This window comes from Dipodomys spectabilis, unplaced genomic scaffold, assembly GCF_019054845.1.
Source record: "Dipodomys spectabilis isolate Male_0828 unplaced genomic scaffold, ASM1905484v1 ptg000197l, whole genome shotgun sequence".
Classification (NCBI taxonomy): Eukaryota; Metazoa; Chordata; class Mammalia; order Rodentia; family Heteromyidae; genus Dipodomys; species Dipodomys spectabilis.
Genome location: NW_024870874.1, coordinates 4699447 through 4843625, shown reverse-complemented (window position 1 = coordinate 4843625; position 144179 = coordinate 4699447).

Sequence of the window (144179 nt, the reverse complement as noted above, 5' to 3'; positions counted from 1 at the left end):
AAGACCATATTCCAGATTTTCTCTTTGTTAAGGGTTTGATTAATGTTTACCAAAACATGATCCAAGCTTTCTATTTACAAAAACATATTTTATACATCCCAAACTTCCTATTTACCAAAACACCTTTCATACCTCCCCAGTTTCCTATTTACCAAGTCTAAGGCCAAACCACCTTCTGGTTTCAGGGCTTTTCCTGAATTCTGCTGTTATTTACCACATTTCACTAACCTGATGTTTAACTTGTTTATTATTTCATTCTTCACTTTGGGTCTTTACCTCTCAAATTTCCCTTTAATAATGAACCTGGGGTTTCTCTCTACAAAGAGGTACTGCCTTCAATGTTTTGCCCTATTTTTAATAATCACCATTTTTGTTCACATTTTACAGTAACTCTTAGCATATGTCAGGCCTTGGATTTGATCTCTAGTACTGCAGAAAAGTATTGGGGAAGAAGGAAATGAACCTTTTCGGGCCTTTGGATCTACAGAACTCTCTCTTTTTGTTTAAATATCTAAAAAAGAACTTGAATAATGTGGTTTTAAAAGATTATGATAAAAATGAAAATACAATGATGAAATATTCTTGCAAATATATTGACATTGTGCCCTGTCTCCTTGCAAATTTTCCTGTGATATAGAAATGAAGAATCTCATCTGGAGCCTTAATCAGATGTCTTCTTGGTTAGATAACTATTATTATTATTATTATTACTTTGAAGTTTAAATTTCTATTTTAAAAGAACAGTGCATCCAAGAGGCAAAGGGCCAAAGAAATGGGCAGAAAATCTGCAACCCACAAAAGACATTTCCTGTTAAAGAGGCCGACCTTTAGCCCGGAAAGCTATAATTTTGTGTTCCCTTTATTTACTTATTTTATCTACACACTGATGTACAAATTTAAAACCTTATAATTTTGATCTCTCAATTTATGAACTTGGCCTTTGATGACAACTGCCAGTCCACCTCTCTGCTCTTCTTTTAGGAAAGTTTGCACATATCAAATGGTCTTGACTTGTTAATACCTGCAAAGGACAGCCTGCAGTTATTGCATGCTGCTTAGACAAAAGAAAAGTATCCTTCTAACATTAAGTAAGGGACACATGGTTTAAGTTTGGGACATTTACTTGCATAACAGAAAAAAATTACTAATAAGCCAAATTTGCTTATGTTGAGTTATAAAACACTTGCCTATTTGAATAGAAGTGCCATATTGTGCTTTAAATAGTATTAATTGATCAACACTGAGCATTTTCAGCTTATCTGTGTATGATGTATAAATAATGCTTTGCAAACTTATTATGATGAATTACTTTAAATATAGGAACACAGATCAAATGAACAAAAGCAATTTTCTTATAGATCTTTTTCTCAGCTATATGTCAGTCATTCTTTTATAAAATATATTATTCAGGGAAGATCCTGAATAGGTCAATAAAGGTAGTCATTAAATAATTGCACGCTAGGGCTTAATAACTTATTACTTTAAACCATCATGTATATATTATCTACTGAAATATGGACATAAGCAAAGAAAGCATACAGAAATATATCCAGCACATTGGTCTTTTAATTTTCAAAGCAGTAGCAAAGGCTGCGAGCCAGACGCAGGTGGAGTAGAAGACTTTGACCACAGGAAAGCAAAAGCAGCAATAATATAGGTGCCGTTCAGGATTATAAATGCCAAAAATACACAGCTGAACAAATTCCTGGTATGCCAACTCTTGAAAGATTTGTGGCTTTCAGATTGTTGGTCAAATTCAGTAGAATCATAGAAAGAAATAATGGATGGATAATATTCTTACTCTGTGAAGTTTGGTCACACTTGCCTATGCATTTCATATATGGTCCATTGATGTAGATTAATTAAATACAAGAATCTTCTGTCCCTGACTCCAGTGGAAAGTACACATGTGCTTGCTTTTCTATCTGGAGTGAAAGGTAAAATTAGTGAGTGTCCTTTAAGGGAGCAGAGTCTTTAATGAGGGTGAGTCATAACACTCAGGGAGGCAAACCCATTTATTTTTATTACACCACACTTTTAATCGGGACCATTTTTAAAAGGCCAAATGGCAGTCAGGGGCCAAGATTAGATGCATCCTCAGAAGACAGCTGTCCTGATCCTCTTAGACTAGGATTTAGAAGACTAAAGCAGGTAAGAAATAGCCAAAAATATAGGGAATGAGAAAGAAAAGAAAAAAATCTTCTTCAAATAAAGAGAAAAAGAAGAAAAGAAGGAAAGAGGAAATAGAAACATTTTGAGGAGGAGGGAAAAGGTAGAAAACATGAATGGAGAAAGAGCGGATGAGTAAATGCATTCATTATATCCAATATTCATTATGTGAAAATTGAGCTATGTCACTTGAGGGTAGGGATGGGAGGCGGAAATGGGGAGGAATGAAGTAAGAGAAGACATTGATCAAAAGTATTGTACTCATCACCTGACTTATTAAATAGTAACCTCTTTGTATAGAAACTTAATAAAACAGATGAGAGGGATGGAAAGCAGAAAGGAAGAGAGAAGGAACTGAGGGAGAGAGCAAAGAAAGAAAGGGAAGAGAGAAAAAGAAAAAAAGAAATAGAAAAGATGTCACAATAATTTATCTCAAGACTAGCATGCATGACATAAACTTTTGCATTAAACAGAAATCTCAGAATAAGAAAGAAAGAACGCAAACCATTGTTATTGTATGGGAGAGAGCACAAATTGAAAGTCACTTCATTCTTTAAACCTACTAGCTAAATGATATGTTCTTTCTGAGAAACAGAAAAATAAACACAAAAAAAAAACTCCCTTCTAGAAAAAGAGACATGCTTACTTGCTCATTTCTGTTGAGATATAAGAGGTAAATTAATAACTCAACATTGAAGGTGCATAGAAAAATAAAGAAACTGCCTTTGCTGCAGCAAAAATATATTCCAAGACTCATCCAGCGATAATACTTTATTTTAGATACACTGCATTATTGAATCAAACTTGTAGACCATTTACAAAAGTTACGATGTCTTTCTTGCTTCTGAAAATGACATTCGTGTCTATATTTACCTTTTCAAGAATATCACACTTTTCTTTTCTTTTTTCTTTTTTTTTTGGGGGGGGGGTCTGGTCGTGGGGCCTGAACTCTGGGCCTGGGCGCTGTCCCTCAGCTCTTCAGCTCAAGGCTAGCACTCTACCACTTGAGCCACAGCGCCACTTCCGGCTTTTTCTTTTTCGCTTATGTGGTACTGAGGAATCGAACCCAGGGCCTCATGCATGCAAGACAAGTGCTCTACCACTGAGCCACCTTCCCAGCCCCCAAGAATATCACACTTTTCTACTCAAACGAAGAAATAATTTAGTGTGTAAGTTTGAATTGGGATTTGGGCACCTTTCAGATTAATACACATTTTTATTTTCTGAAACCGATGGATAAAAATGTTGAAAGAGGTGATATTAATCAAGATATAGTGTATTCATAAGTTGCTTTGTTAAATGGAAAGTCCTTTGTACAACTACTTAATGATAACTAAAGATTTTTTTTTTTAAAGACTGCTGCCCAACCTAAATGAAATTAATTGTTTCCAGGAAGTAAGTTCTTCTGGGACATGAGAATTCTAAAAATTAAATGGCTTCACACACTATACAACAGCATCTTTTCAGTCCATACAATTACAAGAAAGCTGGAGTTGCTAGTTCTCCTCTTGTAATCTCAGACCTCATTCAAACAATGATGATTCATAGCAACTTTGCTTTATACAGACCATCTCATCACTGCTGCCTGCCTGCTTGCTATAGATTACTTTGAAGCAAATTCTGGGACTGGGAATATAGATTTCCAACATCATACAATTTTATCCATGAATATTTTTATTCATAGGGATTTCAGTGATTCTCTGTAAAATACAAAGCAAAAGGAATTACAAAAACATTGTCATTTATGAAGTTTAAAAGCATAACCATCTAGCCAAGTTTCAAGTTTTCTCATAAATGTCTTATAAGTAGATATTGTATCTTAAAAGACACTTGTAGGGATAGCTCTCAATTCATCCTGTGTAGTAGCTCCCTCTATTTTCCTTTGGTCTGTTGATCAAAGGGTATAAACTACTGGATACAGAAACTTTTAAGAATTCTGTGATAGAATCACATTGATTTTCTCTCTCTCTCTCTCTCTCTCTCTCTCTCTCTCTCTGAATTTTGGTTTCTTTACTGTATGAAGTTGGTAAATTGACACAATCCGAATTAATACTGAAGAATCTTTGTGAGTATGAAAGAAAACTATTTCTGTGAGCTCCGATTACTTGCTGAACTATTCATAAACATTAGTTTGCCCTCCCCCTAGTAGTTCACCCCATCCCTGTTTTCTTCAATAGACACAGCCTAATGATACAGAACAAATCATGTACTTGCTTTGAGATTCTAGGGAAGAATAATTTTCCGTTGGTAAAGTCAGTCTATATGAGATACTGTTCCAGGAACCTGAGCTTGATCTCTTAACCTTTTCAGTTTATAAAAATTTAAAAATGTGCTCTGTGGAGATTTGCCTAAATGGACTAGGATATTTCCTGGCTTTTAGGAAGCATGAGTTATCAACTTAATTTAAGAATTCAAGTGTTTTAGAGTACACTTGTCAGTGGGATTAGAAACATCTCTACTAACCAGCACAAATTCTATGATTTCTTGTCTCTGCATTCAGAAACTGTTAGGAGAGTAGGGAAAATAATACTGGTAATATTAAAAATAATTGAAAATTGCTGCTTTAAAGATGTAAAAAATAAGATTTCTTTCAGGGCTTTAGGTAACACTAGTTGATCCTGTATTATGATGTCTGCTGGTAATGAGATATAATACAATTCATCATCAGCTGTGTGCTCCAAAGCCTTATTAGGCTACAAAAAGTGTGCCTGAGTTGATCTAGAGATGTCTTGTATACTGTCTGTCAAGAATAAACAACCAAGCCGGGACTGGTGTCTCATGCCTGTAATCCTAGCTACTCAGGAAGCTGAGATCTGAAGATCGGGATTCAAAGACAGCCCAGGCAGGAAAGTCCGTGAGACTCTTATCTCCAATAAACCACTAAAAACCAGAAGTGGCGCTGTGGCTCAAGCAGTAGAGCACTCCTCTTGAGCTGAAAAACACAGGGACAGCACCCAAGCCCAGAGTTCAAGCCCCACAACCGACCAAAAACAAAAAAGAATAAACAACCTTGGTTAACTAAATCTAGACATATATATTTAACTTGAGGGAATGTTTGATATAATTATTAATACATATTTACAAGTAAATCCCTTCTTATTAAATTGGCTTTTGAGGGACCTGTATGTAAAATTCTCTTTTTAACAGTTACACAGTGCACTTCATTTTAGCCATTCTATTGATCTTTATGGAATTAACCTCTTAAATTATTCTAGATCAGTGTAGATTTATGTTATAAACCAGAAAAGTTGTTCCACAGGCATAACAGAGAGGGCAAAAGAAATGAACACTTTAAAACTTTATCAACTTAGTGATACTTTGAGGGAAGATTAACCTATAGTAAGGATGTGAAACTAAATTTAATTTTGGTTAAATACAAATATTTTTCTTCACATACTGAGCCATCTGATTCAGACCCCGCAGGATACAGTGATACCTTCTTGAAGAACTACATAATGATTTATAGATTTTTCTCAATATTAAGCTTACCTCTTATCTAACTTTATACAGGCAGCAGAGTTAGTGACACTTGTAGAGATCCCCTGGTGCATAATATGCTCCCACATGGTAGGTCAGAGATCAGCTGCCCTTTTATTCCCACATTCTTTGAAAATCTCAAGATAATGACCGCATGCCACATTGATTTAAAAATTCCTAATCTCATGTCTCTACAGGGGGCTCTAATTCCATATAACTCATGTATATAAAGCAAAGAGGTAAATGTTACTTATTATTGGAAATGTAGGTTCAAGGACCTATTGTGAAGTTTTGCACTTGTTGATGGAAGCCTGAAACTAGGTTAGACAAAAAAAGTCATATGCTGATGAAGCAGTAATGATAAATAGCAGGTCCTCAGGAAGCTGAAATTCTCAACACTGAAACATACTTCCATTTGAGACATTGTAAAAATAAGAGGTAACAAGCGAATGCAAGTTATATTTTTTAATGGATAAAACATTTATTCGTCAATGAAACTAAATCCAGTTTCATCAAATGAAATATTTAAAGTAATTATTTGTGTATATGTGGATGTATTACAGAGATTTTTGGTGTTATTGTGTTTTGGTTGACTTTAGGCCATTTTAATAACTTTTTCTTGCTTAAGAAGACAGGAAAAAGGAAGCATCATAAAACTACATCATGGAAAGATTTTTTTTTTCTTCTCCATATAGAACTAAAAGGAAAAAAAGATACTATGACTTCAACTAAGTGAAGCCCTCCAGGAATGAACAGAACCAGACAAAAACATGATTAAGTTAACCATTCTCTTTAAATGCCATACTATTACCTTCAAATAGTCTGATAAAGGTCCTTGGATAGCCAGTAGGAATAAAAGTCTGAGAGACAGATGCCAGAATGTCAATGTATTCATTTGTAACTAGATATAGAGCAATCACATGGCCTTGATTAGCACAGCCCCTCTCTTTAGTCAAGATATTTGGGGAAATAATTTATAATCAGGAAGAAGCTATTTGAAAGTTGAATCTGAAGGAAAAGAGTCAAATTAATTAAATATGCACTGGCCTCATTCTAAGGAGGTTTCCCATACCCCTCCTACAGGGTAAGCTGCTTACAATGTGAATGGAAATCAATGAAATCCACCAGCTTTCATCAGCTCTGTCTACTTTCATTGGAGAAATAGCCTTGCCATGTGGATTAAAAATACCTTGTGGTTGAAGGTTGAGCCTTTCTCTGCCCTACAGAGTGTTTGAATAAGCACTGCTAAGAGCTACTTCATGGTTCTTTTTTATTTCTATGCAAAATAATTGTCTTTTTGATAAATCCTTTTGAAGGTCTGTGTGTGTGTGTGTGTGTGTGTGTGTGTGTGTGTGTGTGTGTGTGTCTTTTTTCCATTTTAACCCATTACTTGTTGCTTTTACAATGTCTCTTCTGCATGGGCAAGCTCACGCTCATATATGTTTCTCTTACTGAAAAACACAGGTAATTGATAGGTGTGTTTTATAGCTAAAAATATGTACATTGGCATTTAAAGATTCTGACGCTAACAGATTGGTTCTAATTGTAGTTCTAACCCTCTAGATAGAATCTGAACACTAGCCATATAAATCCCATATTAATTAGTATATGGGTTAATATATGGTATCAGGGAAAGTAAATTTGAAATTTGCTCTTGTATGAAGGCTCTGTATTACTTTCAGGTAGACCTGGCCTCTGTTTTGTATACTAGAATATCAACATGATTGCATTATAATGAAAATCAATGAAGACAAACTGCTCTATACACCTCTTCACAAACTGTGCTCCTGGGATGTGTTTGAAAGCATTTTCTGGGTAAGGTTGAGTAATGCTGCTTGAGTGAGAGGTTGGACATAACTCTGTGAATTACCTCAAGATGTTTGCTTTAAGAAGAATAATTCTGTGTTCTATGTTCTACAAGAAATCAATTTACTTTCTAAAAATGATACTCTAATTTAATGTTTTCTCAAGACATTAGTTGAACCCCTTTGCTAATAACTGATTCATTATGGGTAATATCAGCACTTTAGAAGCTATCTATTGAAAACCACAACATTGGCTGGCCATAGAGCACTTTCTGGCACTGCCTTTAGTAAAGCAGATAGATCTATCTAGGTTACAGTCCTGACTCTGTGATTTCAAACAAGTTATTTAAGCCTGGGCCATGGCTTTCAGAGGCATGGGCTGAATTGTGTCCTCTCCAGCTTCCAAATTTATATGTTGAAGTCATAATCCCCGGTAGCTCAAAAACATAACCTTATTTGGGCATAGGTCTTTCCAGAGATAACTGAATTAAAATGAGCTCCTTAGGATGAGTGAGACCTATCTGGTGAGATAGATAGGAAATGCATCACATGGAAACAAATATGGTGAAGGAGAGAGGCCCATACCTCACAGAAGGACATGGATGTAGGGTCTCTGGTTTCCAGAACTTTGAGACAAGTTTCTGTTGCTTATACTTCTTTGTTATTGTATTTTTTTTATCAACTTGAGAGACAGTCTCCATGCACCAAATTATGAGATAACCCTATTATAGAATAGCCCACCAGACTCAATATTTCTTTGGTTACTGAAGTAAAATAGCTATTCGTTCCATCCATATTTTTTTTTTTACTGTTGTAAACATACTTCTGGAAGGTACGTGGCTTGGTCCGTGTCCTCTAAAAGTCCTTCAATTGAGCCCTAGTAGTTACAGTGGCTCACCATGAAAAACAACTTAGGGTATTTAGCCTAAGGTAAATTAGCCGCTCCATGCTCTGGGTCTATTCTTGTTCACATTCTCTGTTCCTTACTAAACACTCCTTACTTTATTTGGTGAACTCGGGCCCTCATGCTTAGGAACTATACCACTTGAAGCATGACTCCGGCCCTTTTGTTACTTCAGTTGTTTTTTGGACAGGGTCCCCCCCCTTACCCTCTCCCTCCCCCACCTCTTGCCCTTTTTTTAATCCTCAGGACTGTCTTTGGACTGATAACTTCCTCCTACCTATGCCTATCGCATAATTGCTCTGGGCTTGTTTCTTGAGATGGTGAGAAAGGGTCTTCTAACTTTTTGCTTTGGCTAGTCTCAAACTATGATCCTTCCAATTTCTACTTTACAAGTAGCTGGGTTCAACAAAAGTGCACCATTGCACTGAGCTACAATTGAGGTCATTTTTCTTTCTTTTAGAAAATCAAGACCAAAGGCAAGAAATTGAAGGTACAGGTCACTGGGCCTTGCTAGAGAAGATTGAAATGGAGAGGGGTAAGAAAGTTCACAAAAAGTGATAAAATGTTAAAGATTCCTTAATTTGTATTGTTTCTGTGCAAATATTTCTTGACAATTTAGTCCAAATAAAATGAATTTGAAAACTTATGTGTTCATTTTTTATTTTGTTGAATATTACCAAAAACTTCCCAAATAAAACTCATTGCATAAATGTTGAAGTATTGCATAAAGTGTATTTCCAATCAGAAATAGCTTGGTTCAGCGTTGACACACACTGTCTAAACCTCGGTTGTATCATTTATCACAAGAGGAAAATATAATCCTTTCTTATGAGGTGGCAACTATTTGAGATCTAAGGACTGTGTCTTAATTATGTTTTTTTCCAATTCATGATGATACCTTGTAGATGACCAAACAAACTTAAACCCAAAAATCACTTTGTTCTAAGTGACTTTGAGCTCTTTTCATCAGAGTTTTTTCCATAGTTTGTGTTGGGTTTTCTTCAGAAGTACTTTGATCTTTGTAAGACAACATGACTATTTCAATTTATATCTTTTCAGAAACTAATTGATTGTACATACTATATATATATGAATATAAATTTGCAATATGGTATTATATTGACATTTGAGAATTACTGAAGCGAATTACTGTCATGCAACATAAAAACCCTTGTTACTTCTCAGCTCTGGAAATGTCCACAAAATAAACAGACCAATAGAAAGTACACTTCAGCCTTTTGGGACTCATCATTAAAATCACGTTTATTGTTTTTTCCATAGCATCCCCAAACTTTTTCCCCACCCCAGGTGGAAGTTTTTGCTTCATCTACCTCTCTCTTGTCCTGAGGACCTTTGTCCTCACTATTAGCCAGAATACTCTAAAATGAATTTTGTATGTCCCACCCCAAGTGTACCTACAATTCTCCAGTAACAGCTATCCATTCTCCTATTATTTACAACAAATGCCAACAGGTACTTCACTCTACTGTGTGTAAATATAATAACCAATTATTTAAGAAGAGAAATAGCTTTTTTTTTCTTCACAGGATATCCATTCTTTTAGTTTTGTGCGTCAGTGAATTTGGCAGCCTAATTAATATGTTTGTGTCTGTATTACATAGAAAATATCAGTACAGCATGGAGAAGTTAGGGAACATGCCAAAGGATAGAGCTAGAGAAGATGAAAACAGTGAAGGCTATGAACAGGAGTGGCATGCTTATGAACTATGCCAGCCCCGTGTGTATTATTCTTGACTGCTCAAGAGAAAATGGAATCATGGGCAAGGAGGAGGTTATAATCACACAAAAATTTCCAAACTCTAGCTATTAATTGGTGGCTTTAAAAATTATAAAATTTTTAATAGTACGATTCCAAACTCTATGAAATGGAACCATTTTAGCATTTTCAAACCACCCCCTCCCCTTTTTAAGTTTTAATGTTTTTTCACCCTGAACTGAGTGTGGAAGATTAAGGTAACATAATTTGGCTCCTGGGTCAGTGTTGGCATTCCTCATGCTGCCCATATGTATATGATTACAATTTCTATTATGTGAGCCATGGAGACATATGGATTTTTCATCAAAAAGTGATGAAAGAAAACATCTTTAGGACGGCTGAAAATATTGCTTAACTTAGGAAACCAGCTTCCTAGACTGGAAAGTTTTTTCTGCTTGGCTACACAACAGTCTAAGTGGAGTATGTGTGTGGAGAGTGTTGAGGGATGGGGTAGGAGGAGAGCAAACATCCCAACAATTACACCAGAAGTATGAAATTCACAAGACTGAATCAAATTATGCCTTTCTCACACTGTACTAAAAAAATGAGTAAGGGAGAGAAGAAACACATGTACAAATATTAATAATTGTTCTCCTTGTAAAATTGGTATGTGATAAAGGTACTGCTAAAAGTTAAACCAGGTAATCATTCTCTAGTACTCCTAAAATTAGCCCTTCATTAACTAGAAACAAGGCTTCAGTATATTTTCTTCTTCTGTCCATGCTTTGACTCTAACAAAATTTAGGTTTAAATTCCTGCCTCTGTCTAATGAATTAGGAACATCAAATGACAGGAGCCACAGACCCACATTGAAGTTTGAGTTCAGCCCAGGATGTAAACATTGGTTTACATTGGACTATATCTACATAAAATATTTGCTTACCTTTGTGGGATCCAAGTGCATGCTGGATTAAACATCCATATTGGTCATTATGTGGGCTTAAATACCTGTAATCCCAACACACAGGAGATAAAAGCCAGAGGACTGTGAACCAGAACAACATAGCAACCCTGTTTCAAAACAACAACAGAGAGAGAGAGAGAGAGAGAGAGAGAGAGAGAGAGAGGGAGAGAGAAAAAACAAATAGGTAAACTCAAAGCCAAATAAAAAATGTATGTTGATACTCTGAAGAACAAAGAAAATTTTATTAATCAAAACACCTAAATAATTAAGATATTTGGGATCACTGTGAAGAATGTTTAAACTACAGATTCTTTTTCCTTTCTGGTTTATTTGCTTACTCGTCTCTGTGCCAGCACAGACATAGATTTTTCTGAAAAGTAAATTGCAACTAAAAGTTATATCAATACTGTATCCATTTACACAAAATTGTCTGTGACCAAAGAGGATGATCTCATTTTCTAGGAAATGGTCTTTGAGAATACATTCTCAAGGACTAACACTAGAGCTGTTCTTCAAGGTAGAGTTAGTTTCAAGACATTAAGTAGGAAATCTGTCTTGATCTGAAAGCATTCAAGAAATCTAGAATTCCCTTGAAACTGCATGTTTTTCTATGAAGAATAAAGTCGGTAAGTATGAGAAGAATGTGCTGAGGAGCTGTGCATCTTGGCTTTATAATAATGCTCTTATGTTAAATACAAATGAGCCACTTTTTATTTTCATTCATTAATTAAAGTTACCAAATTATTAATTTTGTTTTCTAGTACTGTGCTACATAGGGTACCATTTCTAAAAACAGAGTTTGGGGTCTTTCAGATGGACATGTTTGTCTAGATGAAGACCACCCTATTCTATAATTCTTGAAATGATAAAGTCATTAGAAGTTCACCCAGTACACATGTTATAATGAGCACCACAGGGAGCACTTATTTCTGATTGATGTGTTTCCATTAATAATTTGTACATACTTCTTAAAATATTTTATCTTGAATAGAAAGTAATATGCTAGAAAGTCAATAAGTTTGACTAGAAATATATAAATAGTATGTGAAGAGCAGAAAACCTACTAAAATTCATCTTTAGTAGATAATGAATAATCAAAATGACAATAATATTAAATAAAGAAGTAAACTTTGAAAAAATAAAGATAAGAAACACAAAAGTATCTATAATGTATACCAAGTAAGTAGCCTGTATGCACTCTGCACTTGTTTCTATTAAACTTTAGTGACAGGTCTCTCTTTACCAATGTGCTTTGCTTTGTGCTTTGAATCTAAATGTGGCAGCTAATTTCTTCTTAAGAGCATGCAAGCTGATAAGCATTTGTGTCTCCTGTGCTGATGATTAGTGCATCGAGAGAGTACATCTGTTTTTATCTAATTGCAATTTGGTAACTACTAGTTAATGGTTATGGCTCACTTTTTCCATCTGAATGCCCTTTTATATTAGTGATAAAATTGTCCACGTTATTTCATTTGAAGAAGTAAATCTGAGGCACAAAATATGAAGTAGTACAAAATAGAAACATTTAGAGGATCTACTCTTTATAAAAATGTGGTTTGCTTTAAGGGGATAGTCAAGAATTTGGTAGAAATATGAAAGGAATAAATTACAAAGTGTAATGATTTTTTCAGCAGAGTCAAATGGAAATTTAGTATTTTCTGGTAAATTTGACATACAGGACCGAAAATACTTGTGAATCTCCCTCCTGAAAATGTGGAACCAATATCTGGCTTTACAATGAACTTGAAATTGTTCCTTTTGTCTTCCTTTACTTACTGGATAAAACATTTTTTTTTTCTAGAGACAATTTCAGAGGAATAGTTTTAAATACTTATAGAACAGACACTTAAGGTTGTATATTTCTAAATGAGCATGCTGTAGGTTGTGTGGAAGGCAAAGTTTGCTGTGTGAGATAAACCCATATACAAATATCCTTCCAAAAGCAAACAAGCTTTGCTTGTTTGTAAATGTTTACTACATTTACCTACCAGTAGTGCTTGTGAGATGTGGGCCTGGATGACACCACAACTCTTTTCTTTATCTTGAAATTTTTGTCATCTGCCACCTATCCCTCCTTTGTGAGGTTTTGTACTCAGTTCAACTTCTGATCTCTGATGGTTCTTGCTGGTAATGTCTCCTTGACTTGGTAATTCCTTTTCTCTTTCTTCTTTGACCAATTTGCATCATAATAGTAGAAGATTTGTTCTATTTATTTCCCACAAATATTTCTTAATGATATCATCCCTCCTGTTATCAACACTCATCTATGTAGAGTAGAAGTAGAAGATAGCAAAGTTTCTTCTGAGAAGGCTAAGAACAGTGGTCCCTTATTTAAATGGTTGAAAACATCAAAAGAAGCTTATGGTGCTTTGGTTTGCCATGACTACCCACTGCCTCTCAGTGGGTGGTTTAAACAACAGAAACTTGCTTCTCACAGGTTTGCAGGAAGGGAGTTTCTGCAGTGTTGGAGGGTATGGTTTCTTCTGAGACCCCTGTCCTCAACTGGAAGAAGGTGGTAGCTAAGTCCTTGTGCAGTCCCATGGTGCTCTTCGTTACCAAACTTGTTCCTTGTTTCCCTACTTGTAGACACATCTGCCATACTGGATTAGAGTTCACTCTAATAAGCTCTTTGTAATTTGCCCATCTCTTTAAGATTCAGATTATAAACACAATCATGTTCTGAGGCTATATAAAAGCACACTGGGGGCATGTTATCAGGCTTATTGTTTTGTATTGGTTTTTTTTTTTTTTTTTGTACATTTGATCCTGTGGTCCTTCCAAGATTTATTTCTTAAAGCAATTGCTCAGCATCTTTATTTCCTCAGACTCCTTTTATTCAAATTCTCTCAAGTATTTATCAGTTTATTCATTTTGTGTGTTCTTCCCAATTTAGTAGACCCATCTACCTAGTCACCCATTTTTTTATTTTTTATTTTTTTTTCAGTTGTGGTGCTTTAACCCTGGGCCTGGGTGCTGTCCCTGAGCTCTTCAGCTCAAGGTTAGAGCTTTACCTACCTCTTGAGCCACAGTGTCATTTCCAGTTTTCTGGTTGTTTATTGGAGAGAAAAGTCTCACGGACTTTCCTGTCTGGGCTGGTTTTGAACTGCGATCCTCAGATTTCAGCCTCCTGAGTAGCTAGGATTACAGGTGTGAGCCACCAGCACCTGGCTCACCCAATTCTTATATGGATGATTACCTAGATTCCTCTCTTTCTTTTCTTTCCTATATTCAATAAATGACCAATTCAATCTAATCTTACGTCTAAAGATTTCCTTTTCGTTTGACATCCTTTATCATATAGTCTACTTTAACAGTCAGATTTTCAGTATGACCTGCCCTGAACAACTATATACATTGCTACTAAAATTCTTTCTCAAATCGAAATCTAATTATATTGTATAACTTCTGAAGCCTTTCATATCTTCTTTGATATCTAAAACTTAACCATGTAAACATTCTATCTATTGTTTCCTCTGAAATTTTAATTTACAGATTCTCTCCTTGCTGGAGTTCTTCAACAAGAGCTGAAATAAAAGACTTGCCATTTCTAGGATGTTAGTGTTTCCCTACCCCCTCATTATCCGGTAGACCTTTCTTTTTTGATGTTAGGAACTTTTTTTTTTTCATCTACAGTTCTTACACAAAAACTAGCCAAAGGTAGCCTTTTCATATACACAAAGTAGAATTAGATCAGTTGCATGAAAGATGCTAAATTGTCTATGTTGACTCATGTGTATAACAATACGGCTACTGTGACTGTGCATAAAGGCTGCAAAGAGTTTGTGTACAGAATGTCCTGATTTTAGGAACCATCAAGACGATTTACTGTTTCCACCTATTTCTTGCTCATTACCTCCTTTTGCTCTGTTAAGGACTATAATAAACAGATGAATTGTCTTCTTGTTCCAATTATGTCAGTTCTTTCCATCTTTCAAGGCTTCATTCAAAGTTGTTTGCCTTCCTTTAGGAAGTCTAAAGCCTGTTGCCTTTGTTCCAGATCTACAGACTGTTCCTGACTCTGTAAACAGTAAATATTACTGTTCCACTGGTCTAGCACTAACTTTTGATGTTACTTTCTTTTTTTTTTCTTACTTTTTTATTTTTTTACTGTTTTCAGTTATTTCTTTCTTTTTTTGTTTATTGTGAGAATACTGTACAGAGGAGTTACAATTACATGGGCAAGATAACGAGCACATTTCTTATCAAGCATTGTTGCTTCCTCTTTGTTTCTCCTTCCCATCCCTTCCCATACTCCTCCCCTACTCCCACCCTGCCCTCCCCCACCCCCCACCAAAGTTGTAAAGTTCGTTATACTGGTTTATACTGTGGGGGAGGGACATACAAAGCATCAAAGAAATCATCTTATAAATACCATAGAAACAATTGCATGAAAGGAAAAAAAAAACATTTGAATACTTATCTTGGGGTTCATTCCCCTAACATCAACGTATCTGACCTTTTCTGCTTGAGTCAGATGTATACTAGTTATTAAAAATAAGGGAAACCATGGGACCTATGTTTCTTTGGGCCTGGTTTACTTCATTTAATATAATTTTTTCCAAGTTTTCACGTTACTTTCAAGGTGGCTTCAGGCATAGAGTGCCAGCCAATGAGTGTAAGTAAGCCCCAGAGTTCAAGGCCTGGTCTCAGACAAAAAAAGTTTCTGATTCTCAAACTGTGTTCCGTTGTTGTACAAAGCATTTTTTAAAAATTATTCTCAAGGTGATGTACAGAGGGGTTACTGTTACATAAATAAGATAGTGAATTACATTTCTTTTCTAACCTGTTACCCCCTTCCCTCCCTTTTCCCCCTCTTCCTTCTCCCATTACCCCCCAAGTTGTACAGATCATTTCCAACATATTGTCTTGTGAGTATCGCTGTTGCATAGGTTAACCCTTTATGCTTTGTCTCACCACTTTGTTGTTCTCATCCCCTTCCCTTGTTCAGATAAAGATATATTCAATACCCAGGCTACCAAAATCAAACACAGTTACAATAGGAGATAAACCATAGAGGGAAAACACAAAAGAAAGAGAAATCACATAGTACATTGAAAACAACAACAACAAAGAAAAACCTCTGTGTCCATGTCTTGGAGTTCATTTAACTTATCATCATTTTATATGGTCCTATGTACATAGCTATTGAGCTATTATGTTCATTTGCTAAGATTATTCTAGATGTATACTAATTATTACAAATAAGGAAGACCATGGGACCTATGTTTCTTTGGGTCTGGCTTACTTTACTTAGTATGATTTTTTTTCCAAGTCCTTCCATTTCCTAAGAGATGGGGCAGTGTCATTCTTTCTGATGGAAGCATAAAATTCTAGTGTATGTGTGTGTGTGTGTGTGTGTGTGTGTGTGTGTGTGTGTGTGTGCATGTATGTGTGTGTGTGTGTGTGTGTGTGTGTGTTTATCACCTTTTCTTGATCCATTCATCTACCGAGGGACATCTGGGTTGGTTCATTATCTTAGCTATGGTAAATAATGTTGAGATAAACATAGTTGTGCTGGTAGCTTTAGTGTGGCCTTGTTTATGGTCATTTGGGTAAATGCCCAGAAATGGGATTGTTGGGTCATAAGGGAGCTCTATGTGTAGCATCTTAATCGCCTTCTCCATATGTATCTGCACATGCATCTCCACGTGTATCACCACTGATGGCCTGAAGCTAAAAAAATCTACTGTTTAAATTTCCATCCCATCTCAGAGAGTCTGCCCTTCACTGTACACACGAGCCTTAACTATTGGAGGTTATTGATTTTGTGGAGTATTCCTGAAGACAATACTCTTTATCTATGCCACCTACACACAAAATATTGCACATAATTTGAAGACTTCGTCAATCCAAACTTATGATATGGCACATTCCTTTGTGGCTAGAAAATGTGCTGCATCGTCTCCCCCCAAAATTAGCATTGTACCTAGCTATTCAATTAATCTTCAGGAAACAGAACTAAATCTAAGCTTTTAATAGACTACATTTTCTGTATTTGTATTCCATCCAACTCTCAGCACTGTGTCTAAGCTGTAATGGTAACTTAATAAATATTTGTTGAATTGAATTGAATTCTGCTTTCTTTGTATCTCAGAGAAACACCAATTACAGTCATATAGGTAGATGGGGCTAAATAAATATTTAGAATGACTCTTTCAACACTTCATCTTATAGTTTTAACATTCTACAAGATTGAAGCCACTAAATTAAGTTTATTAGTGTTAATAGATACACTTTTAATCTTTTTTCATGAAGTGTTTAAATTTTAAAGTATTTGGGTTATAAAGAAACAAAGTTGAACTCAATTCTCTTTTAATAAATGTCACTATATTCTATTTTGGGAATAATGTGAATAAGGACCAAGTCTGAGAATTCTAAAATAAAGAATGTCTACCAATAAAAGGAAGGTGGTATGAGGCCCCTTTTTCTTCCACAATCAACCCAAATGTCTCACCACTTAAAACAGACTCTCTTCTGCTGGGGTAGCACTCCTGTTCTTAGCAGTTTTGGAATAATGAACAATCCTCTTCATAATGACAGAAGTTGGAGCCTTAAAAATAAAATAAATAATTAACAAGGAGAAGGGAGAGCTGACTGATTGGAACGACACCAAATTTTTATTTTCAATGGCATTTGTAGCTGCTAGAAGTGACACAATTTGTGTCAGTCTGGAAACCCTAGGTAACCAAACACAGATGATAATTGACCAAATTAAAGTCTGAAGAACTATAATTAGTTCATTAAACAAATGATGTGGAGAAGTTTCAAACTTAGCAGTGAGGTAGAAAACAACAAGCCACTTATTGAAGAGAAAACAAAGTGAACAGCAATAAAATGAAATTAAAAACCTAAGTTTCTCATCAATGAAAGCAACGACAAGACAATGGAAAGCAGCATTTAAAAAGGAAGATTCAATTAGTAAGGAAAAGGAAAGGAATCCAATTGGGACTGTCTGGGAAGGAAACTAACATGGTGAGAGTTTCAATCACAATCTATAAATAGCCTTTTATTTTATAAATCTTTCAGGTGATGGGTAGACTGTGTGGTAAGCTCCTCTTATCCTTATACAGACTCACATGGCACATACCTTTTAAGGTAATCTGGGATGGTGAGCACAAAGTATTAGGACTGGAAAATGACTCGGGCTTCTCTCTTTTAAAATCCTGGAAAATTGATAAGAGACTTGAGGAGCATTGCACAAATTGTCAGGAGGGCCAAGAATAAGGATAAGTCTTTGTAGATGATAAAATGATTCATAGAAACACTATTCTGGTCTAACTTACCAGTGTGATGGATAGTTTTAATTAATGTCCTATAATAAGCTTTTATCCAAATAACACAATCATTGTGCCTGTTTTCTTCATCGCAAATGTCAGATCCTCTGAGCTGCTTCTCTGCACTCACCCTTTCATTGTGATCTTCAGTCCTTACGATGCTGGTGGTGGTGAAAGAAGTTGAAGAAGTTTGGGGCAGGAATAATGGGGTGTGTGGTGGCAGGGGGAGGCAGGTAGTTTTTAATTTATTGTTTGGTTGCTGTATTTTGTTGTATTATAAAGAAACATTCGAGTCAAAGAAGCATAATTTGCAACCCTGTGTTATCATTTCCTATAGCATAATTCTGCCTTCTAGTTTCTTTTTAAAAGTCAACAGGCTGATAAAACTTTTATGATAGTTGTTCTTTCTCTAGAGTATCCTTTTGCGTTGACCATTATAATTCGTTAAATGAAAGCCTGTTATTTAAACAGAGAAATGAAAATGCATCTTGAGACACTGAGGTAAAGTCCCAAACTTGGTCCTCTTCCTGTCTGGCAGGGAGAAAGGACCACATGTATCCAGGGACAGATAATTTACTCATTTACCATGATGTGAAGAGACTCACTCATAGTCCTGTCCTGTCAGACAGGATTCAAGATATGTAAAAATCCTATGAGATTAAATAATACAGTTTTAAATTACTTCTGGGTCAAGGAAAACAACTAATAATAGAAGTTAAAAAGTCTTTGAGAAGAATAAAGAAGTGGGTAACAATGCTCAATAGGAAATGAACTCATTACCTTGCTCATGTAACTGTAGACCCTCTATATAGTTTCTTTACAGTAGAAAATATATTAAGAAAAAAAGTATTTGGGAACAATGGAAGGGATGCTATTAATGAAGACACATTATACTTACAAACTAATTTGTTGCATTGAAAGCTCTTTGTACAACTAACTAAATATAAATAAATAAGTGAATGAATTTGGAACTAGAATAATCTATACCTTATTTAGAAAGGTAAACAGTTACATCTCCCTTCAGCCATTTTTCCCGAGAGGCACTGTGACCTCATTCCTTAGAGCCAAAAAGATTATGCAGAACTCTGTCCTTGCTGTTTTCATTTTACTGTCATATATTAAAAATTATAATGAAATCTATACTCTTCCTTGGCATTATTTTCACTGTGGTTTTTTCTGTCATCTCACTGAGCCTTCTGAAATTCCTATGGAAATAATTACACACTTTAATAAACTAAATGGGTGCTAATAAGAAGGTTACGTTTCTCTATACAATGCCTTCCATCTCCGTTAGACTCAAATGTATCTGTTCTTAGAGTCCCATTGTAGATCCAATGTCTTTATTCTCATTCTCCAAACATCTTATTTGGACCACAAAAATAATTGTTTCCTACATTTTTACCTCTGGTGCCTTGATCATGTTTAGATGCTCTCTATGGGAAGTCTAATTATTTCTTTCTTTCTTTCTTTCTTTCTTTGGCTGTCGTGGGGCTTGGACTCTGGGCCTGAGTGCTGTCCCTCAGCTCTTCAGCTCAAGGCTAGCACTCTACCACTTGAGCTGCATCCCCACTTCCGGTTTTCTGGTGGTTTATTGTAGATAAGAGTTTCACGGAGTTTCCTGCCTGGGCTGGCTTTGAACCATGATCCTCAGATCTCAGCCTCTTGATTAGCTTGTATTACAGGCGAGAGCCACCAACCGACGCTGGCAATGTAATTCTTTTCATGACAACTTTTTTTCCTTCTTTCACTAAACAGCTCCCAAAGTGAAGAGCCAGCCCAGAATTCTTTCCTCTGAAATCCTCCACACTTAATTTCTCAATTATGATCTTGCAATGAACATAGATATCATTTATCTGTGTTTTATGATTTCTTTCTAGTCCCACTCCCCTGTGACATCCAACAATTCACTGAGTCCTTCCAATTTCCTTCTTATACATCTCTTCAAGCTTTCCCCATCTTTCTGTTCCCATTGCTAGGCTCCTTTATAGAGCTCACCATCTCTACTTCAGGATGTAAATTTATTCTAAGTTGTCTCTGTGATTCTGGCCAATACGTATATGCTTCCATACTTTCATTCTAAAGTGTAAATCTGATCATAGTTCCTTTTAATGAACTTTTCTGGTAAATCTTCATAAATTTACTTTAGATGTGGACCTTGCTTATCTAAACAATTTTACCTCCAGATGCTCGTTGCTTCACTTTAGTGCATATATTTCTATATGAACTGCTTGTATGTTTAAATAGGTCTTAGTTAACTAGTTAGCAATGCATACAGGAGCCTCATGTCTTTCAGTACTCCTATTTTGATACATCATTCTAATATTTACCATAGTAGGCAATGCTACATTGTAGACTTTTCTTTTTTATGAAGTCCCACATTTTTGCACACTATGTGAGCTTCCTTATGATACACTCTAAGCACCTAGCCCATAGAGATGAGAATAGTTAGACAGTACTTCCACATGCAGAGGATTGAATTAGAGGATACTAGCCCTCAGGTTTCTAAACAGAAAACCTGGAAAAAATGGATAAAACATATGCCTTCTCTTTGCTCTGGAGAATGACATTATCATATACTGAACTGCAAGAATGCTTATCCTTTGCTCTGGGGGATGACATTATCTTATATTGAACTGCAAGAATGCTTATCCTTTGCTCTGGAGGAGACATGGCTATTCCAAGCCTAGAGGCAAGACTATGCTGTGTTTCAGATAAAAGCATAGATTTTGTCTTGCAGAGCTGTTTTCCTTTTAAATATAGACTGCAATGACTGCAATGAAGTTCAGTGAGTGTCTTACATTTTAAAACAAGTAAATACATAAGACCCTTGGATACTTGTCTCCCCAAATTCTTCATTTAAGCTGTGTTGGCTTTTAGTGAGTTATTCCATGAGGACACAACTTCATCAGCTATTATTGATCTGGTCAGCAGAGGCTGGGAATCAAATCCTTTGAATTTGTTTTGTATAGAATTTAATCATGGCCACTTTCAACAGGATTTCAAACAATAGGATGAGGCTGCCATGCAGGGCTGACCTCAACTATCTTCATAGTCTTACACTCAAACACCAGCACAAATCATATAAGCCGATGTTTAAAAGTCATGTTTTCCTTAGGCATTGACTTTTATATCTAGTTTGAGGTATTGCTCCATGTATCTTGGTACATGGATAAAAATATAAGACAAACTCTATCATTGATAACAATCTGGCCCAGTGACATCATTAATCATTTCAGCTGATACATTTAGGTCTATATTTCATAATTAGATGATTTACATAATTGAAATAGCTGTCTAGAGGATACATTAAATGATAAAACAGTTTTATGCAGAGAATCTTTGCCCAGAACACCACGGGTAGTCTCATTTTGAGAAATCTCCTCAGTTGTTTGTTGGCAAAATTATCTACTGGTAGTTCCTCGAGACACTGAAGGGTCTTTTTTATGAGTACCCATCAACGAAAGTCACTGTGTCTTAGAGAATGGATAAGGTAATAGCTTTAGCACAGGAATATAGTCTTGGGGAGAGTACAGTTGTAGAGATGGGAGGGCAGGGATGGTAGGAGAAAAACAAAGGAGGAGGCAACAATGCTTGATAAGAAATGTACTCATTACTTTGCTCATGTAATTGTAACCCCTCTGTACAATATTTTCACAATAAAAAACTTATTTTTTAAAAAAATATAGTCTTAAGTATACACATAGTCTATGGAAAACATAATGATGACACCAATGGCATCTATATCAATTGGAACATAGTTTTACAAAGATCCGATATGAATTATAGCCTCCCATTGGCTAAGAGCCATTAGGATTCTGAGTTCAGTTTGCATCTTAGCTGAATCCAAGCCAAAGGACATTTACCTGGCCCATAGGATAGTTTCACAATTGGAGAATGCAAAAGCACCTCAACATTGACATCTTTCTTGTGGGACATAGAGGAATCATATAATCTGCTTTTATTTCCTTCCTTCCTTCCTTCCTTCCTTCCTTCCTTCCTTCCTTCCTTCCTTCCTTCCTTCCTTCCTTCCTTCCTTCCTTCCTTCTGTTTTCCCTCCCTTTTTTCCTCCCTCTCTTCCTCCTTTCCTTCTTCCTTTCTGCCTTCCTTCCCTCTCTTTTTCTCTCTGTTTCCTTCTTTCTTTAGTACTACTTAAATTAGAACTCATGTTTATTAGTAGTGAGTTCTACTATTGGGCCATGCCTCTAGTTCTTAATTTTTGTATATATATATATATATATATATATACACTATAATATAATATATATGTATATGTATATATATATGATATATATATGTATATAGTACCACAGTGTCACATGTTTACCTGGGGCCAACTTTGGACTGCAATTTTTTATTTTATTTATGTGTTTTAGAGCTGAGACTACAGGCATAACTAAACTATGTCTGGTTTATTTATTGCAATAGTCTCACTAAATATTTTCCTGGGCTGGCTTTGTACTATGATGTTCCTAATTTCCATCTTCCAAGTATCTAGGATTACTGCTATGAGCCATCATGCCCAAAATGATCTCTTCTATCTGATTGATTTACCAGTAATGATTCAGGTAAAAATAATTATATGGTGGTCAGGCCATATCAAGCTAGTAGTTAGTTATACTTTCAGTGCTTACACAGCTTGAGAGCCACACCAGAGTATTTTCTTTCATGAAGAAAGAAAAGGTCAGCTAAAAAAATCAATAAAAAGTAAATAATACCATACTACACAAACCCTTACACTCTCTTCTCATTTTTTACTCTCTCATTTTTAGTCCATTTGCTTATGGACAGCATTGCTGAGTTAAATGGTCCTGAAAATTTCAGAATTGTCTTAAGAAAAGAAATAGATTTTATTTTATTTTACTAAGCAGTCTATTCAGTAACCTAGGAAACTAGAGCTTATGTGTAAGTACAAATGAAGACAATGTAGTTAAGTTTAAGAGTGAATGCAGACTTACATTGCATAAGATACACTATTTGTTATTTTCCCTAATCTGACAACTATAGTACAGATTGACATCAATGAGAAAGGAATTTGCTGCTTCATATTCTCTCCATATTGAGGATGATTTTATAGTTAGGATTTCAGTCAAGGGCTATATGATGCTTATCTCAAGTTTCAGGGAAGTTTTTATAAAATATTTATACAAAAAGAAGATGGAATATCAGGGTTTTTGCGAAAGTTCAAAGCAAAATATCTATAGGAGAAAGTTAAAAGTGATTCAAATACATACATTTCATTGAAGTGCATTTAAACATGGTCTAGCTTCTGACAGAAAGCATGTGGAATCTAAAATGTATACTGATACCCAGAAATAGTCTTTAAGATATTCTTTGTAGAATGAAGAAAAACTAAGGACAAATTACCTTCATTAACCCAGAGGTATATTACAATTTAAAAAATTAAAAATATTCTAGTTAGATATTAATCACTTCCCTTTTCCAAAAAATCCACAAGTAGGTTGCCCATTTACAAAATAAAAAGGATCTTTGTGGAAGGTTCTTATTTTATTCTTTTAAGTTTTAGTCATTTCTATTATGCATATATGACTACAGAAATACTTAGAGAAAGGCAGGAGTACTCTAAGTTCAAGGCCAGCCTCAGCTTTGTAATGACCTCCTTGCCAGGCTGGTGTACACAGAAGAAACATTAAGAACATTTCCTTATTGGTGAAATATGTTGGCATTTGCCAACAATGAGATGGAAGAAATTACATTGTGTAGCATAAGATTTGCTATTCCTTTTAGAAAGAGGGGCATAAAAATACGGGGTCTATGATGTGAAAGACTCTAGCAGAAAGACTTGCTAATAAATTCTAATTTCAGTGGATCCAGTGAACAATAATTTCCCAGCTCTCTATTAAAGAAGGAGAAAAGAAAACTGTTAACTGAGTTGAATATAAATCTATCCTGAGACCAGACTTCTCTTTGCTCCATAGAAAGCACTGGATCATCTCAAGCTGTACCTGAGTCTCATGGAGAAAACTGTTCAAATTCTTGTCTGGACTGCACAGGTGACACCATCTGTCACTCTTTTGAGGCTCTTTTGCTCTCTCTTTTCTTAATCTCTGTTTGCCAGGAGTCCTCTGGCAAGAGAGCAGTAGTCAAGAAAAGCTGAGAACTAGAGAATTATCTACATGTTTGTGTATGCTTTATCACCTAGCTTTCTGTAAAGCTCTAATAGCAAGAAAAGGTGGTATTGGCTTGTTAATAATTAATAGCACCCAGTGCAAATGAAGCACTTCTGTCATAGGGCTTCATCAGCAAGGTCATGGGACAATAAGGGTTGTGGGTTCTGTAAGCACGAGTGGTATTTGCATATGTCAGAACAGACCGTGCATGCTAAGAGCACAAACACTTCACATCTGCTTCTGTTTACTCCCATGCTAACACCCCAAAGTACAGAAGTCCTGTGTTAATTGCTCAGTTACATACTGACTGCTGATGTGTCCTCCACAGAGCATTTCATAAGTGCCCTGTTGCAAATAAACTGCTAATGACTTTGCTTATCCTAGCCACCCTTCTAAGGAAGTTTACAGCATACACACAGATTAATGATTCCTCTATTTAGCAGTGTATCTTGTGACTAGGCTTGCATAGAAGCAGTATCAATTAAGTAGCAATTATCTGTAAAGTGGAAACAAAAGAGGGGAAATATAAATAAGTAATGAATGTAATGCTAAAATCTCAGCTGACATTGAACTCTGAGGCAAGGGCACCGACTAGTGAACGTTTTTCCTATTTTTTTCCCCCTTATACCTGAAACCCATAGAATACCAAAGAAACCAGAACAAGATGGATTATTATAGTTCATGTTATTTTATTTTAAAATTTGATTTTTCAAGATGAGAACTATTTTGAAAAACTCAATTAAAAAGTATGGGGTGGGCGTGGGTGGGAAGCAGAGTCTATCTGTACCTAAACACCCTTAACTAGTAGCTATAGAAACTAAACAACCTCCACATATGTTTCATGACAGGACCTGACTGCAAACTTAATGTCTTGGTAACACAGAGGTAACACAGAGTATATTAATATATCTCTTGATTTTTGTCAAGCAATGCCTTTTATCAGGACCTTCTACTAATTATTTTTTTTATCTGTGTCAACTCTTGCTATAAAATAAAGACTCTGGTGGGTTTGAGAATATGAAAGTTTAAGAAACCCTAAGCTCTATTTTCATTTACTAATCTTGGATTGGAGCAGAAAAATAGATTTATTTTTTTCTCATTGTTTTGTGCTAGTCTTGAGGCTTGGACCCAGGACCTGGCCACTGTCCCTGAACTATTATTTTGTTCAATGCAAACACAATATGACTTGAGTCGCAGCTCCACTCCAGCTTTTTGCTGGTTTGTTGGAGAAAATAATCTCACAGATTTTCCTCTCCAGGCTGGTTTTGAATCATAATCCTCGAATCTCAGGTTCCTGAGTAGTTAGGATTGAAAGCATAAGCCATTGGAGTCCAGCCAGATAGAAGCTTTTAACTCAGGCTCCCTCCCCAAATATTCAGAGATAAAAAAAAAATTACAGCATTCATGAAGGGTAAATTTGGCAGCTAAGGACTGGGGCTAGTAGCTTGGGTCCTTGTCAGTCAACACATTATTATTGTTGTTGTTGTTGTTGGTTGTGGGCTTGAACTCTGGGCCTGGGCGCTGTCTCTGAGCACTTCCTCTCAAATCTAGCACTCTACCACTTGAACCACAGCGTTGTTGCCGGTTTTCTGGTGATAAATTGGAGCTAAGAGTCTCAGGGACTTTTCCTGCCTGGGCTGCCTTTGAACTGTGATCCACACACATCAGCCTCTTGAGTAGCTAGAATTATAGGCATGAGCTACACCTTCACCTGGCAATCAAGACAATTTTGACCTTGGTCTTGTCTGTCAACAGCAATAGGAATGTGCACTAGTGTAAGCAGTTAAATGTCTTAAGGTTAAATTGATCTAGAGACCAATAATTCCTTTGTTAATTTTTTTTTCCAACACTGGTTAACCATCACAGTGTCATTTTTCTCTCTTTATCTTACTTACAATGATCACATTCTCCAAGTGGAGAAATGCAAGTAGAAATGTGGACTATATTGTCCACATGATTAAACAGCTGTAACAAAGAATCTAATAAGTAAAGCAAGGTGAGAATAATAGAGGGGAATAATTTAATCAAAATACATTATGCACATGTATGCAAATACCACAATGAAACTCTTTAATACAATCCATATATGCTAATTAAAATATACACTTAAGCCAAGCACTAGTAGCTCACATCTATAATCCTAGCTACTCTTGGAGCAGAGATATTGAGGATTGGGATTTGTAGCCAGCTGGGGCACAAAAGTCTGCGAGAATCTTATCTCCCATTAACCAGAACAAAAGCCAGAAGTGGAGCTGTAGCTCAAGTGGTATAGTGCTAGCCTTGAGCAAACAGTGCCCAGGCCCCAAGTTCAAGCCCTAGGTTCAAGGAGGGAAAAGTACACTTAATAAAACCCTGTGCATTCTATTGCACTGCAAAGTGAAGCTTCAGGCTGTTGGCTACCTAGCTCCTTCTGATAAGTCGGGAGGTGAACCCTAAGGTTTCCTACCGAATAGCCTGACCATTTTTGGATATGCCAATGCTTTGATGCCAACGATATGTTACCATCAAGTTTTCCTGGCTAATTATCAAATGGAGAGCCAGAGTCAGACCCTTTCTATCTGATGTAAGATTTTTGCGAATGGGAAATTTCATTCAGAGATTCCACAATACCTTGCCTAAGACTTCTCAGAGGTGCTCTGCAATCTGGACCTTCGCCTGGCTAATCTCTCCTCTTGAAGGTGTTAGGTCTGCTTGGCATCCTTAAAGGCTTTTCCTGCCTCTTCCTTCCAATCAACCTTTATGTTTCACAGATGCTCCCTCAATATTTGCTGTAGGTTCAAGCTCCTTTAGGTGTATTCATTTCTAGCAAAGGAAATGTCTTCAAACAACTAAAAGTACTGAAATCTTTTGAACCAAATATGTTTCCAATTCAAAATATGGTGCCTCTGTTTTATATCAAAGGTTAACCACATTTGGTCTGTCACCTGATGACAGTGCAGTGAAACACAGGCATGAGCACAAATAGCACACACAAAATCTCATAAAGATATGCTGTTCTTTGTTACGAATCCCAAGAAGATAGGGTACTTAAATTGCCAAGAAATAAGTTTATATCAGATTGGTAATTGTCTATAAGTTAATTACCAAATGTGTTATTTCTTTCTTTACTTTTTTACTTAGGAGTTCATTGATTTCATAATTGTGAATTAAAATAGCAGCCCATTAACCTTTTGCACTATTGTTAGTAACCTTAGTCTCAGATTTAGCATTTACCCATTCTTATGTTATTAGTTTATTTGTTACTAATGCAGTGATTCTCAAACTCCACTATCAGTAAGGATCTCCTGGGTAGCTGGTAGGTTAGTGATTGGCCCAAGTCTACATTTTCAAAAATCTTTGTAACCTACACCTTCACCAGTGATTCCAATACATAAAGTCTTAGGAGTTAAACTATGAAAATGCTGTCAGATTTTCAGTTCATTACTCCCAAAGAAAAATCATTAACCTCTTAGTCCTGGGTTTAATGTGGATTATTTTTACTTTGTTTTGTAAAATCAGACCAGCTCTCTAGCTTATCTCTTCCTCATACAGTCTGACTGGCTACTTTTGCAGCTAGCACATAAAGCCTTTCACCTTTCATATTAACTTCACCAATAACTCTTCAGGGATGTTTATCTTGGAATGGTAGAGGTTAGCTTTTTGAACTGAAATGGAGCTGAATAGTTTCCACTTATCTTTGATTACCTGTCTCACTAGAGTATCAGCTTTGAGCTCATAGAGCTGTGCAATGACTCCGCTATTCCCATTACAGTTGGAGTTATAGGTAGAAAAACTATAGATAAACTCTAATGGGTAAATGGATCCACAACAGGTGTAGCAGAACAGCTAGCATGAGATGAATTTTTAAGTGTGCTCTCAACTCAGCACTGCTTTTAGCTTGGTTTTCTTGCTGGATCAATTTCCTTTAAAATGAGTAAAAGTTGTATTTCTAAAGTTTACTTTCTCTGCTTTTCTACTTTAAGCTAAGTGCTTCCTAAAGCTAGAGACTAATAAAAGCCCTGACAGGATATGATAAGAGGAGAGATGAAGGAAAAAAAGCAGTATCTGGGAAATGATTCTGGTATGTATTTTGGCTATTATATTTTCTAAATAAATAAATAAATAAAAATTTGCTCCTCTCCAAGTAGGAATTTAAACTCTTCTGTTAAAAACAGCTTCAACATTTATGTACTAATGAAGTAAACATGAGAAAAATAAAGTCTCAATGGATCCTTCAGAATTACACAAACACGGTGATTTCAACAGGTTCATGATAATTTTTTACAGGCATTTAATAGGAGTTAAGTGTGGTACATATCCCTGGAGAAATAATTTTAAGGAAAAATTTTTTAAATCCTTATAATTTTAATGCTAAAATAAACAAAATACTTATGGATTGAAATATAAACTGTGTGTGTTTTCATGAGTGAAACATAGTCTGCTAAGAAATATCACAAATCAAAAGACCTCTTTAGACTGAGACCTCATCTCCTCTGGGGCTGTCTTCTTTCTCAGTGATTCGGGGCAAGCTGGTGGGAAAGTTTAGGAAACACTGTGGTTGATTGTGACATGTGTGGTTAGGTATTTCCTGTAAAAAGTCTGAACGTGCCCACTTTGTTTTTCCAGTGCCTGACCTTGAATCCTCCTTCTCAACTTACAACATATGGAGTTGAAAGCTATATATGAAAATCGTGCATTTTAGTTGTGTTACCAAGGATATGCAACAGGATGTTAAAACTCAACTATTTCTGACTCTGCTTTGGCTAACACCCCAAGACAATATTTGCCAACTATTCCACATTCTACAATTAGACCACCTATGTAGTTCTCACAAATAGAGGAAATGGAGAAGGAAACCACAATGTCTATTTCTCCGTGCAGGTAACAACCTACAGTGGCCCAATTGAGGCCTGGTAGATACTCTTAACTCTAGATGAAGTTTGACATCACACAGACACAGTATTTTTTAATTATTATTTATTTCAGACAAGACATTTTAATTCTGAAGTGAGATTTTCTCTTTGTGACTAGGTATAAATAGAGGATTAAAATATATTATCTATAGATGTTGCAAAAGCCATTTGATTTCCTTTCTAGTTCATCTAAGTTAAATAGAAAATAACCCTGAAGAATGTAGTTGCGTAGATAGTGGTAGAAAATTTAAATAAAAATAACCTTATACCTATGAATTAGAAGAAAGAATTTACATAAGGAAACATTTAGGTATTTCTACCAATTCATTTTCTCCCTTGTGGGCTTGTTTTAGGGGCTAAGTTGATTACCTTGATGGATTCTAAGAATTTACCAAAATAAGACTTTTCTCTTCCACCCTGTAACACATTCTCTACTTCTATCTGTTTTGTGTCTTTGATCATTGAATGCTGCTCTTACTATTCCTTTTGTCTATATTTCACAGGTTTTAAAACATTAGGATTTTATTTTTCATCATTTTTTAAAGTGTTGTAATCTCCCATTTGATGATGCTGGAGTGACTTTCTGATACCCTAAGAAGTTCCTGGAAATGCCCAGCATCATTTAAACACAAAAGAAAGATTATATTGTAATAAAAATTATTTAATTATGGTACTGAATTCCACAAAAATGTGTTTTGTACAGGGCCTAAATTTACTGATCTGCTAATTTGTTTAAGCCATTTGGTTCTTTCTATTAGCTTTTCTGGTAAATAGCATGAAGCAGCACATCACCTTTAAGTATAAATTAATCAGCTTTATTTTCAGTCAGTGTTTTATTTATGTTATAATTATCAGCATAGTTGATAGATAATTATATATAGTTGAGGTTAAATTCACCATAGTGAATTTATTTTTTGTCTCCTGTCATGTCTTCTTTCAGATTATTTTGTCTAATTTCATTTTATTTTGACAATTAACTAATTGACTCTGATATTCTCTCTGTCCCTCCCTTTGTCCTCTCCTCATTCGTGCTGTAATTTCCATATGGTTTATAATATATATTTTTAATTTATAACAGTCTGTGTTTAGTTTGTAACAGCATAGCTTTAATACTACAATATTTCATGGAATTATAAAAGAGTTTATAAGTATATATAATTCCATTTCTTCTTTAACATTTGTTAATTCCATCATCCATTTGACTTCTGTGCATTTTATAAACTCTGAAGTTCTATTTTACCAGTCTTATTTATATAATAACATGTTAAGTTAACTAGATAAAATTTCTTTTTTACCTATATATGCTGTATTTAACCTTTTGAATATTTTCATGGTTTGAGGCTTATTCAGATTTCTACCTAAAGGCCCCAAACCCTTTAATATTTCTTCTGGTATGTATTTTCTATGATGTGTCTTGAATATTGTTTTGTTTCATCTTCATTCCTGATGGATGTTATAATGATTTCAGCTGAAATGTCCTCCTCCTGCTCATGTGCTATTTAGGAATTGCTGTTTAGGGCTGGGGAGGTGGCCCAGTGGTACAGTGGTTGCCTCGCATGCATGAGGCCCTGAGTTTGATTCCTCAGTACCACATAAACAGACAAAAAGCCAGAAGTGGCATTGTGGCTAAAGTGGTGAAGGAGGAGGAGGAGGAGGAGGAGGGTGGGGAGGAGGAGGAGGGAGGAGGAAGGAGGAGGAGGAGGGTGGGGAGGAGGAGGGTGGGGAGGAGGAGGAGGGAGGAGGAGGGGGAGGAGGAGGGGGGGGAGGAGGAGGGAGGAGGAGGGGAGGAGGAGGAGGAGAGGGGAGAGGAGGAGGAGGAATAGGAGGAGGAGGAGGAATAGGAGGAGGAGGAGGAGGAGGAGGGGGGGGAGGAGGAGGGAGGAGGAGGAGGAGGGAGGAGGAGGAGGAGGAGGAAGGAGGAGGAGGAGGAGGAGAGGGGAGAGGAGGAGGAGGAATAGGAGGAGGAGGAGGAATAGGAGGAGGAGGAGGAGGAGGAAGAAGAAGAAGAACAGGAGCAGCAGCAGCAATTTGGTGGTGCTATTTGGAAAGTTATGAAAATGTTAGGTGATGGAGCCTAGATACAGAAAGTAGACCTCTGGAAGTGTGTCTGTGGTGATGACACAGCTCCCTGGTCTCTTCCTTGCTATCTGTTTGACATTAGGCAAATAGCCTCTGCCATGTGTTTCTTCTGCTTTCATGTTATGTCTTACAGTGAAGTCAGAATCAGTGGAGCCAAGGGCTAATAATGACTGAAACCTCTCCAATCATGAGCTCTTGCTCCACCCTTAGATATTTTCTGTCAGGTTTTTAGACATATCAATGATAGAATCTAACACAGATACGTCCACTGAGTATAATATTTTGTTTGTTCTGATTTGTCTCTGCTTTTAAAGACATTGGTCCACTTTTTTGTGACTTGCATTTTTTTAGAGAAGTCTGTTGTAGTTCTTGTCTGACTTTTATAGGTACATATTATGTCGTCATTCTCTACTTTTAGTTTTCTGCAGTTTGACTGATGCAATTAGGTGTAGCTTTCTTTTTGTTTATCCTGAATTTCTGGGATCCATGGCTTGTTGTTTTCATTAACTTTGAAAAACTTTTAACATTCTCTCCAAATATTTCTTTTTCTTCATTTCTCTATTCTTCTGTATTTCCAGTGACATGTGTGTTAAACCAGTTGATGTGTGAAGTAGACTGTTTAAGATACTTCCTTCCTATTTTTGTTATATTTTGAAAATTTCTGGTTATTTCTCCCTTCTTTGTTTGATTAATTAAAATGCCTGTAAAATAATGCACTCTCATGTCATGTATTCACTAGCATTGCCATTAAACTTTTAGAAAGTTTAGCTAAAAAAACCTGTTTATACATATTGTCTATCTCCCCCAACCAAAATTTAAAAGTATATTATAGTAGTCACTTTTCTCTAGTATTTCCAAAATCTGAAAAAGTTCTTTTGACTAGGTCATTTCTTGAAGAAAATATTTTCTCTTTTGCTATAGCTTTATTTTTATGTTATTTCATACCAGATATCATGCAAAAAAAGAGAAAAGAACCACACTGGATACCAAGGTAAATAACATTTATGTTTGAAATAAATCTTCTACCAGGTTGTTAAGTGACCTTGAATTACTGCAGTCAGTGGCTCATCTATTTGTTGCTATAGTTACCTTTCTGTTCCATAGACTTCTAATTAGTAGATTCCAATCCTTTGTGTATAATGTCGGGCATGAGATGGAAAACATACTTTCTCAATATTGTTTTGTATGTGCAGCCTTTCAATGGCCCTGTACACCCATGCCTTCCCTTTACTTCCTTGCATTTTACTGTTTTAAAGTCATAGATTAAAAAACAAAACAAAACAAAACAAGGCATAGCTTTACAGAGAAAGAGGTAGCTCTCACTTGTACTCCCTCTTTAAAGTTAAATGAGGCCTGTTCCTTGGAGCCTTCAGGATCAAGACTTTTCAATTGTTTTCTTCCAATGGCAGACACCTTCTTCTAGTGCAAGACAGATTCGAGAGGCTAGGTAGTTGTCCTTTTTTTTTTTTTTGGATCCGGTCATGGGCCTGAACTCTGGGCCTGGGCGCTGTCCTTCAGCTCTTCAGCTCAAGGCTAGCGCTCTACCACTTGAGCCACAGTGCCACTTCTGGCTTTCTTTTTCTGCTTATGTGGAGCTGAGGAATCGAACTCAGGGCCTCATGCATGCAAGGCAAGTGCTCTACCATTGAGCCACCTTCCCAGCCCTAGTTGTCCTTTTTATTCATCTCCAAAAATCTGTGTGCTCTGTCACTGAGAGAGTCGACATGCATAAATCCATTCCCAGCTACCACAAGTCCTCAGTCAAGTATTTAGAAAAAATATATGGAAATCCATTTATTTATCACTTCTCCATCCGCTACATGTTGTTTATCTTAGGATGAGTGGAGGACCATGGGAGAAAGATCAGGTTTCTATCCTGATCTTTTATCTGCTGGAACAGGTCACCTTTCTCCATGATCCAGTAGGACCAGTAGATCTTTAAATAGTAAGTATGCTTCTATATCATATAACATGGAGCCCCAACAGGACAAAAATTCTACACGGCTGAGCCAGGAGTAAAGTTTTCCTATGAACAGAGAAGAAACATTGTACAGTATGATAAAAAAATATTGTACAGTATAATAAATATATTGAATATTTTTTCTGTACAGTATTGCCAAGATAATGGAAAGGAGACTGAATTGGGTCTTCTTAATTTTCAGTCTTCTTGGTTTTATAATCATGACTTTTGCCAATCTGGCTTCAGTCTACATCTTCTGCCTCATTTTCTTCCACATCTCATACTTTTCCTGTTGCATATGTGTTGAAATGTTTGCATTGAAAATATGTTGGAAACGAACTTTACAACTTCTAGGGGGGGGAGGAGAAGTAGGGGATTGAACGGATTATAGAGAAAAACAAAGGAGGGGGTAACAATGTTTGACAAAAATGTACTTATTTCCTTAATCATGTAACTGTAATCCCCCTGTACAGCATCTTTACAATAAAACGTTTTTTAAAAAGAAAATGTCCTCTCTTAACCCTTTGTGCATATGCCCTTCCTCTTTCTTTCATTGAGTTTCCTTTTGCATATCTTAAATCCAGGGACTCTTCTCTGGTCTTTCTTTTGTTGCCCTAGAAAATTCTATTTTGTCCCCCTCTAGCAGTTATCAATTTTGACACAATGGTCTCTAAGGTTTTGAAGATAGAAAAGTGCAGTGAGTGGATAGCAAATTTTACTTTGGATTTGGTAGGATACGAAGCTTTTTGTAGTGGTCTAAAAGAAACATGTCTGCCACATAAATTATAATTTAGTCAACTCTTTTGCTTGGCTGCTCTTTTGTTTTCTATTGTATACTTTACTATTTAATAAGTAATTTTAAAGTTTCTTCAAATAATTTAAAATAATAAAATAATAGTAGCTAATTATTTAACTGACAATTGTCAATATAAGTATTTCACATATATCAATTCACTAAATTCTCAGAACAAGCCTTTGAAGTAGAATTATTATCTTTTATAATGTGCAAAAGAAGCAAAAACATTAAGCAGCAATTTTATATAGCTAGAGAGAGTTTAGATTGACATCAGGAACATGTAAATCAAATGTGTATTGATATTTCATCTCATCCAATCAGAACAGTGATTACACAAGAGCCTCAGAAACTAACAAGTATGTGAGAGAATGTGGGGGGAAAAAGGAACTCTTATACTTTTTTTGTGGCAATGTCAATTAGTACTGCCTAAAGAGAGAATGGTGTGAAATACCATCTCATCATCTGTAGCATTCTTAGGTATATACCCAAAAGAAATGGAGAATCAATACTATGGTACTACTAAAAAGAATCAAAGAGAGAGGAAGAAAGAATTGGTATATGTAGCCCTAGTAGTAAATATTGTACATCTGACTCATCTTTGGGTCCTGCCTCAATACATTTCTCAGATCCTCAAGGAAAGAAGCTTCAGAGAAATGAAGAAGATGCATCCAGCATTTTGAAATAAGTACCTGACATGATTAAAACAGTTCACAGGAAAGATTAGTAATAGTGACATGTTGAGTGAGATGGAAAACTAATCTGGAAACAGAAGATCCAATTCATTTATTCAGCCTATTGTTAGACAATACCTATATAATCTATAGGTATGACAAAGAGAACACAAAAGGATGAATAAATACCAGTGAAGAGGAAAAGAGAAGCAAGTAGATTTTAGTAAATGAAGTTTCTCATTTTGTGACTGACAATGTTGCCCATTTCTTTTTCTAGATTGGGAACATGTATGTAAAGACATTTATCATGTTTAGGGGGAGGAAGGACATAAACTCTCATAGAAAGACAACAGCATTGTTAGATAGACAGCAATAGAGAGGGCAAGATTGAGGACAAGAGCTAGAGAGCAAGACAAATCTTGGAACAGCTTAGCAAAAAAAGTAACACTGGAGAGAATTTGGAGGAGGCCTGTCAAGATAAATATGAGTGGCATGCGCAGCTGTGGAGAGTAACTGGAGCGCTATTGGCAGAGCATACTGTGGCAGCTGGTGGTCATGAGGTCCCGAGTCATCAGCAGCTAGCATGTGGTAGTAGCTGATCCATAAACTTATGGAATGGATGGCAAGGGGGGACAGTAGGAGGTGGCCAGTCTTTCCAGAATCTTTGTATTGGATGTAAAGGAGAATGCATTTGCGAGCTCCCCGTCCTGTTGCTGGAAAGAAATGATAGTTATAATAATGGTGTTAGTGCTGCATCAGATCTTTTCTTTTAAACAAGTTTTTTTATTGTGAAAATACTGTACAGAGGGGTTACAAACACATGAGCAAGGTAACGAGTACATTTCTTGTCAAGCATTGTTGCCTCCTCCTTTGTTTTATCCCTACCATCCCTTCCCTCCGATGATCTCCACAACTACATCCCAGCCCCCTGCCTAAATTGTAAAGTTTGTTTTTCAACATAGTGTCTTGTACATGGTTCAACTTGTATCCCTATTTAAACAATTTGTTTTTTTTCCCTTCTGCTCCCCAAATTATAACAACAAGGCTCTACTAAAGCTACCAGTACAACTATGTTCATTGCAGCATTATTTACCATAGCTAAGATCTGGAACCAACCCAGATGCCCCTCAGTAGATGAATGGATCAAGAAAATGTGGTATATATACGCAGTGGAATTTTATGCCTCCATCAGAGGAATGACATTGCCCCATTTGTTAGGAACTGGAAAGACTTGGAAAAAATTATATTAAGTGAAGTAAGCCAGGCCCAAAGAAACATAGGTCCCATGGTTTCTCTTATTTGCAATAACTAGCATATGTCTGAGTCAAGCAGAAAAGTTCAGATAAGATGATGTTAAGTGAAATGAACTCCAAGATATGGACACAAGTGGTTTTTTCTTTCTTGCTATTGTTTTTATAAGGGACCACGTGATTTTTTGTTGTTTTGTATGTCCCTCCCCCACGGTATAACCCCTGTTTTCGCTGTATTTAATGCATCAAATCTTGACTGAATTCCTCCTATGAGCCTAGTACAGAGACATCAGATGTTTCCTATACATTGTTTTACTTACTCCCTATAAATCAAATAAAGCAGTTGGTGTTATCATTTAGTCTACCAACTAAATTGTGGAATTTGGGCTTAGAAAATTAATCTGAGTTGGTAAAATAACACTGTTATAAATGGAAAATCATGTTTGATGTCTCAAAACTCAATGACATGAATGACTGGGTTTTGCAAAGGATCTCAGGGTCAACCATGATTTCCATTTCCACAGTTACTTCTGCTTCTGGTTTCATCCCAGATATACATAGGCTAGAAACAGATGGTACTATCTCACAGTTTGTAAGGATGGCAGGTTAGGGATAGTAAAACCCAATTTCTAAATATATCTGGGACTATAAATAACAGTATTTATAATTTGTCAGAAAAATAATCATCTGTATTTTAGAGCCTATTAAATTGTTAGATGGAATATAAATAAGGTATCATTGTTTAGTTTTACCTGAAGTTATATGCTACATACCAGTTATAAAGAGCAAAACACTTGAAAATAACAGCCCTAGAGTCTAGCAGAGTGAAGGAACTGAAAGGAAGCTAGAAAATAGCTGTAGTCTCTTTCTTTTGACCTCATAATCACTTGTGACCATGAGGTGGCTCTAATCTTTCCAGTATAAACTGATTCTCCTTGGTATTTGATTGCAAGTTGTAGGCCTTCATTATGCCTATAGCATGGAATACATCTTTTCTCATAATCATCTGTCAAGGGGCCAAGGCAAAATAAAGATTAAAGAGGTCAATAATGACTTTTTTACTACCTTTGATTTTCTATGTTCAGCATTAAATGTTCTGCAAATGTGTTGCCATAAGACCCCGAAGACAAGATGTATAAGAACAGGAAGGATTCTGAGTAGAGATAAGGAACTTATCACTGATTGCAACCTAAGTGCCACTTCAAGTTGAGAATGAACAAATCATTTTGGTCATCACCTGACAAAGAGCAGGATGATTTTCTTAATTGGAAATCTTATTCTTTCCCCATAAGTAGATCTGAGACTACTTAAGAATTATAGAAATTGTTCCCCTATAGTTTTAGAAACTTGGTCTGGGATGGAAAAGAGAAAGATGAGAGGAGTTAGTTCCATGACTCTTTCTCTATTTTAATCCTTGTTCCTTAAATGAGATGTGTGACTCTCAACAAATTTTTCACCCTGGGTATTAATTTTTTTGTTGCTGTAAGTGCAGATGCTTAAGTTTGTATTTTATTTTATGACATTTCTTATCTTTCTTTGATTTCCCATTTTCTTTTTTCCAATGTGCTTCTAATGTTTTTGCATACTAAGAACCTTCTCTTGCCTAAGTGTGCCTTTAAAAATTAATACACTTTCAGGGCTGGGAAGATGGCTCAGTGGTAGAGCACTTGCCTTGCATGCCTGAGGCCCTGGGTTCGATTCCTCAGCACCACATAAAGCAAAATGAAAAAAGCCGGAAGTGGCTCTGTGGCTCAAGTGGCAGAGCGCTAGCCTTGAGCTGAAGAGCTGAGGGACAGTGCCCAGGCCCAGAGTTCAGGCCCCACGACCGGACCAAAAAAAAAAATTAATATACTTTCTTATCTTGAGGACATTTATTTATTTTTCTTAATATATATTTTTATTATAAAGATACTGTACAGAGGGGTTACAGTTACATGAGCAAGGTAATGAGCACATTTCCTATCAAGCATTGTTACACCCTCCTTTATTTTTCTCCTACTATCCCTTCCCTCCCCACCCTCAACTTTTCCCTTCCCTCTTCCACCCCTCTCCCCTGCAAAGTTGTAAAGTTCATTTTCAACATACTTTATTGTACATCCCATTGCTACAGTGGATCATCCTGTATCCTTATATCATCATTTTGTTTTTCCCTTCCCCTCCCTAAATTAGAAAAATGTATATACAAGATGCAGGACACCAACATCAAATACAGTGACAACAGGGCTTGTACCATGGGGGAAGAACATAGAAAAAAAACATAGTACATTATAAGTACATAAAAAAAACAGCAGCAAAGATAAAACCTCTTGTGTCCCTATTTTGGGGTTCATTTCACTTAGGTTATATGGTCATATGTACATAGCTTTTGACCACTTCTGTTTGTCTTAGACATATACTAGTTATTGCAGATAAAGGAAACCTATGTTTCTTTGAGCCCCTCAGTAGATGAATGGATCAAGAAAATGTAGTATATATATATATATATATATATATATATATATATATATATATATATATAAATGGAATTTTATGCCTCCATCAGAAAAAATGACACTGCTCCATTTGTTAGGAAATGGAAAGATTTAGAAAAAGATATTTATTTATTTTGAACTCTTATTTTTCTGTAATTCTGTTAACTGTTTCTTCATATGTAAATTCAAATAGATTATTTTATTGCTGCCACCTTAATATTGTTGTTAGTTCTCAAATATTTGGGATTTTTAAAATCATGAACTCAAGTTTGAAACTAATATTTCCCATGGGATTGATCATTGCTAATAAAAATTTGCTGTACAAATTTTGATAGATATACATTATCTAGCTGAAAGACTTCAATTCATTCCTAGATAGCTAAGAATTTTGCTATGAATTGATGTAATCTCTAAATTGTATTTTAAATATTACTTTTTTTCATGCTTAAAAGTTTTTGGTGAGACATTCAGAATCAGGTAACTCCTTGGTATCTTAATTTCCTTTGGATATATAGACACAGAAGATCAATGATTATTTTATAGTTTCTATTAAACTTTTTATTGACATAATACTTTAACTTCAAGTGATATTATGCAGCATAATATAGAAAGCATATATTTATACATCATCCTTCCACAGCATTGAGATTCTGCTGTCATATGTTTATTTTTATATAGTATGCCTCAGATAATACTGCTATTGTTTTTGTTTAAGAAATTGGTTACTTGATAAGAAATGTACTCATTATCTTGCCCATGTAATTGTAACCCCTCTGTACAGTATTTTCGCAATAATAAATAATTAAATAATTAAATAAATAATTGGAGAAAAAAAAGAAATAGGAAAACATTTTACTTTCAGACATGGACCTTATATTTCCACTTAAATTTCAGATTTTTGGCCTTATATTTCCATTTTAGTGTCTCCTAAAAATGTGGGTGTCTCCCAAGAAAACGTTCATATAGGTATGTAATATACTTTAAATGCTGAAGAGAATTATAGAGGAGTTTCTGAAGCCTGTTTTCCACTTAAGTGGCAGAAGAAACCTGATACAAAATAGACTTGGCATGTGGGCTTATATGTAATATGGGGAATTTTTCTATACTTATCAAATGTTCTTAAATATGATCACAATAACTGATCACAATTCATAGGTGATTCATTTAACTAAGGAATGATCATATTTAGAGCTAGGTGTACTAATACTCCATAACTACTCAGATTAGTTTTCCCTTCCTCAAGTTAATGAGATAAACCTCTCCTTCTTAATTCCCTGGTACTTCTGAAATTGTTAGAATATTGTTTTCTTACATTTAAATAAGAGAACTACTAACTTACATTTCTTCCCTTTCCATCTCTAGTTTCATTACTGATGTTAATGACATTAGATCTGTGACTGGAGTATGAAAGTATCAATAAATAAAAATTTACCTTCATCTGAAATATGTTTCATATGTTTTCATAAGAACACTAAACGTGTTAATTTATCATTCTTTAAGTTCCTACTTTGTTATTAATAAATCTTTATCAACTAAAAGTGAAAGGAAGAAAGCCAACACAAATACTTTCATCTGGGAATTCACAAAATCTCAGAAGAATGTTCTACAGTAAAGAAGACATTTAAGCTGATATTAAGATGTTAGATGTGGTGGCTTACCCAGCTACCTAGGAGGAAAAGTTGAGAAGAATGTAGTTAAAAGGCAGCTTGGGCAAAAATCAATTTCAACCAATAGCAGGACATGACATGTGCCTGTCATGCCATCTAAATGGAAAGCATAATAGGAGGATCATAGTCTAGACAGACTCAGATGAAAATAGAGTCCTATCCCCAAAACAACCAAAGCAAGAGAGCCAGGGGCATGACTCAAATGGTGGAGCATCTAGCAAAGCCCTGAAGTCAAACCCCATAGCTATCAATCAAATGAATGAATAAGTGAATCAACAAATGAAAAAATAATATATTTTGACAAAATGGAAATAGTTTTGTGAGTATTGCATGAATAGGTAGGTGGTTTATTTGACTCTTCCCAAGACACTGATGTAGCTCATATTCTTTACTTCTCAGTCACCTAGCCATATAATTTTAATTTTAGCTTTTGGTAAGTATTGCTTTAGGTTAGCATTTTCCATGAAATAATCATATTCTAGGGAACATTTCCTGTCTATATAAGTAAACAGAAAAATACATGACAATCCAAATTTTATTTTTTTTCTCTTTACCAGTAAAGATGTAAAAACACAATAAGAAACGAGCACAATATGAACAGCCACATGAGACTGGAATTTGTGCATAAAATTCCAATTGTGGAAATAATTACAGCAAATTTGTCCTCTTAAATTCTTACTTTTTGAAGCTCTTTTTTGAAACATAACTAAGGCTCTCCTGAACTCTCAGTGCTCCTGCCTTTGCCTCCCCAAAGCTGGAGAACAAATTCAATGCCTCCTACATGCTAGGAAACATTCTTCTCTCTGAGCTACATATCCAGCTGCAGAGTTGATCATTTCTGCTGTGTAATCTTTTAATGCTTCCAATACATGTGGAAAAAATCCATTCAAATGAATAAATACATTGAGATAAAACTCATCATTAAAATTAAGATTCTCAGATATTAATAAGCAATTATGCAAATGTATGTAATGTTTCTGTGAAAGTTCATATACTTAGCCTACAAGTTCCCCTTGTAAATTTTAATAAATTTAGTTTAAAGCAATGCCCACATCTTCTGTCCAGATTTCTCAAAATGTAGTCATTGTCAAATACCTTTGTAAAGTGATTTTAGAAATAGAGGGAAGACATAATATCTACGCATCTTACAATGTCAAGTTTGACACAAATTTGGTTCAACTTTTACTTTGAAGTGAATTCATTGTTGTCAGGATAAGAGAAAAATAAGAATAATAGAAATGTGGTTCTACTTTAATATTGTTCTCAAAATTAAGCATATTATAATTTCCTATATTTTATTATTTTATTTTTTGTTGGTTGCAGAGCTTGAACTCAGGGCCTGCGCACTGTCCTTGAGCACTTTTGTGCTCAAGGCTGGCAGTCAGTCTCTTAAGCCATAGAGATAAGAGATAATGGACTTTTCTTCCCAGGTTGGCTTCAAATCATGATCCTCAGATCTCAGCTTCTTGAGTAGCTAGGATTACAGCCTGGCGGCAGGATCATCTGTATATTTTCATCTCATAGAAAAGTATAGTTTATCCTCACTTCCTCTATATATTCAGATTAGAAAATCTATAGGGTCCTGAGATTGTATCTGGATAGGATGGTGTAAATAATCAAGTTTGTTATGTTTAGTACACCAACATGCATTTCTCCATTCATTTAACATCTTAGTCTGTATCAGATTTTAGGCAAGGCCCTTGATATTCAAAGTTAACTAGCCTAAGATTTCCAATATAAGTAATGGTAGTTTTTCTAAGAATGAAATATTTGCAAATAATTGCTGTCCATATTATATTTCTGGTATCTAGTTAAGTACTAAAGGCACTTAAATAGGAATAGCTACTAGAAATATCAGTAGTAACAATAGTGATGCCTGCCGGGCGCTGGTGGCTCACGCCTGTAATCCTAGCTACTCAGGAGGCTGAGATCTGAGGATCGAGGTTCAAAGCCAGCCCCGGCAAGAAAGTCCGTGAAACTCTTATCTCCAATAAACCACCAGAAAACCGGAAGTGGCACTGTAGCTCAAGTGGTAGAGTGCTAGCCTTGAGCTGAAGAGCTGAGGGACAGCGCTCAGGCCCAGAGTTGACGTCTCACAACTGACAAAAAAAAAATAGTGATGCCTGAAAATGAATGCACCAGGCATTTTCTAAGCACTTTCTTCATTTATAGTTCTTGAAATGCAGTAAGAAGCTGGGCACTGATGGCTCACACTTGTAATCCTTATCACTCAGGAGGCTGAGTTGAGAATTTCAGTTCAAAGCCAGCCGAGGCAAGAAAACCCTTGAGACTTCATATCTCCAATTAATCACCAAAAGCTGTAAGTAAAGCTTTGGCTCAAAGTGGTTGAACATTAGCCTTGAGGACAAAAGCTGAAAGACAGTGCTCAGACGCTGGCACAGACACAAAAATGTAATGAGGTATATGTATTACTTGTTCATTTCCTCATAAAACATCATCATCATCAACAGCAACAGCAACAGCAACAACAAAACTCCAGGTTGGAGATGACAAACAGATCTACAATCCCAGCTATTCAGGCGACATAGTAGGCAGACCAGGGTTTAAAGCCAGCACCAGGCAAAAGTTGAGATCCTATCTGAAAAGTAAATAAATAAATAACAAATAAAAATAAATAAATAGAACTGGAGTATAGCTCAACTAGTAGAGCACTTGCCTAGCAAAGAGAAGTTCTGGAGTTCAAGCCCAAACTCACTACAGATGGCCATTTTGACAAGGCTTCCTGTGACTCTGATTTCAGCTCTGTTTGGTGATCAAGGAAGGACTCATAAACTGGTGAACTGGTAATCTGAGGTGAGAATACAAAGTCAAGCGGAAAAGAACTAAGCATTGATTAAAGGAAAGTGCCATGTATGGAAGCAAGGGGAATATAAAGGGAAAGACTCAGTCAAGTACAAGTTCACAAAGGCAGAGAGCTGGCCAACATTAGAAGGAAAATACTACACAATACTAGGGGTTTGAATAGGATAAAGATAATGCTCAAGTGGTAGAGTGGTAGTGTTGAGCACGGAAGCTCAAGGACATCACCCAGGTCCTGAGTTCAAGCTCCAGGACTAGCACAGACTGATGGGGCCAGAGAGAGGCAGAAGGGGAGAAGGAATGAGGGAGAGGGAGAGGGAGAAAGGGAAGAGAGAGAGAGAGAGAGAGAGAGAGAGAGAGAGAGAGAGAGAGAGAGAGAGAGAGAGAGAGGGAGAGAAGCTCTAGGAGACATTTAAGATAAAAATGACAGAAAAGATGATGTTAATTGAACAGAAGAATTAGTTTCTGGCTTGGGTGAGTAAAAGTGTTCTTCAAGTGAGTAAGCAAAGATAAATTTATTTTGGATATGATGATTTTGAAGAAGAGATAACTGAGCCAGAAAGAGAAATATCAGTAGTGCATATGGCTAATAGTTGGATCCATAAAAATAGAGAGAGGACTTGGGAGGAGAGAAGAAAAGAGGAGAGGAGAAGAGAGGGGAGGAGAGGCGAGGAGAGGTGAGGAGAGGCAAGGAGAGGAGAAGGGGAGGAGAGGAGAGGAGAGGAGAGGAGAAGTAGGGAGAGGGGAGGGGAGAGGGGAGAAGAGGAGAGGAGAAGGGGAGGAGAGGAGAGGAAAGGAGAGGAGAGGAGAAGTGGGGAGAGGGGAAGGGAAAGGGGAGAAGAGGAGAGGAGAGGAGAGGAGAGGGGAGGGGAGGGGAGAAGAGGAGAGGAGAGGAGAGGAGAGGGGAGGGGAGGGGAGGGGAGGAGAGGAGAGGAAAGGAGAGGAGAGGGGAGGGGAGAGGGGAGAAGAGGAGAGGAGAGGAGAGGAGAGGGGAGGGGAGGAGAGGAGAGGAGAGGTGAGGAGAGGGGAGAAGAGGAGAGGAGAGGTGAGGAGAGGGGAGGGGAGGGGAGGGGAGGAGAGGAGAGGAAAGGAGAGGAGAGGGGAGGGGAGAGGGGAGAAGAGGAGAGGAGAGGAGAGGAGAGGGGAGGGGAGGAGAGGAGAGGAGAGGAGAGGGGAGGGGAGGAGAGGAGAGGAGAGGAGAGGAGAGGAGAGGGGAAGGGAGGGGAGGGGAGGGGAGGAGAGGAGAGGAGAGGGGAGGGGAAGGGAGGGGAGGAGAGGGGAGGGGAGGAGAGGAGAGGAGAGGAGAGGTGAGGAGAGGGGAGGGGAGAGGGGATAAGAGGAGAGGAGAGGAGGAGGAGAGGAGAAGGGGAGGAGAGGAGAGGAGAGGGGAAGGGAGGGGAGGGGAGGGGAGGAGAGGAGAGGAGAGGGGAGGGGAGGGGAGGGGAGGAGAGGAGAGGAGAGGAGAGGAGAGGAGAGGAGAGGAGAGGAGAGGAGAGGAGTATGCGGAGAAAAGGGTGGCAAAGGAAATGAGGCAGCAAAATTGAATACAGAAACAAGAATAGCAGAGGAAACAAAAGTAAAAAAGCAAGTAAACGTCTCTTCTTTCACCTGTACCACAACTAAGTTGTCCCACAGTATGAAAACTCATAACTATGTGAAAATAGATAAATTAGTGTTGCAGTAGGTTAAACTATAAACAATTTTGCTCTTCTTTTGCCCTCCGAAACTTCTCAACGTAATTCTCATTTCTTTAAATTGATTTGTTGTGAAAAATATATTATAATTTGGATGTTTCAATTTTATTAAATAACTTGCTGGACATCAGGCATATGTTTATCTAGGTTACATTTCATTTTTTCCCCTTTCTTATTTCATAATAAATTGTTCTGGAAAGGTAAACAGTAATGTAATTGGATAGCATTGCTAAAGGAGTCTTTCCAAAAATATGTTGTTGAAAAATATTATGTGGAAGAAGTAACAAGAGGCTACTACTCTAGAGTCTATGAGGGTAGTGGTGGTCACAGTTGGCTCATTTAATTTTACAACATCTATTTATAGATATTGTAACTATAGATTTATAGTATCAACTTGGCAGAATGAAACTAATGCTTCAATTCCAGAGCATATTTAAAACAAAATATACCAAATCCCTACTTAAGAATGAATCATAGCAATCATTCTACTTAGGGAAATCTAAATCTCACAATTACTTTAGGAAAAATTCGACAAAGGAACAATTAATGCCATTGTACATTCTCTTGATCCCCAGAAAACCACACACATTTTAAATTTAGGTATCTGACAGGGAAGGGTTGTATGTCTGTGGCAGGATTAATTTTTGCTCTGTCAGAACTGACCTGGAGTTTAAAGTTATTTTAAGCTCTAGAAATAAAGCAATGTGATGGTTGCCAAATACTAGGCGCCATCTTGTGGGCACTGGTAGTTAAGACAAATACTTAGAATTAAAACGTGTTCTGAATCCTTCCCCCTCCTTTATGGCAGTGGGGAGGAGGGTGGCATTATGGTTGTAGTACATTAATTTCATGACTTCACATATTTCCAGTTCACATCCAGACAAGTGAAATGTCCTTCCCTTGCGGACTATTGCTGTGTCAGAATCTTGACTGGCTTAACTTTTCCATTTGGGGACAGGAGTTTTTCTTGCTTTATTTTAGAACAGATATTATACTCCCAATGTCATACAACTAAAATGAGTTTTAGACAGACTAAAGGTTGAAATTTATATTTTATTTTTCTTTACTAAATTATGATTATTTATAGGTTGAGGAGGCCTTCTGAGCATGATTAGGATTCCATAAGAAGTTTTTGAATTATATTAGTAATCACTATTCATTTTGAATGTAGAAAATTAACAGCTTTGGCTTTATGTTAAAGATTCACATAACGTTACTGAAGGTCCTTAAGCTTTTGGAATTGTTAAGTGTGACAACTTTAGATGTCAAGAGAAATGCAGACAAAAATCCAGTTCTGATTCTCGTTTAGAATTCTACTGCCAGAAGTGGGATTGCTGGGTCATGGGGAGCTCTATGTGGAGTCTTTTGAGGAACGTCTGTACTGTTTCCAGAGTGGTTGAACAAGTTTACACTCCCACCAACAATGCAGTAGGGTTCCCTTTTGTTCACATCCCCTCCAGCATCTGTTGTTATTAGATTTCTTGAGTATAGGCATTCTAACTTGGATGAGGTGAAATCTCAATGTTGTTTTGACTTGCATTTCTTTTATGGGTAGAGAAGTTGAGCATTTCTTCATGTGTCTATTGGTCATTCTTATTCCCTCTTCAGAGAAATCTCCTTTTAAGTCTTCAGCCCACTTATTAATCAGGCAGTTGTTCCTTTGAGGATTTGTTGTTGGGGGATTCACTTCTGAGCATTTACCCAAATGATCACAAACAAGGCCATACTAAAGCTACCAACAAAACTATGTTTATCATAGCATTATTAACCATTGCTAAGATATAGAATCAACCCAGATGGACCCTCCAGTAGATGAATGGATCAAGAAAATGTGGTGTATTTGTGTGTGTATAAATCCTATGCTTCCATCAGAAAGTGACACCGCGCCATTTGTAAGGAAATGGAAAGACTTGGAAAAAATCATATTAAGTGAAGTAAGCCAGACCCAAAGAAACGTAAGTCCATGGTTTCCCTTATTTACAATAATTAGTATACGTCTAGAATAATCTTAGCAGATGAGCATGATTTCAAAAATATGAATCCACTAAATACCATAACTTCCCATCCTGAAACTTGTTTTCTGAATTACATTTTTATAATTTCTAAACTGAAAAGTTATAATTTTACCTACAAAGTTATTTTACTTGACTATTGGCTAAAATAACTCCTAAATTGAGACAATTAAATCAGTAATTTGTGTAGAAAAAGTTTTTATTTTGATGCAAGAGATGAAAATACAGTAACAAAAACCCTATATTTATAAACCTTTAGTTTCTTATTCAGTTCTATTATCATGAGTATCAGCAGTTCTATTACTTCAAGTTGATAACTTCTGGAATTTAACTGCAAATTCTGAAATAATATGTGCACACTATATTTCTATGCTTTATCAATATTTTATTCTATCAATTTTCTATAGTTTCAGTGTGGTTTGTCTCCAGAAGACCAAAGGTTGGTTCTCAGTGCTGCCATGGAAAGGTTGTGAAGTCTCAGAAGTCAGATATATTTCTTATGGGACCCTGAGATAGTTCTTCCATGAGAAAGTTGTTATAAATGTCTGAGCCTGAACCCTAACTTGCTCTCTGGCTTTCTGTCTACCATTGCAACCCATCATGAAGTAGAGAACTGGTTTGCAACCAATGTTAAATTAACTGTAATTTATTCATTTGTTATTTTCAATGTTATGGCAATAGAATTCTTTCTTTTCTTCATTTTGGCAAAGTGATGAACAGAGTGGTTACAGTTATATAAATAACTAATAAGTACATTTCTTGTCAAACTTGTTACCCCTCCCTCATTTTTCTTCTACTTTCCCTTCCCTGACCCTCCTCACCCCAACTTGTTCAGATCATTTCCAACATATTGTCTTGTGCATATCACTGTTGCATTGGTTCCCCCTTGTTCTTTGTCTTCCCATTCTGTGGTTCCCCTTCCCTTCCCTAATTCAGATAAATGTATAGACAATACCAGGGTATCAAAATCAAGTACAGTGACAACAGGGGATATACTATAGGGGGAAGAACATACAAAAGAAACAAAAAAAAATCACATAGTACATTACAAACAACAACAAAGTAAAACCTCTTGTGTCCGTCTTGGAGTTCATTTGGCTTAGCCTCATTTTATATGGTCATATGTACATAGCATAACTGGGAAAGTTTGTGATGTACAGGTGGTGTACATACTTTTACTTTACCCAACTTACCAATTGAATTCCTGGACTTTTTTTATTGTGAAAATACCGGGAAGGGAAAAAAATGAATTCCTGGACTTTTAACTGTACTTGTTATTGCAGAGGAAATACAAAGGAGCTAGGGTACAAGTGAGCAGTGTTTGAAGATACCTTATCTCTCAGACACCCTAGAATTCCTCAGTCTACCTTAAAGAAGATCTTATACACCTTTGATCTCAATAAGTGTTTACTGAGTATATATGGACAAAGATTTCCACTAAGAGATAGGTATAAGATATGGCTCTTCAAACAATTTAAAGTCTAGCTTCTGAGAAACACATTCCATTTCCTCTACATAATCAAATTCATAATAATCCCTTAAAGTACTTTTATATTTCTTGATATACTTGGTGTAGCATTTCCATCTCCATTTCTTACTTTATTCTTATTCATTTTTATTGAATTATTTTTGACAATTTCTTATAAACAGATAACTGCCATGATTAAATCAAGAGAAATAAAAAGTCTAAACAGCCCAATCACAAGCAGAGATGAAAGTAGTTATTAAAGCATGCTTATAAAGAAAAGCCAAGAAATGATCTCAGTTCTACTAAACATTTAAAAAAGTAAATATGAGTACTCCTTAAAGTCTTCCTATAAATGATATCAAAAATAATAATTCCAAGCTCATTTTATGATGTCAGAACCACACTGAAGCAGATCAAATCACCACAAGGAAGGAAGCTACAGTAACTGGCCTAGTTTGATAAACACAACTGCAAACTTTCTTAATAAAATACCTACAAATTAAATTAAATAGAAGATAGAAAATTTATGGACCATAACAGAGGGCTTTATGCTTTGGATGTAGATTTGGTTTAACCTTACCCAATTAATCAATATGATTCACTTCATTACAATAGTGAAAGATAAAACTAAAATGATCATCTTAATGGATAGAGAAAAATACATTTATCAAAGTTTAATGTCCTTTATGATAAAAACTCAACAATTTACTCCATATTATAACTTCCATTTATGATCACTGGGGAAAAGCTTGATGTTTTATTCAAATTCTGGCACAGAAAACAGGATGTTTACATTTACTAGAGCATTGAAAATACGTGCATGATGAGCAAGGTAAGAAAAAAAGATGCATACAAATGGAAAAGAAAATGACAAACCATCCCTATCTTCAGATATGTTGAAACTATTAAGAACATTATTAAGTATGTTATAATTAATAGATACCTTCTGTAAAATTAGAGGATACAGAATCAACATACAAAAATACAGTGACACTTCTTTACACTAACAATGACTTATCTGAAGATGGATTAAAGCGTATCATTTACAATAGCAGGGAAAAGAGCAAGGGACTGAGGAATAAATTCCACCAAGAATGGAATGATTTGTATTGTTCAAGGACTTGGAGGCCATCACTGTAACATGTAACCATTTTGGCGGATAGGAAATCTGGCTTCGGTTTTTGTTGTGACGATTGGAGTTTACTAGAACTGGCAGGTGCATTACTTCAAGTTCAAAGCTGCCTCTTGTTCATAAGGATGTGAGCTTGTTTTAACTTAGTATGAATACAATTACCAGACAAATTAACAAAATATAGAAGTGATAAATGGTTCTGTCAAATAATTTTTACTTAGGACCATTGATCACCTTATAAACATGCATGTAATGGGCTGTGTCAGCTTGATGGTAACAGGGAAAGATTTTTCTTTCCTCTCTTTGCCATCTCCTAAGAAATTTCCTGGACATTGCATTCTGTATTAGTGCTTCTTCAATAATAAAACTGATTTACTTCTTGTCTACCTTTCAGGAGATGTGATTTGAATCAGGAAGATAATTTCTTTAATTATATTTCCCAGTAATAAACAGATATTTTCCAAATATAGTTAATATGTGACACATGCATGACTTAGGTTTCCTCCACAGACTACTAATTTGGATTTCTTAATGAGTATGCATGTGTATGTGTGTGTGTGTGTGTGTATGCATTCATGTGTATGTTTAATATACATAAAGGATGGGTCTATGAATCTTGCTTTCATTGCATTTTAACAATGCCAACAGGAAAGCATCTGCTGTCTCTCAGAAATGCATTCCATTTTCTCACTTTTCTTTACATTTAGCTGCTCTTCCTAAATTCCAAATTCTCCATTCCGTCTCTGGATCCCTCATTAGTATCCTGCTTAACAAAACCAAATCATTAACTCAGCCTTCAAAACTTAAACTGACTCAGAATTACCATTCTAGTGAACAATTGTTCAAATATAATTATCATAAAAGAGCAAAAAATAGCAAAACATGTTAAGTGCTTTCTTATTTTCTGGAGGCTGAAAAAAGTGATAATATAATAAAATACATTGTTATATAGCAGCATCAATAAAATATTCTTATCTATTACTATTAATGCCTATTTATGAGATTCACAGACACACTCAATCTATTTGTGGATAAATTTATCTTGCACAGTATCCTGCTTTTGGAATATAAATGGTAAAGAAGTAGTTTATTTAAACTAATTAAAATTTTAACTGCGAAATGGCTGTTAGTTTTCATGTCTATTTTCAAGTTTCTATGTCTCATCCAAATAAAGTTATATTATGACAAAGTTTTCCAGGTTTATTATTAATGTTTTGTGTTTACTTTCTTTCTCAATTCTTTTTTGAAACAATGGACAATCGGTTGTCATAAAGAAGATTGAAGTGTCACAACGATTTATTGAATGGAGATAAACTACATTAGGCAATTTCTGTCAGTTTTTCCCAAAGTTTTCCTAGGCCAAATTAATCAGCAATTCTCATTGCTAAAGTAGTGTGCCTCAGGGAATTGTTCTTGGACTCTATATTTTCAGTTATGAAAACCTGAGGTCATTTTGAGAAAGTGCTAATTATCAAATTTGTACTGATCTCATAGATATAGTTGTGTCTGTATCTGTTTTATAAATTGTGCTTGCTTATGCACCCTCCCCCAAAAGAATTTTCCACCTCTATGCCACCAACTTGAATAGTGTCTAATTAATCAACAAGACCTGACAGAGTGGGAGGTTACCATGTACTAATCGCAGTCCCTCGGGGCTGTGTGGCACTGGATGCAGCTAGGTGTCTCTAATTCCCAAAGGATGTGATTAGCTCCTGATAACAATGCTGTCTGGAGTTGTTTTATTGCTTTCATAGAGGTCTTTATTGTGGGAACTATTTATTTTTATGCAAGAAGTAGATGGAGTTGACAGTTGAGACTATTGACAGAACGAATAGCAGTTCCTGCTGAATGGAGGAACAGGTCATGACAGAGCTACTCATGTAGACGCTTTCCAGCCAACTTCGAGGGTCTCGTTACTCAGTGCTCCTGCCAGCAAGACCAGCTCCCATCTCAGACAGCTGAAAAAATTTTTTCAAGTTAATTATATGAATGAATGATCTTTAACTTATGATTATGGTAAGCTAAATTGGGAAGTATGAACAAATACAAGTGAAACTGAAAGATAGAATTCACAAACTTTTACTATCAGAGTATAACTCTATATTTATGAAAACCTCATCACATTTATGGAAACTAAAATTTGCCATCTGACAGGCAAACCAATACAACAGCACCCACTGGTTGTTGTATTGAGAAAACATGGTCCTGTTGACTTCTTAGATTTCATCTTCACCTCCCTAATGAGTTCTTTATTATTATTTTCTTTCTTTCTTCTCATGCTGGGCCTGGGGCTTGAACTCAGGGCCTAAGTGCTGTCCTTGAGCTTTTCCTGCTCAAGACTAGTGCTCTACCATTTGAGCCAGAGTTCTACTTACAGCTTTTGGCTAGTTAATTGGAGAGAAGTCTTATGGACTTTCCTGCTGGGGTTGGCTTTGAAGTAGGATCCTCAGATTTCTGCCTGTAAACAGATTTACAAGCATGAGCTGCCAGCATCTATTCCTCAAAATGTCCTTGATCTGGAGCCAGCAAACAATGTACATCTGAGTTTGTGAGTTCAAAATAATTTTCTCTTCCTTAACTTGTTTTTCTCAGGTACTTTGTTACAGTAACAGAAAGGTAGCACAGATGATATGCAATGATTAAAGTAATTGGCATTTCCAGTTCCTAATATATTACCACTTATGTGTGTTGGTAATATTTAAACCCTCTTCTTTTACTTTGAAATATTCACAATTCATTAGTGTAGACTAGTTACTCTATTTTCTATATAACATCAGAATTATCTTTTTGCCTCTGCTTTTGTTGCCTACTAAGTGATATTCTAGGATTCTTATATACCTTGATTTTTCATATATATTTTTATTGTAAAAATACTGTACAGAGGGGTTACGGTTACATGAGTAGGGTAACGAGTACATTTCCTATCGTGCATTGTTACCTCCTCCTTTGCTTTACTTCTACCATCCCTTCCTTTCTCCACCTCCCCAACTCCTCCCACCACCCCCAATTGTAAAGTTTATTTTCAACATAGTGTCTTGTACATCTTATTGTTACAATGGGTCAATCTGTATCCTTATTTAAGCATGTTTTTATATCCTTTCCCTTCCCCAAACTATAAAAATGTATATACAAGATGCAAGACATTCGAATCAAATACAGTGAAAACAGGGGTTATACTGTGGAGGAAAAACATACAAGAGAAACTAAATCACATATAAATTATAAGTACAGTATAAACAATAGCAAGAAAGAAAAAAATACTTGTGTCCCTGTCTTGGGGTTCATTTCGCTTAACCGTATCTTATATGGTCATATGTACTTAGCTTTTGACCTTTTCTGCTTGTCCTAGACATGTACTAGTTATTTCAAATAACAGAAACCATGGGAACTATGCTTCTTTGGGCATGGATTACTTCACTTAATACGTTTTCCAAGTATTTCAGTTTCCTAACAAATGGAATGATGTCATTCTTTCTGATGGAGGCATAGAATTCCATTGTATATATACCACATTTTTCTTGATCCATTCATCCACTAAGGGGCATCTGGGTTGGTTCTATATCTTAGCTATGGTGAATAATGCTGCAATAAACATGGTTGTGCTGGTAACCTTGGTATGACCTTGTTTGTGATCATTTGGGTATATGCCCAAAAGTGGGGTTGCTGGGTCATAGGGGAGCTGTATGTGTAGTCTTTTGAGGAACCTCCATACTGCTTTCCAGAGTGGTTGAACAAGTTTACACTCCCACCAACAATGCAGTAGGGTTCCTTTTTGGCCACATCCCCTCCAGCATCTGTTGTTATTAGATTTCTTGATTATAAACGTTCTAACTGGGGTGAGGTGGAATCTCAATGTTGGCTTAATTTGCATTTCTTTTATAGGTTGAGAAGTTGAGCATTTCCTTATGTGTCTGTAGCCCTTCTTTTTTTTTTTAATTTTATTTTATTTTATTTGAGAACATACTGTACAGAGGGGTTACAATTACATGGGCAGGATAATGCATACATTTCTTACCAAGCATTGCAGCCTCCTCCTTTGTTTACCCTTCACCTCCCTTCCCACCCTCCCCCCTCCCCCCCACCCAATCATACCCCCCCCTCCCCCCCACACCGACATTGTAAAGCTGGTTTTGACATGACATTTTGTACTTCTCATTGTTGCAACAGGTCCACCTGAATCCTTAAACGACTTGTTTGTCCCCGTCTCCTCCACATGTTATACTGACATCAAATATAGTGAAAGCGGGGGTTACACTGTGGGGGAGGGACATACAAAGCAACAAAGAAATAATCTTATAAATGCGTTAGAAACACATGCATGAAAGAAACAAAAACATTAAAATACATATTTGAGGGTTCGTTTTCCTAACATCACATTATCTGACTTTTTCTGCTTGACTCATACCTATACTAGATATTGCAAATAAGGGAAACCATGGGACCTATGTTTCTTTGGGCCTGGCTTACTTCACTTAATATAATTTTTTCCAAGCCTTTCCATTTCCTAACAAATGGGGCAATGTCATTCTTTCTGATGGAGGCATAGAATTCCATTGTGTATATATACCACATTTTCTTGATCCATTCATCTACTGAGGGGCATCTGGGTAGGTTCCATATCTTAGCTATGGTAAATAATGCTGCAATAAACATAGTTGTGCTGGTAGCTTTAGTGTGGTCTTTTTTGTAAACATTAGGGTAAATGCCCAAAAGTGGGATTGCTGGGTCATAGGGGAGTTCTATGTGAAGTCTTTTGAGGAACCTCCATACTGCTTTCCAAAGTGGTTGAACAAGTTTACATTCTCACCAACAATGAAGTAAGGTTCCTTTCTGTCCACATCCCCTCCAGCATCTGTTGTTGTTAGAGTTCTTGATTTTTGCTGTTCTAACTGGAGTGAGGTGATATCTCAATGTTGTTTTGATTTGCATTTCTTTTATGGCTAGGGATGTTGAACATTTCTTCATGTGTCTATTGGTCATCCTTCTTTCTTCTTCAGAGAAGCTTCTCTTTAAGTCTTTAGCCCACTTACTTATTGGGCAGTTGTTTCTTTGAGGATTTGTTGTTGGGTGGTTTAATTTTTTGAGTTCCAAGTATATTTTAGATATGAGACCCTTGTCCGTTGTATGGCTAGTAAAGATCTTCTCCCAATCCGTGGGCTTTCTATTGATCTTGCTAGCTATGTCATTTGCCCTGCAGAAGCTCTGCAACCTTATGCAATCCCATTTGTCCAACCTTTCTTTGATTTGTTGTGTTTCCGGGTCTCTATTCAGAAAATTTCGGCCTGAGCCAAGGAGACCCAGGGTTTCTCCTATTCCATCCTGTAATATTTTCAGAGGGTCTGCTTTGAGTTCAAGGTCTTTGATCCATTTGGAGTTGATTCTGGTGCAGGGTGATATATAAGGATCTAGCTTTAGTTTTCTACATGTAGTTAACCAGTTTTGCCAGCACCATTTACTGAAGAGGCTGTCTGTCTTCCATTCTATTGTTTTAGCTCCCTTATCGAAGATTAGATGGCTATAGGTCTGTAGGTTCATTTCTGGGTTTTCAATTCTATTCCATTGGTCCTGAGGTCTGTTCTTATGCCAATACCAAGCTGTTTTGATTACTATGGCTTTATAGTAGAGTTTGAAATTTGGTATTGATATTCCTCCAGCAGTGTTTTTTCCGTTGAGGAGCGTTTTTGCTATTCGGGGTCTTTTATTGTTCCATATGAATTTTTGGATTGCCTCTTCTATTTCCTTGAAGAATGAGGGTGGAATTTTGATAGGTATTGCGTTGAATTTGTAGATAGCCTTGGGAAGTATTGCCATTTTCGCGATGTTAATCTTTCCAATCCAGGAGCATGGGAGGTTTTGCCATTTTTTAAGTTCTGTGTTGATTTCCTTTTTCAAGATCTGTTAGCCCTTCTTATTTCCTCTTCAGAGAAGGCTCTTTGTAAGTCTTTAGCCCACTTATTAATCAGGCAGTTGTTTTTTTGAGGATTTTTTGTTGGGGATTTAATTTTGTGAGTTCTAAGCATATCTTAGATAAGAGACCCGAATCCGTTGTATGGCTAGTAAGATCTTTTCCCAGTCCGTGGGTTTTCTATTGATCTTGCTAGCTATGTCCTTTGCCATGCAGAAGCTCTGCAATTTAATACAATCCTATTTATCCAACCTTTCTTTGATTTGTTGTGTTTCTGGGTCTCTATTAAGAAAATTTCAGCCTGTGTTAAGGAGCCTAAAGTTTCTCCTATTCCTTCCTGTAATGTTTCCAGGGTGCCTGTTTTAATTTCGAGGTCATTGATTCATTTGGAGTGGATTGTGGTGCAAGGTGATATATACGAATCTAGCGTTAGTTTTCTACAAGTGTTTAACCAATTTTGCCAGCACCATTTACTGAAAAGGCTGTCTTTCTTCCATTCTATTGTTCCCTTGTCAAAGGTTAGGTGGCTATAGGTCTGAGGTTTCATTTCTGGGTCTTCAGTCTTATTCCATTGGTCCTGAGGTCTGTTCTAGTGTCGGTACCAAGCTGTTTTGATTACTATGGCTTTGTAGTAGAGTTTGAAATTTGGAATTCATATTCCTCCAGTACTGTTCTTTCTGCTAAGAATTGTTTTTGCTATTTGGGGTCTTCTATTGTTCCATATGAATTTTTGGATTGCTTCTTCGATTTCATTGAAGAATGAGGTTGGGATATTGATAGGTATCACATTGAATTTGTATATAGCCTTTGACAGTATTACCATTTTCACAATGCCTTAACTCAATTTTAAGAGCTCTAAGAGAAGAAGAAATTATGCAATAAGGAACAGTGTCTTGACAGGTAGAAGGAAAGGGACAAGAATTTGAACCCATCAAGTAATCTAATTATAAATTCCATGTCATAAAAAGATAGAGAAAATATTACAGATTAGAGGGAGAGATAAAGACTAAATATAACAATATAATAACCCAGATTGGATTCTGTAACCTCAGACCAACATCAGTGGAAAAATGGACAATATCTGAATAAAGTCTCTAGTTAATACTTCTATACTAATGTTAATTTTCTTTTTTTCTGTCTTTCTGTCTGTCTTTCTCTTTCTTTCTCTTTTAGTCTCTTTCTCTTTCTTTCTCTTTCTCTTTCTTTCACTCTTTCCCTCTCTTTCTTTCACTCTTTCCTCTCTTTCACTCTTTCCCTCTCTTTCTTTCTTTCTTTCTTTCTTTCTTTCTTTCTTTCTTTCTTTCTTTCTTTCTTTCTTTCTTTCTTTCTTTCTTTCTTTCTTTCTTTCTTTCTTTCTTTTCTTTCTTTCATTTTTGGCAGTTCTGGAGTTTGAACTCAGGGCCTGGGCTCTGTCCCAGAGCTCTCTTTTCCACCACTGGTTTTCAGTTGGTTAATGGGAGATAAGAGTCTCATGGACTTTCCTGCCTTAGCTGACTTCACATGGCAATCCTCAGATCTCAGCTATCTGGGTAGCTAAGATTACAGCATGAGCCACCAGTGCCCGATTTAACATTAGCTTCTTCCTTTGACAAATATGCCATGGTTACATGATCACAACACATAGAAAACTATATGAAGGTCATATAAATCTTAGTAACCTTTCTGTAAATCTAAAATTATTTCCAAAGGGATTTTGAAATAAATAAACATATTTGCAAATAAATGAAAACATACATCCTTACCCACCCCCCTCTCCCAAAGGGAGGAATTGAGACTGGCTTCACATGAATACTCAAAATAGTTTCTAGAACTTGACTAAAACACAGTTGGAGGTATTAAAATAATATGTATCACAAAGGTTAAGTTTGTCATTCTCCTGTCATGTGAACGTAAGTTTGAATTAGTCCTTTTGTAGGTTGGGCTTAAACAATTCATTTGGTGATCTGATTTGCTGCTTAACAATGTGGAGATGGCATAAGTGTGGTCAAAGTATAAATTCTACTACATGGTTCTTAAGACAGATTTGTTTAAGACCTAAGTAAGCACATGAATATTTGATTATGACTCCAAAACAGGTGGATCTGAGAGGCAAAGTCAGAGAGTGCCATTATTTGCTCTTCAAGTGTATGTGTCATTTGATAGTGATGAATTATTTTTATTGTTTGTTCTTTAGGGTCTGATAGTACTTGTCTTGGATCCTGTCTCAAGTAGCTATAAAGTGAGTTTCTATGACAGACATACATATGGGCAATCCTAAAATGCATTCCTGTCTTTTTCATGCTTTACAACTAATTACATACACAGGCATGCATGCATACAAACATACATACATACATACATACATGCATACATTAGTTCTTAAAGTACTCACCATACCTTCCCTTCTTTCCATCCCACTTCTATTCCATTGATATCAATGTTCTTCCTGTAAGAAACCATTTGGTAAGAATAAACTATGAACATAATTCTTACCTTTGATTTTGAAGTCATTATTTGCTATTTCATATGTTACTTTCTTTTTGTAATATTTAAAAATAAGTGAAAATATTAACTATTCACTTACTATTTAAAAGAAATCAAACAAAAATTCAATGTTAAACATTTATATAAGGGAATAAGGGTTCAATTTCCCATTCCCATCAAGTTCTCATTTGACAATACTGTGCTAAGAGACTCTTCCCTGCATTATTGTTAAGTGACCCTTTTTGCTTCATAGTTAATCATAATTTACATCTCCTTTTTGAAAATGGCAGAAAATAATGTGCAAAAGCTCTAATGCACTTCCCAGAAAAATATTTCTTTTTAATGACTCCTAATGAACCCCTGTTTTATGCAGGGTGTGAAAAGGTGCCAAGATGTGTAAAACAATTAGAATGACAAAAAGCAGAGTTTTAAAAAGCTATTTCACTTGTGTAATGTGTGTGAAAATCCAGAATAAATCCTAAGGGAAAAATTAATTTTAATAAGCTTTTTTTTCTTGCTTAAATACTGTGCAAATTGAAAGCAGAAAGAATGGTGGATTAATGGATCAGGAATAACATGAGACTTTGATACTGTGGGGAAAAAAATCTATTCTAGCATCCACCTGTTACTGTGCCCTTGAACTTTAGGGAAATTGGGTACCTAATACTAGGTAAAAAAGGAAAACAAAGATGAATTCCCCTGTAGTTTCTCTTGATATATGCTTGCTTACTAATTGAAAACCTTGTGGTAAAAGCACAGTAGTTGTTGAAATCTACTTTTGAGAGCACTAACTTCCTAGACAAAGAAATGGTAAGATTTTTAAGAAAATTTGGATTTGATATTTAACTATAAAGCAAGTACCTCTGAAATTTTGTGAAAATACCATACAGAGGGGTTACAATTACATGGGAGAGGTGATGAGTGCATTTTTTATCAAGTATTGTTCCTCCTCTTTTGTTTCCTCTTCTCATCCCTTCCCATCTCCCCCAACCTCGTTCCCCCCCACCCACCCCCACCCCTGCGCCAAAGTTGTAAAGTACGTTTTTCTGTAAATCTCATTGTTGCAATGGGTCCACCTGTATCCCTACTTAAACAATTTGCTTTTTCCCTTCCCCTCCACAAATTAAACCAACATCAAAATACAGTGAAAACAGGGGTTATACTGTGGGGGAGAGACATACAAAGCAACAAAGAAATCATCTGACTAAATTTGAGATGAATGTTGTTGATTTTAAAAATTCAATATGTTGAAAATGAGCTGTACAACTTGGGGGGGGACTGAAGGGGAGGTTAAGTGGGAGAAAAGTGAGGGAGGAGGTAAAAAGTTTGACAAGAAATGTACTCACTACCTTACTTGTGTAACTGCAACCCCTCTGTATATCACCTTGAAAAATTAAAATTTAAAAAATAAAATAAATTTTCAGAAGCTACAACACACGATTTTCTCAGGAGCTAGTTATTCTTGACTTTAAATATAAGTTAAAGTAGATTTTAATATGATTTAAATAGCAAGAAATCAAGAATGCACTTCAAGATGTAAGGTAAAAGGTTTTGCATGATGGTTTTCAGAATATTTTATTTAATGAAGTATATTATGTCTAAAATATTTCTTCTTTATTTTTGTCTATATTTCATTTTTATTTATTTATTTTTTTGTCGGTTGTGGGGCTTGAACTCTGGGCCTGGGCGCTGTCCCTCAGCTCTTCAGCTCAAGGCAAGCGCTCTACCACTTGAGCTACAGCGCCACTTACGGTTTTCTGGTGGTTTATTGGAGATAAGAGTCTCACTGTCTCTCCTGCCCAGGCTGGCTTTGAACCGCGATCCTCAGATCTCAGCCTCCTGAGTAGCTAGGATTACAGGCGTGAGCCACCAGTGCCCGGCTTATATTTCATTTTAAAAGACTATATTGATGGGTTAAATTTTCAAAATGAATATCCAAATATGAAACATTTGGGGGAAAATAGAAAAGAACTTTTCTTTCTTTCTTTTAAATATATATATATATTAAAAATGTTGTACAGCGGGATTATAGTTACCTGAGTAAGGTAATAAGTACATTTCATAATGAGCATTGTTACTTCCTCCTTTGTTTTCCTCCTACCATCACTTCCCTTCCCACCTCCCCAACTCCTCCCACCCCCACCCCGCCATTGTAAAGTTCATTTTCAACATAGTGTCATGTACATCTCGTAGTCACAATGGGTCAGCCTGCATTCCCTTTTAAGCATTCTGCAATATCTCTTTCTCTCCCCAAATTACAAAAATGTAAATACAAGATGAAGAACACCAGCATCAAATCCAGTGAAAACAGGGGTTATACCATGGGGGAAGAGCATAAAGTAGAAACAAAAGAAACACATAGTGCATTGTAAGTACATTAAAAACACTAGTAAGAAAGAAAAAAACTACTTGTGTCCCTGTATTGGGGTACATTTTGCTTAACATTATCTCATGTAGTCCTATGTACATAGCCTTTGACTTTCTCTGCTTGTCCTAGACATATACTAGTCTTTGCAAACAAGGGAAACCATGGGATCTATGTTTATTTGGGCTCGGCTTACTTCATTTAATATAATTTTTTACAAGTACCAAAGCCACCAGCACAACCATGTTTATTGCAGCATTATTTGCCATAACTAAGATATGGAAACAACCCCAATGCCCCTCAGTAGATGAATGGATCAAGAAAATGACACACACACACACACAATGGAATTCTTTGCCTCCATCAGAAAGAATGACATTGCCTCATTTGTTAAGAAATGGAAAGAGAATTTTTCTGTGAAAGCAAGTATAACTGTGGCAGAGTGGGAAACAAGCCCCTAGTTATGGAATTATAGCTCAAAATGAGACTTGTTTGTTTTATAGTGCTGATTCTTCTCTTTGTTAGCAATGAGACTTTAGCTAAGCAATGTATCAATGTGAGAAATCCCAGTAGTGATGGCAATGTTCTGTATCTTGAAAAAATCAAGGCGAGCATTATGCTGGTGAGATTCTAGGAAAATGCTAGCATCATTGCTCAGGAAACTGAAGAAAAGTTTTTTGAGCGCTCTCTAAACTTTTTTTATAGCTTTATACACATGAATAAGTAATAATAATAATAATAAGAAGAAGAAATAAGAATATCAAGTTAGGCATTAATGGTTTATGCTTATACTCTTAGAAACTAAGGAGGCAGAGATCTGAAGATGGTAATTTGGAACCAGCCTGGACCAATCCTCTAGACTCTTATCTCCAATTTAAGAGCCAGAACTGGGGATATAGCTTAAGTAATAGAGCATCAGTCTTGACTAAAAAATGAAAAAAGGCCCTGAGTTCAAACCCCAACACTGGCACAAAAACCAAACCAAATAGAAGCACAAAAATAAAAAAGATATTGAAGATAACAGCAATAAACAAAATATTGAATGACAGAAATTAACTATCTGTGATTTGCAGGCATGGAAGAATTCTAAAGTACTGTAATATTCATTAGTGATGATACCATACATTATTTAAACAATTTTGGAAAACGTTTTGACAAGTAGTAAAAGCTCTTCATAACTTATAGTATAATCATTTACTTTGATATCTGCTCTTGGAATACATTTACAACATAGAATTGTTAATAAAAAATAACAAAAAAGAGGGAACTCTCATTGAAAATAAAGAAAATGGCAATTTCTGCATCTATTAGATATTGGTATTATTAAAAAACATGTGAGTATAAGAAAGGAGGAGGTAAAAATAAGTTGGATTAGGTTTTGGTATACAGCTTTAGTCTCAGCAAGGATCATACTTAATAGCAATTGGAATTATTGCATTTCAGATAAAGCATGTAATGTCTAGTGTTAGAGGTTAGTAGGTTAACCTCATCAGGAGTGATGCAGGTAATCCATCTACCATGTAGGTCCTGGGCAGCATGAATGTTCTTGGAACTCAGCAGGGAGCAAAGTTGGAAATGGAAATGTGCAGAAGTCAATCATTGTACTTTCAGGACAGGGAGAACTTTTAAATAACCAAATCCAAACACTTTCTTTATAGATAAGGAAATTGAAGTCCAGGAAATTTCAGGGATTATCCAAACTTCCAGCCAGGTAATGGTGGCACTAAAATTATACTCCAGGATGGCTGATTCTAGCTGGAGACAGTCTTTATTGACTGTGTTCCCTGTCACAATAATGATCACCCCCAAACCTAGAGGATAACCATATTAAAGACAGCTTAAAGGAAATCAAATTGTTTACTTGTTGTTAATAATTTACAGTAGATATTGGTAGATATTTCCAAGGATGGCAGAAGAAAATATGGATGGCATAATAGTGTGTGCTGACATGCAATGGTGACTCAAAGCTACACAGCTTAAAATAAAGACAACATATACCTCCATTTTCTAGACTGAGAAGTCTATTAAAACCAGTTATTTTGGAAAATATTGTTTATTTAAGTAATAGCTACTCAAACAAGCAGTAACTTTTGTGTAAAGAACTTTCAATACCTAATAAGTGTTTTGAGTTTTTCTTTTCTTAGAAATGGGGATAATCTGAAATATAAAAGTGTAAAAACAGAGTCTTATTGAGAGTCTTTGCAGGTATTATTTTATCTTGTAGAGAAAACTCCAGGGTGTTGCAGAGACCTTCAAACTAGTAGGTCAAAGGAAGCGTCAAGGGAAACGTTTAATCATTTTACTCTCACCTGCCCTAAATTATTATTAACCATACCCCACAAGAGAAAACATCCATTAACCATTTTTTTGTTATTTTCACAATAGCTTAAAAGTGTTTGGGGCTGTGTCAAGATAAATAAAGTAATTTTTATGTGAGTATCAGGCACACAGAAAATATTTTAAGCCAGAAAAATCTGATGATCATTCAACAGTCCTAAATGTTTTAATTTGTAAAATGTTCTAAGGATAATATATAAATGGGAGTGGAATAAAAATTAAGGAAATAGCTTAGGTAAAGTTTTATTATGTTCCTTCCACCACTTAGCCTTTTAGTGTTTAAATAATGAGAAGTTTTTATTACTCATTATACTCTCAATAATATTACAAACTCCAATTTGACTGACTTGTAGCTGCATATCAAGTATATTTCAACAAATATGCAACCACAAATGAATTTAGTCCAACTGGTAAGTATTCAGACCAAATCCCAAGTGAAAATTAGAGTTGTAAAACCTTAACAAATGAAAAAAGAACTCTAGCAGCAAGAATACCTAATTTATGGAAACAAAACTGAGAAGTGGATCTCAAGTTTTTTTGTTGTTGTAATCTGGGAAAAGGTTGTTTCACCATTGTTAAAGATCAAGGATAATTTGGTGATCTCTGTGCCTTGGGAGAAAACATTGGGTGTAGAATTATTTGGTATCAGATTATACTAAAGGGAGAATGAACTGTAGAAACTAACCACTAGTTAAAGATAATGCTGGAAAATGCTAAAGTTATTTAAAAACAATTGGAGGTAAGTGTAAGAATTGCAGAATTGGCTAGGAAAGTTTAAATGATGAACATTGCAGAGGTGAAAGATATTGGTTGAACTTTCTGATAATCAGGAGTACATATGGGTTGTGTATCCTGTACTTAAGCTCATGTCAAAAAAAGTATTAAAAAAATTAAGCCATGATATACAAGGGTTGTATTTGCTAATCAAATCGAGGTATTTCTTTTGGAGAAGCACATAAAGAAAATAACAATAAATTACCATTAATAAGAAAAACTTATAGGCAAACCAAAAAATAACCTATCCACCAAATGACTGAAAAAATTCTGACCAGGAATTGCAAGAATAGTCATTTATCATGTCAACCAACTCTAATAGCTATAGCCCTGAAACAAAATGTTAAGGTCACCACTTGATATAGAGGAAATTGGAAACCACCAGCAAGAGCAAATGTTTAGGAGGTCAGTGCACATTGGCTTTAAATGTCTTTAATAACTGTGTGCTCACTGGCACGTAGGAGGTGATGTTACTGCATCTCTGGTGAAGTTACATTAATGAAGACAGTCAGACCCAAAGTTGCGAACAAAACTTCACCGTGATAGTTCTGAGACTGTAATGCCAGTTCATCTGTAAAAGATCTACTATGATATTAGGTACATTTATAAAAGGTGTTTCTCCTGCTTATTTCCAGGAGTGTACGACTTTCTGCAGCTCAACGAATTTCTTGCATGTTATTGCATCTCTCCTCAGATTTTGGTACTAATGCCATATGGGTTCACATTCTGGATGCATTGTCTGGATAGGAAAATCTGTTGCAGACATACAAATTTTTTAAGATTGAAAACACAAAATCAGTAAGTGTTTTATAACTGTATGTTACTTCTATCCTTTAAGTCTGTACAGAGACAGTCAATAAATGAATAAGCAAATGAACACCTATGTAATTAAGAATATTGATGACTGTCATAATGAAGGTAGCAAAAAAAGTGTCATGGTGGAAAACAGTAGGTGGGATTCTACTTTAAATAGGGTGGTAAATAAAGCCTTTTTTGAGGAGACGATCTTTAAGCTTGAAAACTAATGGAGTTAGGAGTCTAAGGGCCTAGAAATTCAAAGCTCTAAGAAGAGAAGAAGTGTAAAGCAGGGACAAGGTGAGAAAGTTGGCAAGAACTCATTGTACCATAGAATTGAGAAGTACCGGGGAAAAGCATGGGTCAAAGGGGGAGAGAAGATGTTGAAGTGATGACACAGGTGACGGTGCACTGTACACATGAACTACCTGTTACATGGCAACATGATTCAATACATGACCTAAAAATTTACATAAGTAAGGGAAGGAGTGGGCTGGAGAAGATGGGTAAGAGTGTTGAAAGTGGTGATATTGATCAAGAAAAGCTGTATTCAGAAACTGCTTTGGTAGGTGGCAAATCCTTTTTACAACTACCCAAACATAATAAAAATATTCCAAACACAAAAACAAAAAAGAAATCCAAGGCTGTATAGAAATCAGGGAATTCAGGAAAGAAAACCATGGGTTAAAACCTAGAGACAGAAGACCAGCACCTTGTATACATTTAACCCAAAGGAACCTTTCCTAAAAGAAGTAATCCATGGAAAGGCATGAATTACATACCAACAAGTGAAGTCTGAACATTTCCTATTTAATCTAACTCTAATTTATCCTGGATAGCTGAAATAATCATCTAAATCAAAGAAGTGTTTTGACAGAGAACATATCCTGAGAGGATTTTCATATACAGAATTTGATTTTTTATGTGTCCTACAAATTTTGACACATTTAATGTTCATAAAATTATATATAGGGAAGCACTAAGAGACCTGAGTACTATTTTTTTAATAATTACTTTAGATAACATGAAATTTCAAGACTTTTATTCATTAATTCTCAGATTCTGATTTCAGCATTACCAGTCAGGGTAGGTGTTCAATATTAGACTTTCAAGGAAGTAGCTCAAAGCCAAAGAACCACACATTTTATTTTTATTAAAATACGTGCTTTACTACAGTTCTAGTTTTCTTATCTTAATAGGTACTGAGCCTATGGGACTTTATTGATGTCCTACTTCAAGCTGATTCTATACACAGAGTGATTCTTCTTTTTTTGCATTTTTAGAAACTAGGTGAATCTGGAGAATTGAGGCCAGAGCAGAAAAAACAAATGATTTGACAAAATGAATGAGAAAGAGAGAGAGAGAGAGAGAGAGAGAGAGAGAGAGAGAGAGAGAGAGAGAGAGAGAGAGAGAGAGAGGCTAATGCAAAGTTATAATCAGTGTGTCTCTTTTTCTCAGCAGTCTTTTCTGTAATAAGACTGTAATATATATGGGAATTATATACAAACATGACACACACACACACACACACACACACACACACACACACACTCTGAGGTTGGCCTTGTGACTGGTGATATAAGACTAACATAATTGAACACTCCAACATAAAATTAGGTCATTCTAGTATATCAGTACTTCTACTTCAAGATAATAATAAAATAAAATGCATAAATAAATAAACAAAAAGGAAAAGACAAGTTTTAGAGATAGCTTCAGACAGACCTAATTCTGACTTCATTTCTTTGGCAGAAATTTCAGTGTCTTTTTAAAAAATTAAATTAAATTTATTGGACAAAAATTTTTAAATATTAGTATGGTACCAAGTGATGTTTTAATACATAGGTACATTGTGTACTGTTGGAATCAAGTTAAACATTCCTATGAGAACCCCTGGTAAGGCTCTATGCATCTAGAGTTTCTGGGCAGTATGCTTCAAAGGGAAGCCTCTAGCATCACAGAGAAAGTTTATGAGACGATTATGGGTAGTTTAGACATCCACGTGTCTCTTAAAGCTATTAGGGACTGTGGCTGTGTTCACCAGCAGTAGGATATAGAGCATGCAGCCGTGGCTGCTGACTGCACAGGTTTCAAAGATAAAGTGGAACATGTGGACATTTAGCCGCTGACTCCAGCTAAATTGGTTAATGACTAGTATCCTGTAAATGAGGTAGCAAGCTGAAAGACTCATAATCTCTCCCCATGCGCAGATTTTAATTAAATAATTATAATACCCTTGTTGTAATTATTTTTCAGTAACTGTGCTCCTGAGTATTGCCTTCTAGCCTTTGTCTCTTCTGTTAGCTCAGCCAAACAATGGAACATTCACTTGGCAAAAACAAGGAAAATGAATTATTCTTATTCACCATGATATAACACTTGAAGAATTATGTCAGAAAGAGAAAAGGACATCACAGTTTCCTCATCTTTCAATAGGATAAGACTGGACTTGATATTCAAGAAATATCAAGAATTTGACTAGAAGACATAGCTTGCCAGTTTTTTTAACATCATAACAACTATAATCATCAAGGAATGATTGTTATTTCCTATTTGGGTGATCTGGATATTATAGCCTATAAGAAAAATGTGGATCTCAAACAGCGACATTTACAAGAGATAAAGAAAACTAAAATAGCTCTCCTTCCTGATTTTAAGGGAAATAATTTCATTTTTTCTCCCATTTAATATGATATTGACTATAGGTTATATATATATATATCTTAAGTTGATGTTTCTTCCTTCTATTCCTAGTTTCATAAAAGGATGTTGAATTTTATAAAGGCTTTTCTGCCTTGATATAGCTATCATATGATTTTTGTTTTTGATCTTGTTTATACTGTGTACTATATTTATTGATTAAAGTGTTTGAATTAATTACATTAGCTAAGGATTTATTTTTTTGTCTTGCTGTTTGAGTTCCTCATATACTCTAGATTATCCCTTCATCAGATGTACAGTTAGAATATATTTTCTCCTACTATGTAGCTTCTCTTTACTCTGGCTTTGCTGTGCAGAATGTTTTTAAGTTTGATGCTATCTTGTTTGTCTAATCTTGATTTTCTGAGAAAAATTATTTAAATCTCTATTGCAAGAAAAATGTTAGAGGTTAAATTTTGTCATTGTGCTATAAGATCTTTACTCTGATCTACATGTTAAAATACCTGGATGGATATGAGGAGCTAATTAAAAAAATATAGACCCAATTTCCATGAAAACAGAGCTTGACATCTAGGTAGGTTCTGGAAGGCAGTATAATAAAGTTCTAGTATAATTATGTCTCATCTTGGTTCTGGTAGCTTACATCTGTAATCCTAACTACTCAGGAGGCTTAAATTCATAGGATCAAGATTCAAAGCCAGCCTAAGCAGAAATACCTGTCAGACTCCATCTCCAAAATAACCAGTAAAAATGCTGCGATGAGTATCAGCTGAGCTAGCAAATGAATGTATGCCCTTGAGTTCAAATCCTAGTACTAATACCACCAAAAAAAAACACCTAAAAAAGTATCTATCATCATCAGTAAACCTTACATATCAAGATAGATCACAATATTCATAACTGTAAGGAGAATTTCCTCTTAAAACAGACTAATTTACAAACATATGTTGCAGCACCACCTAGCAAACTCTGAGTGTAAATCAGTAAGTTCATAAATCAACTTCATATTTTACTATCACTATTTTTGATGACCGGATAAGGAGCTTATTAAATTCAAGAGAGCTGTATATATAGAAAAAAACATAAGTTTTGGAAACAAACCTACTTACTATTATGACTCTAGGAATATTACATAACTTCTCTGAATCTTAGTTTTAACCAGGATTCTATACACCTGCAATGGTAACAACAATAATAAAGGGGTTGATAAGAAAATGTGCTTTGCACAGAAGGAAATTAAATAGATTACTTTTTATAATCCATCTCTTACTAAATTTACTAAATTTAACTCCTTGAAAGGTCAATCTGATAAGTAAACTAAATAATAGCTTGTAAAATACTTTAAATAATCATGATTTACCTGGCTTATTTGGTCTCATTTCTGACAAACATTAGCACATATTGTGCATACCAATGTTATAGCAGAGCCACTGATAAAATATTAATTTCAATCAGCCTAGAAAATAATGAACTTGAAATGTAACTAAGTTTACCAAGTTCACATACTTTTCCACAAAGAGTATGTACAAACAAAACTCATCTCCAGCTTTAGTTACACAGAAACGTTTCTTACATTTAACTGGTGCACATTAAATTGTCCATAAAAATATTTACATCCCCTTTTATCCTCTGCTTCCCTTCTCCATTAATTTCCTTCTTCCACCTTCCTGATGGTCCTTCTTTTACTTTCATGACCTTGGTTTTTTTGTTTTGTTTTCCTTTAGCTTCCATACATAAATGACAGAAAACATGATACTTCTTTTGTGGGACTGGCTTATTTCACTTAACATGAGACTCCATTCTTATCATCTGGATTGATAGCTGATTTGCAACTTGGGACACAGGCTGGGGTCACAAGCACCCTAATGTCAGCCTGTCAGCTATCACATTTCTCAAACACAGCATTCAGTTACTTTGGACAGGGAATGGACTGTTGGATGCTGACAGCTCTGTCACTGCCAGCAATCTTATAATAGCTGAAGGATTCAAGCACTAACCTTTTCATTTAGCATTGACAAAGATCCTGCCCAGATCCCCAAGCCTGGGCACTCCAGAAGACATTCAGCTCATGTCAATATTCAACTTTTATTAACAACCAAAAAAGGGACCATTTTTTAAAAACATTTAGAGCATCCATAACCATACCAACCATATTCTTCAGAAACATCAAGAACTTTAAGAGAAACCATGAAGTCTTATGATTGAAACTTCTGTGTTAATTGTGCTGTGTCCTGAATTCATATCTAAATAAGACTATTCTCATGACCTAGGAATGAAAATGAACCCTCATGCCTGGACTATGTAAATGTGAAATGAAGAAATGAGTAGTAAAGGCTTTTCTGCAACGGTTGGCCTCTTGGGTATAACTAAGCAACCTCTGAGAAACAGACAGTGGTATTTCAATACTTGAGCATCATGCTTTGCTAGGTTATTTCAGACATTACAAGTAATGCATTGTTTAGTTGGACCCATGTACACCATTAAAGGCATCACAGTGTGGTACAGATTCAGCAAGTTTTAGTCATAACATGCCAGCTGGAGAATATTAAGGGGGGAAATCCGTTTCCAATTTCTGTTTAATGTTCTGGTGAAAATAATGTAAGTCATCTCTGTGAGTGTATTTACCTTGCAAGTGCTATAACTACTCTTCAATCTGTAGATCTAAAATAGTATCATCAGTGGTGTGGTATCTGCATACTCTCTCTTCCTTATTTATTTTTGCATTCCTTTCTTACTCTTCATTGATGCATAAAAGTTTCAACATGTTTCTTTTACTTATAGAGTTAATTAACCTTAACACTACACTGACATTTGCAAGGTTTACTGGAGCAATGAAAGTGTCTTTGTAGGCAAGAATAAAACCGACCCCAAGAGTATGTTTTTGCAATTGTTTTCCTGATTATTTTATGGTTATTAAAGTCTCATGGCAGTCTTTCACAATTAATGTGGCCCATGGAAAAAAGTGTGTATTTTTTCATTTTTGTCATAAAAATAATTTTCATTTACTTTGCTGCCCAATCATTAAAACCTGCCCAGAGGATTCTCCTTGTCCATTGAGCATATCTACTAAGAACTGCTCCATATTTAACTCGCTCTTAGATCACACCATGGCTTGAGAATTCTTTTAATCTCTTTTCCATTTATAACTGTACTGCTTGACCTTTTTCAGCAAGGTGTCTTGTATATAAAATGTCAGAGAGAGGATTACAGACACGGGACAAAGATATAGTTTAATTAAAAAAGGCCCTGTGAGATTGAAAAAGGTTACTGGCCTAGATCACAAATATTTAATGCCAGATGACTATTTATGAGACCAAAAGGAAAAAAAGAAGAGAAAAGATTTACTGGCCATTTATAATTGACCATCTATTAAATTTTCAATAATTAGATTACACTTCTGATTAAAACTTTTGCTTGATATTTATGATAAATTAAAATATTAAAGCAATAATCCATGCAAGTTATAAAAATGAAAATTAATTCAAGTCCCCTATAAGTGAGGCTGTATAACAGAAGTCTACAGACTTGGTTATTTTTAATGTCAAGGTCTGAATATTTTAAAAAATTCATTCATTTCTCGCAGCCACTTTTGTGGGGCTATGAATGGATTGGTTAACACAAATGTATACATGCAACAAGTAGTTCCCACTAATTTATATTTCCATCCAACCTCAAATGTGTAAACCTACATGCAAGTGAAAAAAAATATATTTTGTTGGTCATGAGACCTGAACTCTGGGCCTGTGCACTGTCCTTCAGCTCTTCAGCTCAAGGCTTGCGCTCTACCACTTGAGCCACAGTGCCACTCTGGCCTTTTCTGCTTATGTGGTGCTGAGGAATCGAACCTAGGGCCTCATGCATGCAAGGCAAGGACTTTACCACCTTCCTAGCCAAGTGAAAAATATTTAAAACAAAGCTATATAACCATTAATTTGGCAACCATGCCAATTGTTTTGAAGAAGTAGCCAAATAATTAAAAAGGACAATGCTATAAAAACTGGTTTGACCAAAATTATATTGCCAACCAAATGAGATATACATACATAAAAGCATACACACATATGTGCAAACACATTCACAAATGCACACTGCACACCCCCATATGCAGAGAACAATATCCAGCTTGATCAGAGAGATGTGAACAAGTTGGGACCCAGACTACCACAGTATATGAGGACATTCCAGATGTTAGAGAGAGTTAGCTGAAGTTTCATGTCAATGCTATTTTTTAATTAATGCTCTGTTGAAGTAATGGCACTAAACTAACATAAGCTAAACCCTTTCCATGTTAACTCTCATATTCATATTAACTCAAGCTCAAAGGCTTCCTAGCACCAAACTTTGCATCTGAGAATGAAGACTTAATTACAGTGCCACAGCCTAAGATAATGACAGAGTTTCCTGAGACCATGAGTTAGAAATCACATTCAGGTTCCTATGTCTGTCTGTCTATCTGTCTGTCCATATGTCTATCTGTCTAACTGTCTGTCTGCCTCTCTTTCTTTCTTTCTCTCTCTCTCTTCAGCTCTTTTCAGATGTTTGTACATTTAGATGTAGGTTTGTTGTTTCATGGAATTATTAAAGAGAGAGTTTCATGTTTTATATGACTACAAATTCCAAATTTCAAAAGGTAGGATATAAATTGTATATTAGTAGTAACATATTTGGTTTTGGAGGTTTCAATTATTTAAATTTTTTCTAGTAAAACACCAATAATAACAGCGATAGAAAAAAATTAAGTTTCTATAAATCTGATTGATTCTGAAACTGAATGAGGTTTTTCCACAGTGAACTTTCTCAGATTAAGAAAAAAAGGGATAGGGACAAGAGGGTAAAATTGGGAAAGAGCAAAGAAAAGGGTATCCAAAAAGAAATGCATTAATTACTTGACTTATGAAACAGTAACCCCTCTGTATATCACCTGTATAATATTTTAAAAAAGAAAAAAAGGCCTATTTGCTTTCTTCTTCATTAAGAACGGATGTATGTTTTAATAGATGACTACTATGTGCCTGGTACTATAAAAAATGCTGGGGCTAAAATAGCAAACTAATGTGTGTGTGTGTATATATATGTGTGTGTTTGTGTGTGTGTGTGTGTGTGTATACACACACATATACATATATCACAAATCAGATATATATTTATGTATGTATGTATATATGTATACAATGATATGCATATAATTTATTTATATGTACACATGTGCACATATGTATATACATATGTGAATATACATATACACACGTGTTTATATATGCATATGTGTAAACATTTATATATACATGAGTTATATTTATATGAGATGTATTAACTATAAATATATTTTAAACATATATATATGTATGTTCCCTATATTTATGGTGTTGTCTACTGATGGTGTGTGTGGGTGTGTGTACATATGTAGCTTTGTCTCATAATTATACTATAAATGTTTCATTACTCAGGTAACTAATATGCATGACATTTTTTAAGGCAGGTAGCTCATCTAGAAAATAGCTGGGAGATGAGTGGTTTGTGGTAAGGAGCAGTGTAGTACTGCCCCATGAAGGGCACAGGATAAACTTTTGCTGAGAATGATGGAAATTAATAATGCTTCAGCAAAGGAACTTTGGAACAGACAATTTTACACTTTCGGGATCCCTACCTGAGTAAATTCTCTCCTATGAAGAATGAATCCACCATAATGAAGAATGAGCGAATGCAATAAACAAGATTCAGCTTCTCTTTCCCATATATATTATGTATTTAAAAATACTTTAAATAGACCAAATCATATATAAGAGATGTATACACAGATAAATGGCAGATGTATATATGGTATCTTCACACCAGTATCAAATATCTATACATCTCTATGAGAGATTCATAGATATACACATCAATATGCACATCGACAGATACGGTATTTCAATAATGACCTCAGGTGACTGTGGGATAGGGCAAGCTACAATCTGCAGAGTAGGAGTCATGTTGCTGCGTTGAGTTGGAAGGCAATAGGGAGGCAGAATTTCTTCCTCCTTAGAAGATGCCATGTCTTTTCTCTTAAGGACTTCAACTGATTGCATGAGGCCTGATCATACTATGAAGGGTATTCTACTTTATTCAAGATGTATTGATTTAACTGTTAATCATATCTGAAGAATGATTCACAGAAACATGTAGACTGCTGTTTGATAATATAACTTAGCCCCTAAGCAAAGCTAAAATGACCGGTAAAATTGGTCATTGCAATGAGTAAACATTGCCAGATGTCAAAGATATGGCATATAGAGAATATATATACATATAGGGAATACACATATAGGGAAAGAAAGATATTTAAACCATCACCTTGTTAGATATTGTGAAACTGCAGAACATAAAAAATACAACATAAAGGGGTTTCAGAAGAAAGACAGACCAGAATAATAGTAATCAGAATAATAGTTTCTTTATTAGCACCAAGATCTAATACAGGGTAATGGAATAAAAGTTTATGCCGAATGGGTGAACAGGAGGATCTTTTTTTTTAATTGTGAAAATGCCATACAGAGGGGTTACAATTACATGGGTAACGTAATGAGTGCATTTTTTATCAAGCATTGTTGCCTCTTCCTTTATTTCCCCTTCCCAACACTTCCCATCTCCCCCCCTCCCCCGCCACTCCCGCGCCAAAGTTGTAAAGTTCATTTTCAACATAACGACTTGTACATCTCATTGCTTCAATGGGTCCACCTGTATCCCTATTTAAAAGATTTGTTTTCCCCTTCCCCTCCACAAATTATACCATCATCAAATACAGTGAAAACAGGGGTTATACCATGGGAGAGGGACATACAAAACAACAAAGAAATATCTTGTAAATATGTTAGACACAATAGCAAGAAAGAAAAAAACATTTGAGTTTTTATCTTGGGGTTCATTTCACTTAACATCAACTTATATAACCTTTTCTGATTGTCTCAGACACATACTAGTTATTGCAACTAAGGGAAACCATGGGACCTATGTTTCTTTGGGCCTGGCTCACTTCACTTAATATAATTTTTTCCAAGTCTTTCCATTTCCTAACAATGGGCTAATGTCATTCTTTCTGATGGAAGCATAGAATTCCATTGTGTATCTATACCACATTTTCTCTATCCATTCATCTACTGAGGGGCATCTAGGTTGGTTCCATATCTTAGCTATGATAAATAATGCTGCAATAAATATAGTTGTGCTTGTAGCTTTAGTATGATCTTGTTTGTGATCATTTGGGTAAATGCCCAAAAGTGGGATTGCTGGGTCATAGGGGAGCTCTATGTGGAGTCTTTTGAAGAACCTCCATACTAGTTTCCAAAGTGGTTGAACAAGTTTACACTCCCACCAGCAATGCAGTAGGGTTCCCTTCTGTCCACATCCCTTCCAGCATCTGTTGTTATTAGAGTTCTTGATTATAGCCATTCTAACTGGGGTGAGGTAGTGTTGTTTTGATTTGCATTTCTTTTATGGCTAGGGAGGTTGAGTATTTCTTCATGTGTCTAATGGCCATCCTTCTTTCCTCTTCAGAGAAGTTTCTCTTTAAGTCTTTAGCCCACTTATTTGTCAGGAAATTGTTTCTTTGAGGATATGTTGTTGAGGAATTTAATTTTTTGAGTTCCAGGTATATTTTAGATATGAGACCCTTGTCCGTTGTATGGCTAGTGAAGATCTTCTCCAAATCCAGGCTTTCTATTGATCTTGCTAGCTATGTCCTTTGCCCTGCAGAAGCTCTGCAATTTCATGCAATTCCACTTGTCCAACCTTTCTTTGATTTGTTGTGTTTCTGAGTCTCTTTTAAGAAAATTTTGGCCTGTGCCAACGAGACCTAGGGTTTCTCCTATTCAATCCTGCAATGTTTTCAGAGTGTCTGCTTTGACTCTGAGGTCTATGATCCATTTGGAGTTGATTCTGGTGCAAGATGATATATAAAAATCTAGCTTTAGTTTTCTACCAATTTTACCAACAACATTTTTAGCTCCCTTATCAAAGATTAGATGGGTATAGTTCTGTGGGTTCATTTCTGGGTTTTCAATTCTATTCCATTGGTCCTGAGGTCTGTTCTTGTGCCAGTACCAAGCTGTTTGATTACTATGGATTTGTAGTAGAGTTTGAAAGTTGGTATTGATATTTCGCCTGCACTGTTCTTTCTGTTAAGGATCGTTTTTGCTATTTGGGGTCAAAAAAATCAATGGCTTTTCTGTGTGCCAACAATGAGAAAAGCATGGCTGACATCAAGAAAGCAACTCCATTAGTAATAGCCCACAAAAAATAAAATACCTAGGAATTAACTTAACCAAAGAAGTGAAGGACCTCTATGATGAAAACTTTAAAAACCTGAAAAAGAAAATAAAAATAGAACTTAGAAAGTGGAAAAACCTCCCATGCTCCTGGATTGGAAGGATCAACATCGTGAAAATGGCAATACTTCCCAAGGCTATCTACTAATTTAATGCAATACCTATCAATGTTCCAACCTCATTCTTTAAGGAAATAGAAGACGCAATCCAAAAATTCACAGAAAGATCTTAGATAGCTAAGTAAAAGAAAGAGAGTAGAGAGAAAGATTATGAGAGAGGTAAGAGAAATTTGAAAGCTTCTCAACTTGAGATTTTTTTTAATATTTTATTTTATTTGTGAACATACTGTACAGAGGGGTTACAATTACATGGGCAGGATAATGTGTACATTTCTTACCAAGTATTGCAGCCTCCTCCTTGTTTACCCTTCACATCCCTTCACAGCCTCCCCCCTCCCCCCAGTCCCAATCCTTCCCAATCCTCCCCCCCCCCCCCCCCCCCCCCCCCCCCCCCCCCCCCCCCCCCCCCGCCCGACCGACGTTGTAAAGCTCGTTTTGGACATGACAACTTGTACTTCTCATTGTTGCAACAGGTCCACCTGTATCCTTAAATAACTTGTTTTTCCCCATCTCCTCCACAAGTTATACTGACATCAAATATAGTGAAAGCAGGGGTTATACTGTGGGGGAGGGACATACAAAGCAACAAAGAAATAATCTTATAAATGCGTTAGAAACACATGCATGAAAGCAAAAAACATTAAAATACATATCTAAGGGTTCATTTCCCTAACATCACATTATCTGACCTTTTCCGCTTGATTCATACATATACTAGATATTGCAAATAAGGGAAACCATGGGGCCTATGTTTCTTTGGGTCAACTTGAGATTTTTTTCTGAAAGAAATAGTAAGTGATAACATTTAAGTACAAACAATAGAATATTCTGAGTGCAGGAACAAATTGTTCCTTAAATTTTTAAACATCTTAGTAAACCTAAATAAGTGTAGATCACAAAAAATTCACATAAAATATTTAAAAGTAGCATCAACTGCTGACAACTATCATAAAAAGGAGTGGAATTTGTTAAAAAATTAACTTGCTCTAATGTTTTTAGGAGGGAAGAGATATTTAATATCATAAACTTACGATATCAAGGAGAGCTGTCGATGATGAAGTGCTCAACATCCGTGGCCTTAAAGAAAATGCAAATCAAAATGACATAAGATTCCATCTTACTCCAGTCAAAATGTCCACCATCACGAACATACACCACCACAAACATTAGCAGAGCTATGGGGCAAGTGAATCTTTACATACAGTTGGTGAAAATGTAAACTAGGACAACTGGTATGGAAGGCAGTATGGGAATTCCTCAAAACACAAAAAACAGAACCACAATATGATCCAGTAAGTCTACCCTTGGGCAGTTGTCAAAAGAAATGTAAGTCATTACATTAGTAGAAGGACCTATACACCCATATGTGCTATTCACAAGAACCAAGCTATGGAAACAGTCCAGTGTCTTGCTGATAACAAATGCATGAAGAAAATATGACATTCATATATGGAGGTATGCATTACTATTCAGCCATAAATGGAGACCATCTTATAAATAAAGTAAGTCAAATTTAAAAGGACCAAGGCAAATATTTTCTCTCATATGTGGGTGCTAGACCTAAAAGATGTACATATACAAACAAGTCTTTTAAGGATTCAGGTGGACCTGTTGCAACAATGAGAAGTACAAAATGTCATGTCAAAATCAGCATTACAATGTCGGTGGGGGGGGTAGGGGGGTATGATTGGGTGGGAGGGAGGGGGGAGGCTGGGAAGGGAGGTGAAGGGTAAACAAAGGAGGAGGCTGCAATGCTTGGTAAGAAATGTATGCATTATCCTGCCCATGTAATTGTAACCCCTCTGTACAGTATGTTCTCAAATAAAATAAAATAAAATTTAAAAAAAAAAAAGATGTACATATACATCTATACCTATGCATACACGTAAACACATATAGGATTATTCTGACTAAAATATGCCACATATATGTGTGAGAAACCATGGTGAAGCTCCTTTGAACAATTAACACACACTTTAACAATAATGAAGTTGAACCATGAAATACTGAGGTATAGTTACTAGTATGGGGAGGGAAAGCAAAGGGATAAGGTGAAGGAGAGTGACTGTGGTCAAAATATATTGAACACATATGTCAAAATGGAACAGGAAGCTTGCTAAGGTTGTTTTATTTTGGGGAGGTGGGTAGGTGGAGAATGACTCTGGTAAAGATGTATCGTATGCATAAATGGACATATCCAAATGGAACCCACTTTACAAATAATTGATGCTAGTAAATAAGAGAAAAAAAGACAAAAGCATATGAAAGAAAAGAAAGGAAAGAGACAATAGAAAAGAAAACTTTTAAAAGACAAAAAAGCAAAAGAAACAGACATCTCTTTTGGTGGAAGGATGCCAGGTAGCAATTCAAAATTTGTCATGTTGATATTTGTTACATATTTCATCAAGAAGGCCCTAGTAACAGAAAGTCAGGCCAGAAAAAGAATTATGAAAGTTTTTATTGCCTAGAAATTATAGTGTACTTAATGTGGTATTAATTGGAGAAAAAAGACTGTGTTTCCCAGGAAAGAAATAGGTGTGAAAAATGAAAGACAGCTGCTAACACAATAAAAATAAACTATTTTTCTAAAATTTGAGATATGAAAAGAAAATTCCAGAAGTTAAAAAGAAAAATTAAGGCAAAAATATATGTAAAACACTAAACAAAATTAAGTGATAGAAGTAAGTTCAAGTATGCCAATAATCACCAAATGTATTTGATTAATAAAATACAGACCTTCTGTTTGGATTTATTTTTGCCCAGCTTTTGCCTCACAGTAGAATTTACACATTAAAAGGCTTTATGGCTCAAAGTAAAGCGATACAATAACATAACAGACAAGTTTAACGGAATAGAAGTTGTGTTACTGTGCTAACTTCATATGAAGTGAAGGAAGTCAATTTGCAGCCAAGATAATCATCTTATAACTAGTTTTTCAATCATCTAAATACCCAGGTTTATGTTACCTACAACAGAACTAGTAAATAAAACAGTCTGCTTCTGACATTGTAAGAGATATTCAGGAAACTGTCTGCAAAATATCTTAGAGAATTTCACTAGGCTTTTTTTCCTTTCCTTTTTTTTTCTCAGTCATGGGCCTTGAACTCTGGGCCAGGGCACTGTCCCTGAGCTCTTCAGCTCAAGGATAGAGCTCTACCATTGAGCCACAGTGCCACTTCTAGTTTTCTGCTGGTTAGTTGGAGATAAAAGTCACGCAGACTTTCCTGCCCAGGCTGGCTTTGAAACTCGATCCTCAAATTTTAGGCTCCTGAAGCTAGGATTACAGGAGTGAGCCACCGGTGCCCGGCTTCATTAAGTATTTTTATATTATTACCTAGGCAGATATTACTCTAGTATAGCAAGATGAATTTTGATGCCAATTAGCCCTTTAAAATCTTCTTTTGCTGGTTTCTAGGACTTAGTGTTTATTCTTTGGTTTAAAGAACTGAATTACTTTAAATGGAATCGACTCAAAAGTAAAGACAGCATGTATGCTTCAGTAGAATGAGAGATTCCATGTTTGTTAAACATTTGGATAATTGCTTTGTACAGTTTTGGTCATATGGTTTTGAGAGCCTTCCAATTGCAATTCCGGTCATCTAACACCAGATGGCATGTAGCTTATTTGTAAAGAGCAAACATCAGACCTATCAAACTAGTAATGTTAAGCAGGCAAGCTTCTGGATAGATAGAAAGGTGATGGTAGATATTAATATAGAAATAAGTGAATAGGTTGATAGAGGTTGTATCTGTCAATAGAATAAATAGGAATTAAATTTTATTTAGAGATAAAAATAAACCGTAGCATGAAAGATGAAACCACTTGTGTCTCTATCTTGGGGTTCATTTTGTTTAGCATCATCTTATATGGTCATATGTACATAGCTTTTAAGCTTTTCTGCTTGTCCTAGACATATACTAGTTATTGCAAATAAGGGAAGCCATGGGACCTATGTTTTTTGGGGCTTAATATAATTTTTTCCAAGTCTTTCCATTTCCTAATAAATGGGGCAATGTCATTCTTTCTGATGGAGGCATAAAATTCCATTGTATATATACACCACATTTTTTTGATCCATTCATCTACTGAGGGGCATCTGGGTTGGTTCCATATCTTAACTATGGTGAATAATGCTGCAATAAACATAGTCGTGCTGGTAGCTTTAATATGGCCATGTTTGTGATCATTTGGGTAAATGCCCAAAAGGAGGATTGCTGGGTCATAGTGGAGTTTTGTGTGGAGTCTTTTGAGGAAACTCTATACTGCTTTCCAAAGTGGTTGAGCAAATTTACACTCCCACAACAATGCAGGAGAGTTCCCTTTTTGCCATATACCGTCCAGCATCTGTTTTTATTAGATTTCTTAATTACAGCCATGTACTTATAATGTACATGTGATGTTTTTTGTTTCTTTTGTATGTTCTTCCCCCATGGTATAACCCCTGTTTTCAATGTATTTGATTCTGGTGTCCTGAATCTTGTATATACATTTTTCTAATTTGGAAAGGGGAAAGGAAATAACAAAATGATGAAATAAGGATATAGGTAAGAATATAGGTTGACCCATTGTAACAATGAGATGTACAAGACACTATGTTGAAAATGAACTTTACAACTTGAGGCAGGGAGAAGTTGGGGAGGTGGGAAAGGAAGGGATGGTAGGGGAGAAACAAAGGAGGAAGTAACAACGCTCCATAGGAAATGTACTCATTACCTTACTCATGTAACTGTAACCCCTCTGTACAGTATGTTTATAATAAAAATATGTATATAAAAAACCATAGCAATGAGCCGGGCGCTGGTGGCTCACGCCTGTAATCCTAGCTACTCAGGAGGCTGAGATCTGAGGATCGCGGTTCAAAGCCAGCCCGGGCAGCAGAGACCGTGAGACTCCTATCTCCAATAAACCACCAGAAAACCGGAAGTGGCGCTGTAGCTCAAGTGGTAGAGCGCTTGTCTTGAGCTGAAGAGCTGAGTGACAGCGCCCAGGCCGAGTTCAAGCCCCACGACCAACCAAAAAAAAAAACAAAAAAAAAAAACCATAGCAATGGTGTGCCTGTAAACTAATGAAAAGAGACTAGACAATGTAAGCTCTAAAATCACTACAATACTAATCACATGATTTTAGAGATGTCACGTCACCACTCTGCATTTTCATGTTCATAAAATAAAGAACCAAGAAATTTCCAAAACAGTTTTCCAATACTACAATTTTATCATGCCACTTAAAATATTTTATTATCTTTTGTCATTTAACTAAGTTGTTTATGAACACATGCATCTTCATCAAGGTCACCAGGCACTATATGAAAAAATAAATAAAACCAAACTTGTACAAGATTCTAATAAAACGCATGCTTTGTTTGAAAATTTGCTTTTTTGTTCTGTGTTAATTATTTTGCTCTTTAGAAGTTCTTTATACTTCTTAACCACACAGAGGTTAATCTCATTCACCTTCCTTTGACTTCACTGTTCCTACTTTATGTACTAGAAACAATAACCTGTTCAGTCTGTTGGAAGATGAATTCTGGTGAGTGGCCTCTTAGCCACTGCTCTGAGATCATAATCCACTTTCTATATGGCCAGTGAAGATGCTCAGGATACCCTTCGCCCAGAGGAGGCATCTCACTGATGTTGCCAGGGCTAGGAAATTATACAATCATTGAAGCTCAGCAAAAGTATGTCTGGTCAAATTAGTTGATTCCATTAAATATCTGTCCAGAAACAACAGATGCTCTCGTGGTTATGTGAAAACTCAGATATAATATGTGTAGCACACTTAAGATGTTGATAGATTGAAAAACACAGTGCAGAATTACATTTTCATTCTTTTGAGAGAAAAGCATTTTAAGACTACATGAAATTCTAGTTATGCAATCTCACACAAGTCTGCTTAGGAATAAAGAAGGAAATACCAGTCAATGACGACGATTACTCAACTAGTTCCTGCAGGCACTCAGAAATAAGGACATGGAAACATGTTGCTGTGATCTTTTAACATCAAGACATTTTGAATTCAAGAATATAATAAGTATCAATTATCAGTGTGATAAAGCTGATTAATACAAATGGAGCTAACTATAGATCCTAGTAAAAGAAATAGACTACAATGAAGCAGCTATTAGTCCTATTCTATATGGTTGAGATTACATTTTTTTTTTTTTTTTTAAATTTTATTTTATTTTATTTGAGAACATACTGTACAGAGGGGTTACAGTTACATGGGCAGGATAATGCATACATTTCTTACCAAGCATTGCAGCCTCCTCCTTTGTTTACCCTTCACCTCCCTTCCCAGCCTCCCCCCTCCCTCCCACCCAATCATACCCCCCCCCCCCCCCACCGACATTGTAAAGCTGGTTTTGACATGACATTTTGTACTTCTCATTGTTGCAACAGGTCCACCTGAATCCTTAAACGACTTGTTTGTCCCCATCTCCTCCACAGGTTATACTAACATCAAATATAGTGAAAGCGGGGGTTACACTGTGGGGGAGGGACATACAAAGCAACAAAGAAATAATCTTATAAATGCGTTAGAAATACATGCATGAAAGAAACAAAAACATTAAAATACATATTAAAGGGTTCATTTTCCTAACATCACATTATCTGACTTTTTCCGCTTGACTCATACCTATACTAGATATTGCAAATAAGGGAAACCATGGGACCTATGTTTCTTTGGGCCTGGCTTACTTCACTTAATATAATTTTTTCCAAGCCTTTCCATTTCCTAACAAATGGGGCAATGTCATTCTTTCTGATGGAGGCATAGAATTCCATTGTGTATATATACCACATCTTCTTGATCCATTCATCTACTGAGGGGCATCTGGGTTGGTTCCATGTCTTAGCTATGGTAAATAATGCTGCAATAAACATAGTTGTGCAGGTAGCTTTAGTGTGGCCTTGTTTGTGATCATTTGGGTAAATGCCCAAAAGTGGGATTGCTGGGTCATTGGGGAGCTCTATGTGGAGTCTTTTGAGGAACCTCCATACTGCTTTCCAAAGTGGTTGAACAAGTTTACATTCCCACCAACAATGAAGTAAGGTTCCTTTCTGTCCACATCCCCTCCAGCATCTGTTGTTGTTAGAGTTCTTGATTTTTGCTGTTCTAACTGGAGTGAGGTGATATCTCAATGTTGTTTTGATTTGCATTTCTTTTATGGCTAGGGATGTTGAACATTTCTTCATGTGTCTATTGGCCATCCTTCTTTCTTCTTCAGAGAAGCTTCTCTTTAAGTCTTTCGCCCACTTACTTATTGGGCAGTTGTTTCTTTGAGGATTTGTTGTTGGGTGGTTTAATTTTTTGAGTTCCAAGTATATTTTAGATATGAGACCCTTGTCCGTTGTATGGCTAGTAAAGATCTTCTCCCAGTCCGTGGGCTTTCTATTGATCTTGCTAGCTATGTCATTTGCCCTGCAGAAGCTCTGCAACCTTATACAATCCCATTTGTCCAGCCTTTCTTTGATTTGTTGTGTTTCCGGGTCTCTATTCAGAAAATTTCGGCCTGAGCCAAGGAGACCCAGGGTTTCTCCTATTCCATCCTGTAATGTTTTCAGAGTGTCTGCTTTGAGTTCAAGGTCTTTGATCCATTTGGAGTTGATTCTGGTGCAGGGTGATATATAAGGATCTAGCTTTAGTTTTCTACATGTAGTTAACCAGTTTTGCCAGCACCATTTACTGAAGAGGCTGTCTGTCTTCCATTCTATTGTTTTAGCTCCCTTATCAAAGATTAGATGGCTATAGGTCTGTAGGTTCATTTCTGGGTTTTCAATTCTATTCCATTGGTCCTGAGGTCTGTTCTTATGCCAATACCAAGCTGTTTTGATTACTATGGCTTTATAGTAGAGTTTGAAATTTGGTATTGATATTCCTCCAGCAGTGTTCTTTCCGTTGAGGAGCGTTTTTGCTATTCGGGGTCTTTTATTGTTCCATATGAATTTTTGGATTGCCTCTTCTATTTCCTTGAAGAATGAGGGTGGAATTTTGATAGGTATTGCGTTGAATTTGTAGATAGCCTTGGGAAGTATTGCCATTTTCACGATGTTAATCTTTCCAATCCAGGAGCATGGGAGGTTTTGCCATTTTTTAAGTTCTGTGTTGATTTCCTTTTTCAAGATTTTAAAGTTTTCATCATAGAGGTCCTTCACTTCTTTAGTTAAGTTAATTCCTAGGTATTTTATTTTTTGTGGGGCTATTACAAATGGAGTTGCTTTCCTAACTTCAGCCACACTTTTCTCATTGTTGGCATACAGAAAAGCCATTGATTTTTGGGGGTTAATTTTATAACCTGCTACTTTGCCAAAGTTTTGAATCAGCTTGAGTAATTTGGGAGTGGAGTCTATGGGATTCTTTAAATACAAGATCATGTCATCTGCAAAGAGGGAGAGTTTTATTTCTTCTTTCCCTATTTGGATCCCCTTTATGTCTGCATCTTGTCTTATTGCTGTAGCTAGGCATTCTAATACTAGATTGAAGAGAAGTGGAGAGAGTGGGCATCCTTGTCTTGTCCCTGAGTTAAGAGGAAATGGCTTTAGTTTTTCACCATTGAGTATAATGCTGGCTGTAGGTTTGTCATATACAGCCTTTATTGTATTGAGGAATGTTCCATGGATTCCTAATTTTTCCAAAACCTTCATCATAAAGGGGTGTTGGATCTTGTCGAATGCTTTTTCTGCGTCTATTGAGATAACCATGTGGTTCTTATTCTTGCTCCTGTTGATGTGATGAATAATATTAATTGATTTGCGTATATTGAACCAGCTTTGCATCCCTGAAATGAATCCTGTTTGATCGTGGTGTATGATTTTTTGGATGAATTGTTGAAGTCGGTTGGCCAAAATTTTGTTGAGAAGTTTTGCATCAATGTTCATCAAAGAAATGGGTCTATAGTTCTCTTTCTTTGATGAGTCCCTGCCTGGTTTTGGGATGAGGGTTATGATGGCTTCATAGAATGTGTTCGGTAGTGAGCTTTCTCTTTCAATTTCATTGAAGAGTTGGAGGAGAATTGGTGTGAGCTCTGCTTTGAAGGCCTTGTAAAATTCCGGTGTGAAGCCATCTGGTCCTGGACTTTTCTTAGCTGGGAGGTCTCTTATTACTGTTTCTATTTCAATGCTTGATATGGGCCTGTTAAGATAGTTTGCCTCATCTTGGTTTAGTTTTGGCATGTCAATATTTGCTAGGAAGAGGTCCATTTCTGTCAAGTTCTCAAACTTATTAGCATACAGTTTTGAGAAGTATTCCCTTATAATGTTCTGAATCTTGCTTGTTTCCGTGGTGATGTTTCCATTCTCATCTCTGAGTTTATTGATTTGGGTGTGTTCTCTTCTTTTTCTGATAAGATTTGCTAAGGGTCTGTCAATTTTGTTAAGTTTTTCGAAGAACCAACTCTTTGTTTTGTTGATTCTTTCTATAGTTTTTTTGGATTCTAATTCATTTAATTCTGATTTAATTTTGATTATTTCTTTCCGTCTACTGGATTGGGGTTTATCTTGCTGCTCTTTTTCAAGGAGGTTTAGATGTGTCATTAAATTGTTGGTTTCAGATCTCTCCAATTTGTTGATGTAGGAGCTCAGAGCTATAAACTTGCCTCTGAGTACTGCCTTTGCTGTGTCCCAGAGGAGCTGGTATTTTGTGTGTTCATTTTTGTTGAATAGCATGAACATTTGAATTTCCTTTCTAATCTCTTCGATGACCCACTCATGATTCAGCAGTGTGTTGTTCAGCCTCCATGTGATACCGGACTTTCTTTGGTGGCTTTTGGTGTTGAGTTCTAACTTTATTCCCTTGTGGTCAGAGAGAATGCAAGGTATAACTTCAATGTTTCTGAATTTAGACAAGTTTGCTTTGTGGCCTAAAATGTGGTCTATTTTAGAAAACGTTCCATGTGCTGCTGAGAAAAACGTGTATTCTGATGCTGCTGGGTGAAATGTTCGGTAAATGTCTGTTAAGTCTAGTTGATCTATGCAGCTGTTTAGATCTGCGGTTTCTCTGTTGAGTTTTTGCCGAGTTGATCTATCTAGTGGGGAGAGTGGTGTGTTAAAATCCCCAACAATTAATGTTTTTGGATCTATATGGGATTTGAGGGAAAGTAGTGTTTCTTTGATAAATTTGGGTGCTCCATTGTTTGGCGAATAGATATTTAGAATTGTAATATCCTCCTGAAGGAGAGATCCTTTAATTAGTATGTAGCGACCTTCTTTATCTCTTTTCACGAATTTTAATTTGAAGTCTATTTTATCTGATATTAGGATTGCAACTCCCGCCTGTTTATGCGGTCCGTTTGCTTGGTAGATTTTGTTCCAGCCTTTAACATTGAAAATGTGTTTGTTTTTACGGGCAAGATGTGACTCCTGTAGGCAGCAGATAGAAGGGTCTTGTTTTTTAATCCAACTAGACAGTCTATGTCGCTTAATTGGAGAGTTCAGTCCGTTAACATTAAGAGATAGGACTGAGAGGTATTTGGGAGTTCCTGCCATGTTATCTACCTTCTTGGGGGCTGCGAAACCTGGGTTCTTCCTATGGTTCTTGGATTCTCAGTTTGGGTGCAGTTTCTTGGCCTTTATTGCGGTCTTGTTGGTTTTCTATGTGTAGGACATCTTTAAGGATCTTTTGTAGGGCTGGTTTGGTGGAGATGTATTGTTTCAATTTTTCTTTGCTATGGAAGGTTTTTATTTGGCCTTCAGTTATGAAGGAGAGTTTAGCTGGGTACAGTATTCTTGGTTGATAGTTGTTTGTTTTTAGGGCATGGCATACATCATTCCAGGCTCTTCTTGCTTTGATTGTCTCTGCTGAGAAATCTGAGGTGATTCTAATTGGTTTCCCTTTATAAGTGATTACCCTTTTCTCTCTGACAGCTTTAAGGATATTTTCCTTGTTCTGAGTTGATCCTGTGTGGATTATAATGTGACGGTGGGATGTCCTATTCTGGTCTGGTCTATTTGGGGTTCTAAAGGCTTCTTGTATCTGGACAGGCCTATCTTTTTGCATGTTTGGGAAGTTCTCTGCTAGGATCCTGTTAAACAGATTTCCTAGACCATTAACTTCTGTTTCTAGGTGCTCCTCTACACCCATTATCCTTAGATTCGGCCTTCTGATGGTGTCTTCCAGGTGTTGGATAGATCTATCATATTTCTTGGACTTGTCTTGGATGGTTGTATGTTCTTTCTCTATAATATCTAGGCTGTCTTCAATCCCTGAGATTCGATCTTCTGCATGGTCTAACCTGCTGTCAAGACTCTCTACTTTGTTTTTTATCTCTTTTCCTTCTAGTTGGTCAGCTTTGATGGCTTCAAGTTCTTTGTTGAAGCTCTGTTTTAGGTCTTGTATGAATTTCTTTACTTCCTTAATTTGGTGTTCAGTGTTTGTCCTCAAATCACTTAGTTGATTGGTTATGGTTTCTTTGGGCTCCCATTCCTTCTGTTGGGTTCCATTCAGCATTCCCTTTGTGGTCTCCCTGACTTCCTTCAGCTCTTTGTTAATGGATTCCATGAATGCCTTTAGTGATCTTTGTGTGTTCTCTACCTGGTCTCTCAATTCCTGTATTACTCTTTGATTAGCTTCCTCCCGTTCGTGGGATTCTTGCAGATCTCTTTGAGTGTTCTCAGCCTGCTCACGCCATTCCTCTCTTTCTCTTTGAGTATTCTCAAGTTGTTCACGCAAATCCTGTATCAGTTTTTGAGTAGCTTCCTCACGCTTATGATATTCCTGTATAAACTTCTGGGATGCCTCCTCTCTCTCCCTATCACGCTCATACAGAGTCCTTTGTACGTTGTCAAACTTTTCATTTATCATGTTTGCCAGCAGTGTTTGTAGAGCTGTTTGGGAACTCTCCTCTGGATTATTCATTATCTGTTCTAACCCCTGATTATCAGGATTGGGAATTGAGATACCCGAATTTGCCATTTTTCTTGTGTTTTTCCGGCTTACTCTGCCCATTTGAGATGAAGATAGCACCAGTTTTGTGCTAGAACACTATCTTAAGGCAACCATCAACCAAAGTTTGCATTTGTACAGTCAATAGTCTACAGATACAATCTAGTTCAACAGATACATCTATTCGACATCAAACAACTATATGTTAAAGGACTTCGAACCGCAGAGAAGAATTTGGAAAACCAGAAATTATTAGGGTTAGGGAGAGATGTGGGTAAAAAATAGGAATAGATTGGTGTGGGGAGGCACTGGGAGAGTTAACTATGTCCTAATCACAATGCAGGAAATAGGTTGGGTAGGATGTAAGTAGAGAGAGAGAGAAAAAGAAGAAAGGGAAAGGGGAATGAAAAGAGACCAGAAAATAAAATAGAAACGTAAAAATTAATGTTATTTTAGAGATTAAAAGACCATCTATTTATAGAGGAATATGAATATGTTGAGAGAAAGGGAGGGACATAGAGGAGATGAGAAAAACTTTAAAAAAATGCTTAAAATATTATATAGGTATAAAGAGGTAGTACTGCTATTAATGAATTTAAGTCTCAGAGGTTTTGAATTGAGTAATAAGTTTGTGGATTACGTGTGTACACAATGGGGGATAGGGTCTACTGGTTAACTACGGGTTTATCTGAGGATGTGCAGGACAAGAGTTAAGTCACATACAGATGAACAAAGAGGAAAAGATGGAAAGGATAGGAAAATGAGAAGAAAAGATCAGAAGTTCAGTAGAGCTAGAAAAAAACCCAAAAAGATAATTAAGAATGAAAGAAAAAGAGAAAGAAGACAAGAAAAGAAAGGAAAACACACATTCACGTATTCCTAAAATAAAAATTATAAGAGGAGAAAAAAAAAAAAAAAGTTAATGGAAAACAATTATTTTTTCAGAAGAGGCAAAAATTAAAGATTAATAAAAGTTTTAGAAAAGCGAAAAAAAATTTTATATATATATAAGGTAACAAAAAATGAAAAAAAAAAACAAAACAAGGAAAAGAAAAAAAAAGAAAAGAAGAAGAAGAAAAAAAAAAGTTCTTTGATTTTTTTTTTTTTTTTTTTTGGGAGGGGTGGGAAGAGTCCTGTATCTCCCTTTTGTCTGTAACCAGAGTCTGGTTGGAGTCTCTGGTCAGCTTGAGGTCCTGTGGCTTGATTGGTTTCTTAAGTCAGTTTGTTGGAACAAGCAGAAAAATGCTCTGCTTTACCCAAGTTTTTGAGATCCCCCTCCCAGGTTAGTTTACTGGGAGGGTGATCTGCTTTGAGAATCACCAAAGAGGGGGATGCAGTGATGAGGCTAGGTTCTGGGTAGAGTTGAGGCCTTTCAACAAACAGTAGCTTTTCCCTGGGGCTATTTTGTGAAAAAAAACTCACAGCACCCAGCCTGGAGCCATTCTCAGGGTTTCTGTTTTTCAATTGATTGTGGTGGCTGCTAGAGGGCGGGGCAGCCTCTGGCTCTGGTTACCCGGTGAGGAGAGCCACTCCAATGGCTGGCGCCTGAACTGGGTGACTTTTCCCTGGATGGAACTGAGTCTGTGAGGTCACTTCGCCGTTAAGTTCTTGTGACCTGCTAAATGACTCGTTTTATTCCAAGGCCTGAGCTGGAGCTAGCCGCTCCTCCGAGCTTTGTCGGTATCCAAGATGGAGATCACCGGTGCTGGGGGGGGAGGGGTGGCCTTCCCTCCTCTGCTCCCAGAGGAGTGAGGAAGTGGGGCTTCTACTCACGTGGAGTCTTGGATCCCGGGTCGTCACTGGTCTGCAAAGTGCAGGATGAAGTTGTCCGCTCCTTGTCGGTTCTTGCTGGTGTTGAGTAGAATCCGCTTGTCCGCTGCGTCTGGCTCCTTCGTCCCGGACTGCGTCTCAGGTGTGCCCCCGCGGCGGTGGTCGCCGCTGCGACCCTGCCGCCGCAGCGGCAGCTGCTCAGATGTGTCTGCTTGGCTTCCCCTCTCTTGACTAACTCTCTGTCCTGTGATGGCACACTTGGTGTGATTCTCTGGCTTGGGACTGTTCACTGGAACTCTGAAACTGTTTTCTATGCAAGAGCTTGTTCAGATTCCAGCTTCTCCTCCGCCATCTTCCCGGAACTCCCCCCGAGATTACATTTTTTTAACATGTCATTTTTTATTGTGATTAAGTGATTACGTAAATTTCACAAATTTCGTAGTCTTGTGAGATAGTGATATTTAAACTCACAAACACACTCTAACCTTCATGGGGAAAATTATCTTTATCGTGTGTCTATAAGTTTTCGAACTCTATGAGCTTTGACAATACAACTATTCCTTCCGCATCGGGTACATGTTAGCAAAGTATTGTAGACTCGCAAAGTGTGAGTAACACAATGACTGCACGAAGAGGTGACAGAGGTCTCTCAGAAGTCTAAGAGTCTACTTTGGTGATCTTGGTTAACTATTTGGAAGTCCCAAGTAAAATCAGTAGACAACATTGGGAGGTATGTAATTTTGCCAGATAAAATCAGGACACTGACTAAATCTAAATCTAAGACTATAGTTTCACGAGACTTATTTATAGTAAAAATTTTCTTTTTATTTAGTTGAAACTCAAATTTTACTAACTATCCTGTATTTTATTATTTGTCACCTCTGACCATTCAGTAGATGTAACATTAAGAATGTTTGCTAAAAGGAAAGAAATGTAAATATTACCTGATGTGGAAGAAATAACTGTATTGTCAAAGCTCATAGAATTCACAAACTTTATAGACCATGATAATGACAATTTGCTTTGTGAAGGTTAAAATGTGTTTGTGACTTTGTCAGTATTACTATTCCACAATACTGTGAAACATATGAAATTTATGTAATCACCTAATCTCAATAAGAAAGAATGTTTGCTAGACAGAAATACTTGCTTACAAGCACTAAATAAGAGATTTAAAATGTTATTTATTAGTGCAATATTTCAGCAACAAAGAGTCATTGGGTATTTAACTCATATTAATACAATTACTTTGTTGTTGACTGCTCAGAAGTTAAAACTTGAAAATCATTTTTAATTTTTAAAAAATTTAAGTATTCAAATTAGTAAATGTTGGGAAAAATCTGCTATTGATAGTGGACTGGCTTTGTGACCTTGTACTCCTGCTTCGTGTACCTTCAGTGTGTGCCAAGTAGGCATCTGAAGTGTGCAGTTGCTTGGCTCCCGTGCTTTCCTGCCTTGTTAAGCACCCCGGAATAGAATCTGCTGAGGTTCTACCCATGAGCACTTCTGTTCTCTCTGAACCACACTCAGCTCCAGTTGTGACTTCTGTGACAGCCTGAGACAGCTTGAGAGCTCCCTCATTGCCTTCCCTGGTGTTAACTGAGTCATCTCAGAGTGTTAATGATAGGGTAAAGAGGCAATATTCTAGTTCATGGTTGGAGTGAATTTAGGCAGGCAGGAATGGGGGATCAAAGTAAGTGTAATAAATCACTAAATGTAAATGGAGCAGCTGAGCAATGTCTGACATAAGACTCATGGACAAAAGTAAGTTCATGAAACGTGTAGAATCCTGGCTGTATTCAGATATGCTATCCTTTGATACATCTTCTGAGTCTTCCTCCTAGTGTAGCTATAGGTAATATACCATATTCTTTTCCATAGGTAATTTCAGATAACTTCATATGTAAGTGAATTATCTTTAAAGGTTATCTTCTTACTGGGCACAGGTGGCTCGTGACTGTAATCCTAGTTACTCAGGAGGCTGAGATCTGAGGATCATGGTTCCAAGCCAGCCAGAGCAGGAAAGTCTGTCAGATTCTTACCTCCAATGAACCACCAGGAAACTGGGAATGATGCTGTGGCTCAAAGTGGTAGAGCACTCACCTTGAGCAAAAACGCTAAAGGACAGTGCCCAGGCCCTGAATTCAAGCCAAAAGCTCTACAAAATAAAAGTTACATTTTTGAGTTTATATATTTCTATTGAACTTTGCATTAATTCCATTGTTATAATGTTTCAAGGTTGATTTGATGTGTTTTCTAGTTTCGACTGGTGTAACCCGAAGCCTCACTTGTATATAATTTATTACATTAGTGGGTTATACTCCCTCTTGAGGGCCAAGATTGAAAGACTATTGGCTTAGATTAAATACATGAATATAGATCATAATAATTATCACCACTAACTTCTTAAAAATATTTTAAACGTCAGAGCAAGATGAAACAAATGTTCAATTGGATTATCTGTATTATGAGAAGGCTAAATGCAAAAATAAAGTAGGCTTAAAAAATAAGGTAGGGGAAGTGGCGCTGTGGCTCTAGTGGTAGTGCACTAGCCTTGAACTGAAGAGCTCAGGGACAGTGCCCAGGCCCGAGTTCAAGCCCCAAGACCGCCAAAAAATAAAAAAAAGGTAGGGCTAAAATAAGGTAGTATAATATTATAAAATAGTGACATGGACTCTCTGACTTAATAAGTGAAATGAAAATTGATGGATTAGAGTGAACATCATTATAAAATACAACCAGAAGAAAAGAGGTTAATACGCTTTAATAATTAGCTAAATAGTTCATAATTTTTAATGTGATTCTGGCTTATATAGACTTGCTATTTCTATTGGAATGCTGAGGTGGTCACATGTTTTACATGGATATTGAGAGCTGAAATGGATGGAGGAAACAGTAATAGAGATTAAAAGTATAGCATTACCTATTTTATTTCTAGATTAGAAAATATAAGGCAATACCACTCTACCTTTCACTTGGTTGAATTTAATAAGCAAATATTTATTAAATGAATAGATAAGTCAAACAGTTTTACTTCTTTTCCAACACAATTCTATAGGTTTGAATTTGTTGATGCAGCAAATAATGCTAACATTTAATAGTTGGCTCTTCCAGTAAAAGAACATTATTATGGACAGTGATCGTCATAATAGTCAATACATATCTTATGAAACTAGGAAAATGGAGGGGAGAAGAATTGGGTGGGGAGGGATGAGGGAGAATGAGGAAGGGTAGGCATTGCTGAAGATGCATTGTACTTAGGGATTTGTTGAGTAATAGCCCCTTTGTACAACTATTTAAAGGTAAGGAAATTATAATTTAAAAAATCAAACCTCCCTTTGTAAAAGAAACAAAACAGTAAGCATTCCTTGTTCATTTTATATGCTCACTTTGTGCCTTCTATGAAAGCCTGCATGCAGTGTCATTTGGAAATTCATTCTAATGATTAGATATTTCTTCGAATTGGTCACTTGATCTGCATCTATCCTACAGCTGAGAAGTAAACAGAAAGTAGCTTATCTTCTTATGGACAACACTTGATAATGTGGAATTTTCAAAAGTGATAAGGGAAAATCACTGTTAGAGAACAGTAACATTTACTATTTAGTTCCATGGTCTGTGGTGGCCCACTTTGATTTGGACCAGCAGGTTAGAATAAAGGAGATAAGTCAAAATTTAGAAAATAAAAGAGAATTTAGATAGCTGAGAATTTACCAGCATGTACATTCAGTTAGCAGTCTGAGATCAGCAGGCAAATAATTTTTTTTTATTGGAAGATCTAGGTAATATCTGGGTATCTGTGGCTTGTGCCTGTGATTGTAGCTATTAGATTGAGGTGTGGAGTCTTGCAGTTTTAGGCTAACTCAGGCAAAGAAGTCCTGAGCATTTGTGAAGGGAAGCTGGACATAGTATATGTCTGTGATCTCAACAACTATGGGAAGCCTAATGTGGGTAAATTATGGCTCAGATGAGTACCAGGGGAAAAGTAAAATTCTGTTCCCCCCAAAGCTAGCAAAAGCAAAGTTGGAGGAATGGCTCAAGAGGTAGGGTACCGGCTAAAATAGTGAAAAGAAAGTAAAAAAGAGAAAGAAAAGGAGAGGAGGGAAGAAAGGTGATGGAAAAGAAGAGAGTTGAAGGGGGGAGGAAGGAAGGAAGAATGGGAAGAAGGAAGAAAAAAGGAAGAAGAGCAGGAAAAAGGATGAAAGGTGGAAATTAGGAAGGAAGGAAGGAAGGAAGGAAGGAAGGAAAATCAATTATTTTAGCATTAATAGAAAAGAAAAATAGAATAAATCCTAATAGCTCATATTTTTATTTCTTTTTTATTGTTCTTTTGGTAACAATGTATGTTTCCATCTACAAGTACTAACAAATGAATCTTGGAATTCTAGCTGAAATATAATAAAAACAAAATAACTTCTTTTGTTACACCATGTTTTCACAGATCAAATAAAATATAGAAAGGTATACATGATAATCATTGTGTTAGCACTATCAAAATATGAATTCTATTTAGAAATTTTGTCTCATCAAATTCATCCTGAGTCTGTTTCCGTGACAGTCATTAAAAAATAGTAATTTTTTTGAAACTTCAAGAAGGGCTCAAATTCATTTAGATCTAGAAAGCACCTTTTCATCTTCTTTGCTGAGTCCATTGATCTTATCAGCCTGTCCAGTTCAAAAGATTTATTTCCACAGAAACATTTTAACACTTATTCTATAATCGAATCAACGTATCTATTGTAGAGAACTATTCATATGTACATTATAGGGTCTCAAAATCATGTGTACATTTCAAATAACTTATCTTTTTTATAGAAACAAGCAATTAACAATTCCTATTATTTGGTATCAGGGATTGAACCAGGGACCTTGTGAATGTGGTGCAAACACTCTATCAGGTGCAGCATACACCTCAGACCTTCTGCATATACTGAATTTTGTTTTTGAGATAGAGTCTTGATAAATTTTCCTAAGTTTGAAATCTTCCTGCTTCTGCCTCTGGAGTAGCTGGAATTACAAGTATGTAGTAATATACCTGGCTAAAAAGAATCTATTCTCTAAATGGGAAACCTCATATATATTCAAAATTTAAAGGGGAAACAAAATACCATAAAATAAATATTATGTATTTAAAGTCTGAATTATTAGTGTAAGGAAAAATCTACATTTAAAAGAAATTTATTTATTTAACATTAAAATACTTAATACAGGTGCTTATTCCTTCATTCCCAACTACTGAAACTTAAATATTACAAAATATTATAATAAGATGTAGAATTTCTGTGTTGCCTCTTTTGTTTCCATTGTCATAAATCAGACATGTTTTTATTACAATTTATGTTCATGAAGTAGTGTAAGTTTTTTCCTAAAATTACAATGCATGTGCTATGATGAACTCTTTCCTCCAGAGGGCAGTGCAGCACAAATTCAGAGGGCTTAGCATAAAAACCCTGCATTCTTATTTTATTCTGATGCTAAAACAACATAACAAAACATCGAGGATCTATTAAAATGCCACAACTCCTAGCTGCAAAATAGAAAGGTTTACCCATCACCTAATTATTTTGACCACATGTCAATCCAGTCAATTTCCTTGATACAGGTATTTCTAAATCAAAAGTGACTGAATTGATCTCCTGTTGATCAACAGTATCAGTAGATTTCAAGTTAAGAATATAATTGATGAAAATGATCCCATGTCTCTGCAAGACTGTGCTTCAGGATTCACAAGCTCCTTACGCAAGAAGTATTTTATGTTCTCCCACACAATGGAAAGTTTATACTTACTGTCATGAGCCTTTCTTTTTTTCTTTTTTCTTGGGGGGAGGGGTAATACAGCTCTTGAAAAACCTTTTCAAAACTACAGGATGGAGGAATCTATTGACAGCAAGATACAAAAACAAATGTTACTGTACAAACCCAAAGAAAGATATCTCTTGGAAAATTCTTAAAACCCTTGTACAAATGTTTGGCAACTATGTAGCCGACATCAAGAGATATTTAAGCCTCAAACTGGACAGTCGAGGTCAGGAAATTTAATATCATGCTAAAGTATTAAAATAATTGAAAGGTATTTTATATGAATTGTCCTCATTAATCTTTGTAACTGTGCTATGATTATGTATTAGCACTTTTCTATTTTATGGGTAAGGGAATGGAGTGATAAAACTGGGTAACATTTTCAATATTTCCTAGTTATTTGATATGAGAGTCAGAATGGAAATCTAAGCCTTTCAATATTAATGATATCAAGTGATATCATTCTCCAAGTTTCAGAGTAAATAATCCTACAGTAAGATTAATATTATGCTCTATTCATGCATATTAAGTCCAGTTTGATAAACTTTTTGCTATTCGCAAAAGCTAGTTGTCATCAATGAAATTATCAGATGAAACTACAACAAAAGGTAATATGAAGAAACACAATATGAATATATTTTATAACATGATCCTATAGTGAAGTCATATTCTGATACCATAATAATTTAGTGATATATAAAGCTATTTCAAAAATATTATTTTTATTTTTTTATTTTTTGGTTGGTTGTGGGGCCTGAACTCTGGACCTGGGCATTGTTCCTCAGCTATTCAGCTCAAGGCTAGCACTCTACCACTTGAGCCATAGCGCCATGTCTGGCTTTTTCTGCTTATGTGGTGCTGAGGAATCAAACTAAGGGCTTCATACATGCAAGCACTCTACCACTGAGCCACCTTCCCAACCCCTCAAAAATATTTATAGGTGAATATTCTAAAAGTTTTATAGTAAAAAATTCCATCAAAATTATTGAAAATATAATTTATTTTCTAATTTCTGATCTATTCCCTATTTCTGGAAAGTAATTCTTATTCTGAAACCATGTGTTTTCTTCAGAATATTATTCTCCATCACATAATCTCAAGATCTATTGTGCTTAAATCATTATTTACCATAGCCAAGGTATGGAACCAACCCAGATGCCCCTCAGTAGATGAACAAATTAAGAAAATGTGGTATATATACACAATGGAATTCTATGCCTCCATTGGAAAGAATGACATTGTCCCATCTGTTAGGAAATGGAAAGACTTGGAAAAAATTATATCAAGTGAAGTAAGCCAGGCCCAAAGAAACATAGGTCCTATGGTTTCCATTACTTGCAATAATTAGTATATGTCTGAGACAAGCAGACAGATAAGCTGATGTTAAGTGAAATGAACCCCAAAATAAGGGCTCAAATGTTTTTTCTTTCTTGCTATTGTGTCTATCATATTTATAAGATATTTCTTTACTGCTTTGTATGTCCCTCCCCCACAGTATAACCCTGTTTTCACTGTATTTGATGTTGGTATAATTTGTGGAGGGGAAGGGAAAAAAATTGTTTAAATAGGGTTACAGGTTGACCCTTTGCAACAATGAGATGTACAAGATGTTATGTCAAAAGTGAATTTTACAACTTTGGCGTGGGGGTGGGGGAGGAGATAGGAAAGGATGGGAAGAGGAAACAAAGGAGGAGGCAACAATGCTTGATAAGAAATGCACTCATTATCTTGCCCGTGTAATTGTAAACCCTCTGTACAGTATTGTCACAATAAAAAAAATAAAAAGTACAATCATATTTACTGGGTTGTTATGGTGTGATCAGTGTACATTTAGCCTTGTGAACTTACAGACATAGAAGGCATTCCTTGCATAAAGACCTTTACAATCTAACTTCACATGAACAGAAATGAAAGGCGAATCCTCATAATCACTGGCCCTGATATTTCATCTTATCCTCTTATGTCATAAAGTCCCCCTTCATTCTACACGTTCTTCTAATATGAATCTTTACCCTATAACTTACCTTCATTTCATTAGAAATCCTTCCCAAACCCTCTTTATTTTTCATTAACATTCTAGCGTGATGAAATCTAGAGACTCAATATTCCTATGCTTTTTTTTTTTTTTTTTTTTTTTGGGTCCGGTCGTGGGGCCTGAACTCTGGGCCTGGGCACTGTCCCTCAGCTCTTCAGCTCAAGACTAGCGCTCTACCACTTGAGCCACAGCACCACTTCCGGCTTTTTTTCTTTTTGCTTATATGGTGCTGAGGAATCGAACCCAGGACCTCAGGCATGCAAGGCAAGCGCTCTACCACTGAGCCACCTTCCCAGCCCCTATACTTTTAAATATTATGAATATGAGCTCTTCATTTAGTCTAATGGATACTTTATCTATTTTGATATGCATGTGCTTTATTTTGCATGGTGGATTTCTTCTTCTTTGAACACTTAGTTCTGGTATATGTGTGTGTGTGTGTGTGTGTGTGTGTGTGTGTGTGTGTGTGTGTGTGTACCCAGGATCCTAACTTCTGATATTTATGGATGCCTCTTAGTAGCTACCTTTAAGTTACTACTCTTAAACCACCATAAGCAACAGAGTTTCCCTAGAGTCAAACCCATAAAGCTCTTTTTTTTTTTTTGGTGGGTTGTGGGGCCTGAACTCTGGGCCTGGGTGCTGTGCCTCAGATCTTCAGCTCAAGGTTAGCACTCTACCACTTGAGCTACAATGTCACTTCTGACTTTTTCTGTCTATATGGTGTTGAGGAATCAAACCCAGGGCATCATGCATGCAAGGCAAGCACTCTACCATTGAGCCACCTTCCCAGCCCCCCCATAAAGCTGTTTTAACCCCACACTTTTTGAATGATGTTTCCTATTGCTGCAGTTTCACATATACCTATATCTGGATGTTGGCCTTGCCAGGAATGTTAGATTCAAAATGTTTTAAGTTAGAAACATCATTTTCTATCTCAAATCCATAGATCAGAAAAGCCAGACCAATCTCAGGTAACATAAACTCTGACCTCTCTCATTTAACATAACAGTGTCTTCCTTTTGTCATCTCACTACTTTAGCCACTAAGAGTCCCTTCTTAGAGTAGTGACTTACCAGCCTAAGTTCCACTCATCTGTGGTCTTCTGTTCCCATTATAACAGCGTCAGAGCACACACAGGAAAATTCATGTAGTATAATTCAGAGATCAAGCTGTGTGAGGTAAAGCTAACATCTGGGCAAACTCCAGAACTCATTTGCACAGTTCTATTCTGATGCAGTAAGGGATAGGTGGTTCTTCTCTTTGTCTAGATGACTTCTCATTTTCACATACTTGGGTTTCTGTTTTTAAAACATTTTTCTTAGCATAAATTGATTGTACATAGATGTTTCATGTGATCTCTATGACACGTACACATGTACTTTGATCAGCTTTAACAAGGATATATCACTATGAATGGGACTGAATCCCTTGTAATGTACATGCTTGTGTTCAGGAAAAAGAATGAGTAATCATGGCTCTCCTAGGCACCATTGTCTAACAACCATATCCAAGGAGCTCTTTAGAAGGGCAATTTCTCATGTCACTTCTCAGATCTACTGATTCAGAAACCAGAAGTGGAGACTACCTTGCCAATGTTCTCCATTTAATAGTTATATGTGCAAAACATTACACTAGTATCAACTTGACACTATTGTAGTTTGGAGTACGTCTTGAGAAGACTGTTTCAAGTTGATGTTAGGCGAAATGAACCCCAAGATATTTGTTTTTCCTTTCTTGTTATTGTTTATGACATATTTATAAGATGATTTCTTTGAATCTACCACTTTTAATGAGAGTTTTAAAGTGTGTGCACTTCCATTTCCTCATACATACATAAAATGGGGTTACAATAGTAAACTTATATGGTTGTTAGAAATTTAAATTACATAGATACTACAATAGTGTCCTGCCTGTAGAAAATGGCTCTATAAATGTAGTCTATGTTATATTGTATAAAAGCAAAGCAAAGTGTCTTGATTATTCTATTCATTATATTTCTCATGCAATCAGACAATGAATTTGCATTCATAGTACAATGTGGAACTAATTTGTATTTGTTTCTGTTGGGATTTGTGAAAATGTTTACACTCACTTCTGTTTCTTCCCTTCTTGTTCCACATGTGGGAATCCAAAGAAGATTGGATGTGACCATTTTAAACATCGTAACAAGATTGCTCTTCCCATCACCTTGGAAAGTTGCAGTAGAAATAGGGCTTGTGCCTCTCCCCACTCCACACAGCCACTTTCACAGCTGATGTTTGAGCCTGCCCTGTTTGTCACATAAATTCCCATAATGTGGGGATTCATGCTCTCTTGGTGTACATTATCAACTTTCATATCCAAATCAAATTCAGAGTGGGTATTGAGACTGCCAGACTGTTTAGGGAAACCTCCAAACCCTATTTGAGGTCTGTCTGACTGGAATATTTCTCAGAACTCACTCACACAGTCCCAACTGTGAAGCAGATACTTCACCTGAGGGATGGAGAAGCATTTGTACTGTTGCTTTAGGTCCATTTCTTTGGAGCTATGAAAATCCTATAAACCAGAGAGAATTAAAAATTCGGAAGTAGACCTCTTATAGTGAACATATTTCAAAAAAGCCTCACAGAACTTCAGTTTCGCCAACTGTTTCAAATGTTTCAGTTTCAAATGTCCTTAGAATGAGGGCTGTTAGCCTACACAGACTTGAAAGACTTCAGCTGTGATTCAGTAAGACTGAGAATGAAAGCAAGGAATTCTTACTAAAGGACTTCAAACTTGAACCTATAAATTTCTGTACCAACCACCAACTTAAAAGAAATATAGAAACTAGAAAATGCACACATTAGACTACAACAAGTATACAGTTAGCCAAATTGATAATGTGGGATATCTTACAGCACTAATGACTCTATATGCAAACAAAAAATGACGAAGTACTGTCAATTAAAACATGGCTTATATGTACCATAGAATATTATCCAGCCTTAAAAGAGAAGCAAATATTGCTCTATGTTATAATCAGCCTGGGCATTGAGATTCTTCTGAGATGTACCAATCACAGACAAATACTATGATTCCATTTATATGAGAGCTCTAAAAGATCAAGAACAGAGTAAAACAGAGTGTAGAACAGTTCTTGATAGGGTGTGAGAAAGAGAGGAAATGGGAAGTCATCACTCAAGAGGTATAAAGGTTATACAAGATGAATGAATTTTAGAAATCTGCTGTACAATGGTACACCTATAGTTAAGATTGTGGAATTGTATGTACCTGTAATTTGTTAGGACATGTTTTTACCACAATTCTTAAAGAAAAAAGTCACAAATGCAATTGGCAACATGCTTGGGATTTTATTTAAGTCAGCCAACTGAAACAAAACAATTTTGAGGATTTGGGAAAAAATTTAATAAGAACTAAATCTTAGATAATAAATTCTTGTGATTTTGGTTGATAGTGAGAATAGCTTTGTGCTTCAGTTTCTTTAATTCCAGTAAAGTATTTGTAGGTGAAATACAGTAAAATTTGGCTTAAAATACTCTGTTCCCCCCCCCCAAAAAAATAAAGAGGGAAGTGAAATGACTTTTGAAGCTGAGTAATAGGGTAAGTGGTACTTATAATTATCTCCATTGCTGTAATATGCTTAAAATTTCCTCATTAAAAGATTAAAACAACTTTAAAAGGCTTCTACTCACCAAAGTTAAACTGAGAGGATAACATTAATGTAACAAATTATTTTCTATGTTATATTATCTCTAAAGCATGATAAATTTAAGTAAGGTAGAAGTTACAAATAATTTAAATCTTAAAGTAGGTTTATCTTAGTTCAGTGGAAATGCCCCGAGCACATGGAATTGGTCATAGTAAAGTAAGAGCTTGACTTTATTCACAAGCTAGATAACTTGAGAATTGTGATGAGAAAGTCTTGAATCCAAAGATAGCCATTATTACCATAGGCAGTCTGCTACTACTCTGGGGAGAAGGGAAGAGGAAAAAAAACACACATAGCCATCTGCTTGGGCCCCAAGCTGTTTACCTGGCTGTTGTACTGCTTGTCAGAAAAGCATTTGGATATTCCCACCTTGGCATGAAGGTCAGGCTGTCCACCTGCTGCCAGCGACCCCAGGTTATTTATCTCCTGAAGCTGATTTTTTAGCTCACATCAGCCTGGAATTTAGAGAAATCATCTGTCTACCTCGGTGTGTCAGCCAGCCAGTCCCAGCAGGAGGCATTCCCTCTTCTGAGTCCCTAGACTGGTGTTCTTGCCAGCTCAGAGCTGACAGTAAAAAGTGTTGATGCACATGCTATTCATAAACAGCAAAGCATCCAGGTTGCGGATTTACAGATCTGGATCAGCATTTTCTTAACATCAGCCTGACTTCAACAGCTTGAAACTGGCCATAGAGTCATTCTACAGCTACAGATGTTTATTTATTGATAGATATATCTATGCTACTATACGTAATAGTTCCTTCCTTGGTAGGATGAACATTAATGTATATTGTTCAAGATGCTATGACATTAAATTTAATTGAATATTTCACTATGTCTTATTAACGTAAATACTACTTTTTTAAATATAATTCAACTTAATTCAATTGTATGCCATACTAAGTACTAAATGTATGCAGTACAAAGATAATTCAATTCCATCTCTCTCTTGACATGTTTATAGTTAATCTTGGTGTTAGGATGACAGTGGTCAACAGCCACATCAACTATTAACTGTAATGCATTATGAATACATAGGAATTAACGAACATTTAGAAATATTGCGTAGCCACGCGTTGGTGGTTCATGGCTATAATCCTAGCTATTTAGGAGGTGCCAATCTCAATTGGAGGATCACATTTGAAGCCAGCTGGGAAAGGGAAGTTTGTGAGACTTTTATCTCCAATTAACCACTTAAAAACCCATAGTGGAGCTGTGGATCAAAGTGGAAGAACACTAGATGACCAAAATAGCCCAGAGACAGCACCCAAGCCCTTAGTTCAAACCCCACAATTGACAAAATTAAGGAAGAAGGAAAGAATGGAAGGAGGAAGGAAGGAAGGAAGGAAGGAAGGAAGGAAGGAAGGAAGGAAGGAAGGAAGGAAGGAAGGAAGGAGCGAGAGAGAGGAAAGAAAGAGAAAGAAAGAAAGAAAGAAAGAAAGAAAGAAAGAAAGAAAGAAAGAAAGAAAGAAAGAAAGGAAGGAAGGAAGGAAGGAAGGAAGGAAGGAAGGAAGGAAAGAAAGAAAGAAAGAAAGAAAGAAAGAAAGAAAGAGAAAGAGAGAGAGAAGGAAGGAAGGAAGGAAGGAAGGAAGGAAAGAGAGGGAAATCGAAAGAGTAATATTCAGAATAAGGTAGGGCTAATGTGTAGAAAGAACAAATGTCCCCCCCCCCCTCCATTTTAGATGGCTTATGCTAGTCTCATAGATACACTTGCATAAAAATTGTAGTTGCACTGTAAAATGTGGTAGCTACTGACTATATATGATTGCATCAATTTAAAGACATTAGAGTTGCATACAATAAAAAGATCAGTTCCCCACTGACACTAGTCAATTATGAAGCTACTAGTGTGTAGTTGCTTCCAAATTGGATAACAAAGGGTATTTCAATCATCACAGAAAATTCATTTGGACTCCAGTAATTCTCAGTGTTGTAGTCTAAAATAATTCCTTCAGGCATTAATGTGTACCAATGTCGACACTAAGCCTTAGTACCCTTTTTGAGGGTTCATTCTCAGTCCAAAGTTCTGGAACAAGGGCTTGAGCTTCTTTATTTTTAACAAGTGCCTGGGTAATACCGACTCATGGACCAACTTTGGGTAGGAAAGTTTTGCACTATTCCCTTTCCACTAAAGAAAAGTGGGTCAGTTACTCCACATTCTCACCTCCTCACATTTTTTAAATCGAGTGGAAAAAATAGGTGATTATTGTTGTCTTTATAGAACAAGCTTTTCCTCTAATGTATAAATCATTATATTTATAATAATGTTAGATTGTCCCTGTATTTTTACACATTTAACCTTGAAACATAAAGTAGAACAACTAAATCTGTTTAACTACATACTATAGTTAAAATCTGTTCACTTATAAATTCATAAACAACAAAAAACAAAAGACTTACATCATATTTAAATAAAATTGAATGGAAATTTGTTTATGCCTATACATCTAGTTACACAGAAGCCTGAAAGCTAAGGATCTTAGTTAGCGGCCAACACTGATAGACAAATCCAAAAGACTTATTAACTAGCAAAATGCTGTGTTTATAGATGTGACGCAAGTAGTTGAGCACCAACTGAGCAGAAAAAGCCCAACAAGAGCATGAGAGAAAGCACATACATGAAAATCCAACTACTACTACTACTGCTAATAATAATAATGTATTTGACTACATTGACTACGGATAATACACGCCATCTTCTTCTTTGATTACTTTATTTCAAAGCTTTATTTTTCTCAGCATTTTTCTAGTATTACAGCTGTAAAAAGTCTGATAAGAAAATACAATTTTAAATTAAAGAGAAGATTTGTGCAAGTTCCAACTATGGTGCAGTTTATATTATTTAGGATAGAAAGAGAAATGGAAATAGCTATAGCTCCTTGATACTAGAAGAATGTCTTTCATTTCTACTCTTGTTCGATTTCCAACAGATCAGGCATAATGTCATTTTTCTCTCCAGTATTTCAGTTCTGACATGGTTATCTGGAAAGCTCCTAATTACCTTCTCATGTTGCACATTGCTTATCACAGCAACCTTTTATCTCACGTCAACAACAACAACAACAACAACACACACTTAGAATAAACAAAACCAAAATAAATGGATGCTTCTCAGTCTTCCATCTCTTTTAAAAATAAATAGCTCATAACTATTTCAATCTCTTGTCTCTACATTTTCTGAAAATTGTGCCTTAATAACCTGCTAGTGTTAATTTCAGTGACTCATGAAATTACATATGCTCAAATAATAATAGTAATCAGAAATTCATACTGTGTGTTTCCCATTCCTATTGGAATGATGTGAACTAAGAAATTATCAAGTCAGTTTTATTCCCTATTAAGATTCAGAAAAGCTATTCTTCATGCATCTTTCTCAAACAGCGAATTAACTACTCAGAATCTTTCTGATGTTTAATAAACTGATTTGGATAGATAACATGAACAAAAAAGTGAGAGTTGGAAGATGGAGATGTTTAAGGCTAGACTGAGAAGAGCAAACATTAACCATTCAATGAGAGATGAGACCCTCAAGATTATGAGGGAGAACAATGGTGCTGTGTGGTTTTCTTACTCAGGTGAACTTAAAACTATTGCACCCTTGGTTTTCATTTTTTAAATGCTTTACACTATATTGTAAATCACTCTAATATAATTCATTATTATGTAAATAGTTGTACAATATACACAACACTTGAGATGATAATATTTGACTGAGTTGGATACAAGATAGAACTATAAAATGAATATCATGAACTGTTTTAGTTGTCTAGGTTAAGTGAAACTTCCTGTGTTGAAATTCACTTAACTGAAACTATACATAAAGAGTTTTATACTTTCATCCATGGACACAGGCCATTACTCTATGAAAATAAGAATGAATGGGAATAAAGGGAAACAAGGCAAAAGGGGAAAAGGAGACTGGGAGTGGTGGAAACAAGCAAGCTCTGTGAATTGCTTCATTAATATTGGATAATCTTATTTGTGCAGTTTCACTCCTGAAGCTTGAGTTTTAGGAGTTAGATTAAAAAAAAATGCATGGTCCAGACCAATGCCAAAAACTCTTTCCCTGTGTTTTCTTTTATTCATTTTACAGTTTCAGGTCTTTTATTGAAGCTATTAATAAATTTTGTATTTGTTCATGCATTTGACATGAGTAAAGATTCTGTCTCCTACATGTGTATATTCAGTTTTGAACATCATATATTGAAGGCACTTGTTCTTTCTCTTTGTGTGTTCCTGATAACTTTGTCAATTGCTTCTTGACTGTAAACATATGGATTTATCGGAGCCCTCCATTCTGTTCCATTGGATTATAGATCTGTTTTATATGGGTATCATGACATTTTGATTACCAGAGATTTGCAGCAAGCTTTGAAATAAAAGACATAAGCAATCAAGCAACTTTAGTAGTTTTGCTCTAGAATGTTTTGACTATTTCAATTTTCTTTTTTATGGTTTTTATTGTAAAATTAGTGTACAGAGGTGTTACAGTTACATGAGTAAGGTAATGAGTATATTTCCTATCGAACATTGCTCTGTGAATTGCTTCATTAATATTGGATAATCTTATTTGTGCAGTTTCACTCCTGAAGCTTGAGTTTTAGGAGTTAGATCTAAAAAAAAATGCATGGTCCAGACCAATGCCAACAACTCTTTCCCTGTGTTTTCTTTTATTCATTTTACAGTTTCAGGTCTTTTATTGAAGCTATTAATAAATTTTGTATTTGTTCATGCATTTGACATGAGTAAAGATTCTGTCTCCTACATGTGTATATTCAGTTTTGAACATCATATATTGAAGGCACTTGTTCTTTCTCTTTGTGTGTTCCTGATAACTTTGTCAATTGCTTCTTGACTGTAAACATATGGATTTATCGGAGCCCTCCATTCTGTTCCATTGGATTATAGATCTGTTTTATATGGGTATCATGACATTTTGATTACCAGAGATTTGCAGCAAGCTTTGAAATAAAAGACATAAGCAATCAAGCAACTTTAGTAGTTTTGCTCTAGAATGTTTTGACTATTTCAATTTTCTTTTTTATGGTTTTTATTGTAAAATTAGTGTACAGAGGTGTTACAATTACATGAGTAAGGTAATGAGTATATTTCCTATCGAACATTGTTACCTCCTCCTTTGTTTTTTTCCCTACCATCTCTTCCCTATCCACCTCCCCAACTCCTCCCTCTCCCCCCAAGTTGTAAAGTTCGTTTTCAACATAGTGTCTTGTACATCTCATTGTTACAATGGGTCAACCTGTATTCTTGTTTCAGCATTCTGTTATTTCCCTTCCCCTCCCCAAATTAAAAAAAATGTATATACAAGATTCAGGGCACCTATGTCAAATACAGTGAAAACGGGGGTAATACCATGGGTGTGTACAAAAGAAACAAAAAATTCACGTAGTACATTTTAGATACATTAAAAACAATAGCAAGCAAGAAAAAACAAGTTGTGTCCCTTTCTTGAGGTTCATTTCATTTAACATCATCTTATATGGTCATATGTGCATAGTTTTTTGACCTTTTCTGCTTGTCCTAGAAATATACTAGTTATTGCAAATAAGGGAAACCATGGGAACTACGTTTCTTTGGGCCTGGCTTACTTAATATAATTTTTCCCAAGTCTTTCCATTTTCTGTGGTTCTACATGAACTTTAGGGTAATTATTTTCTACTTCTGAAAGAATATCAAAATGAATCAAAAGAATGGCAAAAAATATGTTGGGCAGTATAATTTTTAAAGACTATTAATCCTCCCATTCAACTAGCATATATTTGCATTTCTTCAATTTGTTTCCCAGTGTCTAACACAATTCAGAATACATATCTTTGTTGGAATATTGTTTCTTTTTTAGTGTTGTTTTTTAGTGTTGTTTGTTGATTTCTTTTTCAAAGAGTGCAATATATTTTAAAAGTTTGCGTGGCTGAGAATTAAATAAGTTTATATATTTGTCACGTTTATTAAAACAATGTTAAAAATGGGTATGTTAATTTCAAAAATATGCATATTATGTTTTAATGTTTTCAAAATCTAAAGAACATAAGTATAGATTTGAAAGAAGGATGGCCAATAGATACATGAAGAAATGCTCAACCTCTTTAGCCATAAAGAAATGCAAATCAAAACAACATTGAGATGATACCACTTCACCCCAATTAGAATGGCTATAATCAAGAACTCTAATAACAACAGATGCTGGAGGGGTTGTGGACCGGAGGGAACTTATTGCATTGTTGGTGGGAGTGTAAACTTGTTCACCCACTTTGGAAAGCAGTATGGAGATTCCTCAAAAGAGTCAACATGGAGCTCCCCTATGACCCAGCAATCCCACTTTTGGGCATTTACCCAGATGATCACAAACAAGACCACACTAAAGCTACCAGCACAACTATATTTATTGCAGCATTTTTTTTTTTACCATAGCTAAGATATGGAACCAACCCAGTTGCCCCTCAGTAGATGAACGAATCAAGAAAATGTGGTATATATACACAATGGAATTCTATGCCTCCATCGGAAAGAATGACATTGCCCCATTTGTTAGGAAATGGAAAGACTTGGACAAAATTATATTAAGTGAAGTAAGCCAGGCCCAAAGAAACATAGGTCCCATGGTTTCCTTTATTTGCAATAACTAGTACATGTCTGAGTCAAGCAGAAAAGGTCAGATAAATTGATATTAGGGAAATGAACCCCAAGATAAGTATTCAAATGTTTTTTTTTTCTTTCATGCGATTGTTTCTAACATATTTATAAGATGATTTGTTTGTTGCTTTGTATGTCCCTCCCCCATGGTATAACCCCTTCTTTCATTGTATTTGATGTTGGTATAATTTGTGGAGGAGAAGGGAAAAAACAAATCGTTTAAGTAGGAATACAGGTGGACTCATTGCAGCAATGAGACGTACAAGTCGTTATGTCGAAAAACAAACTTTACAACTTTGGTCGGGGAGGGCGGGGGGCGGAGGGACCATCAGGTAGGGGGGGCGGGGGAATGGGAAGGGATGGGAAGGGGAAACAAAGGAGGAGGCAACAATGCTTGATAAGAAATGTACTCATTATCTTGCCCATGTAATTGTAACCCCTCTGTATGGTATTTTCTTTTCACAATAAAAAAAAAAAAAATTTGAAAGGTAAGGATGGAAGGAACCAAAGCAAGGAAGCTGCAAATATGATAGTGTCACAAAAATAAAGAAAATTGCTCACTAGAAGCAAGAGTAAGAGTTTTAGCCCTTGGCTAGCAAATAAGTAGTTGTACCCTAGGCGCCAAGGGGATAGGAGTAGAGGAATGCAGAAGAGAAGGTGCGTGGGAAGAATGCAGTCGAGACTTCATCATATATATGACAAAATTAAGAAAATTAAGGGAAGTGGAGGGTCGGGGGCAAGAATGTTGAAAGAGGTGATGAGGATCAAGATACGTTGTATTTAATAACTGTTTTGTTAAATGTCAACTCCTTAGTATAACTCCTTAGATACAATAAATAAGAAGTGCCTTACAATACAGCAGTCCTGGAGTATTTGCTTGTTCCTCATCTCTAGTGTGAGAAGAAGTTGGACTCACTGGCTGTTAAGGTAGGGAAGACTCTAAGAATAAGAAAAAGGTAATTCCTAAACTTAAGTTTCTGTACCTATTTGTCTTCACTGACCGTAGAGGTTTGAATTGCATGGTGGCTTTTTCCTTCACTCTTTCTGATGTTAAATACTTGAAAAAGGTATGAAACCTAGTTCTATATGTTTTTCTTACTGTTTTGACTCTTCAATCTCAGTTCTCATCTTGATCCACAGGTGCAAAGTTTCACAATTCTGTCAGGATACAATAATAAATGGAAAAACTCACTAGTTTATTCAAATACTATTTTTTTATTTAGGTAGCTAATGATGTATTTTAATTCCTGATTCTAAATGCAAGCAAATAAAGATATCATTATGTAATGTTGCCTATACCTTAATATTTAATAGGAAGTAAAAATCAAATGGCAGGTCTTAAAAAGAGTATTTTTGCCTTCATTTCTCCATAGAAATTTAAGCATAATTTTAGTCAACCTTTGTATAATTTTAATTAACTTACCATTTCCTAAACATTACATCAGCTGATACTCTCATTAATATGTTATTGCTTCTTCTCTCTCAAGGACAATGTCATAATGAAGGTGAAAGACGCATTGAAAAGAGTAGCATGAGAGTAATTTATAATTCTTAATTTAATGGAACAAGTTGACATTTGATTTATTATAATGAAACTGTTTTGAGAAGGAATAACTCACATTTAAAAAAATGCATATACCCACAGTGTAACTGTAAAAATCACAAATGAATACACAAATAATTACCATATCCTTAAATTCTTTAACCTTATAAGAGGAATTTTCCTCCCTTGGTATCAACTAAAGCTCTCTAAACCCCATTTTGAATGTTTTCCAGTTTAATTCTCTTTTAAAGTGCTATATTTTACCATCTGCAGTTTGTAGTTCACATTTTGACTTCATTAAAGTACGATGTAGCCTACATTGGATGGAATCTTGCTAGTACTGTCAGCCAAAAGCTAGTTCAAAAATAGCGATTTTTTTACATCACATGCATGATTGTTGGCAGATATGTCTAGTTGCAGACTAGTCAATCCATTATCTCAACATTCCAGACATTCAAGTATAAGGATAATTAAGGAAGAATAAAAGCTCTGTCATATAAGAACCACCTCATAAATTGCAGAGTAAAATTTATAAAGCACTGCCTTTACAACTAGTAGAAGTTGCCTATAAATAAATCCTAGTCAATAGTATGGCAATCTTTGAAAAGCTGTACCACAAATCACGTTATCCTTGGTCCCGTTTTGTAGGCTGTCTTCAGCCTAATAACTGTATCTTATGCTATGTGGAAACCTTTTATTTTAAAACAATCCCATTTATTAATCCTTGCCTGTATTTGTTGAGCTACTGGAGTTCTATTCAGTAAGTTACTATGGCAATAAGTTCTAATGTTTTCTTTATTCTTTTCCATAGTAATTAAAATCTATGGTCAACTATTTGGATCATTGTGAATTCTATTATTCTATGTATGTGTGCTAAATATTTATTCAATATTAGCATAATTGCACTAAGAAAGAACCAATCTTCATGATTGTTTGTTAGTATTGTTACTTTTTATTTTATTTTTAATTAATTTAGTAGCTGTTAGTCTAATCAAATATATTCTCTCATATTGCAACAGTACCAATTGTTCCTCACAACTCCAATAAATATCTTTTCTTGGAAGCAGTAAACTGATGATCAGTTCTTAAATAAAACATTATGAAGTACTTTTTAAGACTTGAAGATATAGGAATATGTGCCATATCTGGGCAACATTTGATCTCAACCAAATTTCATACAAAGATCAAAGTGTGAAATAGGTCCCTGACAAAATAAGCCTGACATAAAAACTCTTTGTTGTATGATCATTTCTGGGATAAAAATAAATTTTTACTAGAAAGAAAACTGTGAGACTCTCAAGTCTTGAAAAATTGCATTTTTAATATTTAAAAGCACTTAAACAATGTGTTTTCACAACTATTCCTTTTCCTTCAAGAATTCTCAAGATGGACATTTTTCAAGCTGATTTATTCCAGGGAGTAACATTTATGTTATAGTTTTTTGAAATACTATATTTGTTAAAGTTAAACAATGTGAGTTGGAAAGATGTTAAAATCTTCAGATTAAAATCGCCACAGATCCAACTCTTTAAAACTTTTGACTGTTTTTTAAAATATCAAATTTATTTTGAAAATAACAACCAAAGTATTTTCGAAGTATAAATTTTAATATATGTATGTTCATATGAATCTCATTTTTTTCTCTTTTACTGTGTGGACAGTGGTTGAAATTCTATGGTTGCAACATGTCAAAAAGAATATGTAAATTCTTTACTGGCAGGCTATGATACTGCATATGCTTCTTCTAAGAATAACTAAGAAGCAATCTGCTGGTAAATATACTTTACATTCTCACAGTTGAGTTCTTCTGCAACACCCAATATCTGTGTCACCTAGAGAGCTAATATTTGCAACCTAGCATGGTTATTCTCACTTTTCTATGTACCATTGAAAATCTGTAGGACAGTCATATCTAAAATAAAAATTCAATAACCATGCCTGTTTATACTTTATTATTATTATTATTATTGCTGGTCGTGGGGCCTGAACTGTGGGCCTGGGCGCTGTCCCTCAGCTCTTCAGCTCAAGGCTAGCGCCCTACCTCTTGAGCCATAGCACCACTTCTGGCCTTTTCTGCTTATGTGGTGCTGAGGAATTGAACTCAGGGCCTTATGCATGCAAAGCAAGTGCTCTACCACGGAGCCATCTTCCCAGCCCACTATATATTATTTAAAACAAGAGTATAAATTGTTTTCAAGTGTTTGCTGAGAAGTGAACTTGACTTTGACAGCAAGAAAACTACAAAATTTTGTAACTGACATAATTTTTAAGAGAAAACAGAACTATTAACTTTCTATAGGTGAAAAAATAGATACCATAAATTTTACTCTAAATATTATCTTGTTCAAACAGTTAAAAATCATAAAATTAAAGGAAAAAATATGTCATACATCTGTTAAAACCATGGGTGTAAATGTCAATATTTGTTCTTGGAACTAGTTATCTTGTTATAGTTTTAAACACATGCCATTTTTTGATAATTAAAAAAAATCAGTATCCATTCTTTCTTTATGAGGATCTCAGTATGACTTCTTATGCTAAAAATTCACATGACATTAAACATGGATTTTTATACTGAACTTACGTCTATATCACAGTTTTTTTCATTTGTAATTACTTCATGTCCCAGACCTGCAACTCCTATTTCCACTGTATTTGATGTTGGTATAACTTGAGGAGGGAACGGAAAAAAACAAATTGTTTAAATAGGGATACAGGTTGACCCATTGCAACAATGAGATGTACAAGATGCTATGTCAAAAAACAAACTTTACAACTTTGGCAGGGTGGGGGGTGGGGGCAGGTAGGGCAGGGATGGTAGGGGAAAAACAAAGGAGGAGGCAACAATGCTTGTACTCATTACCTTGTTCATGTAATTGTAACCCCTCTGTATGGTATTTTCACAATAAAAACTTAAAAAGAACACATTGTTAGCACATCTTCTAAATTCTCCATTTGGACTGGTTCAACGAAGTGCTTTCTACCTTCAATCTTAAGTAGATATAATTGGACATACCAGTAACTATGTTCAATATTTCCAATTTATTATCCAGTTATATACAAAGTTGTACCCCTTCCTAAATAATACCACAGTATGATATATGAAGCTTAAAAATCAGTTTTGGCTATAGCTTACATATCTGGGATCAATCTGAAATCACCACTGAGAGTTCAATATGTCCTTCACATTGCCACATCTATGGTTTGGTCCTACTGGAATTCTGTTGATGGTGCCAGATGACAATTTGTGTTGCTAAGTGCTCTGGAAAAGTGAAAGGATGAAATCCTCAATTCTGTATTCTCTATACAGTCCACAGCAAGTTCTAGTGAAGTGTTTTAAAATGAATGAGCAATAGTCCTCTCATGTGCTGAAACAAATACCAAGTCTCACAGCTTCAGCTTTCAAAAATCTCCTGGGATGTTTTCATCTACATCACTTTCATTAGGAGATAAGATGAATACCTATAAATGTTTGTGTATGCGTGTGTGATATGCTATATATATATATATACGTTATATGATGTGTGTGTATATATATATATGTTAAAGTTGGAGTTATATAAATTAAATGTTAAGGTCATCCTAGAGCTTATCTAAATTCTTTGGCAGTTTTGAACATGGAGAACGATTTGAAATTTTCCTTGATTTTCTTTGTAATATCTGAGACATTCATTCTGAATTCTACTGCAAACTGCTGAGAAGGGATATTCTCGAATTAAATTTTGCACTTTCTTCTCCAATATTACCTACAGCAAAGAGAGCAAAGAGAATAACATATGAAAATATCACTGAACTGCAAAAAATTTTAGAAGTCTCCTGACACGTTAACATAGTTTGACAGGAAAAATAACTATTAACATAAATGTAAAATTGTTCTCTTTTGGCTGGCCTGGTCTAAAAATAGTAGCTATTGAAGTATAAGATGATTAATATCATTAAAGTAAACTTAAAATAAAATTTTATTTAATATCCATTTCATAGATGGATGTCTATTGACACTTATCATAGTTTCTTCTATTTCTTTATTTCTAAAATAGTCTTAAATCCATCCACTTTCTGTATCTACTACAGCAATCTAGCCCAAACTTCCTGCACCCTGCAAAGAATTATTACAACTGATTTTCCAAGGTAAACAACTATACCCTAAAGTCTAATAATTCATACAGAAATAAGAGTTAGAAAAAGTAACAGAATTAACACATCAATTTAATTATCACAGGCTACCAAGTAATTGAATTACTATTATTAACGTCTTGAAGCTCTTTTTTTTTTTTTTTGTCGGTAGTGGGCTTGGACTCTGGGCCTGAGCTCTATCCCTCAGCAATTCAGCTCAAGGCGAGTGCTCTACCACTTGATCCACAGAGCCACTTCCGGCTTTCTGGTGGTTTATTGGAGAGAAGAGTTTCATGGACTTTCCTGCCCCGGCTGGCTTTGAACCTCGATCCTCAGATCTCAGCCTCCTGGGTAGCTACCATTACAGGCGTGAGCCAGCGGAGCCCGGCTTTCTTGAAGCTCTTATAACAATTTTTTTCTTGAGACTATTTATGGTCACTTGGATTGAATTAATTTGATCTATTACAAATAATTCTGCTTTTAACAATTTGATCAGGACTTTTGTCTTTATAGATTTTTCCCTCTGTGTGTGTGTGTGTGTGTGTGTGTGTGTGTGTGTGTGTGTGTGTGTGTGTGTGTTCACAGCAGAGGAATATTCCTGAGGGGAAATTTGATTACTTTGACTTAAGCAGATGCAGCTGTTTTCCAAAGTGGATGTACCCATTTCTGTTTGAATGACAAATATCTGAGAAACCAGTGGGCTCTCTTTTTGCAAACATGGTGTCATAGGTGAGAATTTTAGACGTAATTTAAGTAGGAAATAATTAAGACACCTGAATGCCCATGTTCACTGAAGTACTGTTCACAATAGCCAAACTATGAAAACAGCCTAGATGGCTTACAAATAAAAATACACACATATAAAACATTAATATATTATTATATTATAAATTATGTGTTTTATATAAAATTATTATAAATATAAGACATACTTACATATTAATACATAATAATATACTATATAATAGTATAATAATATGCTTATATTATTTATAATTATATTATATAATTGTATATTATATGATATAGTATATAATATAGTATATATTATATACTTGCAATACTTATATTTATGAGTATTATAATTATAATATATTATATTTTAAAATTTATATTTAAAATACTTATGTATGGGTATTATATATAATTTATTACATATTATATATGGAATGCATAAAATTCTTAAGTATAATATATATAAGCCAGATTATACTTATGATATAGTCCATTATGGCCAAGGCAAAATTAATGATGAAAGAATAAAATTACAACCACAGAAAATTTTTTTGAATTACATAATAAGAGAGCATAAGCAAAAGGTTACAAGAGATGACAAGCTAAGTGTTTTTAAATAAGAAAGAAAAACCAGACTATAATCCGAAATGTTAATAATAATAGTCAAGAAATAGAGCATTTTGAGGAAAAATATCTGAACCCATAAAACATGTATCTAAGCATTCTGCTCATCAGCATTCTATCATTGTGACAATACCTGTGATAGAAAGGATGGATTTTGATTCATATTTTCAGATTCTTCATTCTGTAGACACTAGCCTGTTGCTTTGACCCAATAGCAATTCAGTACTTCATGGCAAAATTACAAAGCTAAGAGAAGTTGTACCTCATGGCACCAAAGAAGAAAGAACAATGGGTGGGACCCCATATCCTTTCAAGGGTATTTTCTTAATGACCAAGCTTCCCTCCGTGAGGCCCCACATGCTAAAAGTTGTGCAGCCCACTAATAGTGCCTTAAGTTACAGTCAAACTGTCAATTTATGGGTCTTTTTGGGAGATTGATGATCCAAATGATAACATTGGCATCTTGCTATTTTTGTAGTATAGAAATGAAAAATTACCCACATAAGTAGAGAGACTTAATATAAATCTTGTATTGTTTTTGGAAAGTCATTGGAAAAAGTCATTACTTATCTGTAAAATATAGAAATTAAGAAATGGTGAGTTGGAAACTTGGGTTATAAAATTGTTTGGAGCATTCATTGAAACCATTTAAGCAGTGATGTGACTGTAGCAAGTAGTTGAAAATAGTTTTTGAAATGAAATCTAGAGCTCTGAAAGCATTATTTAACAGGGATTGTGGCATTCAAAATCTTCAAGATTTAAAGCTTAAGTCAGAAGTGGAGGGAATATTTAGATTTAGAGATTTTTTTCCTATTAAAAAACAATGAGGATATTTATATCATTCTATTATATAGAGAGTCATTCAAAAATACAGTTTTATTCTGCTTTGAATAATTAAAAATTTTCCTGCAAAGTATTTTAAAGTGATGGTATATTTTAAATGAACACAAAAGCAAAAAAAAAGTAATAATATGCCATTTACTCTTAAAGAATACCTTTAGTGCTACATAGTAACAAGGTAATGAAGACTCTATTAAGGACCACTGTTACAGATTTTTTAAAAAAATCCATTCAGTAGGATTTTTCACTAGGGAAGACAGCTTGGGTTCAAGTCCATATACAACAACCAAATGAGAATTCATAGCCAGGACATTCTTTTAAAAAATTACAAACAGCAAATATCAGAAGTAAATAACATTCTATCTAAACCAAACATCCAACTTATATATATATATATATATATGTATATATATATATATATATACATACACACACACTTATATTACTATATGTAGTTTGTTTCTATAAATGTAAGAAAATTAATATTAGTGGTAATTAATATTAATTGCTGAAGACATGTCAGGTCAATGGCAATGTGGTATTGCCTGGGGGGTTAATGAAACAAGTTCTCAGTCAGATATCAAAGACAGAAGGCTTTTGTTAAACCAGCATGCTACAGTTCTTTGTTAAACACTGGATTTTCTGAGCAAGTACATAGATAGGCCTGAGAATGATTCAGAGCCTGATTTAGGCTTAGCATAGCACAGAATTTTTGTCAGTTTCTCCTACAAAGATTGAGCTTGTTTTGTCATAATGTTTTTGAGATATTAAACCATTAAAGAGGAAGTTGTTACCACTTCTACTCCTCCCATTCCCTTTGCTTACCTCCCTTTCTAATTTCCAGCGCAGTCCTGAGATGGATCATGCCTGTCTTGTTTCTATGGTTACTGAATATGTTTTCATCATTCACCAAAGTAGAAAACTGATTTATGTGCTTTAAAATTCTACAGAACATATCATGATTTACTTATCATTTAAAAATAATATTGAATGGAAAATGCAAATTACATAATTATGGAAATCTTATAGCAGTTAAAATATAAAAACCTGATTTATATATGCTACCATGAATGAATCTCAAGCAATATAAATATCTTTCTTGTAATAATCTAGAGTTGATACATACAAATCAAATTTAATAACTTGCAACTGTGTGGTTTGATGCCATATAAATACATCATTTATTTATCTGTTTTTTGATTAAAGGCTATTTAGCTTGTTTCCAGGTTTTTCCTATTACAAGTAGTAATAAAACATACATTTTTCTGCTTGGCTCTGGGCACTTGTGTAAAGGATTTTGTAGGCATACAAAAGTAAAAGAAATGCTAGGTTATTCATTGTGTATATTTGCAACTAGTTTGAAATTATGTCCAAAGTTATATCATCCTATTTCAGCTACATATAGGAAAGCCTGTTCACCTGTAGCCATTCAATAATTATATTGCCACACTTTTAGGACTCCTGTTCACATTTTCCACACTGCAATTAATCTGACCCATTTCTCATATATTTAATTAGCATTTATATTAATTCTGTAATTTATACATAGCAAAAAGCTACACACAAGAATATATTATGGCTGTGTTTTCATATGGGACATTGAGGTTTTATACGACCTAAATACCTCATATTTATCTATTATATGTATGTATGTTTAGTTACATACACTAAGTTTTACCTTTCTACTTACTGTTTTTGTAGGGTCCACTCCATTATTGTTGCCAATAAGTTTCTTTTAACACTATGCTTTATTCTCTTGTATGATGAGTTGTCTCTACTCAAAAATCATGACATTTTAAACTATTTTTTCTAGACAAGTTAAATTTATACCTTAAATATTTAGTATTTAGTTAGAGAGATATATGTTCTGTAGAATCATACTTTAATAACAAGAATCATATAAAAATATGGTTGGAATTATTTATAAGGTAAGACTTATTAAACTAGAAAATGTGATGATGTTAATATTGACTAAAACTGAACATGATTTCTCTCTTTGTTAACAACATCAGATGGATCTTAGATGTGTGCAATCATTTGAATATTTACTTTGTAAATCAAACTAGAGTTCTTGTAAGATATTCAACTAAAATGTAAATTTATCTGGTAGGGGTTGATTGTACTTTATTCAAAGAATTGAAAGTGTTTAAATATTTCACTAAATGAGCATGAAGTTAGTTTAGGGTTTGAACAAACTAAAATTGTTTTTAAAAAAAACTATTATAAATAATGATTGCAAATAAGCTTGTCTTTATAAAATTGATGAACCAGAACAAATAAGATTCCAAATTGCAAACAATTAAATGTTGACTATCTTTATGCCTGTCAATTTATAGAACATGGAATCAACCCAGATGCCCCTCAGTGAATGCATGGATCAAGAGAATGTGGCATATGTGGTACACACAATGTAATTCTATACTTCCATAAGAAAGAATGTTATAGTACCATTCATAAGGAAATGGAAAGACTTGGAAAAATTATATTAAATGAAGTAAGCCAGACCCAAAGAAATAGAGATTGCATCGTTTTTCTCATTTGTGGTAACTAGAATGTGCCTATAAATCTATAAGTAAGCACACTAGATGGTAAAAGAGAAAAAAGATATACCTGGTCATGATAAATTATACAAGGCTCTAGACATTCACACAGTCAGACCAAAAGATGATATTCCTAGGAGAGCATCACAAAGGCTCAATAGCTATTGGCATATGATCATATAAAAATGATGTTTGTTGAAATGAACTCCAAGAAACAGAATCAGAATTTTTTTGTTATTTTGAGATTTTTCCCCTCCTTTGTTGCTATTTAGATTTCTGTACCTTTTGTCTTGCTTGTAAGTTTATATGTTTAGGGGAGAGTAAGAGGGTTCCAGAAATGGTGGGACCAAGGATGAACAAATGAAGCATTAATACGCTCTAGACACTATGTTAAAAGTGAACTATACAATTTATGGGGGGGGAGTTGGGAGGGAAAACCTTGGAGAAACTAAGGGAAGAAGTGACACTATTCAAAAAGAAATGTGTCCGTTACTTGGCTTATGTAACGGTACATCACTTTCACAATAACAATGAATGAAATGTCACTGTACTTAATTTTGGTTCCCTGCATCTTGTATATACATTTATCTAATCTGGGAAGGAGAAGGGAATAGCAAAACGCTGAAACAAAGATCCAGGATGACCCATTGCAACAAGGATATCCACAGGCCAGTATATTGGAAATGAACTTTACAATTTCGGGAGGGTTGGGGGTAGAGAGGAGTGTGGGAGGTGAGGAAGGGAAGGGATAGTGGGACAATAACCAGGGAAGGGGTAACAATGATGGACAAGTAAAGTGCTCATTGCCTTACTCATGCAACTGTAACCCCTCTGTTCAGCATCTTTACAATAAAATAAAATAAAAATATAGTTACCCTACTGTGCTAAGGAACATTAAAGTTTATTCCTTTTACCTAACTGTATTTACTACTAGTTTTTCAACCTCCATCTCTCTCTCCTCCCCCTTTCATTTCTTAGCTCTCCTAATCATGGATCAACTGCATTTTTGTAAATAGATAGTGATTGCTGATTGATTTAACAGTTTGATATACCAAATCAAGATTTTTTTTTAATCTTCTTGAGTGTGATGGTTCATTTTGATTGTTAACTTGATTGGATTAGGAAATGCCAAGAAGAATAGCAAAGTAAATTTCTGGGTGTATCTGTGATGGCATTTTCAGATCATTAGATCATGATGGTTCTGAAATCATGAACTGATGAATCCCTTCAAGAATTCAAAATATGATGGCATTGTTGGGAGTGGTGAAAGGCTGCAGATGGGGCCTACTTGGAGGAAATAGATCCAGGGGTGGGTGAGGAAGTTGAGGCTCTGTCCTAACCTGTCCTGTTCCTGTAGCATCTCTCACTGCCATGATGTGAGATGATCCTCTCTGCCAAGCCTTCCATACCATCATGTATTAACACCTCTGAAAACATGAGACAAAGTAAATCTTTCCTCCTTTGTCATTGCTTTCAGATATTGTATCGCAGCAAAGGAAAACTAATATGATAGGTCGGTTTTCTTAATTCTTACATTTTCTCCCAGGAAAAGTATTGATTTCCTCAAATTTTATTTGATTTAATCTGTATTTAATCTGTTACATTTTTAAAGCTATTCCCTTGTATTGTTTCTATTGTTTTTTTAATACTGCACATTTGAGCCCCATATTTTAGTAGATTTTTCATCATTTATCTGTTTTAATAAGAAGAACAAAGAATCTACTTTTGATTTTCTTCATCTTTACATAGAAGTACAATAATTGGAACGGTTTTAGTTTCTAAAATTCATGAAAACTTGTGTGGCTATATCTTCTTTCTTATTTATTTGCTATATAAAAGTATAGATTGAGAGACTAGAAAAAATATTTCAATTTTCTTGACAGTACAGTTTGAGCTTAAAACCTGTGTTTACTGCTATACTACTTGAAATATTCTCTAAGCCTGTTTTTCTTTCCTTATTTTTCAAATCACATTATGCCCAGGATACTTTGAATTATAATTTTCCTCATTATACTTTCTTTGTATCTGACATAACAGATGCTCACTACCATGAACAGATTTTTTTGTTTGAAATGGGGGTCTCACAAACCTTTGCCTAAGCTGGCCTAATCCCACAATCCTCCAGACAGCAACTTCATGAGGAGCTAGGAGTAATAGCATGAGTCACTATGCCCACTTAGAAGCAACACTGAATGGCTAATGTTTTTAAAGCTTATCTGTGTTTGTATTCTCAATGGCCTTACCAAACAAAATCACACTGATTATGTTTATAAAATATGACAGGTATTTTACATCACATATACATAGATTAACATGCCTTTGCACATATAAGACTATTTGAAAGATAGATTCCTTTTAGTAAATATCACATCGTCCTGCATTCAGTCATTGTGAACTTCAATCAATCCCAATGCCGCTTCTCTGAAAGTCCCTCCCATATTATAGGCCATCTTTAGTTCTGGTTAGAAATGGGAGCCACAAATAATTGATACTTGTTCCATTAATTAGGAATTGTTTCTTTGAGATTTAGCCAAATGTAGCAAAGGATTTGAGCTGAATAGATATTCCGTCAAACCAGTCTTTTCCTACCTCCCTTTTCCTTCCTTCTTTCTCATGTGATTATTTGCTTGTCTTCAGAAAATTGATGCTTTGCACAGCCAGACACCAAGTCTGAAGCAGGGAATGCCTCAGGAAACCAGCCTGACATTAGTTCTTTCAGGCAACTTCAGTTTGGATAGAAAGACAGGCAATACAAAAATCCATCCATAGACATTATGCATGCATTTCTATTGTGACCATTGTTATGTGGCCGTGAAAGAAAGGGGTGATAATCCTTCTAATTGGAAAGGAAAAGAGACTAAGAGAAGGAACCTGGTGTTTTAGGCTTTCGGGATTACTTGAGTCACAATAGAAAAATGTTGACACCTTGTCACTTTTTCACTTTGTGGAAGCACAGAGGTGTATAAATTCACACTGCGGAATCTGACTGATGAACTCATGTTCAAGTTCCCATATATACCTTCTGAAGATGTTCTAGTGTGTGACTTAAATTTCATAAATGTGTTTCTCCATACATAAGCTGCAGATAATAAAGTAATCATTCTTAAGGGTTGAAGAATCCATGGAAAGTAATAAGTAAATGTAGCCTTCTATTTGATATAACCCATTTTCCCACTTGATTACAATGGAAGTTTTCGCAAATTCTCTAGAATTTCTTGAGTGTAAATTAGTTTTCTCCAGTATTTTGTCCTTTGCCTATCTCTAACTGCAAAAGCCCCTAAGAGAATACAACTTTAAATGTGGACAAAGTCAGAAGGAATCTATGGACACTGGAGTATACTCTCGTGATTTTTGTGAGTAGACAAGTGCTTATCAAAACTTTGAATTTGCTTGTCGACAGATTTTGTTAGTACTGATTAAATCAGTGGTTCTCAATACTTTCTTTTTTGTTTTGTTTATATTTATTTATTTTAAATGTATTTACTGATGTTGTAAAAGTGAGGTACAGTGGTGGTTACAATTACATAAGTTAGATAAAGTACATTTCTTTTAGAACATCACACCTTCACTTGCTCTCTCCCAGTTTTCCCCTCCTGTCCCCACCCACAAGTTCTGCAGTTCATTTTTAGCACAGTATCTAATGAGCATTACTGCTGCATTTGTTCACCCTTTGTCCTACTAGTTCTGTGTCCTCCTTACCCTCCCAATGACACACAAGAAAAAAGGAAGTTAAAATCAAAACAGCAACAAAGAAGACAAAAATTCCCTCTTGTTTCCATTGTCTGGAGTTCATTTTGCCAATGTGAACCCAATTAATAAATGGCCTAAAGATTTAAACAGAGACTTCGCAGAAGAAAAAGTAAGAATGGCCAATAGACACATAAAGAAATGTTCAACATCTCTAGCTGTAAAAGAAATGCAAAAAAACAAAAAACACAAAAAAAAAAAAACACAAAAAAAAACTTTTGAGATTCTTCCTCTCACAAGTTAGAATGACCATTATCAAGTAACAATAACAAAAGCTGGGGCCAAAAGGGAAGTCTACTAAACTAATGGTGGGAATTTACACTTCTTAAACCACTCTGGAAAGCAGTATGGAGATTCTTCAAAAGACTAAGTATAGAGCTCCCCTATGAACCAGCAATTGTACTCCGGGGCATTTATATAAGACACTATCAACAAAGTCACAGCAAGGCAACCAGCACAACCTTGTTTATTCCAACATTGTTTAACATAGCCAAGACACGGAATCAATCCAGATGCTCCTCAGTCTATGAATGAATCAAAGAAACATAGGTCCCATGGTTTCCCTTATTTGCAATAACTAGTATTTGTCTGAATCAAGCAGAAAAAGTCAGATGATAAGTTGATGTTAGGTGAAATGAACCCCAAGATAAGTATTCAAATTTTTTTTTCTTTCAAGTGATTGTTTCTAATGCATTTATAAGATTATTTCTTTGTTGCTTTGTATGTCCCTACCCCACAGTATAACCCCTACTTTCACTGTATTTGATGTCGGTATAATTTGTGGAGGGGAAGGGGAAAAACAAGTCGTTTAAATAAGGATACAGGTGGACCTGTTGCAACAATGAGAAGTACAAGTTGTTACGTCAAAAGTGAACTTTACAACTTTGGTGGGGGGGGGGCGGAGAGGATTGGGGGGGTAGGGGGGGAGGATGGCAAGGGATGGGAAGGGGAAACAAAGGAGGAGGCTACAATGCTTGATAAGAAATGTACTCATTATCTTGCCCATGTAATTGTAACCCCTCTGTACAGTATTTTCACAATAAAAAATGAATAAAAATTAAAAAAAGAATTACATCAATGATTCTACATAGATTAAAAATAAATAAAATACAGTAAGTTTTTATGTAAAAAAAAAAAAAAAAGCTAGCTAAGGGCAGGAAAGTCCATGAGACTCTTATCTCCAATAAATTACTCAGAAAAAAGCCAGAAGTGGCGCTGTGGCTCAAGTGGTAGAGCACTAGCCTTGAGCAAGAGAGGCTCAGGGACAGAGCCCCAGCTTGAGTTCAAGCCCTGGGACTGGCACAAGGAAAAAAAAATGTGTAAGAAGTGCATGCATTAGTGAGTTAGTCATTTCCAGTCAATAACTATTTCAAAATATCATATTTACATAATTTTCACCAATTACAAATACACAGATAGCTATGAATAATATTAAAATATACAGAGGTGAGAATGTAACTGCTAAGAACCCTTAATTCCATATTCTTACTCTCATATTTCTACTTGTTCATAAGATTTATTGTAGTTAGCATGCTTCGCAGTACCTAAATGGATAATACTTATGTGCAAGAGAAATTAAAGACATGCAACTGCTCCTTCAGTTATTAAACAATTCTTTGGAAAATTAGACTAAAACACAAGGACTAAAACACAATGCCAGATACTATACCCATATACCAATATTCAAGTTGTAAATTGAGCATTACAGATGTGGTCACTGGAAAACGAAGAAAAATCCACGAGGTGAAAGTATTTAAAAGAGGTTCCATGAAGAATGCGAGCTTTGATAATGACTTCTAGAAATTGATGAGATTAATGTGAAGCGGAACGTCAATGCTATCTACCAAGGGATAAAAGAGGTACAAGTGTGCTTGCCCTCAGTGAAAAATTCAGCTTAAATCAGGTTTAACGTATGCCCCTAGTAGGTACAGTGACAAACAGGATAAAAATGAGATATTATTGTTGCCTATGTGAGATAGAGCTCTTTATATTATTTTCAACATTCCATTCATAAATATTATATCCCTGTGTGTCAGGTTAATGTGTTTGGTACAAGGGAATATTTGAGAGACAATGTGGGGAAAATGATAAGTTGTTTGTTTTGAAGAATGCAAATGGTGTTTAGTGCAGGCTTTCCCTCATGCCTCTTCAGACAATAGGCATTTACTAAGAAACCGTTGCATAGAGCAGGTTTCCAGAGGGAACAATAACATTTTAGTGTCTCAAATCATGCATTTTAATCAGGATGTTTTGTCATTTTTAGTCCATTTGAAGGTTTCCTAGCAATTTATTCTGAGCTCTAAATAATCAGTGCTGTTCTAGGTTGCTGATTTGTATAGTGTGAATTATGCTCAGAAACATACATTAGTGTTCCTCCGGGGGTGGATCCTGGGCAACAATTTCTTTATCTTTGCTTAAGAAAAAATAGAGGATTTACACTGACCTAACTTTAAGTTTCTACTATATTTAGGAATATTTCTTCTATAATGTTAGAAAGCTTTCACAGCTAAGATATAATAAACAAATACATTTTCGATAGTTGGTTAGTATAAAGATGAGAAAAGACTGGAAGGACTTAAGAAAATATTTATTGGAGCTAAAGCAGAAATAGTTGAGTTGCATTAAAAAAAAAACAGCAATAGTTCAATTCTTCTTTCGTTATACTTAAGTGCTTTGTCTCTTTTCCTGTAAATAAAACTAGAGATGAAACTATTAAATTATAGAAGGAATGGCGCTATGCAATTGCTCATGTTGTAAATGGAATGAGTTTAAAGTTTCTTTTCAAAAGCAATATGTTTTAACATTCTTCTGCAATGCAAATATACAGTAAACCAGGCACTGACATTTCTTGACATGATAGTGACTCATTGGGTTATTGTGTGTTTATTATAACAAAGACCATTATATCTAGTATTACATCTATTATTACATCTAGTATGCTATGGCCTTAGTGTTAGCAGACAATGGGTTAATTTCTTATGGGAAAGAACTGCTTCACATTTTTATTTACCAGGAAAGACAGAGCAGAGTAATTGTATGTGTCTGAGGCTCCTGGGTTTTGCAGAGGGCATAGGTGAAAACAGGAGAAAACTGAAAACTATGTATTATTTTTTTCAGTTATGAAATTGTGGTCACATGTTTTCTTCTGGAATTTGGGGATGACTCAATGGGGTTTCTATAAAGATTTCAAACTAAGCTGTTTGGTTTGGAATAACTTAATGGCAAGGTTAAAAAAGTAACAAATTGAAAATTCTAAAAAAATACTTTAATAAGGCTTTTTGTCAATTTCTTATTTTTTGCATGACCATGTACATTAGTACTAAATTTTTGATACTGTGGGACTTGCCTGCTAGGTTGACACTTTATAAATTGAACCACATCTTCTACTTGTTTTGATTATTTTTTTGAACAGGGACTCAAACTAATCACTAGACCAACTTGAAGTGTAGTCCTCTTATTTTAACTTCTCCCGTAACTGGTATGAGAGTTGGATACTTGCACCCAGCTTTCATTGGTGAACATGGGGTCTTGTTAACATTTTTCTCAGGCTGCAATCCTCCCAATTTTTATTTTCCAGTAGCAAGGAATGAGCATGATACCAAGTTCATAGGCTAAGGTGTGGATTATGTGCTAGAAAAAATGTAATTCTTATGAGTACATTTTCAGTGTATTCTGGATGCAAGAAACAAAAATGTAAGGTTTTCATTTAAGGTCTGACCCAGTTAATATAGGCCATTGTAGAGACTCTAAGTACACACTATAGTGCAGTGAGGAAATCTATTACACCTTCTAGTCACATTGTTCATTTCAAATGTGACAAAACTGAAGAAAGCCCTTAAAATGAGGCTTAGGTCCAGCATAACAGGGCTAGGGGACACATAAAATTTCCCAAGGTTTAGTATTACATCTTTTTCATGATAAAAATAATTACAAAAGTGCTTTGAGATAAATTGGCTTGGGAGTGAATAAATTGAGGACAGTTACTAGTTTCTCCTATGCCCATTAAAAGTTACATTTCATTTAGAAAATTATATTATACTGGGTATTGGTGGCTCATCCCTATGATCCTAGCTCACAATCAAAGTTTGAACCTATGCCTGGCAGACAAATCTATAAGACATTCCTCCAACTCACAGTATAAACCTGGAAATGAAGGTATGGCTCAAATGGTGGAGTATCATGCTATAAGTGAAAGAGCCAGAATTTGGGTTTCTAATGTATCACTGATCTGTTCCTGCATGATCAGATGTGATTATATGATTAATTTAAGGCAAATTCAGCTTAATTATCAAGTACCTCCCTGCAATCTGCTTGTCTCTGTCTACTTCATTCTCTGATCCTGTTTTGATAATTTGGCATAACAGTACAACTCTGCTTCTGCAGGGTTTGTGCTGATTCTCTTCTTTAGTTGTGATAATAGATTATCTTATTTCTTATAGCTTTGCTAAAAACTTTGAGTTCTTAAAGTACTTTTATATTGTCCACAAAATGCAAAATTTTACTTTATGTAAGTCCATAAATACTGCCATAAATTTTAACCTCATTAGCATATCTGTCCCTTTTATACTGATTCTCATTTTGGGCTATTTTCACACTCTGCCTCAAAACAAATAGAATATTAACAAAATAAACATGCAAAACACAGAGTTTTGCTTTGGATACTACAATGCCTAATTAAAATATTGCTGAAATATTTGGAATCTATTCAATATATGAGTTTATAATTATAAATATAAATAATAATGACATAATAAAGCATGCTACCAATTTGAAAAATAACTTCATAAAAACAGGGAAAAGTAAGAAAAATAATTGAAAAAATATGGGGCTCCCAAAAGAGATGGTCAACTATGCTAGCTAATATAGATTTTCTAAATAGATAATTGAATGCATTCTTTATAAAAATATAGAGAGTTTTTCAAGGGTAATTTGTAAAATGCAATAGAAAAACTTAGAAACAAGTAAAAATTTGAGTCTATAACTCAAGTTATAAATTTCTCCTTGCTGATGAAAAATGATGAATGTAAATAAAAACTGTTGTACAAAGGAAACAAAATGCCAACATCTAAATGAACAAGAAACAAATGCAAAATTAATAAATAATATTATAATGTAGCTTTAGAAAAAGAAGAGGCAAGTAGAACCAGAGTGTTTGAATTCAAATAGATTCTCACAGAGGAACCATACAACTTCCAGTATTAACTTTACCTCTCAGTACTTTATTTTTTAAAGGTGGGGATAATAGTATTTACTAAAAAAATTAAAGTGATTACTTAGATTACTGGTAGCTCATGCCTGTAATCCTGGCTCCTCAAGAGACAGATCTGAGGAGCCAAGTTTCAAACCATCCCAGAGAAAAGTCTGTGAGAAATCTTACCTCCAAGTAACCAACAAAAAGTTTGAAAGTGGAGCTGTAGCTCATGTGTTTAGAGTTTCAGCCTTGAGCGAAGAAGCCATGTAAGAGCATGAAGCTGGGACCTTAACCCTCAGCAGTGGAGCAACAATAAATTAGTAAAACTCAAAGGAGAACACTCTGCAGGCAACAAACTGCAACATGGAGGCCAGGGTCCTGGATGGGATTGCATATGGAATGGCAGAAAATGATGCAAACAACCAATTGGGGCTAAATCAGAAAGTTTTATGTGATGGGGGCAAGTCTTCAGACTAAAAAAAAAGTATGTAAGTAATATGAAGACATAGAAAAGCTAAAAATAAATGAATGTTTTGGCCCCTGTATTCTGTGATTAAAACTATATTCTTGCTACAGTGTGGAGAAACGTCAGCTTGGAGAGAGGACGGTGACGAACATTAATGAGTGACTGGAATGGAGAACAGGATCATGGGATGGACTCCGGGAATGCCTGCAAAGCTAGCTCTAATCCAAAATGATCTGACGATGAGACACATAGGGATGAGACACATGGGACTCATGGGTGACAGAGCGGTTGTCAGCCTGAACATATAGATGAATTGCATTGACTTTTACCAACCTGGCGTATCTGACATGAACGGCAGTCTGCTCTATGTAACTTCCTGTCTTCAGCTCCCAAAGCAGTGGGGCTGAGCTGGGGGGTGGGGGAAGGTGTTGGAACTTCATGTATTTGAGAGCTGTGAGTTTAGCTCAATGGTTGAGTGTTCACCTAGCATGAGTGGGGTCTTGGGCTTGATTGTCAGTGAAATAAAAATAAAAAATATAAAAAAATATCTAAAGTGATTAAATTGTAAAGTATTGCCCGCATTTGGGACAGCACCTGGTGCAGAAAAGCACTCAGTAGGATTTGTTAGTTGCTTTTTGATGAACTAATATGTACTCATAAGATGACACTGGTAAATACCCATAATGTGAAACATAACTATTAGGCTAAATGTGCGGGCATGTACAATACATTTCTATTGTCATAAAGCAATATTTTTGAACTAGTGCCTAATGATTTGCTTTAGTTAGTAGCTTAGTTTACTTCAGGCCTTCTATGCTAACAGCTTCAGGAAATAAGAATGTGAAGAGCATTAAGAAGGCAAAAGGATTCTGTGGGACAAAGGGTGAACCAATTCAACAGTGATCCTCACTAGATACTACGTTGGAAATGAACTTTACTACTGGGGGTGGGGAGAGGTCGAGAGGGGAAAAAGTGGGAGAAGATGAGGGAGAGGGTACCACTGTTCAAAAACAAATGTACTCAGTACCTGACATATGTAACTCACCCCTCTGTACATTACCTTTACAATAAAATTTAAATTAAAAGAAATGTACTGTCTTATCTGATTTATATAACTGTAACCTCCCCATATATCATCTTTATAAAAAAATTTTTAATTAAAAATGTCAAAGAAAAAAACAAACAGAAAGAAAGGCACAGGAAACCACCCATAGCCCAGACACAGTTCTGCTATGCAGAAATTTCAGGTTTCCTAAGTCACTTAAGGTACATCAGTCACCAATATGGTCTAAGTTTTGATCACCCTAGTATTATTGACTATGAGCCATTGCATAAAACTACGCTTGCCCACAACTGCTGTATTCCACAAATCCATATATCAGTGGCATGCATTATGATCAGCAACCAATCATGACTTCTTTCAAAGTGTGTCAGGGATGGGCACTGTGCAACTGGCATTTCATGCACAGATGGCATATGTGTGTGTGTGTGTGTGTGTGTGTGTGTGTGCAAGTGCACATGCATGCTGCCTCCTGGTCTTCCTCCTGCACTCTTGAAAAGTTTCATAAAAATGTATAATCAAATGATGAAAACAGCAATCAAACATATGCAGCAAAGCACTGCAAAGGGATAAACACAGAAAGTAGAATTCTCATGGAGGAAAGCTGACCGTGGGGCTGAGTACTTACTGCTATTGTCACTCTCCTCCTGGGGCTTGAGAAATACCATTAAGGTGAGCTCACCAACATAAATGGGAAAGTCATTTTTGACATGGAAAAGAAATCTGAAAAAAATCTTCATGTGGAGGAAACCCTTAGAATCATTTAATGGCAATTGAGTCACCAAGAACAAAATGCCAGTGTTGTTTCAAACTTAGAATGGAGTACTGTGCAATTTTGAAAGCAAAATACACAAGTATACCAGGAAACTTTGTAGGTGGATAGCAAGTTGTACTGAAGAATGATGACAATCTGTCCAAAGTAAAGTGTTTTTTTTACAGAGAAATAATGTATTTGAATTTTTAATGTAATGTTTGTCATGCTCTCTAATGTAGTATGCTAAATAAATAACAGCTTTAATTTTTGTCATTCCCTAAACACTTGTAATTGAGAACAAGAACTTTGAATATGTTGACATACATTTTTAAAGGTTAAGGAGCAGTTAATATAAAATATGAATTGGAAGGATATTCTATTTATTTCTAGTACATTTTTGCATACCACTTACCAATTTGACCTATCTAGTGTTACACATGAAGATGGAAATGGTCTGCTTGTCAAATGATGAGGTTCATGGTGATCTCACTTTCCTGATGCAGTGCTTTGCCAGTCCTATTTGAAATACATAAACCACTCTTGTGTTTGGGAAATCAAGTCATGTAAGGTAACACAGAAATGTACCGAAAAGTTTCCATTTTATTATGGATTTACAATGTAAAAAATTCAAGGGAATATTGAAATTATTTCAGCCAATTGCTTTATGTAGGCAAATCAGATAATGTATATGTTAATTTACCTTATTTATTGTATTGCTATATGCAATGTTATTAAGCAGAATAAGGTCTATTCAGAAAACTTTAAGGTAGAAGCTGATTCAAATTAAGATATTTAGCCACCCCTAAAAAAATTGTTTTCTTGTTAGAATACTTCAAAAAAATTTAAGTTCAGGAAAGATGACATAGGCCAGTTTTATTTTGTTGTGGTAAAACTAGGTACATAGTGTGTAGAAATATTTTGTCCTGCAAGAGGGTTTTATGTGAAAATTCTAGAGCATGATATCACATACTGATGCTGCGGTGTTGTGGAGGTTTAGGCTGAATGCTGAAATGTGGCAAACTGTTGAATACTTCTATGTCTGAGCTGGAAGTTCTGTCTCAGGCAATCTCGGTCCATCAAATGTAATGTTACCAATGTTGGTCCTTGTCAGATAGGAAAAACACCTTGGCTATGGCTTTGCTTTAGTATTCAAAGAAGAGGAAGAAGAAACAGGGGGAGGCCAAAGAGGAGGAGGAGGAAGAAGAGGAGGAAAAGGAGGTGGAGGAGGAGGAGGTAGAGGAGGAGGAGGAGGAAGAGGAGGAAGTAAAAACAGAAAGTATGGTTTCTATTGAATCTTGAAAATTGTATTTTTACACTAAAAATCAACTACATTGAATGATTTTATTCTTCCTTTTATTACCATACCAAATTCTTATGGAAGGTCAAACATGATACTAGAAGTAAACTATCTCTAGGTGACACAGACAGCATGATATAAGGTATAAATAGCCTTCTCCTTCATTTATTATGTTATCTTTGTAATGCTTAGAGCAAGTCATCCTTATTTATTTTAATTTTTCTTTCTTCACTCTTTGGAATAGCTTTTTTTTTTATTGTGACAAAGCACACATAACATACAGTTTGCCATTTTAAAGTGTAAAATCCAGTGACATTTCATAGCTTTGCAAAGTTGACTGATTATCACTACATAATTCCAGAACAGTTTGTTACTCCAACTCTTTCTTTGTTAAGAAGTTTTATTGATGTTTTTAATATCATGACAAATAGTCAATGAATACAATAGCAAATTACCCATTTCTTGGGAGCAAATTAGTAAATTAAAGAGGACAAACTGGGTACTTATCCACGTACCTATGGTCCTACCTATTCAAGATGTTAAGATCTATGCATGTGGTTGGAAGCCAGCCCAGGCAAAAAGAGTCTACAAAACTCTAACTCTAATTAACCTGGAAAAAGCCAAGCTGATGGCATAGCTCAAATGGAAGGGTACCAGGTACAAACAAGCCAAGGGAGTGTGAGTCCTTGATTTCAAGACTTGATATTGACAAGGAAAGATAATTCTTTTACACACACTAGTGCTGACTCAAATGACCAGGTAGATTTAAGATGAACAATGTGTTTGGCAAATGGCCATAGTCACATCCTCTTCCAAAAAGGTATGTAATCTTCTTCTTGTTGAGACACATGGACTCATTACTTATGTCTCCAAATTAACAGAGAAAAATTAAGGCAAGACATCCCAGCTTCCCCATTTTGTATTGACATCCTTTGCTCTCAGTCATTGTCCTGTGCAGCCATTTTGGAAGCCAGGAAAAGTAGATAGGAGACTGGACCATTTGCCAGGAAGACATGAATGATTCTTACTAAAAAAGGACACACGTGACCAATCCTGAGATTATAATCTGTCAGGCAACCTCTGAAGGAGCTTCTTGTTACCACTGACGACCTTTTAGCATACCTGTAACCTGTGACTGTTTTAATTTTGCAGACCTTATCCCACTTGGCCCCAACTCCCTCTATTTAATCTTAGACAAATGATTGTACACTGAAGATGGCTAAAATGCACTAAAGAGCTGTCTCTGCCCTACATCATGTCCTTATTTGACATAGATAGTTAAGTGAACACACTTACATGTAGAACTCTTGGAGTTCAGAGCTGTGATCTAATGATGGTGATTTCACTTTCCTTGGAGACTATCCTTTATCTTATAACAAATATATGTTTGTGTGTATGGGTATATATGAATTTACATGCACATATATGTGCATACATATATGTGTACATAGTTGTGGGTGTGAGTTAGTTTTCTTTCCATCTGTAATCTTTTGTAGATTGCTGTCAATATGTATCACACTATAATTATGTGGTTATTAAATAATAAAAGTGTTTTTCTCTACTACTTTTGTGGAGAGGTTTTTTGAGTTGGGAGATTTTATTTTTAATTAGATTTCCCAACACTATAAAATACACCCCCACAAAGAACTGTAATTCAGTTTTATTGCTGCATATGAAATCTAGGTTACTTTCAAAACTTCACTATAAATAACATTAGGATGAACTATCACATTAATTTCATCTTCTAATTCTTTCAAATTACTTCCTGAAAAGAAATTAAATCAACTATTAATCTTAATTTAGCTCTTTAATATATATATGATCATTTTATTTCCTGTTTCTGTAAACATAAAAATACAAAAATCAAACAATAGTTTTACTTTTTTGTAGTGAAAATACTGTTTCAAGACAATTAGAGAAAGATACCCTTCTTAAGTATTTTTGTAATTACTTCTTTTATTATTAGCAATAAATATAAAAATATAGTTATAAAACTGAATAGTGAATTATTGACTAGAAAATCTTCTAGACTACTGTGATTTCCTACATTCTGGTTGTTTTAAATTCTTCAAACTAACTCTTAGCTGATAAGTAGCCTTCTTAAGATGATGATAGATGAGGGGGCTGGTGATAATTGCAGAGAACATGAAGATCAGTAGATTATTGTGCTCATTTTGAAGCTGTTTTAACAGCTTTTCTGTTACTTCTCACTTAGAGATTAATGAAATGCTTGGTATTATTTTGGTAACAGTACTATATACATGTAACAGGTACTTACACTGCTGAACAGTACTGACTGATGATAGAGTACTGACTCTTTAACCAGAGCAGTAGGACTCATCTCATGTAAACTAGAGCACTGATGACTGTAAACCAATAATACCACTTATACTTTTCCTTTTGTAGTCTGTAAAATGACTGTTAAATATACAGGAATGTTTGAACTCAATAGATCTATACTTATATCAAGAGATTCATAATATCTCATTTACGTGTGTATGTGTGTATCTCTGTGTATATGTCTCTGTGTGTACACATGTGTCATATTGAACACTACTGATGACCATAACCTTGTTAATTGAATTTACTGGAAATAAATTATTAGGCTATAATTCTACTTTTTTGTTTAGCTGGAAGAATTTAATACATAGAAGTTTGAATCCTCTATTTGTATATACTAACATATGGTTCATGTAGAAAAAGTAAAAACTGCGTTTGCTTAATTTCTTTATAAAATTACCTTATTGTTGATTATTTTTCAAAGATAATCAATTAATTTAAATATTATAGTTTTGGTACTTTAATTCCATAAATTAATTACACTAACAAGAATTCAATACAAGAATATTCTTACTGATGGGCAAAATTTGGCCAGTGGGAGACTCTTGAGATTATATTCTGTGCTCTTTTATGAAAATCCAACTTCATTGATTTTGACATATTGAAAAATTCTTTGTTCATTTACAAATTTTCTTGCCCTCAATCTGGTATAAGTGACTTCTTCAAGGAGGTTTGAATACTTTTTATAAGAAACTGAATAGGGTGAGTAAAAACGTATTTGCCAGGAATACTCACTGAAATTAGATCAAGTATCACTATCACTCATATATTTAGATTCTAATTTCCTCTCCTTTGTTACACTTCATGCCTTCTATAAAAATATTTAGTCTTTAATACATACTTCCTCTAGTTGTTTTGTTTCTTTGTATTTGAATATACTATTAAACTGAGATGTAGCATAACTAAATTTTCTGGGTTATATTCAGTTTCTAAAAATAGAAAACAAAAATGCAATACATTTTTTATTAAGAGCAGAGTTCTTAAATAATGATATTGACCACATGTGTAACCTTTGCAGCTCACACTGAACAACTGAAAACGAAGAAAAAGATAGTAACCATAGTAAGAGAGTAATGCTAATTAAATTTAGCTATATAAGAAAGCAATTCATTTTACCTGGACCAAAGTACCCAAACTGATGTCCACCACTATCTTGGTTGTACACCTTACTGCAAAGAAAAATTCATAACTTGGAAATTGGTTATCCATTCATTAGATAATATATAAAGTATTTAAATTTGACCTGAGAAGTAGTTTTGGTAATGATAAAATGAGGAGTGAATACCTAAACTATGTTTGGCAAGATGAATGTGTAATAAATCATATCTTGGCTTGCTGGACTGGAACTAGCAGTCAGTCTGATAATGAGTAGAACTAGAAGGTGAAATAGAAAACTCTGGAACAAGTCAAGTATGTTTACTAATAATACTACAGCATGAAAACTGATCCAAGTACTAAAGTGGTTTTTGCTCTACCTAAAAGGGAAAAAAAAGAGATAGAGAGAAAGAGAAGTGCAGCTGTGGCTCAACTGGTAGAGCGCTCCCCTTGAGCTGAAGAGCACAGGGATAGCACCCAAGCTCAGAGTTCAAGCCCCACATCCGACAAAAAAAAAAGAGCAGAAGTAGGAGAAACAGCACAGATTATCCTGTTTAAGAACAATTAGAAGCAGAAGGATTTGTGTCTAAAGTGGCAGAATGTGTGCTTATCAAGTGTGAGGTCCTGATTTCCATCCCCAAGACCAATACACACACACACACACACACACACACACACACACACACACACACACACATACATACATACATGCGTACACATATATAAAGACATAAGAATTGTAGAAAACTGTGCCCCTCTGATATGGGATTCTTTATGAGGATGCTATGACAGCATCCTATCTCACTTCTAGTTCAAAGGAAGAAGACAGGGGGAGACACCAGGGCCCTCAGCCCTCCACTTGCAGTCTGTTTAACACCAATCCTGTTTCCTAGGCCTGTTTGCTGAGGTGATGTAAAGGGAAAGCGGATGCCCTAACCTAACGACAGCTCTCTCAATATCAGATCTGGATCCATCACTATGGGCTGAACTGAGAATGAAGAGAACATTTCTCGACTTGCTAAATACCTCCCGCCTCATATTGGAATGTATATTTTACCACACTCTCAAAAAGTTTAAGTCGTACGCATTCGCATTTGGTTTTGCAACTGCCAGTGTTCACATTTGTTTGGAGGATTTCCTCCCTGAGCTGCACAGCAATGATGAGCACTCTAAAACAGTATAATCATCTTAATTGAGTTGAACATAATGTTTTCCTGCTGGGAAAGCTTGAGTAGAGATGAAATACCACTGTGAAATTTCTCATTACTTTGATAAACATATTCTCAATGTCTAACTTCCAATTTGTGATATGGGGATATTGTGCCTGTTCATCATACAAGAAAGACTTTCTAAAAGGGCTGAAGAAATGCTGGTTGCTGCTATGTGAGAACCTTGAAAAGTCCACGTAGTAATCTTGCTAGGCTGTATGCAAAGCAACTGTATCATTGTACAACCAGAGTTTTGAATTTCAGGATGGAATTAAAACACGGCCTAGTTCACTCATGAAATCCTTTGCTTCCTCTTTATGTTTCCTCATGAATTTCAGCTTACCTATGTTGTTCCAAGATCATTTTCTGTGCCTCTCCCCTTGCCTGTAGTTCTGATTCTTTTTCCTCTTTTTTTTGCTGTCAAGGTGATGTACAGAGGGGTTTCAGTTACATAAGTAAGGTAAGGAGTACATTTCTTGTCAACCTTGTTACCCTCAATTTTCTCCTACTTTCCCTCAACTTCTCTGGCCATAAAAGTAATGCAAATAAAAAAAAAAACATTGAGATACTACCTCACACCAGTTAGAATGACTGTAATCAAGAAATCTAATAACAACAGATGCTGGAGGGGAACAGGATTTCATTGTTGGTGGGAGTGTAGTTCTGATTTTAATAGCCATTAAAATTTGGAGTTCACAAAAGCCAGTTTTGTGTCGCATAGTCCTCACATCTAGACACATCTCACCTCTATTTTAACACTTGACACCGGCTTCAACTTGACTTCAGATTTCCAGGCTCCAGAACTGTAAAGAAGAAAATTTCTGCTGTTGTTGACTCAAGTCATTTTTTATAGTCATCTATGCTGAAGTCCTGTTTGCAAATCATCCACAACAGCTCGAATTCTATTTTCTAATGCAAACAAGACAGATGATTTCCCAGTTCAGACATGTTCTCACTTAATTATTCCCACCAAAATCCATAGTCACCTTTGATGCTGATATTTCTCATTTCCCACATCTACATTTTAACCAGGGTATTTCATAACAAATGTTTTAAGCCATGGAATGAACCAAAGCTTTCTAAACACTTGGAGAAGGAGAAAGGGAGGAGAGTGGAAAACAGGATTCCAGTTGGAAACAAAACGAACTGGCTTTTGTCAGTCATGGGGCTTGAACTCTGGTCCTGAACGCTGTCCTTCAGCTCTGAGCTCAAGGTGAGTGCTCTACCACTTGAGCCACTGTGCCACTTCTGTTTTTTTGAATGATTTATTGGCAATAGGAGTCTCACGGACTTTCCTGCCTGGGCTGGCTTTAAACCGAGATTCTCAGATCTCAGCCTCCTGAGTAGCTAGGATTACAGGTGTGAGCCACCAGCACCCAGCTTGTTCTCATTCTTGTGGGAAAACAAGTCAAATATAAGTAATCAAGGAAACAAGTGCATAAAAATATTAAATGACAATAACTGATATCGTTTACAGCATAATGATGAGACAAGAGGGTATGATAAGATGTAGGTCTGTATGGTACACAAAGGATGGTAGCCTGGTAACAAGTTAAAATGAATGCTATAGCTAGTATAAAGATTTAAAGACTAGAAAAATCTTGATATTTTAAAGAAAAGGGAAACATTTGTGGGGCAAGATTAGAACAAAGAAATGAGAAAATTGTCAGCTCCCTGATAGACATCAGATTCTCAATATTTTCCGCAGGAAATAATATTTTATTCTAATTTCTCTTAGTTATACAACTACTCTATCCTTTTTTTTAAGAAAAACAAAACAGGGGGAAACAGTGATCAAGATGCGTTGTACTCATAGACTGACATGTTAAATTGAGACCCCCTTTGTACAACTACAAGAAGATAATGTACAAAACAGCTTCCATGAGTTATACAGGAATCGATGCCCTTGATATCCGTCCACACATTTGCAATGGTTTCCCATCAATTTACCCCTTCTATCACTCTCCCTGCCCCACTCTGTCTTATTTTCAATCACACCTCTTGCTTAGTTCAAATCATCATCACCTTCTCTTTTCTGACCACATCACTTACTACCTTATTGGCTCCCATTTCCTTTCTCCCGCTCCTTCTAATGTCTGCACAGCAAACGGAGTAATTTGTAAGTCGAATGTATAAGTTGAATTAAGACCCTTCTCTATTTAAATTCTGTTAGTGATATTTACTGTGCCTAGAACAAAATCTAACACCTTACTTTGACAGGTATAAAAGTGTAATGAGTTAGTTCCAAGCCCCAAGAGCAGGACATGCACAGGACTCAGGGGACATGAGTAAAATACTTTCCTATACAAAAATGCTATCATAGCATTATTTCATGTCAAAACTAACTTTAATTTTTCTTTCTTTAAAATTTTGGTATTCAGCTCAGCAATGAAACACAACTATGGCACCTGACTTATAAGCTCATATATTTGTATTCTGCATTCACATGGCTCAGAAGGAAGACTGAAACGAGCAGAAAAATAAGTAATAGTGGAGATTAGAGAATTGGAAGATTCACATACTGCTATCTCACAAACTGTGTTCCCAATGTGGGTGGCCATCATATGGTTGTCAGAGTCTTAGTATTTTCTCCAAAGGCAGCCAAAAATCTGAATCTTATGATAAACAGCTGAATTTGTAAATACTGGCATTTAGTTAAAACTTTAAAAATTCATGCACACATAAAATCTAGCAATAAGATGTCAGGGCTAGGCTTTTCAAAATCTGGAATTGGGACTTATATGTCTGATAAAATGGTCCCCCAAACCAACGCTTTTTGATTAGGGAAGGTAAAAGAAAGAGATCTTATTTAAAGAGCAGGTCATATGTCTTTGAGCCATATAGTGAAGAATTCTGTTTCTCAAGAAGCACCAGGCACCAGCCTGTCTGTTCCATCCCTACCCAGAAGTGAGCATTACTCTTTCCCAGGGATGTGGAAGAGGTCTGCAGTGACATCATGGTGATGGCTTCTAAAATTAATTTAAACACAAACTACATTGCCAGCAAGAACTCTGTCAGGCCACAGCTGTTTTACAGTGAGTCACCCATCACTCCGAGGACTACCCCACATAGACCCACACAGTGAAATCCCACATACCAAGGGATAAATAAAGTTATGCTAACCAAGAATGCCTCCCATTAAATATTTGTGAAAAGTTTCTACACTGGTTTTGCAAAGAATATACAACAATGCTACATAGACATACTGTGCTTTATAAATGGAACTGTAAGAGTATAAGAATTTCTTAAAGAAATGATTACCTTTACATAAAAGTATTATATTCTATGGAAACCTATGAAATATCCATTCTTTTTGCCAAAAAGATAAAAAGAAAGGAATATATTTGATTTTAGTAAAACCAATCAACAAACCCTTAATGGACCAAGTAGCAGGAGCCAACAGTTTTTGAAACAGTAAAATATGAGTTTGATGTAAGCATTCTGACATTCCCCAGATTTATTCTCTGATTGTCTATGATGAAGCCTAATTTAGCAGCCATATTCACTAGACACCATGTTGATTATGAACTATAAAACTTGGTGGGGAGAGGAATTGAGAGAGGAAAAACTGGGAGAAAATGAGGGAGGAGGTGAAACTATTAAAAAAGAAATATATCCATTACCTGACTTACACAACAATAACCCCTCTCTAACCACCTTCACAATAAAAAAAGATGTTATGATCATGAAGTACTAATAAATGTTCAGAAAATATATTATAATTCTTTGTGTTACATTTTCTGGCCAAAAAGTAGTCTTTGGTTAGGCCTCCAAATTTAGACCTTCTATGGTTTGGGGCATTATACATACTAATAAGGAAGAAAGGTTATTAACAATAACAAAAAAACTGAAATAAAAAGCCAAGTAAAATTTCTTCACTAGAATACATTTTTAAAGAGTTGGTCATGATTCTGTTATTTTCTCTGGAAATAAGAAAAGAGAAGAAATCATTAACCAAGATGAACTAACAAAAGTATTATCAATGATCAGTGTAATTGATATTATCCAAACTAAATAGCAAATCAACATTTTAACTGAGATTGAGAATTAATAGTATTCTTCCGATGAGGATCTAATGAGTAACTTTATTTTCCCATTAGAAACATTCAGTTATTCATGATTACAGATACAACAGAAGAAGGTCACAGCTTTCCTCATTATAAATCTTACACTTATTTTACTCTTGGTATTTATTTGTGGCATAAGATTTCTATGAACATGGCTTCTTGTGAATTTAAATGTGCCCTAAAAATATATATATGTTTTCAAGGATGAAGAAGTGTTGTTAAGAATGAGTAATACACATGTAGAAAACTAAACCTAGATCCTTATATATCACCCTGCACCAGAATCAACTCCAAATGGATCAAAAACCTTGAACTCAAAGCAGACACTCTGAAAACATTACAGGATGGAATAGGAGAAACCCTGGGTCTCCTTGGCTCAGGCCGAAATTTTCTGAATAGAGACCCGGAAACACAACAAATCAAAGAAAGGTTGGACAAATGGGATTGCATAAGGTTGCAGAGCTTCTGCAGGGCAAATGACATAGCTAGCAAGATCAATAGAAAGCCCACGGATTGGGAGAAGATCTTTACTAGCCATACAACGGACAAGGGTCTCATATCTAAAATATACTTGGAACTCAAAAAATTAAACCACCCAACAACAAATCCTCAAAGAAACAACTGCCCAATAAGTAAGTGGGCGAAAGACTTAAAGAGAAGCTTCTCTGAAGAAGAAAGAAGGATGGCCAATAGACACATGAAGAAATGTTCAACATCCCTAGCCATAAAAGAAATGCAAATCAAAACAACATTGAGATATCACCTCACTCCAGTTAGAACAGCAAAAATCAAGAACTCTAACAACAACAGATGCTGGAGGGGATGTGGACAGAAAGGAACCTTACTTCATTGTTGGTGGGAATGTAAACTTGTTCAACCACTTTGGAAAGCAGTTTGGAGGTTCCTCAAAAGACTTCATGTAGAACTCCCCTATGACCCAGCAATCCCACTTTTGGGCATTTACCCTAATGTTTACAAAAAAGACCACACTAAAGCTACCAGCACAACTATGTTTATTGCAGCATTATTTACCATAGCTAAGATATGGAACCTACCCAGATGCCCCTCAGTAGATGAATGGATCAAGAAAATGTGGTATATATACACAATGGAATTCTATGCCTCCATCAGAAAGAATGACATTTCCCCATTTGTTAAGAAATGGAAAGGCTTGGAAAAAATTATATTAAGTGAAGTAAGCCAGGCCCAAAGAAACATAGGTCCCATGGTTTCCCTTATTTGCAATATCTAGTATAGGTATGAGTCAAGCGGAAAAAGTCAGAGAATGTGATGTTAGGAAAACGAACCCTCAAATATGTATTTTAATGTTTTTGTTTCTTTCATGCATGTGTTTCTAACTCATTTATAAGATTATTTCTTTGTTGCTTTGTATGTCCCTCCCCCACAGTGTAACCCCCGCTTTCACTATATTTGATGTCAGTATAACATGTGGAGGAGACGGGGACAAACAAGTTGTTTAAGGATTCAGGTGGACCTGTTGCAACAATGAGAAGTACAAAATGTCATGTCAAAACCAGCTTTACAATGTCGGTGTGGTGGGGGGGTAGGGGGGGTATGATTGGGTGGGGGGGAGGGTGGAGGCTGGGAAGGGAGGTGAAGGGTAAACAAAGGAGGAGGCTGCAATGCTTGGTAAGAAATGTATGCATTATCCTGCCCATGTAATTGTAACCCCTCTGTACAGTATGTTCTCAAATAAAATAAAATAAAATTTAAAAAAAAATGAGTAATACAGGATGGAGTGAATTTGGTCAGAGTGCCACATGCATGTCTGTCTATAACTATCACAATGAAACTCCTTTATTCAATAAATTTATGCTAATAAAATGGGATGGATATATCTTTAAATTATTCTTTAGTACCGAGCATACAATTTTAGGTAGAAACTGAAATGTCATCTAGAAATATTTGACTGGGAACAATCTATAGAAAAGTATTTTGAGTTAAACTGCATTTTAGGTAATGAAAGAAAATTTGGAATAACCTTAGAGTTGACTGAATATACTATTTTGTCAAGTACTGAGGTCTTTAAAATGAATGCAGTAAAAAATTATTATCTTCTTATTTTCTGCATAACACTTGCTAAATGTCAGTAAGTAATGAGCTTAAAATTGTTCTCTTTGAACTAGGAAAAGTACTGTAAGCTAGAGGATAACTTTAAATTTACTCTGTCAGTAGATTTACCATGTTATAGCACAAATCACTGGGTAAAAGTGAACAATATTCTATTCCTAAATTGAACATAGTCTAGAGTCAAGGATTAATTATTATTAGGCATTAGGCTCTCTGGCATAATTAAATAGCTGATGTTTGAGAAATTTTTGGAAGATTCATTGTAAATCTTAAAACTACATTTGTACTATACTTTTCATTTGTGTCAATATAAGTGGAAAATATTAAAATTGTAAGTTGTGAATATTAGTGAGTATTAGTCATTAGTTACGTGATAATATGTATTTTGATTATATTGAATGTTTTTTAACTTTAAGTAGTTGTACAAAGGATTTGCTATTCAACAAAGCAGTTTAGAAGCACAGTTCATTTTTTAATATATATATTTTTTATTGTAAAGATACTATACAGAGGGGTTACAGTTACATAAGTAAGGTAATGAGTACATTTCCTAGCAAGCATTGTTACCCCCTCCTTTGTTTTTCCCCTACCATCTCTTCCCTTCCCACCTTTCTAACCCCTCCCTGCCCCAGAAATTGTAAAGTTCCTTTTCAACATAGTATCTTATACATCCCATTGTTACAATGGGTCAACCTGAATCCTTGCTTCAACATTTGTTATTTCCCTTTCCTTCCCCAAATTACAAAAATGTATATACAAGATACAGGGCACTGGAATCAAATACAATGAAAACAGGTGTTATACCATAGGGGAAGAACATACAAAAGAAACAACAACAATGAAAAGGCACATAGTACATTATAAGTACATTAACAAAAAACAGCAACAAAGTTAAAACCTCTTGTATCCATATCTTGGAGTTCATTTTGCTTAGCATCATCTTATATGATTTATATTTATATAACTTTTACCTTTTTCTGCTTATCTGGTAAGATTGACCTTTTCTACTTGTCTGGTAAAATTATCCTAAACATGTACTAATTATTGCAAATAAGGGAAACATGGGACCTATAATTCTTTGGGTCTGGCTTACTGCACTTAATCTAATTTTTTCCAAGTCTTTCAATTTCCTAACAAATGGGGCCATGTCATTCTTTCAAAGAAAGACAGCCTCCTCATTAAATGATGTTGGCAAAATTGGTTAAACACCCGTAGAAAACTAAACAAGATCTTTATATATCACCCTGCACCAGAATCAACTCCAAATGGATCAAAGACTTCAGAGTCAAAGCAGACAACCTGAAAACATTACAGGAAGGAATAGGAGAAACTCTAGAACTCCTTGGCATGGGCTGAAATTTTCTTAATAAAGACCCCAAAACACAACAAATCAAAGAAAGGTTGGACAAATGGGATTGCATGAAACTGCAGAGCTTTTGCATGACAAAGGACATAGCTAGCAAGATCAATAGAAAGCTCACAGAGTGGGAGAAGATCTTCACTAGCCATACAAGGGATAAGGGTCTCATGTCTAAAATATACTTAGAACTCAAAAAATTAAATCCCCCAACAACAAATCCTCAAAGAAACAACTGCCCGATTAATAAGTTGGCTAAAGACTTAAAGAGAAACTTCTCTGAAGAGGAAAAAAGGATGGCCAATAGACACATGAAGAAATGTTCAACCTCCCTAGCCATAAAAGAAATTCAAATCAAAACAACATTGAGATACCACTTCACCCCAGTTAGAACGGCTATAATCAAGAAATAGGGATACAGGTGGACCCATTGCAACAATGAGATGTACAAGTCATTATGTTGAAATGAACTTCACAACTTTGTGTGGGGGGGGGGAGGGGAGGAGGGGGGAGGATTGGGTGGGGGGCGCTGAGGGAGGATGGGAAGGGATGGGAAGGGATGGGAAGGGGAAACAAAGGAGGAGGCCACAGTGCTTGATAGGAAATGTATTCATTATCTTGTCCATGTAATTGTAATCCCTCTGTACAGTATTTTCACAATTAAAAAAAAATATATATATAAAGAACTCTAATAACAACAGATGCTGGAGGGGATGTGGCCAAAAGGGAACTCAACTGCATAGTTGGTGGGAGTGTAAACTTGTTCACTTTGGAAAACAGTATGGAGGTTCCTCAGTAGATGAATGGATCAAGAAAATGTGATATATGTGATACATATATACATATATATATATATATATATATATATATATATGCATACAGTGGAATTCTATGCCTCCATCAGAAAGAATGACACTGTCCCATTTGTTAGGAAATGGAAAGACTTGGAAAAATTATGCTAAGTGAAGTAAGCCAGACCCAGAGAAACAGGTCCCATGGTTTCCCTTATTTACAGTAACTACTACTATTGTCTAGGATAATCTCACCAGACAAGCAGAAAATGTCAAAAGCTATGTACATATGACCATATAAGATGATGCTAAGTGAAATGAAACCCAAGATAGGGACACAACAGGTTTTATCTTTGTCGCTGTTGTTTTTAATGTATTATGTGATTTTTTTTGTTTCTTTTTTATGTTTTTCCCCCATGGTATAATCCCTGCTGTATATTTGACTATATTTGACTCTGGTGCCCTGCATCTTATATACATTTTTCTAATTTGGGGAGTGGAAGGGAAATAACAAAATGATGAGACAAGGATACAGGTTGACCCATTGTAACAATGAGTATAAGACACTATCTTGAAAAAGAACTTTACAACTTGTGGGGGGAAGAGAGTTGTTGGGAGGTCAGGAGGGAAGGGATGGTAGGGGAAAAACAAAGGAGGAGGTAACAATGCTCGATAAGAAATGTAACTGTAACCCCTCTATACAGTATCTTTACAATAATATAAGTAAAGAAAATGTGATATATATGTATATATATATATATATATATGCATACATACATACAATGGAGCACAGTTCACTTTGAGCAATATCACCTCTTCTGAGTCTCACCCACCTCTTCCAACCCACTCATTCCCTCAGTTTTCTTAATTGTTTAGGATACGTACTGCATTTAACAAAGCAGTTTATGTATTCGATGTACCTTTCTCTGTGTCATTCCTTCAGTATCTTCACCCCACTTTCACCCAACTCTTCCCTTATTTTTCTTCATTTTGTGTTCTAGACAATAAGCTATTGACTGCATTATCTCTACTCCCCTCCTTCATTCATCTACCCCTCTTCCCTTGACCCCATCCTCTTTTGCAGTACTCATCTCATGGTAATTTTTAGGTTTTGACTTAGTCTTTCTAAAGAATTATACTACTTGAGCTCTCTATGGAGTCTATTATAATTCAGTTATTCAAATGTAACCTCTTGCATACAACTCAGTGTGCTGTGTTTTTCTTTAAAATGTTCTCTATTTTTCAGATTATTCTATTAGTTTTTCTTTGCCATGAACATGGAATAAACTTAAATGGGACAAAGTTGACATTATCTAACAATGAATCATTTGCTTACAAAAGCACATCTTTGTTCTAAGGCAAGGATTGGCGATTAATGACCAGCAGATCAAACTCAGACTTTAATCACTTTTTATTTGATGG